The sequence below is a fragment of the Nyctibius grandis genome, chromosome 10, assembly GCF_013368605.1.
Source record: "Nyctibius grandis isolate bNycGra1 chromosome 10, bNycGra1.pri, whole genome shotgun sequence".
Classification (NCBI taxonomy): domain Eukaryota; kingdom Metazoa; phylum Chordata; class Aves; order Nyctibiiformes; family Nyctibiidae; genus Nyctibius; species Nyctibius grandis.
Window position 1 is genome coordinate 24,102,838 of NC_090667.1, and position 144,179 is coordinate 24,247,016.

Sequence of the window (144,179 nt, forward strand, 5' to 3'; positions counted from 1 at the left end):
TAGGTGTTAGCTCCTCTTAGCTCACAGGCACAAATGGATTTTAGTAGTGTGAAACTGGAAATGTATTCATTAGCACTGGTAGTGGTTTTCTCAAGACAGGCAATAATTGGGAGGAAGAATTAAGGCTTTCAGTTCTAAGTCACTTTTATACCCTACAGTCTACAACAACTAGAAAGTCTTATGGTACTGCCATCCAGACATCACAAGTAAATGAATATACTTAACTTTGACTTTCCACTTACAGTGCAACATGAACTTTGCTCTCCATTTTGAGTTGTTTAAATTATACAGAATCTTCTTGACCTTTATTACATCCATGGAACTACATCTCGTGGCCAGGGAATTTTCTCAAATGCCACAGTTTAAGCCTGGTGAAATTAACTGGGAGAAACATTTCAGTTAGGAATGAGCCTAAACCTAGGAATAAAAAAATACTGCATTCTCCCACAAAGGCAGCAATCAAGAAGCTATGACAACAAAGCACAATTATTAAATGACAGCATCTCATTAATGTCACATTGGCTTTAGCTCTAGGACATACTGCACACCCCCAGCTCCCACTGAAGATGCTTGAGTTGAAAGAACTCAGAACATCCCAGGGGAGCTGAGCACACAGCAGACTCAAACCCTCTGAAGGATACTAACTGTCATTTATGGCAGGAGAATTTTTTTTTGTAATTATACAGTATTTCAGCTGCTTTCAAACAAAAGGCAAAGACAAAAAGGAGAGGAAAAAGCCTCCTTCATATTTTAACATTTTCTATTGGATTTTCATATTAAAAACATACAAAAAAGGAAGACAAGTATAAAGTCAGAAAATTCTACCCCAAAACCTCGCTAAATAACCCTGCCTTACATAAACACCCCAAAAGGAAATAAATCTTTCCTTATTTTTCTTTGTATGACCCACATTCTCCAAATCCCTCTAAGGACTGATCCTGCGCACACAGGGGTACAAGAGTAACCTCATCTACATTTGGACTCCCATCAGACACGCTTCCCCCTGTGACATGAAGCAGGAGTTAATGATGTTACACTGGCATGAAAGCTGAAGAAAGAGAGAATGAAGCTGGATGGGGGGAACTCACTCCCTGAATTAAAATTATTTCTAGGGCTGAGCACTTTCACCCCCTGATAGCTACACGCTGGAGTCTCTCTGGGTCCCTGGGAGCTTTGTGTTGGAGTTACCTGAGCATATCCGAGTTCAGGGTCATGCCCAGTGTTGGCTGGGGCAGGCAGGTGTGTCAGCGGTGCCAGAGCAGACACCCCAGCTTCTCCGGGAAGTCACAAGTCCCCTCGCTGCCTGGCTTGTCCCAGCTCATGTCTGTGGTTATGGATACAAACGCGGTGCATGTGCCCGTTTGTACACCGCGTGAGCCGCACCTGCCAACCCCGAAGCCACCCCGCTGTCCCCACGCCCTGGGGCTGCCTTGTGGGGTGCCAGGGCGCGGGCTGTGTCCCCGCTGCAGGGCAGGTGTCATGTGCCGGGCGGCCTGGCAGAGGGTGCTGCAGGGACGGCGGGGACAGCAGGGACAGCGGGGACAGCGGGGACGGCGGGGACAGCAGGCACCGGCCGGGCGGGCTGCGCCACCGCCACGCGCACACACACACGCACGCACACACATAAACACACACGCACACACACACATACGCACACGCACACACACATACACACACACATACACACGCACGCATAAACACACACACGCACACACATAAACACACGCATACACGCACACGCACACACACACACACACATACACGCACCAGTTCCTGGAGGAGAAGATGCGGCTGGAAAACAACGCCTGCATCTGAGCTCAACAAGGACCAGCCCAGCCGACGAGGAGGTGCGGACCGGACCCGACCCATCCTCCTCCTCCTCCTTCCCCACCCTAAAAAAAAAAAAAAACCAAGCACATATAAAGAGCAGGAAGAAGATCACATGTTATAATAATCCCCTCTGCAGCCAGACGGGACCAGCGAGGAGAACTGCCCAGTTAGGACCGAGAGATGTGCTAGAGGCTGGAAGGGAGGCAGAGACAAAACTTGAAGATAACTACCCAGCCCTCGGGAGGGAAGGAAACCCCCAGCCCTAAGCCTTGCCGTAGCGGGAGGGAGAAAGGATCCTCCAGCGCCCCCCCCCTCCCTTTTTTCCCCCTCGCCTGGGCGCTGGGCATTGCCCCTCCACCCCGGGAGAGCAGCCCCCTGCCCCAGCCGGCCCTCCCGCCCCTCCCCGGGAACCGCAGCCCCTAAACCGCGGGCAGAAGCCGCGGTCCCGCAGCAGAGACGGCCAGGGCTTTCCCGGGCACCGGCACCGGCGAGCTGGCGCTGGGTTTGTTTTTTACTCTTATCCCCCGGCGCTCGCTGTGTGAAGCAAATCCCTTGGAGGTGGGGGAGAAGTGGCTTCCGTGGCAGCGGAGGGAGGAGGGAAATAAATCAAAATAAACCAAACCAAAATAAAAAGAGAGAAGAGCCAAGAAAGCACTTGCTTCTCATCATCTCTCAGGGAGAAACGCCAACTCTGTTCTTCTTATGACCCTCTGCTGCAGGGAGCAAAGGGAAAGAAGGTACTGGGGCAGAGCGCCTAACAAAGCAGGGTTCAGGCTGCCCGGACCCCATCGCTACCCCGGTTAGCAGCAGGCTGCGGAAGGTGCAGGGGGGTAGGGAGGGGTACCAGGGGGAGCCCAGGCAAAGCCAAACCGAAGCTCCACCAAAAGCAAGGAGCAGAAATGAAAGTTTTGAAATAGCATCCAAACAACCGCAAAGGACCGGACCGAAGAGAGCTCTCCGCGTCGCATCAGCCCTTGATGGTGCATTCGAGGGGCTGCATCAGGGATGTGAATGTCCCCAGCCTGATGCATGGAGAGGGGTAAAGACACAGCAAATCCTTGTTATTTATTTATTTATTGGAAGCAATGTACGGGTGACACCCAGAAGGCATCTGAGCCCTGAAAAAAAAAACCACTTCTGGATCCAAACGAGAACAAGAAGAATGAGACAGCAGCCTTGACCCCTACACTGAGAGGAAAGTGAGCAGAAAGAAAGAAAGAAAATACAGAAAAGCCATGCAAGCACCAAACCTGTAGATTCCTGCAGCTCTTTTTTGCTTCACTGAGGACAGATATTTTACTGACAGCCATGCAGCATAAAGGCATCATGCTGATTGTGTTCTTGGAATATTTTATTTCTGGCCACAGCGAAGCAGGTAAGCAAAATAAATCAATATTGCCATTCATGAAACAATTTATCCTAAGTTTAGCAAGGGGAAAGGGGATAGAAATCAGGTCTGTTTGTTAAAAAAAGTATGTCAACATCTTTGTTTTAGGTCGGCTTTTTATAAAGAATCTGGGTTAGTCAATGTATACAAATGCTTCTTATTCCCTGCAATACACAGCTTTATAGCTCAGCCTCCTCCCAAAGACCTATAATAGGATGTATATTTTCATACATCCTTAAAAGAAAAAAGTGTATTATTTTTGTGAACAAAAGAAAAGTAAGAGAGAAAGAAAGAGGTAGATGGATTGAGATATGCTGGATATTTGTTTTGAGGATGAAATGCTGCCTTCCTAGGCAGGACAAGAGTGAAATGACAACATCCTTGGACAGCATCACTGTAGAAATCTGAATTATTCTCTGTTAACTTCATTTTGCATCATTAAAAGTCAGAGGCACTGTTTAGGAATTACCATCCATGACAGTCCATTCATTCAGTGAATTCCCTGACTTAATAGTTAACATGCAGTGGACAAGATTAAATTAGCATTAGAGAGAAAATGGATTAGGACAGAATGAGAAGTTGATTAGTTGTGTGTGTGTATGTGGGTGTACAAATAAGCATATATAGGAATGATATAGCTGTAATGTATTTACGTAGGATCCTAAAAAAACCTGGATTCTGATGAAGACAAATTCCTTAAGGGAAAGGAAACAAAGCATTAGATTGTGATCTTCTTGCTGTGTTTTAATATGTCTTTAAGGTTAAAAGGGATGGGCTATGCAGATCAGGTCAGAAATATAAGAATAAGTATTGATAAAACAGCAATACATCCTTGGTGACTTTTCCTTTGAGATACTGGCTTGGGATCTCCCTTTCTGTACAGGAAGGCATACCAGTGGTTTAAATTTCACCTGCATGCTCAGAGTATTAGGACAGCAACAACAGTCTACCTGCAGTGATTTGAAAGCGACTAAAGTGTTCAGCTACCCTGCAAGCTCCAGGAAAGGCAAAGGCAGATCAGGTGGCTTCAGCTCAGATTATTCCCCAGCTAGAACCTTTTTCATAACATCATAGACATCAGATTTCCATAACTGCAAGAGTTATTTTCTTAAAAACTGAAAACAGCTCATGAATTTACAATCCTGTCATATTATCCAGTGACTCGTTTGGGAAAAAGGCTGGCTATCACAACATTACAGGGAATGAGTGGAGGGAGGACATGATACCTTAGTCCTCTTGGTGTCTTATCATGGGCATTCACGAGTTTCCCCGGCTAGGGCTCTCCCTATAGGATACATATGTTGATACATAGCACAGAAAGGTTACAGAGATGCCTTGCAACGTTGCTGATACTGTTGCAGAAAGCAGCCTGTTATAAACTAGCCTAAATTTGCTCTGCATCCAATTCACTAAGTGAAAATGAATCTCCAAGGAAATGCAGCCCACAGCTGACTGCTTGGAAAGTGCATTTGAAGGGAGGGAGTGTGTTCTTATGGAGTTAAACACACTCAGAATGACAGTGTAGGACATAATGAATAACAGCAAAATAATTGGATATTGAAGGTGACGATGCTAAGGATTCAACATCGCTTTAAATAAATATACACTGCTCAGTCAAAATGTTGCAGAAACCATCAGCCTATGAAAGCACAAGGGTTACCTGTTCATTTTTAATTATTTTTTTTCTTTAGAAGCAATATAAAAATCTTGAATTAACCTTGACTCTTCACAGGTGATGTTACAGGCAGGGTCAGTACTGCTCAGGCTAAGGTTAGTTCAGATAGTGTTTAGCCAATCCATGCAAAATAATTTGGAAGTCTCAGCCTTTTCTTGAGCAGAGAAGTATATTTTTGACATACTTTATTAGCCTATACAGAAAACTCCCTTTTCAGCCCTACAGTTGGTCCCTCCTGGTCAGAAGTGAAACAAATTGGTGGGGCAGTTGTGTGGGGAGCACATGGAGTACAATGTTTGTGGGGAGTACAGTATTTGCCTTCTGCTATCTCTGTGCAGAGAAGACAGTCAGGATTGTCAAGATTGGCTCCTTAGATCTTTAAATATAATGCCAACGGAAAAAAAAAACCTTAGTGGTTAGGCTGGAGGAGTCACCTAGGTTTTATATTGTGAGACGTGACACTTGAGTGATCCTTCCCCTAGTCTTATGCAGGTGGAGGGTGTTATTCCCTTCAAATAAACTGCAGTGGTCTGAAAACTCTTGCATATTGGGACAGTTAACAGGACTGACAACAGCTTGGGCTCTTGCTTCAGCCCCGGTGAGCCCAGAGCTCCCCAGGGGAGCAGCACCCTGGGAGCGGTGCTGGGCCCGCTCCTCTTCCCATGGCAGCCCTCCAAAAGGGGGCATAGTGTGGTCAAAAATGGCCACTTCCTGCACCCAGCTTAAAATTAACTGCAGGACCTGATGATCAGCAGGGTTTAGTTTCCTCTGGTCAGGAGTTATTCAGCTCATCTGCAAATGAAGCTGTAGGTGTTGGAGCCCACTCTTGCTCCAGGAGGGATGCGGGCTGGCAGACTGCAACTGGCCGCAGTGGAATATTGCCCAGACCTGGGATTTTATTCTCCTTCTGTCCGTGCCTCAGGTCATGGAGGCAGCTTGGTTTTGTAGCGTATTCAGAACTTCACCTTTTGGGGCATTTATGACAGCTAGCGCATTAGCTCCAGTTCTGAGGGCTATGTTAATGCAGAAATACATTGGGCTACTCATAAATGGATGAAGACTTGCCAAACTTATTGCATTTTGGCCCCAAACAAACCAAAGGGTTGTATAGCACTTCTGTTGTAACCATCATTAAGAGGCAAAGTTCTAGGTATGATTAATAAAAAATTGAGCAAATCATGTCCCCAGGGTGTTTAGCTTTAAAAGAACATTTAAAAGTCTTTGGTTATTAAGAAAAAAGTTAAACAGATATAGAACATGTGGAATCCAGGTTGGACATACATGCTGAAACTGCTCCGTCAAAAACACAGCAGAAGATGCCCAAAGGTTTTAGTGTTTACATGTTGCTCAGAACTGTGAAGTTTGCTCTCCTGTCTCACTGTAGGAGACTTGAACACACAAAATCATTAATTTGCATATGGAAAAGAAATAAAAATTCCAATTCAAATCACTCAGAAAATATTAGGCATCTTTCCAGTCACATCAGCAGGCTTTGACTGAGTTGCCATATGACCTTTCTTCTGTTGGGTATTCAATGGAGGGTGAAACGCCCCCCCCCAAAAAAAACCTGAACCTGTTTTTAGTTAATGTCTGCAATGTTCTGTTGTATTACAAGGCTCTGAAGTGAGAAAACTCTGTCTGAAATTGTGTCCCAGGAATATCAATAGTATGACCTCCCTTGAACTGTATGATTTCCTAATTGTCAGATAACACCATTGTTATAACACGTGCCGGGCATGTGCCACTGACCTGCCACTTTGTGGCACAGCTCTGAGACAGCAGAAAACAAACAAATAAATTAATCGTATCATTTATGGAGCCAAGCCATCCTCCATGGAGTAAAAGCTAACCAACTTCAATAACACGCAGTGCCCATGCGCAACCAAACTGTTTACTTCTTTATGAATTATTCAGTGAGTCCTCCTGGCTGTTGGGGTAAGTTGTTCGCCTGGCTGCTGTTTCTCTCCCGCAGCAGTCCTTCCTCACTGTCCAGATTCAACATTTCATGTTGTTTCCACAGATTCTGTTTCCACAGAATCAGTGAGTGACAGGCTGCACTATCCTTGTGGCCAAACAATGTTCTGCCAATTGATTTCTTTAAATGCAAAGCTTTTAATCGACTGCAGATTTTATTTTCCAACCTCTCCCCTCTCAAACTCCCTTCTGCTAATTTGCACTTTGTTCTTCTCCCATTTTCCTAATGACACAGCAGTTCAGACAGGAACTGTTTATTGATGTTGCTGCATTAGCAGGCAGAGCAGATAAACCTTCTTGTGACTGTTGTTCAGGAGAACAACCATGTTTTTCTTTCTTTTCAAGGTTCAGATAAAAACAGCTGAAAAACTCAATGCAAGACTAATAGCTCATTTATGGGAAATATAAAAAGCAGCCATTCCCTTTAAAAAATATTTCCTTTTTTACTTTCTCACATCCTTGTCTGCAAAGCTTCTCCTACAGAACTCCTCAAACTTAGAACTCCAGCATTTCCTCTGTGAAAGCTTCAGTGGTGTGATCCATCAATAGAGATGGACTTTCTTTTAATTACATGGTATATTTATCCATAATCCAATAGCATTTGTAACATGGACCCATTCTTAATCAAAACTGAGTAACCTGACTCTTAGTCAGAGCTAATGCTTGTTCAAAGCTCAGTTGTAAAACCAGCCCCACTTAAATTCTCTGAAGGTAAAGATGACACCTTTCTGCAGCAAAATCAGTTAATATCCGATCTACTTTAAACACAGAAATTGCCGTGCTTTCCTTATTTCCAGTAATTTTTACCAAACAGCTTGGACATGAACATGAACCTAAATGCCACTTGCAAAGACATTCTTGAGGCCTGCAGTTGTAGCTCATTATATTTTTGCTGACCTCCAAGGATAGATTTATCTTCATTTCAAGAATTCTGCATGACTCAGTGAAATTCACCCTCCAGAGCAGACAAAAATTTGGAATTTCAGATGCTCTGCAAAAGGGAGGAAGCTCTAAAAAACTTTCCTGGAAACATGAGTCCTTTCTCAGGACAAAAAGAGAAATTGCAAGGAACCTCCCAGATAAAATCTCTGAAGCTCCTGGTGTTCCCCTGTGACTGTACTAGGCTCAGATGGAATAAGAAGTTCATAATCAGAAAGAAAATACATTGAAATGGTCATCAAGCAGTCAGGATGGTGTGAGGGTTTGGTGGAGGATCTCCAGTAGTGCTAAGAATCACCTGCTCAGTTGAAGTTGGGGAGCAAAGAACAGAACTGATAGAGCCAAACATCCCCATCTTCTCTCCTTTCCTCTCCAGCTGACTTCTGCAACTCCTCCTCTCTCATGAAAATTCATCTCTGTGATGGCACAGGGAGTGGTGGTGGGACTGAGGAGAGGCAGCTTTCATTCCTTTGATCTGAGGACTATTAGGTGTACATGTAATTCAGGCACTGCTGCCCTCTAAGCTCTGCCAGTCTCCTAGGACTTCACTGGGATACTAAAAAAAATCTTGGCCAGCCCATTCCAGCCACTGGTGGAAGACAACCTCCACCAGGAGGACACCCACTGTCTCCAGACACCCCCTCTTTCACTGAGGCTGCTGCTTAAAGTGTCTGTAAGGCAAACACACATTAAGTCCAAGTTCCTTTGAAGGTGGCTTACACCTGTTTCTAAGAGTAGTCAAGAGCATTTTTGGATGATCTGCTTCCTTGCTATCTGAAGTTTAAAACTACCTTATGCTGCATGTAACATAAAACGGCACACACCATTGGTCAATGGGATTCAGTGGACATACAGCAACTCCGTTTTGTGTCCTAACCCTGGGAAGCAAAACGCATGAAGTGTTTTCCAAAACAATGTCCATCTCTGACCTTTCTCTTCTGGCCTGTGTAGAAATGTCACTAAGCCACTAAGGACAGAAGCAACTCAGAGGCAAAACCATGCACGCTGGGCACATTTTTTTCACCGTAAACATTCCTTTTGGAAAGAGGGACATCAGTTTCATCCAACTACATTTACGATTTCAGTATTTTTGTAAGGCTGAAGTAGAGAGAATTTTTTTTGACCTAACTTGATTTTAAAACTAATTTTGCCTGAGGAAAGACTGAATATAAACCAACTAGAGATTTTAAAATTTGACCTAGAATGTTGAACTAATAGCTGACCTTTGAACTGCTCCTATATTACCCAGGGTTTACGGTCATCCTATGTTTCATTGGAAGGGTCATTTCCTGTAGGACATACATCCAGTCATCTGACTTGTGACCTCTTGGATTAGATTTATGACCTTGCAAGGTCAGTCTTTAACTCCTTCTAGATTGTTACGTTGCAAAGAGGACATTGCATGTCATTAGAAAAGCAGTTTTCTCCACTATGGTAGTAAGGTTTTGGAATGACCTTTAATTCCAGTATCACAAGACACTACTGATTTCCAAACAATATTAAGACTTTGTAGTTATCCTTACCTTTTCTTAATTTAGAAATAAGTAGATATATACATCGAAGATAACAAAAATTTGCCAGTATTTGCAAACTTGACAGACAGAATATAGTCACCTACCTCCATGTCAAGGTATTTAAACAAAAGAGAGACTTGATTTTCAGCTCTGCTAAGTACTAACAGCTCCAGCTGATCTCAATAGGAGCAGTAGAAACTCAATACCCCTCAAAATTATGCCAGTAATGCATAACTACAGAAATAAACGTTTTCTTTTTGTGTTTGTATGTGTAATTAGTGTCTGTAATTTGTTGGGCAGGAATCATCTCTTTTCATAATGTATCTACACTGTATAGTACAGTTTGACTTTGCTTTCTGATAACAAAGAAAATAAATGCATTTAATAGATTCAGTCCTTAGATACAGAGCTTTACTAGAGTGAAAGTAAGAAAACACAACATTTCTGCGGTTAAACATAAAATTGAATAGACTGATGTAACTGCATTTTCAACAGAAATCAAAGTTAAACTCCATAAGCATGAGTTTTCTAAAGACCTCAGTTTCTGAGTTAGGCACCAAAAACAAGGACTAGATTTACTGAGAAACTCCTGACAAACTTTGTGTGAAAAGATGAAGTAGTTCTCCTTAGAAGGGAGTCCTCTTGGATGTCAGTCCCCAGATGAGGACTCTGAACACTTGCACAGTCACCTGCATTACATCCTGAGAACTATTTGAGAAATTCTGCTTAGTTGTGTTTCTTTTGCCTGTCTTTCAGATCCCATGAGGCTACGAGCCTTCCGCTGTAATGGCCGTTCTTGCAACCCTCCAGTGGGAAACCTTGCAAGAGGGAGGACACCAGTCACTCTCACCACGTGTGGCCAGAACAGTACAGAACTGTACTGCTTCTACCCAGACCAGAATCTCCTCCATCAAGTCTCCCATGGCTGTGGGCAGCCTCGCTGCACCAAATGCAATGCCAACCAGCCTGATAACTCCCATCTCCCTGCTGACATGACAGATGATTTCTTTGCAAACCCCATCTCCTGGTGGCAGTCTGCCCAAGGGGTACACAGGGAAGAAATCAGACTGGACTTTGAAACAGAATTCTACCTGACCCATGTCATTGCTGTTTTCAAGTCACCTCGCCCAGCTGCAATGGTGTTGGAAAGATCCCAGGACTATGGGCAGACTTGGAGGCCCTACAAGTATTTCTCTGCCAACTGTACAGCGACTTTTGGGCTCCAGGATGATCTCATTGAGGAGGGCTCCATGTGCACTTCCAGGTATTCAGACGCAGTGCCCTGCACCAGAGGAGAGGTAAGCAGTAACTGAGGTTTGGACTAAGTTTAATGTTAAACAGTTGAACATTGGCTGAAAATCAGAAAGTATGTGCTCAAAGAGATACTGTGCCTATAAATTAAGAAAGGTAGCCCCTCCCTGAAGGCTTTATGTTAAGAAAATAAAGGGGAAGAAGAAGACAAATTATATATCAATGAAAATGAATGGAAATGCTTTAACAAATTTCTTTTATGAGGGTTGCACAGGATAGGATTAACATTGCCTAATTTTACATTGCATATGCCAGCAACTGATCTAGAAATCCAACAAAATAGATGTAGGGAAATACACATTTGTAGAGTGATTTATCCAAACTCTTTTCCTACTTTTGGATGACATGAACTGCACAGTCTGTCTTTTTCTTCTCCAAATAAAAAGTCCTAGATGGTAGGATGACTTTTAAATACATCCTTCCCCTAAGTTTAGTGTAACTTTTTGTGCTGGAGGTGACAGCTCTGATTGTATCAAGCCATAGGCTCCAGAAATGAAACCGCTTAGAAACAAGAAGTGGAAGTGAGCAGCCAGGTTTCACTATTCAACAGCAGGAAAAGGCCCTCCTTTGGTAAGAATATCCTGATGTGCTATTAAACATATGCAGAAGGCTTTCTTTTAAAATAAATGTACAATTGCTCTGATAAATTCCTCTGACAAGAACATTAATGACTGCTAAATAATCAGATACTTAGTTTAGTTATAACACTTTTCATTCATCAATCTTGAAACAGTTTAGATGGGAAAGCTGGTATCATTGGTATCTTTTCATAGAGGAGACATAAAGGCACAAAGGGAGATTATAAGACATTCCTATAGTCACAACAGAGGCTGCAGTCCTTTCACTTCTTTCTCTCTTCCTTAGAGAAGTCACAATCCTCTCGGTTTCTCTGTCTGGAAGCGATCATGCAGGTTTGGCAGTAATACTTTGTTGCAAATTAAGCTCAGGTGTGAGATGAATGGTCCAGATAGGCTTCAAAAAACAGTGGTTTCAGCAGTGCACTTCAAAATGCACTTAAGAAGAAAGAAACTAGTGTACGATACCTGAGACAGGGAAACAGCAGTAAGGAGAGAGAGACAGAGTTCATCTTCATGCAACAGGCTGGGAAACATCTCTGCATATTAGAAATCTGGAGCAGATCATCTGACTACTAAACTGGCTTGTTCCTGGAGTAGTAATTCTGCTGATCAGTTATCATGATAATTTTAAGTCAAATATATCCAAATGTCTTCTGTAGAGAGATTACAATTTGCCACATCGATACAGAATCTAGGCAACTAACATAATTTTTCACTCTTGTGTGCCTTCCAATCAAAAATCTGGAAGTATTTTGCAAGACCCATTTAATGATCTTCAGCACACATATAAGGGTCCTGTTGCCATTTCACAGATGGGGAAAGAGCAGCACAGAAAGGTGAAGTGTTTTGTGGTAAAACAGGGCAATTCTGGTTGAGTAAGGAACAGAGTATAGGGTCTGAGGCAAATGCCTTGGCCTTAAATGCAAAACAACTCTTCCTTCTCTAGTACAGTGTCCCCTGTTGCCCTGCACTATGTTGGTTTTTGTGCTTACTTAACCTTGGGGAATATCATTAAGACCATGTGTTGCTGCTACAACAAATCTGAGAAGTGGATGGCAGAAAATCAAATAATAAAACACTCATCCAACACAAGCCTTTGTGATCACAAGTGTCAAAATGATTCTGCCAGCTTGGGCAGCAACTACACTGAAATGAATATGTATATGCTTAATCAATCTACGCTGTGGTAGTAGATGTTAGAAAACAATAGTAATAGTAAGAACAGTCATATATTTACAGGTCATATAACCTTGCAGATCCCAAATTCTTTCATGAACTGTTACGTGAATTGAGTACATACAGAGGTCACTTCCTCCACGGGATGGAGAGCTGAAGCTTTAAAGCAGCACACAGGAATCTGTATGGCAACTTGACAGAGAACAAGACAAATACTGTTTCACAGCACATCAACCCAAAAGGATTCTGAAGTTCTGGACAGACTTTACAGAGGCTTCTTAATCAATCCATGAAATGCCACTATGGCAAGGATGCAAAAGCATCAGGCTTTTCAGGTCAGCAATATGACACAGCAGATTCTTTTGTGAATGAAAATAAAAGAAGGCAGAGTGTAGTTATTTAAAGCGATACCTGATCAGATTTGCCTGAGTGACACTGCTACTGTTACTACAAGTCTCACAGGAGCTTTGCCCACACATCTCAGAACTGCAAGTTTACACCTTATTTTAAAGATGTCACAAATGTCACCAGGGGATCCTCTCAAGCACTGACTCACAACTGACTTGGAAGGAAGATGACTGAATCCCCACCAGCACTTTCTGCATTGTTCCCTGCTTCTTTTTCGGCTCCACTCTGACCTATCCAATTACTGATTCTGGCTTGTCCTTGGATTGCTGAGGAGCCCACATCACAAGCTGACAACATTTCTGAAATGATCAAAACCGTTCCAACTTAAATGCTAATTAATGCTCTGAGACAAATACCAGTTTTCTCTACTGAGGGAGTTGAAGTCATTTCCACTGCATGACACTCAGGTTTTTCTTGGGCGTTGTCCTATTCACTTGAAGAAGAGACACAAATTCCTTTTTAACACGGCACAAAAGGAATCAAAAAAAGAGATGGCTTACTAAAAACACTTAGGTTTAAAACCCATGTGGGACACATCATGAAACAAGATTTCAGGTCAACTGGCTTCCAGAACTGAGAATGTAGGTGTGAAAGGAGAAGGTGGAGGAGCTGCAGTAACTTACATGCATCTATAAACTGAGATGCATCTCCCCCAGTCAGCACACTCTGGTGGTCCTCCAAGACCAATGAAAGAGGCTTTTCCTGGGAGCATGATAGGAAACTCGGCAGAAGATAAACTTTTAGGAGACTAGAGTGGAAGCAAAAGACATTTGATTGAGTGAAGTGACAATGTCACAACAGAAAATAATGTATTACTAAGTTAAGGTGTATCCCTTGTCTCTTGTAGATTGTCCCTTATCTTTCACCTATGACAGTGTCACACATCTCCATTCCATCTCAGATATGGTACAGCTGAGACAGAAGGTGTCATGCACTGGGGAACAAGTCCTGTAGAAGTGCAAGGCGATTACTTCCTAATGTCTCTTTTGCATTTTTCTTTTACTCCAGCATTTACTAAATCCCTTACTCCTGTTCACATCCAGAGTACTTCTGCAGCTAGAATCTATCTGAGATCCTAGGTCCCCCCATCTTAATTCTTCTGGCAATAAACTTGCTCTAGTGATGATTTCTGGTCTAAGAGGCAGAGCAATTTATTCACTGCCAATTTCCTACACAACGTTTGCTTCATATGAAGCACCACCAAATCAACACCTAACTTTCTATGCTTAGAAACACTTTGCAGTGAAAATACTCCACTAGTATGTCTTAAGTCTTGACTGGCCTGTGAAGTACCCTATGTTTTGCCTGTTGACTTCTATTACTAGAAGAAATTATACCTTAAATGGGAAACAAGTGCTTCTAATCTTTATTCTGTTCTTAAGGGAAAATATTCTTAACTATTCTTAAGGGACAATAGTTACTGCTATGCTCATCAGCTTCAGTATGCCCACCTCCAACATAACATCATGAACTAAAACCAATCCCACCTTTTTAAGGTCTGTTCATCTACTGTAAGTGCATCTACAGGCAATGCTTCCATGGAGTCTTATGCATCACCTGAGACCTTTTTTACCTATGTGTCCATCTGTCTGTTTTTCTAATTTAAAACCAATGCGCTATATAGTCAGGGAGCCTAAAATGGGCCTTCAGGTCAGCTAATGTAAATCAAAACTCTGGCCCAAACAAAAGGAGAAATTATCACAATGTTGCATCAGACATCAGTGTGACTTGCAGTTCAAACATCACATGGGGGAAACAGGGACCAAAATGTTTCAGCTTGCATCCTGACAGCACGTGCACTCAAGGATCTGAGAGATTAAGAGCACGTTTTTAATAAACTGGAATATCGGGAAATGAAAACAAATGTTCTCCTTCATCACAGATGATGTTTGCATGAAAGGAAGACATTAGCATGCAAAGTGGGGTAGAACACTGACCTGCTTATAACCACCAGACCCAAAAGGAGACCCTTCCCCTATTGGGTCTAGCTAGTGGGAGTTTAGAATCAAAGGCTGGTTCATTTATGTGAGTGTCTGTGTGACAGATGACACCAATGAAGTGTGATATAATAAACCCATTACTGGAATTCACTGGGGGCTGGAAGAATAGTGTATGCCTGAATCAAGTAACCTGTTTCTATGGCAACAAGTTAAGTGTGCCTTGGCAGAAGACCTGTTCATTCTCCATTTTGTATCCTGTGGTGACCTCTTTAGGGACAGAAGTCCCCAGCAGTGCCTTTCGTCAAAGATGAGTGGACTCACTTTGTAGCTAAAAGACCTTTAATCACTCTTCTAAACACACTCTTCGAATGCCAGATCAAGACATGTGATGGGACACAGTTCTGTCTGCTTCAGAAGCCACCAGGTTGTTCAGACAGAAACCACAGTCAACCCTCTGGAAGGCCTTTTCCTCTGCACTGACACTGAAGACCTCTGCTGCCTTTCTCCATCTCCAGGGATTCCCTGAGGAACAGTCATGGCAGAGGGGGACCATCTGCACACAGACACCAAACCAGACCAGGGACAGGGCTCTGTGTGGAATGTATGTGATCCTGTTCCAAGGACCTATATTTTTTGCTGTCTTTTCTCAGGCTTTTCTTTCACTCTATTCATGCCAAACCTTTTGATAAACAAAGGAGGATCCCCCGCACACACACACATACCTCATTAAGTGGCAACATCAATAATTTAAGAGGTCACCACTGAGGCTTCAGTGGCTTCTTAAAGGTCTGATCTCATATGGCAGTGGGGTCACTGAAAAGAAACATGCTCAGCACACCACAAGGTTGAATTCCTAGTAACTAAGATGCAAGGGCTGGGTCTTGCACTGCAGTGAATTGTCCAACAGTCATCAGGACTGGCCTCTCAAAGTTGCATGATGCTTGGGTTATTCCGACTTCCAGCCTGAAAGGATTTCAGGAGGGATTAGTCACTAGCAAAGGTAAGTGCCTGAATGTTATGACTAGGGCTGTCTGTTCAGCATTTCGTTTAACTTGAACTGTAGAGGAGATAAAATGCAGAGGCAAGTTGAGAGGAAGCAGTTAACACCAGCAGTGTAAACAAGCAGATAGCACTGCCAGGCCCTGCTTCCCTGGAGGAAGAATTAAGGGGCTCAAAGATTTGGCTCTGAAGGGAATTTGAACTGACATGAGACCAGTTCAGCATTCCCATCCCTGGCAAGTGAACTTCAGTAGGGCACCAAGTGTCCTACTCTGACCTGCTGTGTAATGAGCCATTTCAGAGACATTTGGAACCTTATAAACCAGCCAGAAAGACACAGTAGGGCTTTTTTAAGCATTGCTTCTGCATTTCCTGAACATACGAGGCAGCAGGTATCAAATTAATTTTTCTTCTCACCCTGTTTCATAAAACCTTAGTGGAGTTGCAGCCGTGACTTTTTTTTTTCAAGTCTCAACTGTGAAAAAATTCTTGTCTAAATGCTATGAATCTTGGAGATTCATTGTTGTAATTTTCGAATTCCAGGCAAAAGAACACTTAACTGTTTGCTCTACAGTTGTCCACACATCACTGTCATGGTACGTCTATACACTTAGCTAAGTCTGTTCATGTGTAAGATTTCAGCCAAGACCTAGAGATGTAAGTGGTTCCACTTACAAGAAATGGATGCTCTCTCATGAGAATACAGCTTGGTTGACACTGGTGACACTGACAGTGTTTAGTTGTTTTAACTTTCCCTGAAAATTCAGCAGACAGTGAAATGACTCTCCTTATTCTCAGTCCAGTTCTCAGTCAGGCTGTCTGCATCACAGACACGCTGCTCTTTGCCATTTCAGAGCAAGTATCATTCCTCAAAATGAAAAAGGACACCGCACTTTGTGGGAGCATGGGAATGTTCTCACATCCCCACGTAAGGTGGTGATGTGTGGAATGGAAGGAATTTTGTCCATTCCCTGTATACAGACTGCAAGCTGAAGGTTTTTGTGCCCAATAGTCTAGATTTTGTACTCCACCTACATTACCTGGCTTGATAGAAGATACTACTTCTCCCTACAAACCTTGCCTTTCTACGCAGAGGTAGAGATTTACATCGGCAGATAACCTAAACCTACAGAATGCATTTTGTTTGAGGAAGAGAAAAAGTCTGCATGGCTCTTCAGATTTATCTGCCTCTAACTTCAGTTGTGCAGTCTTTCCCCATCATGATATTGGCCTAGATATTAATATTAATGCCACACTGACTGGACTGCTGGAATAACCTCAAAGCAAATGCAAATTGAAGGGACATTGACCCTTTCTGTTTTGGAAAACACAGAATGAATTCAAGATGCCACTGTCTTGGTAGTAGCTGAGTTTACTAAGATCAGAGAAATTTAAAAAGTTAAATGCACAATTATTTCTTTAACAAACTATCATATTCTGTACTGGCTCCTAAGTTTTATTTTCCGGAATGACAGAAAAGCAGTGGATCTTGACTAAAAAACACTATTCCATGAATCGTCAGAATGGGCTTTCTAATCTCTAAGAGAACAGCTAGACTTTCTTTGTGCTCTGAACAGTATTTCAAAACGGGAAAAAGACTACTGTACCACAAGATGGAAGAATTAATTTTAGTCAAGAGGCTCTATCAGATAAATCAGATGATATTTGCCACTGGGTAGGAAAAATTCTGAGACAATTGTTTACTATTCTTTTAAGAACAAAATCAACTCACATGAAAATCTCTTAATGAAGAGGATTTAGGACTGATGAGAGTTTTTATTGCAGCTTCCTTCTGATGGGCCTAGTATAAGCACACAGACATTTCTGACCTCATTAACCTGATTGTGTGCAACATGATCAACATAGCTTAAGGATGATTTGTAATATCAAATTCTTGTTCTGCACAAGGATCTTCTTTTGTAGGAGGCCATGCATTGGCACTGCCCTCCATTTATGACTCATATTCCTTGACCTAAGGCTATGAGCTTGCAAGGGGGAACCTTTGTTGTGTCCACATCTTTTCTGACTAATACTGGCTGGAAGATCAGGTTAAGAAAACAGAATTATCTGCATCAAGAACGGAGAAGCAAAACATATGGCAAGAAATCAAAAATCTGAGACACTGTCTCTGAAATGAAGATGATCTCTTGATTGGCAATAAAACATCAACCCCTGTGAAGCTGTGCCAACTTGTGTACAGCAAAACCAATCCTCTAACAGTGGCTACCTTTTTTTAGCTTTGCACACTTACAGAATTCTGCAAACTTCCTTGCTCTTAGAAAGGCCAGGAGAGGACAGGATAGTGACCATCTTTTTGAGGCGCAGCTGATTGATTGACTTTTGAAAATGAGAATGACAAATATGCGCTTGATAGCAGATATGCAGATAAGCATGAATGTCCTACTCAGCATTCAGCTTAGTGTTAGCTCCTGATTATAAGGGAAAATCGGGATCTAGGATGTATTTCCACAAAGGGTTGAGACTATAGAGGTGCTGAATACCCTCAACTTCCACCCAATTCAATGGAGGTGCAAAGATTTCTAGGGTATCCCTTAGCCGACTTAATCACCATCAGATTTTCCTCTGCAGCTATGCATGTGCTACTTTCATGAAAGCTGCACACTGATGTTTAGAGAAACGACTGGGAGATTTCAGAGCAGTCTGTTACAGCAAAAAAAGAACAGAGCTTCCACAGAGCTTGATACCAGATAGACAGAGATTTAATTAGATGAGAAATAGCTTTACAGTGAACACCATGGGAAGCTCTCATTCAGAGCTTGCATCTTAATTATAAGAACACACTTCTTTTTCATTATACTCTCTTCATGACTCTTACATGAATATAACAGAAAATGCAAATTTGCACAGTATCTCTGGGAAACGAAAAAGGAATCATATTTCTGCCTTTCTGCAAAAGGCAGAAGTCAAATGTCTATCTGTATAGAAGGAATCTGCTTCATAGGCTTCAGAAACACAAACCTTGTGAACTAAAAAAAAAAAGAACACATAACAGTGAAAAGATGGAGTGTTTCTTCCCACAGCTCATGACTATAGGAGTTCACTAATACTTAGATCCATTTCTAATCTAATCTTTAAAACATTTATGCAGAAATGGTTCAGATGGGCAAACTCTTATCTTTTACCTACTATTATGAAAATTGCATGTATTGAACACCCATCTCTAGGGGTTCTCAGAGAATTTTAATAAATTTATTAATCTTCCTCCCATTCCGTAAAGTACTTGAGTACCTGTATCTTATTTTAAAAAAAAAGTAAGCAGGATATGCAACAGACTTCTCCTATTCCTACTGAATTCACTGGCAGTCCAGAACAGTGTAAGGCTTAAGTTACTTGCTGAACATTATACTGAACAATTGTGCTGGGGCTTTGAACAAACAGTCACATTCCAAACTCTGTATTTTGGTCACAGTGACATCTCTTCCTTTTTTACGAAAAATAAAATTATTCCCTGTAGCGTACAAAATTTTCAACCTGTATATACAACCACCACCAATCTGTCTCCTAATTTAGGATTCATTTTTTCTTAGGAAACCATAAACCCAAATACATGCATTTAAAATATAATAATCTATTTTTAGTACAGAAAAAAAAGTTTAGGGTTTGGGTTTTTTTTAGGTAAATTATGCATTTATGGGAAAATAATCCAGGGGCATGTAAGGTGAGATACCAGATCTGTTTTAAAAATTCTTCCCTCTACAACTATTTGAATCAATACACATAGTAGACTAATAAGTATAACTTATGGATTGTTACATATTGCTCTTGGCAGTAAGTCTACACATATGATTGATAAGGAAGATCTAGCAACTGGCACTTGAATGTGAGAAGAAACATCCAATCAAATATTAAAAGTGAGCCAAGAGATGGTGATTACATTATACCCTTCCTTGTGCTCAAGGGTTTTAACCACCAGTATTTCAAGGAGGATGTGTCCTCCAGAAGGGGAGAGAGAAGAAAATTCCATTTTCCAGTTTTATGCATATATGAAATAATGCTGCTAACCTGATTTAAATACTAAATAAAACTGTGCGACCTCTGTGCAAAATGCAGCTCATCTAAACCTACATACATTGGCACAACATATCTGGTTAGATTCTGTTGATACAAAGTGTCTTTGTTTAAGTAAGTCCTCAATATCTTTGATTTTTACCAGGTTAGGGAAGGCTAATTCCTTAGTAGTTGTTGAATCAATGAAGAACATACCAATGCCACTCTCAAATGACTTCACTAGTGTTATGTCACCCAAATCAGATCTTTAACACTTAACCAGTCTTGCTTTGGGACAGATGAGGATAAACAAATCAAGTCTCACCACTGAGCTTATTCCAGACAGAAATGTGTCATGAATTAATCATACAAGCAAACTCTTGTACCTCAACTGGAATGGAATACTGTTTTTTCTTAAAAGGATAGCACAATCCCTATGGGACATCCAAGCTATTGACATCTCTACTCACAAATAATGTTCAGAGTTCTAAGGGGATATGGAAAATGCCAAAGTAGCTCCCCTCAAGAGATGCAAGGCCAGAAATGAAAATATTTGCAAAGCCATAAACCCACAGGGAACCCAATCTTTTTCCAAGCTGTCAAGCAAAGAAACGGAAAACAATACAGCTTCATGAAAGCAAATGGCCCTATGCTGAGAGAAGAGCACCCAACAGCTGTTCTTTTGCCTAAAGAACTCAGTGCTATCTGGATGCCAATTAAGACATGGGGAGGATGGATAATTGACTGGAGATCCCAAAATATGAATCCATCACTTTAAAGTTACCATACTGTATATAAAACAGGTTTCTAGCAGTGCAATACAATACACAAGATTTCCTTCATAGTTAACATAGCACAATGCAAGACTTTATCATCAAGCAGAAGAATAATGCCAGAGACACAGAGTAAAAAGAAACACTTTGGCCATTATCTAGTAATTTCTTTCAGAGACGCCCAGTAAAAACTCGTTCTACACCTTATTCACCATTCCTGCCTGTCTCCTGTGAGGAGATCCATAGCTGTTCACAACTGGGAGCTCTGGGGTGCAGAGACATGAAGCCTCTTGCCCAGCCTTGCATAAGGAGGTGACTGGCAGGACCAGGGCAGATTTTGCAGAAGCTGATGACAATTGATTACGTTTTTTCAGATATCTTGTCCTGGAGCAAAGTACCTCTAGCATTTATGTTCTCAAGCCAGTGATCTGTTAGGTGCCCTCTGGAGAGCTAGCCTGAAAGGAGATACCATTTTTCCTAAGCATATATATTAGAGAAGCCATAGACAAGAAAGCCAAGTGTGAGAACAGAGCTTATAAAACCTGCTAACTGAACAGACTGCTTTACCCTTGGTTCTTCTGGTTTATGCCAATTTAAAACAGTTTCACAAGGACTTTTAACCATTGATATGCTAGTAGTTAGTTTTTAACCCTGCTTTAAGATCTCTGAGCTTAGCAGGCTCTGAAGAACAATTCCATCCAGTTCACTGCCTTGGTCTTAGATTAATTGACCATGTGGGAGGACGACGTGTGTGTCTGTACATGACCAGGTGCGTAGGACTCTGAGAAACCACTCCACCTCTGTGTGGTCCACAGAGGACTGGGAAGAAGGAGAAAGGATTCCTAAAACTGGTTTCCACCGGAAAGACCAGACCACCCAGGATTAGGGGGACCGGACAGAGGAGATTTGGTCTTTGTTCTGTGAATCCATCAATAAGGGGAATGCTGGGCACCTGGACAAAACAGAATGGGCCATTTGCTTATGGTTCCATTGACTGGGGGAATGTAGGCATTGGGGTGGAAAGGCTTGGGCTATTTTGTCATGGCTTCATTGGTCAGGGGAATGTAGGCACTTGCATTGCACAGCCTGGGCAATCTGCCCATAGCTCTATCAAACAAGGAAATATGGGCACCTCTGATCTCACCAAACAGGGCTGTTTTTGCAGCTTTGTAAGTAGCTGACAGTATAAGAGAAGGGAATTCAAAGGAAAAACAACAGAACTAACCAAACAGAAAATGCTGCGGACAGGTGGGAAATGTACCACTGCCTTTGCTGTGGTACTGCCAGGTGTAGCTCTGTGCGAAGTCTGGTAGATGATTCTGTTAGTTTAAGGGGTTTATCTCCCCATGTGCCATCAACATGCAATAGAATTATCTTCCAGGTATGTCCCACAAGCTCTTTTCTGGCTTCTGTGAGCAAAAAGGAGCAAAAGTATTTTACAAGCTGCAAGTATTTAAATTGGTCGGTTCACTAGAAAGAAAGAAAAAGAAAAACACAGAGTGAGAGAAAGAGGGGATCCCTATGGAAACAAAGCTTTCACTCCACTAACGGAGTTAGTCAGACAGACACTGTCACCACTTATAAAGCAGGGCCAAAGAACCCTGAGGGCAAGTCCCTCTGCTATGATGGAAAAACTCAACCAGAGGAGAAAATAGCTCTCAAATTGGAGTTAACATATCCATAAAGGACATCTAAGCCTGGGAACAAATGCAACCAGCTCTCTAGTTCACTGGCATGGACTGTGGTGCAGCCCTCCATTGTCACCCTCTCCCCAAAAGCAACAGAAACAAACACACCCTGAGGGATACAGAAGGGTAGAGTGGTTCATGAGCTAAAATACATGTCCCTTTAATCACTGTTAAACACAAAATTAGAATTGTAATACTCAAAACCGAACTGCTGCTGCTCTGGAGAACTGTCAAACAGCATAAAAGCTGTGGCAAAAGAGTAACAACCCACAGACAGCCAGTAGGCACAAAGCACCTTTGGTCCTATGAGCTCACTGTAGTGTAACTACTTCTCTTCTCCTAATGAATAAACCAGCTGGCTTGCTTTGAAGACAGGGTTCTCTCAATGCTTACTCACCCTAAGCCAAGCTGTGTTTCGTAGCATGTAGTTCAAGTGACAAAGCCAAAAGTCTGATCACAGTTTTCCACTTCTTTCACAGATCCCCTTAGTGCCTTAGTTTACCTGACTCTAGAACTCATGCTAAAGCCATGATCCTAAAATGCTTTGAGAAATTTGGATGGCATTAATACTGTGTTTATGCCAATAAACCTTGGATTTCTCTGAGTGACGCTGTTGTCACTTGGCTCAGAAACACAAAGAAGTAACCAGCACTTGACAAGTTACCACATACTGGCTGAACTGCAAGAAGTGACTGGGCTCAGTAACCCCAGGGAGAGATGTTTAAACTAAGGTATTTCCTATCTCACATCTGAGACGGGATGAAAGCAGGTACGCAGCCACTTGCTGCAGCTTGGTCAGCTATTGGTACCTCAGCTGTGACGTTCTGGAATCAGTCACATCCCCACAACAGTTTATGCAGAGTCTTCTAAATAGGAATTACTACTTTTTCCTGAACATCACCTTGGGATGTTTGCTGTGTATGCAGAGTCCTATATCCATTCTTGGATGTGTGTCTTCTCTCTTTCAGGTGATTTATCGTGCCTTAAGTCCAGCTAACAAGATCGAAGACCCCTATAGTCTTGAGGCTCAAGATCTCCTGAAACTCACCAACCTCCGCCTTCTTTTGTTAAAAAGACAGGAATGTCCATGCCATGGTTCAGGATTGGTAGAGAAGCCTCAGAGATTTGCCCACTATGCTATTTATGACCTGATAATACGGGGAAGCTGCTTTTGCAATGGGCACGCAGAGGAATGCGAACTTGCCAACACGACAGGAGTCATGGAGAACGTGGTTAGTTCTAGACATTCACTAACTTACTAGACTTGTTACCTGCTTGTGCTTTCCCAGCCTAACTGTCCATTTTGTGTATGATCCTGTCCAAGCCTCCCTAAGCCTATCTAAAAAAGGGCAGCACTGTCAATCCACATTACTGAAACCTAAACCACTCTGGGAAAAGATTTCCTATAACCCTTGCTGCAGTTCCGTACGTATTAATTGCATTGCTAGAGATGGGTCCTTCTGAAAACTGTGGACCTCAAAATACCCATAAATTGTGAAGGGGCTTTGTCATTGGAACAGAAATCCAACCCCAAATGAAATCTCCTACCTATATGCCTACACAAAACTGAATTAATCTCTTTGATGCAAAGATTGCCCTGACCAGAATTTCAGCACCAGATCTCAAATCTCAGACTTTCTGAGTTTGTGAGACATGAGCAGTTCTGTCATACTTAGCATTTCAGCCTTCACTTTTAGGTTTTCAGCCTTCTGTTTTTTTGTTACTTTCACTACATAGACAGCAGTGTTCAGGATGTGAAAATAATTTCCACTCCCCCCCTCTTTTACCCATTCAGCTTAAAATAAGTTAGAATATTTTTTTTAAAAGCTTAACCTTGTAGGAAGATTATTATCTAGTACTATGACTAGCCCCTCCCTGTTCAGCCTTTTGTCTGTGTTTGACCCTGGATGTGCAGAAGACGCGAGTTGTGTTTGTATGAATACTCAGAAGTTGTGATTCAGGGGGAATGACTGCTGTCTCCTTTTTGATTTAGCTGCAAGTATTATATAGAAGAACTGTAATAACAGTGACAGGGAAATGATGCTATATTCACGTACCTCTAAACACATACATCACAGACAGAATTCAAGCCACTTTGAATTAGTCAATGCCTCCACTGGTTCCAGAAGGCTGTCTGTCTCTGTAATGGGTTTTGAAAACCAAAACAACCCTTAGAACTTTAGTCCCTGATGCACTCTGACATAATAGACTCAAGAAATACATCCTCAGCTAATTTCTGTCCCCTTAGATATATGGTACATTTTGGTTTATTGTCTTCTAGAATGTGTATTCATTGTCTTCCTTTCAGCTTTTCTAGGTTCAGGGGTAGAGATTTTAAGATAATTAAGACTGTATGCATTTCAAGATATTTGCAAAATCATTTCTGAATCAGTTCCATCTGTGGTATAAATCTAAGATTCAGCTACAGTATTCTAGCACTAGATGATATTATCAGATTCCGTTAACTGTAAGTATAGACTCACTTAGTATAGAACTGTGTGGAGAAAAGCTGTTTAAAGAGTGCATCCTCCCTGTTGCAAACTGTTAAATATACACATAGTGAAACCAAATAGACGAATAACATGCTAAATGAATACAGCTGGTAGAAGAATAAACACTCTGCCCACCAGAAGAGGAAAACACAATATTGTGTATATTAATGGCATAACCATTGTAAACTATGACTGCTTTTTTTTTTTTTCCCCACTAGTCACAAGGGAATGGAATCTTTTTGGGCCATCAATGACTTCATGGGGCAGAAGGTGAAATAGTTCTGATGAAATGCACTTCATGAGTGACTCATGTCCCAGGAGACAGGAGGGTGGATGCATCGCATCATTAGCACAGGCACAGATATTAGCAAGTCTTTGCCTAAGCAGGGATTCAAATGTAGCAGTGAGAAAAGTGAGAGAAGCCTTCCACAGCTTTAACTACCTCTAGAATCCTAGATGAGGGCTGGAAAAGACCATAAGTGAGCTGGTCTGAGTCCTCGCATAAAGGTATGATAAAGCATACCTAAGCCATTCACTAGTGAGTGCTTGTTGAACTAGTTTTTGAAAATCTCTGATGAAGGAGATAAAATAGCAACCCTCAGTAGTTCCCACTTTGAAAGCTCTTCTTTAGTGCCTGCCTAAATCATCTCTGCTGCAAATTAAGGTGATTCCTTCTTGTCCCCTCTTGCCCAATGGTCATAGAGAGCAGTTGATCCTCATTCTGGACATATGATTGGAAGGTTCTTGACATATCCTTCCTTAGTTTTTGGTTTTTTGTACTAACCAGAGAAGTGTGAAACTTAGGTGGCCAAAATTTAAAATTCTGTTCCCAGATCATACAAGTCTGGAGTAAAGATGATCATGCTATTTTACTCATCTTTTCTGTGCTTCAGTCATTACACCCTAGCTCTTTCTCAAATACACAATGAAAACCCACTCGTGGAAGAGCCAGGTTCCTGGATACTTTGACATTTTATCTAATACTTACCAATGATGATATTGTAGTGGTGAAGGGAGAGTTCACTTAACGACAGATCTCACGATTTGGTTACATAGCTAGCATGAGGGAGTTTATATAAAGTGTATAACTTTGCATCTTACAATATGGTAATCTCCTTGCCTACAGTGGAGAAGGAAATGGCCTTTGTTGAGTGGTGAACACCAATGATACATTTCATATCAGCCAAACTACATTGCAACAAAAATCTTTGTCATCTTGCAATTTCTTGGCAGAGACAGGGAAGGTGGTCTACTTTCAGTCACATGGTGACTAAAACAGGACAGGGAAAAGAGGTGTTTGTTAGAAACAAACACTGCATATCCAAAAATAATATCTGATTCACTCCACTGACCACATCTAATATTTAATGAACATAGGGGCAGAGAAAGTCTCAAGACAGACAGTTTTTAATGTGGCTAGTGTGGGTGATATCACAGCGTGAAGGCAGAGCAGCTTCATGTTTCCTGGGCTGCTGTCAAGTAACTAAATAAAATGCTGGAAAAATACAGACCTCCACAGAAAGGCTTAAGTAATAGGAGGTTCAGCCTCTTAAAAGTTCAGAGTTCTCCTACAATGTATTTATTTTCTGTAGTTAACAAAAACAAAAGCGAGTCCATGTAGAAAACAACTGTCATTGTTTGCCATGGGATAGGCCCAAAAACTGAGGTCATTCAGCACTTAGGTCTTGGAAGAGACATACTTGTGCTAACTTGTAAGTCTGCTCTTCTTACTCTTGAAAGAAATCTGTTCCCTTTGTAATACTTCTAACACTGCTACACTGATACTATATGGAGGCTAAATAATGGAGTAAACTAAAGCAAATTTCTTGACACTTTTCAACACCATTTTGGAGGGACTAGATGATCTATGACTACTAGATGATCTGTCAATGATCAGATGATCTGTTAATGATCACTTTATCTGTGGATCTGTCAGTTCAGTGATGACAACCCATTCAGCTTCTGGGTTCTCCACTGAGGCTGCCAATAAGAAATGCAGCTCTATGAGAAGTAACGTCACAGACACCACAGTGTCATAGAAACAAATGGATACAAGCAAACTGCAAATTGTAAAACCGACCTCCAAATGGTACATCATTCCTCATAGCTTGAAATCCTAGTTTCATGCATATTCTCTCTGATCATAAGTCATTTGTGAAAATACTGAATACAGAAAGGTTCAAAGTAGACTTCCATAGGATCCAATGGAAAAGTCCTTTGACTTATTTTGGCAGCAAACCAGTAATAATTACTCTTTCAATGTGGCTTTTTTTTTTTTGAAAAAGCCATGCACCCACCTCAACACAATTTATCTAGATCACACTTCCCTTATTAACTACTGAGAATATCATGTCAGACAGGAGAAAAACTTTGAGAAATGAAGATGGGAGCTGTAAACAATAGGCAAGAAACTTCTGGACAAACATATCTTGAATTTGGAGTTTGTTGCTATTGACAGTGATGTTTTCTTGTTTTCTCTTTCCTCAGAACAAAAAAAGAGACACAGAGATGTCATACTCAAATAGTTTCTTATGATAGCTAAGGACAAAATTCTTCTTTCTGAATTGCACAGCCTGTATTATTCAAACTCTTACAAGTAGGTCCTTTGTCAGTGAGGGAAATTATTGAGATAGCATTTTGCTGCCGAAACTACAGAGAAGAATGGAGGGCATTAATATGCCATTATAAGGGAAACGACTGCCAGGACCTGGCCACCTGAATACATCTAGTTGTCTTCTAACATTGGATGCAATGGGACGCAATCCTGTCCCAGGTATTGCTGTTGCAGGATGTACAAAGTTATGCGTTGCTCTACAGTAGATTATTTCTTTATTAAGCTTCAACAAAGTTAGTAAGAGCTGTCAGGTTTAGGATCTGCTTTGATGACACATTTTAGCTCAGTCCAGGGGTGGACAAAGTTTACAAAGAAGAAAGCACACACGGACAGAACATGGAATCTAGACCAAAGTCCTTTCTGTTTGCCAAACATTTCACAATTCTCTTTCTAGTCCATGAGAAGTAAGTGTGGATGGAGGAAAGCGAATGTGGATTAAAATGTTTTTGTACAAAGAATTAGGGTTTTTTTACTTGTTAATTATTGGTACCTACACTGCCAGGAAATTCTTACAAGTTGCCTCGGATGTTTCTTTTGCTTCTTTATCCTGTTTACAGAGACAAACTAGACTCCCTGTGGGTCTGACCCTCCACAATGAAGCAAATGGAAAGTTTTCCACTTACTTCAAAGGGAGCAGGATCTGGTCCTAAGTAAGATTCTTTGTTTGGCATAACGGAGGTTACACAAGGTAAAACTTTTTTTCTACAGCAATTTTCTAGGTGACTTGGCTGTCGTATCCCTTACAAATATTACCTCCTCTTCAAATATCTTGTGCAGTTCTACTGATAATCCCCAGCTAAGTTTTCACATTATCTGATCCAAGCTGTGCCAGTCTGTATGATGTCCAGCACTCAGAGATGCAGGATGTGCTTTCTGTTGTAGCTGACAACTCAAAGAGTAGGTTTTGTTTAAGAAAGTTACCCTGTGTACATCAATTATGTGATCAGGAAAGTAAAAAAAATTACAAGAGCGTCTAGATCACGTCAGAATAAATTTTAGAAACAGATCCCTGTGCTGATTTTTTTCCAAAATTTAAAACTGAATATGGACTTCAAGCTCTGCTCATGATTATCTGAAAACATAAAAGGAGATCGTATAAATTACGAAGCAAAAAGTTGTCATGAATTACATGAACTACATGGAAAGAAAGTGGTGTTGCTGACACCTTTGCTACCCACAGTGGACCAAAGCATTTAACAGAAATCCTTGTGGGAACATGCAGGTGGATGAGAAAGTTTCAGATATTTGTGTTCAGAGATGACAAAGAAGCTGATAGAGGAGCATCATGGAAAGGTTCTCTTTAATTTTAGTGGATAGTTTTAGTGAGTTCCTAGTTTCCTAGGGCAAGATGTGCTTCAAAACTGTGACTCTAAATGACAGCTAAGTTCTCAAACTTTAGATAAAAGTTGGAAAATTATATTCAGACTTGTTTTGTAGGTCACATCCAGAAGATCCTATTTTATCACATTCTCACAAAAGTCACCAGAAACCTTAACTGAAGAACACCTAAATAAATCTAAAAAAGAGCTTTCCTACCCATCCTATGCTTCTCTTGCTCTTTCAGAGTGACTGTGAGGAAGACTGGCACATTAAAGTAATGCCTCCATTACTGCCAGGAGCTGGTTCTTGGCCAACCCAAAAATCAACACCCCTGATCTGAGTTGTTAAAAATTTGAATCCAAGTGAAAATATGGTACAAATTCCCCCTTTATTTTAGATATATTGTATCCTCCAAATTCAAGCACATCTCTGGGTTGGTGTCTGGGGTGTTTCCTTTCAAAAAAATGTTTTCATTCTGGTTAGGTTTCCTATACAAGTCAGATGATACATCAGGTATCTCCTAGAATTGCACAAAACCTGCCTTAGTAGTTCTGATGAAAAGATCTTAAAGGTTTCAGAGTCCTATTCAGTACAGATTTAGGCTTCATAATCTGGGTTGCTCTCCATAATTTTTGTGAAGGTTTCTGGTTTTGCTCGCTCTTCAACACTAGACTCAAACTTTAATAAGATTGTCCTCCCCTCCCAACAGAATCGGCACTACTTTGCTTTACAGCGATTTCAGCTGGGATAGCAGAGACACATGTAAGCAGTAGTTCACCTAGTTCTGAATTGACATTCGGGTAAGGTTCAGGTAATGTGAGGTCTAAAATGGTTCCAGGGACCATTCCTAGGTGGTTTAGTAGAAGGTTCTGCCCACCCCCTGCCTTTACACTTAGCACTGCCCACTGAAGTGCAGGAAAGAGCAGGAGAAATTTTGTGGTGCTGTGCAGCCTCATCCACCTGCATTGGCCAACACACTCTCTTTTAGAGGGGGCACACTCTGCCTTCTGTTGAGCTCTGAAATTAAATTATTCTGTGCATGCTATTTCATCTTATGAAAGATGGCTAATTTGGCTTACCTTGGTGTACCCTGACAATATACCATGGCATACCGCATCTTTAATTTGCTTGTTGCACATAGAGTATATGGGCTGTGCTTCTACCCTCTTCTGATTATAATCAGTGTGTTTAATTTGATATCCATGCAGGTTCTCCATGAGCTCTACTGAGAACCTGTGGTTTGCAGCCAGAGCATCTGGCATTCGTACGATCAACATGCTGTTTTGAGTATCTATGGTTTAGAGAATAACCACAATTTTGACGGTATGATCCATATAGTGGTTCTGTCAGCAGGAATTCTGCAATTATAATGTGAACAAGTTTTTCCTACATTTTATTATTGTTGTGGAGGTGTCTTTTACTACTACTGAAGTCCAAATCAGAAAAACATGCCTACTCAGGAATGGTGTTTAAACACATGCCTCAATGCTTTCTTGAATCAGGGCTCAGTGTAGATCCACCTATAAAGACACTCATCTTACTTGTAGGAAACCATCTCTTATTTTGTGGGATGGGGTAGCAAACAATTTCCTATCTACATTATTAGCCTTTAAACACAGGCTTTCTTAAACCAATGGCTATGGGTGAGCTATTTAAATGTATTTAAATTTTATTGCTTAATGGCTGTCATTAATAGTGTTTTTTGTTGTTTTAATCACATAAATGATGTTGTCTGCTACTTTCATCTCTGTGAAAGAACCATAATAACCCTGCTAGTAGAAACATTTGATTGGAAACACTTGTAAATATATTTTAGGGCTGGTAAAATATGCCTTAAATGTTCTTTTAAGGATTGCTTTTCACATTAAAGCTACAAGAGTCTGTGTACCTGTGCCTGAGAGGGAAATAATTGCTTCATCTCACAGCTATCAGCCACCACTTGCTACCAATACCTCTCCTATGTCCCATAGTACAGCATATTTCTGAGGTTCTTGCATTTAAGCTCCATGCAATATATACTGTTCTGTCTCTCTAAGTTGAATTTGACGCAGCCACCAACGCTAGGAAGTTGCTATGATGTGACAATCATAGGAGCTGCTGTGTTTGGCCTCATACATTAAGTCCTTAAGTTTTTAAGCTCTCTTGGGACTGAATAGACTGCTATGTTGTTTCTGTCTTCAGCTCACCTACATGTTACTAGAACAAAAGTTTTCAGTCTTTTACGAAGGATTTTCAAGGCCTTTCAGCCAGCTCACTCATCCCCAATAAATCTCCCAGTAATTTAAGCAAATCTAGAGTTGTACCTTGTGGGTGCATGGAGCTTGCATTTTAATGCTTCAGTGGCAGGTGCACACAAAATATAGAGAAATTTTGCACAGGATTATGAACAAATTCCATATTATTCAGTGCAAAACTTATGAAATCTTACATATATTTCCTTGCCTTGGTTCACTCACTGTGCTGGAAGGGTCCTGGGGATGAGCTTTGCACCCTTTAGGTATTTAGAATCCTTTCCTTGCTGTGCACAAGTTTTATGCTAAATCATGGACTTTCTTGCCCTTTTTCTCCCTTCCCAGATTCCTTATAAATTTGGCTGGTTCTGTGTCTTTTTCAGCCCTGCCCTTCCCCCACTCTCCAAGCTGCAGCCATCTGCAGAGAAGTTGCAGAAAACTATTTTTCTCTTGGCTTCATCTATTCCATTACTCAACATAATTTCACTTGAATGAGAGCTATGCATGTTGCCAAGTTCACTCAATACAGAGGTAAAAAATTCAGAGAAGAGCTCACAGGCCCACTTCGGGGGTGGATTTTCAATCACACACCCCTAAAGCCACTGTGGATTAACCAGGAGAAACCCAGCTAAGTCCAGACAGTTGCTGGAGTTAGCCAGACTTATTACAAAGTAAATGACAAAATTATTTTGCCTGTTGAATGAACAGGTCATGTCCAAACTTCTCCAAACTGTCCACAGTGTGCTAACCCATTATGCCTGACCTGTAAATCCACAAATCCTTGTCAATATATCAGAATCTAGAGCTTCTCTCATTTCTTCCTCCCTTGAAAACTAATTCTGGGTCTTTCTACAGCAACGGTTGGCAGTCAGGCCAGACTGTTCAGTGGCATCAGGAACAAAACCTTGAGCAAGACCAAACTCACTTATGCCATTCACTTTCAGGAGATTTAAACAGTGGTATTTGCTCATTATGCTGTGATTCAGGCATTCACCTATTAAAATATTGAGCCTCGCCCCCCTTTCTCCTTCCTCCATTCTTAAGACACTCACCAAGAGCTGGTGACCTGTTGTAAGTCAGGGGCTGCACTTCAGCGTGACAGCTGTTACTTGTATGCAGTTTGTAACAGATTGATAACGGAGTCGTTGGCACTGTAGGTAAAAATAAGACAGCTTAGCCCAGAAATGAACAAAAATCAGGCTAGCATTCAGAAAGAAAACAATAAGAAAGCAGAGTGAAATGTGGGCTAAGGCACAGCCGGACGTGTGTGTAAAGACTGATGGAGGTGAATTCAGGCAGAGGATGGAGTTGTGTCTTGAAACTGTCACAGGCTGAGTTATCTTCCCTCACACAAAGCATGAATTTTGTACCTCTTCCAGTCTATTTATCCTATTCTTTTGTTACTGTTCAAAAAGGTCTTAGTGATGTCAGTCTGAATATTCAACTAAACGCTATCACTAATTTTTCTTCACCATTACCTATTCAGTGAATTTGGAACCAGTGGCAGCTCATTCACTCACTGCTGTGGAGACCAAAACCTGTATGGGCTCAGGTGGCCTTGCCACAAGTGCCCCAGCTCTACTAATCCCTGCCAAGTTCCCTCAGTCTTAATTTACCAAATGGACCAAGTATGAGCCAGAAACTCAGTTCCTTCAGAAAACACCCATATGTGTACTAGTTTTTAGACACATATACTTATTAGACCTTTTCCCAGAAGTCAGCAACTGATATAGGAAAATAATGGCTTTCTTCATTCTTGATTAGAGCAGGAATTTGAACTGTCAATCTACCCATAGCAAGCACGGTAATCTGGGACTTATGCCCAAGCCACCCATTCCTTTAGGTCTTTGTGAATTTGAAAAAGTTGAAGAAAATTTTTAATTTGGCCTCCTAAAAAGTCATATGTGTTCTCCTCAGGACCTGATATTGAATGATTTATTATAAATCTGCCTGGATGCGTCTCTTCATTTGGAGAGACAACAGAGCCCATTTGAACTGTAAGCAAAACAAAGCAGAATAGCAGACACTGTTTTGTATTTGACCACTCAAAATGACCCAGAAAGAGCCGTTTTACTAAAAGCAGGTAAGGGACTAGCCTCTGATGTCATTGCAAACTGCTGTATCCAAAATTTCTCTGGCGACATTACAAAGTGAATACAGAGCCCAAAGACAAACATTTTCTCTGAATCAGCAACAGTTGCTCTGTTCTGGAAGGCTTCCAAATTTAACCTTCATTCATTAGGAAAAAAGCCCCAAAATAGACTGAGAATAGCCCAGGAGAAAGAGCAACAACCACAACATTTACTGAAAGGACAAAAGGCAGAAGAAACTAAATGGGCAGAAAGAAAGCAAGAGGCTTCAGTTATTATACAAAGCTGAACAGAGTTTAAAAGATAAAAAAATTGTGGGACAAACAGATGGAAAATTTCCACTCACTCTCTCAGCTGTGGATCAGAATTCAGGTGAAACAACTTTGTGCAGTCAAAAGTGAACAAGTATCATGTAATTTCTTGGAACTGTTGTATGAAAGCAGGATATGGTTCTACACTATTTGCTATAAATCAATGAGAAGTTACTGAGCTCCATGGAAGAACTACTGGATGAAATTCATGGCTTAGTATAGCAGGTCAAGCTGCATGATTGGAACTGACCAATGGCATTAAAATCCATGGAGCTATAACCTCATCTATGTCCTGATTCAAAGCTGCTCAGGTGGTAGATGTACAAATCAAAGCCTTTGGCAGCAATACCAGACTTGTAACAGCACGACTGTACTGTTAGGCAGATGAGGGAATTAATCCAGATTAAAAATACTAGTGCCAAGGAAAAAAAAGCAATTTTAACTTTTTTTTTTTTAAACATGGTTTAGTTTCACAGCCCAATTTACACATGACTCAGGGCATGATGCCGAAGGTGATAGCATAGAACGAAGTAGTAAGGAAAGCAGAAATGTCTCAAATCGAGATTGCTCCCAAAGACTTTACATCATGAAAACACAGCCTGAGAACATAGTTGCTATACCAAAACACAAAAGCAGAGCTTGCTTTCAAGTGGCCATTAAAGCCAATATGTTGGTGATTGAGAGTATAGCATAACATTTTTGTTCCTTTCCTGGACTAACAATATCCTCTAACTGCAAGTATGTCAGCCTATAAACTTCTACCCTACATTTTTCATCTTTCAAAGCTCACAGCATGCATTAGTGACATGAGTAACCCTGGCTTAATGCACTTGAAAAGCAGGACTGCAAGAATGCAAACTAACACAGGTTAGTTATTATCACAGTAATGAGGAGAAGCAGGTGAAGGGAGGTGTCATAAATTACATAATATTTCTGAAGTACTCAATTATTGCAGTAATGAGCACTGTGGAAAAGCCCATACAGGCCTAAATACTTTTGTAGCTAAGGATCAGTATATGTTGAGTGATGCAGCATCACATATTGAACACTGAGGATAAAGTGAAATATGAGAGATGTGAGACAGAAGTCTCCTGGATCTCAATATTTCTTCTGCTGTACCAATCTATTTATACGTATTTCTATAAATCCATGTCATAAACTAATAGGGCTTTAGCTGAAAACTGGCTAGGTTCCCTAATTGATGGCATGAATCTCATGTAAGCCTCTGTTCCTCGCACCTTGTTTTCAAGCTCCCTCCACCTGGATTGCCAGCTCCAAATCTAGAAAGCTGAAGTACTTTTTTTCCTCAGGTACCCCCTAATAGTCAGATATCCTAAAGCTCCCAATGACATTAATCCAGTGGCAATCAAAGTACTATTATCAGGGTCCTGAAGGCACTAAAAGGACTTTAACAGCCCTGACCAGCCCCACCTGGGACTCCTACCCACGCTCTCTGTCCATTGGCTTGGGGGCTGCATTTAAGCTCAGCCCTGGGCTATCAGCCTCTGTTTGAGCTATGCTGTAGATGTGCCTCTCTGCATCCCTGCCTCTGGCTGTGCCTCCTGTATGGACCTTGGGCCTATGCTGTAGGTAGCTTCCTTCCTGGTGGACCCCCTCACATGTGTTGTAGCTTGTCTCTTATTCTGCCTCCTGGATGGACTTTGAACCCATGTTGTGAACTTGTTTCTGGGCCTGTCTCTTGCTGCCTCTGAATTGCCCCTGGTCCACCTCCTTGCTCTGTCTGAGGTTGTCAATGGACTGTGGTACCAGCTCCCTGCTCTGCCCACTGCACTCAGGATGGTGCCCCCTCAGGAAGGGCACAGCCTGTGCTGTGGTAACCCTCAGCTTACAGCTCTTCAACTGTTAAAGAGCAACTGGTCCTTGCTGTTCCCTGACAATCATCTCCTTAATCATCATTATCTCCTTGCAATTCTGATCCTGCTTTCCAGGGCACAGAAAAATATCAGTGTAGTTCCCCTGAATCTGTACTTCTCTGACTATTTTCTCTACCTTGGCATAATCAATTTTGTGTTCCAGTGCATCCTGAGGTCTTGCATTTGGTGGAGAGAACAATCTTCTAGTTTTTTGGACCCATTTTTGTGAGACATGTGGACTTACTTCAGCAGTGAATAACAAGTCAGAGACATGCCTGCTGTCTTTGTGTTGGTGCTGAGTGCAACTCTCACATTCTCCCTTCCCTGAGCAGATATCCCATTTCCTATTTTATCTGACAGCTTCCTGTATTTCATTCTTGTTCCGTCCTGGACTTTGGTCTCTGGCTGCCTCTCCTATCTCTTCCTCTCTAACTGAACAAATTGTTTGTCTCATTACTTGCAGCCACCTCATCTACCCTTATTTCACCTCATGCTTAAGTGTAAGAGGTCTCTCCCACAGCTCAGTTTCTCCTGCATTAGCCAGTCTTTCTGCAATGGCCACTTACATCCATGAATTACCTTTCTTGTCTATGTTCTGTTTGAGCTGTTCATCTCTGCTCCCTTCTCCTGTCAAACTCCTTTCTGTACTTCATTGTCACCTCATGTTGCACTCTCTTCCTTAGCTGTTTTCACCTATGAATGCTGTCTGAGATTACTCTCCATGGAAAAAAAATCTTCCATGAGATGCCCATCCACAGATAACACATGGCAGACTTGCTTTCTCATCTATATCCTTTACCTTTGCTCCAATACCCATCATTTCTCTTTCTCTTGTTCTTAAACCTATATAAAAAAAGGTTAGTCCTCAGACCTAATGGTTTCTAAAAACAGTTCCATGCCAGCTCTACTGTTTACTTCTGCCTGCTCAGTGGCTCTCCTGTCTGCTGGCTGCTTGGCTTTTCAACCCTTTGTCTAAGCTGGTCATCCTTCCACATATATTTGGTAAACTGTTCAATAGCAGGGATCACAGGCAGGAAGCTTTCTTTATGCCTCTGTCCTACTCACAACATGCCATTCCTAGATAGCCTCCACAAACTAGTTTGTAACAAACCAGTAGGCAATGAGCAAACTAATGCCTCTACTTACCTCCAAAGAACAACTGGACTCTTCCTTTCTCACTGAATTTTCCTGTTTACTTTCTGAATAATTGTTCATAACTGTTCACACCATCTGTGCTGTGCACTGTAAGCACAGGGTCCTGTGGAATAATGAATATTTGATCATGTCATTCAAGGCTAAACCAAGATTGCGTGGTTTAATTCTGCCATTTCCCAAGTGTACGATCTCAGCATTTCTTTCATGTAATTTTTTTTGTATATAGTTAATGCACAGTTTGTGTATATATCTCTAAAAAAAACAATGGGCCAACTTACAAATTTTGCACTGAAATACACTAGCATTTTTCTAAGAAGTGACTGGGTCCAAGGTTTTGGTTCTTGTCCATTTTGGAATAAGCTGTAAAGTTCAGATAGTCTGAAGTTTGGGGACATTGAAATCTATGGTTCTGGGTCAGGCTTATGTTATCTTTCACCACTCCTGGTCCTTTTCTCTGTTCTATGGCTTCTGAAAAGCAGTCACTGTGTCCACATGGGGGAACTTACAAGCCTGAAGAGCCAAACCCAAACAGGGAGAAGCCTCACACTGTTGCTTATTAGTATGGTCTTTATCTCTGTAATTTGTCCTCCTATTTAGTGCTTTGAACATGGATGACTTTCTTGTACAAAGCTCTGGAGATGCATCGCATAATGTGCTACATGCTGTATCCTCCTGAGGTTTACTGGTGCTGAGCTCTGACAGAAATGCATACCCTGAAGTCTGTGCTCAGTCTTCCGTAAGGAGGCAGCCAACTGCTCTGTGCAGCAGCAAATCTGCCAGCTGGCCATAGAGGGGCGATGGCATCAGCTGCAGCCTATCCCCTCTGCTAGCTACATGACATATCTGGTCTGGGAGGATTAGCAACCAGGGAAGCGGAGAGCAAATTGCTGCAGGAAGATGGGTTTGGGGGCAGGGGAGCACATTCACGCAACTGCTCTTTTGAATATTTCTCTCTTCATCCCAATACCTGCTACATGAGATGGGGGAGGGGGCACTGCAAAGGGAGAGTCTGACTTTCAGGAAAGACTATGGAGAAACATAACTCACATTAGTGGTGAGATTAAAGGATTAGATTCAATTCACACCCCAGTCAAAATGAAATCTCAGCCTCTGCTTTTTGTGTAACGTGCAGTGGGCCAGAGCTGTGACAGGGGTGTTACTTAGCATCCTCAACAGTGCATGGAGGGAGAGGGGTCTAGTCCCTGATTTCTGTGCCTTTCCTGCTCTAGTACAAGTGTCTTCATGTGAAATACCACTAATTAGCAGTTTCTCTTGTGATGGGTGTAGAACATGACCTGTGGTCCCACCTTTCCCTTTCTCCTACTCCATATACTGGATATTTCCTCAAAGAATTTCTCAGGGGCATCCTGTCTCTGAGGCATTGCAAATAGATGTTGGAATCCTTTTTCTTAATTAAAAAAACAACAACAAAACTAAAAAAAAACAAATGCAATAACAACAACAAAAAAAAAACAAACCCTGTAAAACGTTTCTTGGATGTAACTCAGTATTACAGAATCTTGTGTACCAAATTACAGTCTATAGTGGATCTGGCTATTATATTCCTGGTGTGTGAAATGACTTGAGAACACGATCAGTTTCAACAGTAACTTTCCGTTTGAAGGCTGGACTAGCTCAGTTTCCAAGGTCAGGTTTCTGGTGTGAATACCTGATTCCAAAACAGACATATTAGAATATTTCCATGATTAAAATTCATTATTGTGTTCCAATGAAGGCAGGTAAGTACAGAGGAAGCAAGTTCTTCTTTCAAGTAATTTTTTCAAGCAAATAGCCACAGAGAGAACTCTACTATTCAGCCAGTTTTAGTCAAGACTTTTTGCACTTCTTTGTTTCCCCCTCAAATATTTTGTAAACCGTTGCTTCCTATCTCAGGTAGGCTTATATGCTTAGTGCTTGTAGATCAGCCCCATTCTTTAGCCATGCCAGCTTTCACTATTTTTTGTTGAACATCTCCGAGTTTCTCATTTATCTGGTAATAAGATGTTCAAAAGTGAACATAGTACTGCAGGTACAATTTCCTGTCCACTTGGAGTAACAATGCTCTTAGTTACACAGCCCAAAAGTGTACGGGGCCTTTTCTGCTAACCTATTCCTTGCATATTCATACGTAAGTTGGTAGGTTGGTATCTACTGAACCTAACTCTTCAAACATCAGTGCTTTCGTCTCACATATGTGGTTCAGATTGTTTTTCTGTGAGTATACTGGTTGGTATTTTTCCAGGTTTAATACTTTTGCCACATTTTTAACTGTGCTAGCAGGTCCAGAGTACTTGCTCACTCTTCTATCATCAACTTACAGTTTAGTAATTCATGGTGACTCATTGCCCTGTATTTACTCTCTCTTCCAGACCACTGTTAATGTCAAATAAGACAGGGTCCAGCATCTTCTGTTAGGCTGTGCTCTCCTGTGACTCAAGTCTGCTAGCCAAGAGTGTATTTGACACTGCCTGGAGGTGACTACCTGCTCAGACCCTTTGCATGCTCTTGCCCTGAACTTTTAAATCAAAATAAGCTGTGTTACCTTGCCCAATTCAAATAGTCTACAGGCTGTTCATGGATGTAGTAGTAAAATAGCCAACTGGAGAGCTAAAAAGAAATTGTTGCCACATGCATTTACACTGGAAGACAGAGGAAAAAATCTATATCATTAGTGACTGTGTGAAGAGCTAAAGCTACACATTCAAGCTCCAGGCTCCATGGATTTCTTAAGAGACCCAGGCAGCTGTGTGGCAGTCGTGCAGGAGAAGTCCCACCTCCTCGTGAGGCTGCTGGGCACTCCACCATGTTCTTGCTTGTAGCTGTTTGAATGTATTCTCTTTCCCCTGACAGGTCCACGGGAAGTGTGTGTGTAGACACAACACAGCAGGAGACCACTGTGAAAAATGTGCACCGCTATACAATGATCAGCCTTGGAAACCAGGAGATGGAAAAACAGGGGCGCCAAACGAATGCAGAAGTAAGTGGGAGGGAGGTTACTGACCCAGCCTTTTGGGTGAGCACTCACTGTGCCAGCAGGCAAAGTTCCCTAACAAAGACTTCTGTCAATTTACACTAATGGTGCCATTACAGAAACCGGGGATAAGATGCTGGTCATTGATGGAAAACTTCAGTATGCATGTTGTTTTACGGCAGCTGACCCATTTGGGCTATTGGGAAGTGGAATTTACAAGGCAGAAATCTGTTCTTCATGCAGCTACATCCCCTCACGTGTTTTAGCATTCCAGAGTTTTGTGCAGGGCTTATGATACCATCAGATTGGTCTGACTTACTGTAAGAATACCACACAGCTCACAACCACCCAAGCTTCTCGGACCCTCCTGAGACTCTCACTCTGTGTTGCAATTTCTAGTTTTTATGAAAATCAAGCATTTCAGGCAGATGAAATGTGTTATATTCAGATATCTCCTCCATGATTCACAGTAGGAAAATGATACCATTTGAATAGTATTGCCATGTCTATTTTGTAAGCCTGAAATATATTCTCCTGTTTCCCACCAGAGTGTCGCTGTCACAGCCATGCTGATAGCTGCCATTTTGATCTGAGTGTTTGGCTGGCATCAGGAAAGCGCAGTGGTGGAGTCTGCGATGACTGCAAGCATAACACAGAGGGACATCGGTGTCAAAGGTGCAAACCAGGGTATTACCGAGATAGAGGGAAACCCATGTCTTCTACAGAGGTCTGCAAACGTAAGTGACTATTGTTATGTGTGGTGAAGACGAATGGTGGAAGAATCATTAAAAGAATGATTAAAAGAAAGAAATCAATAACTTCTACACAATCAATAACTCCTATAGAAGTAACTCATGAGTACTACTATCCTTTCTTTGTATTCTCTTCCTAAACTACAGTTTTCTGATCAAAGGTCATCTTCCTGATTTTCTGTGTCTACTTTTCCCCCTGGTATCACACATATTTTTTGTGATAACTGCTACAGTTCTCCAAATGCTTTGCATTCTGGGGAAAGGTACATTCTTCTTGTCCTTGCATTTAAAATAATATGGTTCCTTTTTTCTTGAGGCACATTTTATTTAGCTGGTTTTTTTCTGCATCTCTCAAGACTGTGTGTGCCTATGTGTAAGCTATTGTTAAATTCCATTGGATTGTGCAACATCTGTGCACATAAATACATATAATAATAGCTGCAGGAGGTGTAAGAACCGTGAGACCATGCATATCCACTTGGGAACAAATAGATCAGAGCTTACTCAGACATATCTCTGGATTCTACAGCTGTACTACGGGCTGCTCTGCCAAAATTAATTGCCTCATTAACACTTCGGCAGGATGTGTTAGGAAGTAACTCAGGCACACAGGCACTAATGTGGGTGTACAACCCCTGGATCAAGGTAGTTTGCACCCAGCCAGTCTGGAACATAGCCCAAATCTCCCTTACTTAGTGTAAACATTTCCTGAGTATCCTGCCAGGCTTCACACATCTGATTCCATCTGACATCTATTTGGGAGGTTGCTATTTCCAAAAACATACATCATTTCATTTCTCCCTTTGGACAGTTTTTCTTCCCCATAGCTCAGATATCAGTTGCCAGCAGAGAGAACTTCATCCTCTGTCATCTATACTCATGCCCGTTGGCATCATGTGCTTTTGAAGCTTTCCTGACTCTTTGATGGTCTTCATCAAGATTTCTCTTAAACACTCAGGTTACAACTTAAACACTCAGGTTACAAACACTCCTCTCCCTAGGACTGTGTGCCCTGTGATATTGCTTAAACTTTCTATGCACAACACATCCTATGTTTCTGCTCTTTTGTATTCTTTCCACTGCATCTTAGTGCCAGCACAGACTGCTTCCACACAACCCCTTCTTTTCAATTTCACAACGTTCATCACAGAACACTGATCAGCAGACAGGGCTGGGGGTGAGCTTATCTAACTTACCCTGTATCCCCTAGTGTTCTGTGGTGGCCCCTTTCTAGTCCTGTTTCTACTCTGAGCAGATTTGCTACAGGGAAATATTGTAATGAGAATAAATTGTTGTGCCAGAAGATTAGCTTTCAGTCTCATAGTACCTGAAAGAATCTGTGTATGAACTCTTGTATTTAACAGCAGGGTGATGGTGTAGTAACCAACATCATGTGTAATTTTAGATAACAGCTAAAGTCAAGGAGCACTGAAGAGGAAAAAACATTGTTTGAAAATACAGCCTATCTGTGTGGAAACCCTAGAACACTCTGCCTGGATGAAATCAGACCTTGACTCTACCTCTGCCTCTTTTGTCTGGTCTGGTTACAGGCCTCTCAGTACCTCCTGCCAATACTCTGCATAGCAAAAAAAACCACAACTGTTCAGAAATTTACCTTTTTGAAAGAGCTTTATTCCTATTGTGCCAGTCAAGCACAATAATGTTCTCTTCACCTGGGAACATGCTGCTGCCAGCAAGAAGGCCCCCAAATGCAATTGTTTCCACCCTGACTTGCACGCTTAGGCCTAGATAGCTGTCATCCCTCTTCAGCCAACTGAAAGTTATATGTCTTTTCTAGGCTCCCTGTACAGTCAGTGGAGAAACAGTGGGACCTCTAGGGAATGATTTATTGCAGTCTAGTGTAGCTGCCTGAGATAGATGAGCCCTCTAGAGGATAGCTATTTCTCTTTCTTGGCTAAGAGTTATTCTGGATCACTAGCCTGCACTAGTTTCTGTTGGTTAAGATGAATCTAATGAGATTGATTCAGCGTTATTGCAAACAGATAAGCATGACCCTATCTGTGCATGATTCAAGTCAATGGGACCTTTCACAGGCATGTAAAGGCATGCATGAATGCTTGCCACATCAAGATATAAGGAAAGGGTGTTGCAGTTCACTCTAGAGAGCCTCAGCTTTTACAGCAGACTGATGTGTGCATGATGCTTGTACCTGTGTGAAAATAGAAGGGACACTGCAGATATAACTACAGAGTTAAGAGAAACCTGGGAGGGGAGTGGTTAGTCTGTGCCTTTTCTCTCTTTTAAGGTGAGGAGGAGAATTCCCATAGTGACATTTGACAAATTACCTTAACAGGGTAGTGTTTTGTATGATGAAAGAACTGATCCCCAAACACTTCCCCATGTGGTTTGCAGGCAGTGTATAAGTGTGCACTTCACGTTATGCTGTACCTCTGCTGAGAATTTTCAGGGAATGTTTCGTTACTTTGGTTATTATCAGTGACAGCAAAACCAGAAACATCAGTGCAGACAGGCAGAGTTGTTTTGGTTAGAACAGACTCAGTTTGATAGAGGGAAGATTGCACCTCCAGGACCATCATCAGCTCCCTATGCCTGCAGCTGATATTAAACTGAAAGGCCTCATGCAGGATGTAAGATAGAGGCCCTCTTCTCCGTCCTTGAGGCTGCAAAACTTGTATCGCTATTAAACTTAATCTGGTGTGGTCTGAGTAAATTGTTCAGGTTGTGTGACCCTAAAAACAACTGTTACTCAGTAACTGTTTTTTACTGTTTTGAGCATTGCTGATATGTAAGAAACTAGACAATTAGACCACCAGGTACATTTCTCTCATACCCCAGCTTGCTGATCATAAATTGAAGAGCTGCCACTTCTGTATTAGCATGTTTGTGAGGATTTAAATGTACCAATTCCAAGGCATCATCTCACTTTGAGAAAACCATGCAAACAGTGCCACACTAACAACACTAAATGAAAAACCCACCCACTGGGCAAGTGCTGAAAAGCAGTAATAAACTGCAAACAGCAGACTGAATGATTTTGGTGAGAGCAACCTTGTCCTCAGCTTCCCATTTTGAACTCAGAGGCGCAAAAAAAAACCCTCGATGGGAGATCAAAACTTGACCCTTGTGTACAGTAGATACTGAGCTGGGAAAAGAAATCTGATGAAAAAGCTGAATGAAATGCTGTGATAATCCCTTTGAGAAAGCACGCTTGAAGAGTGCTCTGCCATCCAGAGCAAAGTCTAGGTTCAGCTGTGACATCCCCCTCAGGCTCCCAGAAAGTTAACAGGACACTGCCCAGGCCCAGAAAGAGTCTTTAAGCATTAGTCATAATAATGAACAGCATTCTCTCTTAATCACTGCTAGGAAAAAAAAGTTGTATAACAATTGGATGTACTGGCACTATCCAAACCACACTTTGCTGACCCTCCAATGTGAGAATGCAAAGACATTCCCTTGAAAAAAAAGTTTAAATTTTACATGTATGTGTGAATCTGCTATTCCTTTTTGTCTGCAGAGGTAGCCTGCCTCTGATCCCTTTGCTTCTCCTGTTCCTAGCAGCTGGGGATGAATGAGAGCCAGGTCGTGTGCAGAGCCTTGTTTTGACACTGCCTAGATCTGTATTTAAAAAAAGGAAGGCATGAAAAGAGCCCCAGAACAAGGCACACACCTGTTATTGGGGGTGACAATACAGGATTAAGTAGTTTGGATATAGACTTGTATGGGAGCTTTGACTCGGAAGCCTAATCGTTTCCTAACCAATGGTTAGAAAAGCTGCTGTATCCTTGACTCTTTCCTGTGGCTTATTTGAAGGCTTAAGGGATCCTTCTGAAACGGCACCATCTTTTGTACTCACCCTTTGCTTAGCTTAAAAAATAATGCAGGCATGTAGACCCATTAAAAAGGGTCTCCAGGAAAACAAGCTTTTTTAGTCTAAGCAAAAGAGTTGAAAATTAAAATGTGCCCAGATGCACATGCACACACTCTGAAAAACTCTGCTTCTCATCCTTTTACTTCTGAGCAGAGGGAGTGAACTTTTAATTGTAATATCACAAAGGCCTGATCACATCTTGGTTCAAAGTCTGATTTAATCAGCCCTGACCACACACACAGCTGTCTATCTTATTTCCTTCATTTAAGAAACATCATTGGCTGAGTCAATCCCCACATCTGACATGCTTCAAATATTGCCCTGATTTGGTCATATGCTCCAAAGATGCACATATATGTATTTCAGATTCAAAAGGCTTTGCTTGATTTTTCATTTTACCTGTTTTTCATCAAATAGCCAGAGTCTGCTCATAGCTATATCTTATGCAGTATCATTAGACAGAAGTTTAAGCCAAGATACCTCGAACTCTACTGAATTACTTGAAGCACTTGCTATTTTCCTGTAAGTTGGGACCATATTGTTACAACCAATATTATATTTTACATCTGTGTCTAATTACGTGGGAAAGACAGCTGTGCTGAGGGCAGACAGATTTACTGAGGACTTGAGTGGAGATTGCTGCATGAATTATTCATTTTTCATTATTCCTTGTCTCCTACTTTTTACAGTAGTTTCTGACAAAACAAACTTAGTATAGGAGTGAGACTAAAAGGCAAGAGGATGCTTTGCGATACTTCATGACTGATAGCCAATTCTAAAGCATAATGATGAAGTTTTTCATTACACTGCTGTCAGGGGGAGAACCCAAATAAACCAGCCATCTTAGAGCCAGAACTGTCTGCACACCGTCCCTAACATAATTGATGATGCCTTTGACAAACAAGGTCATTGTCATGTTGGCTGGTGTTTTGTTAGACAGGGAGGCGGATGGAGAGAAAACTAGGGTTTGCCAAGAGAAGAGAAGCAAAAATCATCAGGGAAAGATGCTGTGTTGTCAAATATTGGGAAGAGTAAAAGGCTGAGGTTTTGGAAACTTGCTTTTATGTTTCTTTAATTGTGAGCTTTATCTGCAAATCTGTGGTACTATTAAACAGATAAAACGCAGTCATCAACAGCTACCCCTTCAGCATGTGACATGTGGGCTCTTATTTTGGGAGTTACCTTAGATGCACAACTGGGATTTTGGCCATAATACTCTGGAAGCCAGACAATGTACACACCCAAGCTGAAATGCTAAATAAACACAGACTGAGTAAAGCGTTTGCAAACCACTTGTATAACTCATCTGAAAGTGTTGTGTATTTATTGATTCAGCTTGCTTTCTGATCCACCAGAAGCTGTCCCAGTTTCTAATTGGGGAATATGCTCCACAGTTCATTTGGGAACATTAGTTTTCCTGAGCTTTAGCTCCAAAATAAAATTAAAAAAAAAGCACTTTTTTTTTTTCCTACATCCTCATCAGCTTCTGCAGTGCTGTCAGTCACTGTCCTGTAATACTTTCCCTTAGGGATAGGATGGGAGAAGGTCTCATCTTCCTGAATCAGGATCTAGTCTCAGATGGTGATAGGTAGTCTAATGATCTACCCATCTGTTATGTGACCCTAACTGACAAAACCTGAAAACCAGAAATAAAATGGGAATAAAGATGGAGCCAGAAGTTGCAGAAATATAGGAAATTTAAGGTGAAAACTCCACAGGTAGATCCTACATACAGAGATATTACAGTGAAATCGCAAATCTGGATTCAAGTGAGCTCAGGTGTTGGCAACCTCTGACTTCTTGTGGCTCAGACCTGTCTGCAGTAAAGGAAGCATGTGTTTCCCCTCCTTATCCCCAAATCTGGCATCCATTTTTTTCAGCAATGGACAGAACTAAGTGTCTCCTCTTTTAGGGTGATGTAGTCAGCCCTACAAAAATCTGGGCAAAATAATTCAAGTTGAGCAGCAACAAAACAGAACTTGCTTTTGAAACTGTCAGTGCTAATGAGCACTTCATTGTTACACCTGCTCTCCAGAACTGACAGCAAAATCCCTGGGTTTGCTCCCAAAGTCAAGACTGCTTTGTGGCAAACAGGCGAGCCTGCTGCCATCCGCCAACCAGCTCATTGTGTTGAGTACATTGCCCATGACAGCACGCTTATTTTCTGTCCTTAGGCTATTGTGCTAGTGTCCCTTGAAAACAAGGGACTGAGATCTGTCTACAGCAGAGTGTAATAATATTATTAAAAATATTGGCATAAAGAACACAGGGCATGGTGAAAAAAATAACTATGTAGTGAGCAGATCATAAGCGAAATGCCCTTTAAACAAATTTGCTCACCCTTTTGCTCGTACTATTTTCAAAAGATTTTCTTTTCTTGAGTGTCAAATACGAAGTTTCAGATGAAAGTGAATCTGTCCCTGCTATACTTAACACTGTTTATAGTCATATATTTGCCCCTTCCCCTTGGAAAATGATGTGTGGAATCAGAGTGTTCATTTGTTCTCTTATCTGTGAGCTCATGAAGAAAAGTAGTTTGATTAGAAGCAATGATGGGCAAACTTCAAAAGCTTTGGAGATCATGTTTGGTTCAGATAAGCATCCAAAAGGCTGGCCCCTGATCCAGGCTATTTAAACACCTTGTGTGTCTGACATTTAATGGAAAATCTCTGTTAAAGCAGGTCTTAGCCACAAGATTTTTATATCTGCCCTCTTCCAGATGGATGAAGTAGTGATGCATTTCCTTTTCTGCCTCTGCTACACGCAAAAGCCAGGGCATGCTGCTTTGTTAATACAAAAAAAGAGCTGAAATATGAAGGCCTGGAGTTCAGCTCAGTTCTCGTTTTAATCTCACTTGTTTGAATATCAGAAATGAGTGGATATGTTTATTACTTGTATTTTACCCCTGCAGAGCTGTTGGCACAAGGCCTGATCATCTCAGCTAGCCTCTGCCCTGATGGAGAGGAGTCAACTGCGTTGGCTTTGCACCACTATCTGTATATGACTTTCCACCTCACTCCCTGATGCTGTCGCATTGGGGATGTACTGGTGGCGTGGGATTATGATAATTTATTGTTGTGAAGGCAGAGGTGCCCACAGGAGCTGTAATTATCTGTTTTACTGCCAAGTTGCCTTGAGTTGCCCAGGCTGGTGTCAAACTGGCAATAGCATTAGAAAGATCTGGGTTTTTTTTCTCCTATTTGCTCATCTCCAGCTACATGTAAAATACGTCTAGTGAGTTTAGAGATCTTCTCTCATTCTGTCTGCCTTCCTTGTAACAAATCTGCTCATGTATTCGTACAAAAAATTTCATCAGTTACCTTACACACATACAGTACTGTATCATGAGATGACTTCCTTAGAACTTGCACTGAAGGAAATTTGTGGACTCTTTGGAGGCAGAAATCGAAAAAACATTTCAGGTCATCTGAACCACCTGCATAAGCCACAACTAGCCCCAGAGGAAACGGTAGTTTTGTGATCTCTGTGTCCACAGGAAAGACACCATAGGCAACAGCTATCGTTTTTTACCTTGTCCATGCTAATGAATCTTTTTGCGAAACACTTTAAAAGTGAATCACCTGCAAGCCCCTTTAGAAATAAACATACAGTGGAGGCTTCCTGCCACTGCTTCAAAACCCTGTATAGTCAAGATTTGTGTAGTAGGGAAGAACTGACTTTCACACATAAATGGGTCCCAGTTGTACTTGTTTTGCTGTGCTTAATGAGTTAAAAAGAAACAAAAATAATATTGCAAATGTAGGCTGACAATGCAATGTTTACCAGTTCTGACTTAAAACTACTGAGCATAAGGAAGAGGGCACGAGTTTATCAGCCTTGCAAAAATGTCACTTAACCAGATGACCCCTGGGCACATAATCTCAGTCACCTCTTACCGTATCTCCATAGCTTGCGCCTGCCAGCCAATGGGTTCAGCCAACGCAACTTTCAGCAGAAGCTGGCGATGCCACCCCAAGACGGGATTCTGCTACTGCAAGCCAGGTGTGGCGGGCCCCAACTGCGATAGATGTCTCATGGGCTACTGGGGCTTTGGAGAAAATGGCTGTCGCCCTTGTGACTGTGCCAGAGACTGCGACCAGCATACTGGAAACTGTTTCAATGGGTAAAGAAGCCCTCCTTTGGGTTCACTTTGAGATGGGATTCTGTGAAATGAAACAAAGATTAACTGAAATACTGCAGCAATGACAGTAATTGGAGGATGCTGGAGGGTGCACAAACATTTGAAAAGGTGGCTGTAAATCATAAAAGGTTGCTTAGATTCCATTTGGTGGCTGGCACACTTTTAAGTCTATTGTACTATCCAAGGCAATCTTGAAATGATGACTTTTCGCAGTAATAATAGGTAACTTCACAACCCCATGGAAATATGTACAGCATCTTTAAATGCACCTGTTTGCCTTGGAAATAGATGGAAGAGTCTGGAGAGCTTGCCTCTCATCTGTGCCCAGGGTAAAATGAATTACAAGGTTTCCCTCTTATTTCTAGAGGGCAGACATCTGTACCCCAAACATGCATTAATCAGTACAGAAATCCTATTATTTGCTGAGTGACTGCAGTTTTATGGGTCCTGCAGGTGTCCTCAGTTCCTAGTGACATTAACAAGTGGTCACTAACTTTGAGTTACTTAATACAGTAAAACCAGACAAAAAGCAAAAAAGGCCCAATACATAGTTACTTCAAAAATGCTAAGTCAGCAGTGGTAAGGCCTGAATAAAAGTCTAGGTCTTGTGATCTCTCTATATGGCATGAAGTCTTGCTCTTATTTGCACTCCTAACCTGAAGAAAGCAAGCTCACTTGTCTGGATACAGCCACTTGCTACAAGAACCTGCTTCCCACCCATCTCATGTCCTAATCAAATCTTCTGTTTTATGTGTCCCCCCAGCTACGACGATCAGCCATTCTTTAACATCCCCATTGGGGGACGAATCTCTGACCTTGTGCAAATGCCAACCAACGAGAGCGAAGAGGAGTGGAAGTGGAATGAGCACGAGCAGGGATTTTCTGCACTGAGGCACCCAGGTAAAGCCCAGAGTCTGGGAACTTTTAGTAACTTCACTCAGTGCCAGTTCTTTCTTCTCTCCACCCTGACCTAAATTCCGTCACACATCTCTAGCTCATCTGTCCCCCATCTGCTGGCAACATCTGCTAATCTGAACTATACAGGTTATCATTACACTTACATTGTTATTTTCCAAACCAACTGCACCATCCAACTTTGGTTTTGGAAATTGGTAAGTCACAGATAAGATTGTGTGGAAAAAAACACTCTCCTTTTGTTGTTGTAATTATAGTCATAATGCTTATGATTTTACACAGCTCCTTCTCAAGCATTCAGGTGCTGTTCAGAACCTCAAATGCTATTTGTAAAAAGATCATGTCAGCCATATGGAAACGCACCACCTCTGGGGTGGAATGCACGAGATTTTAAGAGTAAGATATTCCTCACAGCGTAACAGCTCAGGAGAGAAAGAAGTATACTGTATCCAGCTAAAGGTACAAAGTAGGCCTATAGAGTGAGGTGGAGCCTTTAATACTTCATAGTTCTTAGTTTCCCTCACCATATATGAAGGTTAGCACTTAAAGACCCAGGAGCTGATAGTGCCACCTATTGCATATGTTGACTTTTCTGAGAGGGATATTACCGTAATACCAGCAAGGATCAGCATTTCTTAGCTCATGGGATCAAACACAGGTATTGCTACTTACATGATTTACACCTGGATCTGATTCTTACAAATCTATTTATTAGTATCAGTTTATTAACTGTACAATAGACCCCATGAAGGCTGCATTTTACTTGACAGTACTGATCAGATTTCAGAACAATTATTGTATCATCTAACAAGAAACAGATTTGCAAATAACTGAGCTCCCTCTCAAACTTACTCTTAAAGTCCATCCAGATTATGGGAGCTATATACATATGACTTTATAACTGAGTATCATTTGCTTTTCTTTTCTCTCTCATGTCCTGGCTTTTCTCCAACCCTTTGTGTTCTGTGGTTCCCCTGCTAGAAAAGTGTGTGTGCAAAGAAAAGGTGCTTGGAAGCGTCACTGACTTCTGCCAAATGAAATATGCTTATGGTAAGTGTGTGACACGCCCTCAAGGTATGATAATTTCACAATGTTCTCTCTATGCACGCTATAAGCTGATAGCTATGAAAAATTACAGGACTGGCTAAGTCATGAAATAAGAGGTACAATTTCTTCTGCCTTTTTTGTCTAGTGACATGTCCAACTTCTGATCAGAACTGAACAGCATTTTTCATGCAAGGCTCTGTGGTGTCTCCTTTTCACCCAGTTAGCTTCCCTCTTTACAGCAGCAGGAGTGCTAGAATTGTAACTCAGTGGAATGGTTGGCCTCTACACCAAGAAGAAATGATAAAACCAGTGCATCTAAACTGCCATTGTTTTTACACTCATTATGCAGGTTCAAATGGCCATGCTTATTTATCAGGAATGTATTTAATACTGTAGTTTATGAACACCTGGTTCATGCCATCACGTGAAGCAAGAAAGGAAAGCCCTGGGATTTGATGTGCTTGTGTGATGACACAACAAAGCCTGCTTGTGGGGCCGATCTAGATGAGACTACCCTGCCAAAAAGTTATGAGATCCTATTAAATTAAAGGAACAGAAATTTGTCATGGCAACCAGATGTTAGGCCACAAAACAAAAATGCTTTTTCTGGTTTGTTGCGCAATCATGGAATTTAGCCATGTGCCTGCATTCTGATGGGAAACTTCCTGACTTCCTTCCTGTAGAGCAGACAGTCCCTTCCCACAGGACAAAATTTTTGAGCAGCCAGTGTTAAAGCTCAAGACAAGTTTTCAAACTGCAAAATATAAAGCCTAGAATCAGTGCACTTAAAATCAGACTATTAGCTGCTAATCTTTTTTTCACCCTTCCTAAGTATACATACAAGTACTTTCCTATGATATCCAAGCATTTGACATCAGCCCATTAAAAAGCAGTTGCCAAATAACATGGTGAAAGGATCAGTTAACTACTTCAATAGAAAAATCTAGCTTTTCTTCTCCAAATTAATTTAGAAGAACCATGACTGAAGTGGACAAGCATTGGAATACATTTTCTGTACAACTGTAACATTTATTCATGTCTTCTTTCAAGGTGTTAAAATTCTACCTTTTCGCAGCATAAACCAAAATTCATTGAGAAATTCATTGTTGGTCTCTATCTTGACATGTTTTCTGGCAGTGATAAAAGCAAGAATCCTATCAGCTCATGACAAAGGGACCCATGCAGAAGTTGTTGTGAAAGTGAAGAAGGTCCTGAAATCAGGCAAAGTGAAAATCGCTCGGAGCAACAGAAGCATTTACCCAGAATCCTGGACCAACAGGGGATGTACATGTCCCATTCTCAATCCTGGTAAGGACAAAATGCTTACCAGTTATTTCCCTTCCCTTGTAAACAGTGGTGACAATTCATTATGATGAACATTAGCTGTGAATACTCAACACTTCCATCAGTCTTTTCGGGGCAGAGTCCCTTGGTTCATCCACACCAAAGAGGGAGTCAATAGACAGCTGCAGTAAAAAGCATTTTGTTATCAGAGAACAAAGTTTTACTGAAAAGCCCAAACCTCCCTGGAAATGTTTCACTTTCAGTTACTTTATTTGATCTTCCAGAATAGTTGTGACTAGAAGAATGTTTGTGAGGAGAAAAAAATATCCTTGTATTTTTATGTCCAAAGAGTTTTCTTCCTCATTCTGCATTCTCACATCATGCTCCACTGCTTTTTGGAAAAAACTAGAAAACATTATGAAAATTTTGGAAAGTGGAGGGAATCTAACTATTTCTATGCCTTTGTAATGGTTCCAAATAATGAAAAGTAAGTCTTCCTTATTTCTTCTACTGTAAATTCTAGAGCATTCAATGGTTTGCGCCATCAAAGCCTAAAGCTGACAGCCTGCAGCATATTGGAAACCAGTCATGGGTGGAGAGCATAAAACCAAATGAATTTAATTTCAAACCAAGACAGGAGAATCTTTAATAATTAGAAAAATCACCTTTTAAGTAAATAAAGCCCCTATTTTTATAACCAGTTTAGGATAGGTCTCTAGGTTTGCTCCCTAACCACGTTCTATCAGAATGATCCATGTTTGTTCACTTTCAACTATACGAATCTCCCTGCAGCAGTGGAGTGGAGAAGTAGGGTGTAGTGGAAAGCAGCAACCTTCTCCCCAGCTCTGCTGCAGGCAGAAACATCACACTATAGACTGCAAAGCTCCCTACTAGTACTGAGTAATGTTATCAGTGGCTGAGCAGATACATTCCTCAATTCAACCTTCCCTATTGCTGCCTTTCCTGCAATACAACTTAGTGGACGACAGAGAGAAATACGTTTACTTGAACAACAGCTGAAATATCTGGGTACATCTCAGAATCCTACAAATTTGAGCCTGGATTCTATTGGTAGAACCATAGAATCATTTAGGTTGGAAAAGACCTTTAAGATCATCGAGTCCAACCGTAAACCTAACACTGCCAAGCACACCACTAAACCATGTCCCTAAGTGCTTAAGTAGATGCTAGGTGTCTGCTTCTGACAGATGTCGATTACTCACAGCTTTCCTTCATATCACTGGAAGTTCCAAGTCCTTGGGACCATGTCCTGGGATCAAATCCCAATAAGACAAAGGCTTTGGGTGTCTTTAGGGTAACTGGTAGTGTATGTTGGGGATCACGTTTCATTATTCAACCTTATACCGCAGAAAATGGTGACTTGCCATCATCCTAAAAGCATCACCTGATAGAAAAATTACCCCACGTTTTTTCCTCTGAATAGATTAAAAACATATCCACCGAGTGAAAGGAATTCCTTGTGCTTCACTTAAAACACCAGGTTTAATCTAACCTTTAAGACAAGTTCTCAGCTGAAATTAGCGACGTACAAGAAACAACTGTTTTAGGAAAGGCTGTGTCAAATCAAACTATGAATTTTTCCTGTTATGGCAAAATGAACTGTACTGTCTCAGAAACAAATTGTGTCTTCTGTTATCTGTATCAAGTGAAAGACTGCATCTGAATTTGCATTGAAGTGTAATATGGACCCTGAACTCTCTTTTTGGGGGTAGTTCTTGAATTTGCACATAAAATTTTTGGCTTAATGTAGTCCAATTCCTTTGGTTAAACTCCAAAGGCACAGTTGTGCATAATTAAGTATTTACCAGTGCTCCTGGTGAAACTGTGGGAGCCCTGAATCAAACATGAATAAAACATGCTTAAATATGATGAGAGTACATCTGATCCCACACAGATACTTGAAGAGGGAAAATATCACAGGACATTTTTCTCCTTTGTACCTCTCTAGCTTTACTTTGCACCTCTTTAAAAACATAAGGCTGAAGACATACAGCTCAGAAGTTTAGATGTTAGATAGACAGGTGTTATGCCATTACCTCTTGATATAAATTAAAGCTATGGGACAGGTCCCCATCACTGCAGTTCTGCATATTTCAACATATGGTTTGACTGAACCCCTGCCCCAAGATCACAGTATGCCTTGACTCATGGTGGAAACCTTACTCTTCCTCTCTTTTTGGGGCTTTTACACCCTCTTTTCTACACAAGCATTAGCAGTTGCTTCCCAGCACACAACTTTCAAGAAGGAGGACAGTAGTGGCAGGAAGGGACAAAGGCCTAAGTAGCAGCCATCAGATCCCTGCAGATCTGTGTGCAGAACCTCACACATAACTTGCCATGGGTGTGCCTTGCTTCTCCAAGTTCTGATCAATGAGGAAATTTTTACTTACTACAGTTAATGCCACACAGAGAGAGCTTACACATCTACTAAGGCAGTGACATGATTATTCGTAGTAATTGGTTTTTTGTCTCTGTGTGTAGTTACCTACTATTTTTGTTACAGACCTCTTTTTTTTTGAGGCTCGCTACCTCTATCTTAAGGTTATAAACTAGGAAGTCTGGCTTACTATTTGCATATATAATACCAGCTTCCACATCTGTTCAGATCAAATTCTGCTACTCCATTATACCTATACAAGCCAGGAGTAATGCTGCTGAAGCACATGGAGTTACAATGGCTTAAAACAAAGGTCGTACAGATCAGGACTCAAAAGCTGGTCATCTGCACATGGAGGTGCTGAATTTGTAGCGCGGTAAGGCCACTGGAGCTAAATCAATTTGTAGTGTAATTCCGAGCATAATCATATGACAACATTGAACATGTGTGCCCAGGAGTCAGCACTGACAATATGCACATGAAAGTATGTTTACACATAAGATGGCACATGCATAAACTGGATGAAGCTGGCTAGATGCTACATGCCAGATGCTTAAGAAACAGAGAACTAGTCTGCATTTAGTTCTGTTTTTCTTTTATTTTATTGACTGAATTTTTCCTTTTCTCTTTTGTTAAACTAGGATACTGACCTATCTTATAGCAGGCCAGGAGGACTCTAGGACCAGCAAACTCCTTGTGAACATGAAACAGCCTGGTGAAACCCTGGAAAGCATATTTGGGAAAACAAGTATCAGATATTCTTCGAACTGGGTGCAAATAATTTCTGCTTCAAGAAGTTACAGTGCTGAACTGCCTTTTATTAACCACTGCAGTGAAAGGTGTAGTTAGTTCATGCATTCCCATCAACATGCTCCTAGCTGAAGTTGATGAAAGCAGACTTACCATTCTTTCTCCTTTCACGTGCTTAGACAGGAAACTTGGGACATGGACTACTTTTTTCCAAAAAATGCACAGCCTTATCATACAAAACTAACTAGTGCATCATACATAGGTTACAAGTCAGTTCTTAATTTGAGCCTGATTCCACGCAGCCAGAGAATCATTTTACAAGGCAAAATGAAAGACATGGATTAGTGTTTCCATACTTCAGATCAGAGCCTGATATTAATATGTACAAGCTGCTTACATAATGCATTCATTACTTCGTGTGTAGTTTTTTTTTATAAGTGAGAACTAACAGGCAGCAATTTCTTTCAGCTTTACAAGTGGCATAATACTAAACAAGCATGTCAAATAATACGTATTTAAAAGCGCTTCAGATTGATTTAACATCAGAGAGCAATTATGCCAATATAAGGGGTGCTTTCTAGAAGGCAGGACTATCCCATTGCTGAACAGAAACAAACTAACATGTGGACTTATCTTGGGACAAGGTCCTTATAGAATGTACATTGCTATCATCAATGCTTTAGTGCCGAGGTCTGCTGCAGAAAGCACCTTGGCTCAAACTTGATTCACATTCAACCCTTGCTCTCTAAGGTCATTTTGCTCGTTGCTATAGTACTTCAGTCTGTAACACCACAACGGTTTCACAGCAATTACTGCTAAAAAGCCTTACGCAGGAAGAGCCAAAGCATGTGACGGAACTCGTAGCTGCTCTAATGTTGAGATTTTAACACTACAAAAGCTACGAGGCAGAAGCAGGAGGAGGTAAATGGATTGGCTGGACTGTGTATTAAATGACGTAGCTATAGTTACTGTGAGAGCAACCTGGCTATTCAAACTGTGGTCAAGACCACTGGCATTTGATTGCACTTAGCGCTTTCATTCTGCTTTATTTCTCTTGGTCACACTTCAGGTTAAGATTCTGAAGCTAGGCTTCCTTCCCATGTGCTGGGGATTATTTTTTCCCTCCACAGAAGTACAGGAGTGGTAACATCTGCGCTCTAGGTAAGCACAGCTCCTGTTCTGCGAAAGCACTATTTCTAAGTCAATTTTACCCTACCCTATAGTAATTAAGTGGTAGCTACTTAAATTATTTCCTAACACAATATTTGAGGAAAGTGTAGTTTAAGACCTGTGTCCCATTTAAGGATTTACGATCAATGAAGCTGGTTGGAGCACATTCCCTCATCAAATAAAGCAGAAATGATAATGAGTCAATCTATTCTTTCAGGGCGTTACAGAGGAAAGCATGCACACATGCTACTTTTGCATATTTCTATTCCATGCTTATAATTTAATGCTCTCAGGAAAGGGGAGATATCTTCATTTAGCACTGTCTGACTGGCACATGGAGTACCTAGAAAAACCCCTAACACTAATGGAGAAGGATGGAAGTTACAGTCTACAACTTAAGCCATCAGTTTGTTCTCTTGTCACTGGGCACCTGAGAAAAACAGCTGCTTTCATTCCATTTGCTGCCTGTTTTCCTTTTTAACTTCATATTGGTGAACAGCAGAAAAATCCTCTGCTTATTTGGAAATGGATGACAGACAGACAGTTACAAAATAAAAGCCCCACTTTTCTCCCAACAGTGCATAAACAGTATTTCTTCCTCCCCGCTTTTCAGAAAGTCTCCCCTCCTCCATTGCCATTGCTTGCCCTCTTTCACTTCATTATTTATTCGTTGTTACCTAAAGTGGTATCCAACAATGTGGCATCTCCAACAAGCCATTTAATTAATGCAGTAAAACACTTTTTAACCAAGGAATTTGGCTTAATTTGAAATGTCAGTTTACAGAAATTAAGAGCATAGCAACTGCTTTCTTTACTGTCTCCAGAAATCATTTTACAACAAAAAGATTGACTAGTTCTCTTTCAAATATCAACAAAAATAAAGATGTGTACATGAATTTACAGTCTGTTCTCAAAGGGCCCCTCAGAATAAATGAAAATCAAGTGTAGGCTTAGAACTAAGCTAAGGAACATGCTTTTCAACACAGGCCCTTTTACCTGCAGGGGATCTTAGTTAAAGATGATCATATTCCATTTTGGTTTATAGTCGGTACCATATTAAAGCAAACTCCCATATTCCACTTTTTGTGCCAGAGTGGTGATGTTGTGGGGAAGGTGAACATGTGCATAGTTCCCTTCTGTGGTTGACAGTATTTTTTAACATCATCGTTTTACAGGCATTTTCTAGCTACTGCTAGTGGAAAAACTATTTGGAACAAGAATATTGATACCCCGGTGTGTCTCTTGAGGCCTGCTATAATACAGTGATTCATGACTACCAATGCAAGCATGGTTGTACGCAAGCAAGATAGTCATCCATATATCACACATTTCAGATATCTCAGAAGTAGGTGATGCATAAACACACTTTAGAGAAAGTATAAAGTGAGTGGGGAAACCCAAAATATTCAGTGGATTTCTCCTCCTTCTTCTAATTTCCCATTCTTTTTGAATCTCTAACTATACTTGCAGGTACCTGTATCGCAAAGTCTACTTCATTCCCTCCATTAGTTAGAAACATGGCACATTTTTGTTCTAACTACTAGCTCTTGTTTAATTGTTTTGCTCTAAAGAGTAGCAGGTATTCCATAAGCATGGAATTTAATTTGAAAGTGAAAAATGAAAGCACATTAGGGTGAGTCAGCACTGCAAGTTGACTTTTTACTGGTATTACTTCTGCTAATCAGGTATCTCTGAGTTACAGAGAAGAAAAATAAAAGAATCAAGTTCCAACTACACAGTGCTACCATGTGTACAATCCAGGTTAGCCTGTCTGAAATAAGTATCTAATAGAAGTGAACTGCATAGATCAAGTTAGAACAGCTATTGATTGAAGAGATATGAGGAAGTTTAATTGATCACCATGAAACTTTGGAAATGAAGAGAGTTATTTCTAGGTGTAACTGGTATGTGAAATGAGGATGAACATGAGATGGTGCAAGATGACAGCTGTCTTCCTAGTAGAAGCTGTTACATATTCCTCAGAACAAGCAAACAAGGTCGTACATAATAGATTAAAAGAACTACCACAGAAGGTATGGTATTCTGTACTAAAAGAGATGTTTTGTAGGCCTGTGTACAATATCACATACCTTGTGATCCTCTCTGTGACTGTGTGTCTTAGGTGGCCACAGTAATACAAAGAATACTAACATGAAAAAGGATGCATTTGCCCAATGCAGAAACAGCTGGACAGCTTTTTAGTACGTCTAAAATGGGACGTGTCTTTAAAATGGCCACATGAACAACCCTTCAGCACCTGAATAGACAAGGTGTCTCATAAGCAGTAGTAACCACATACCAAACAGTAGCAATGATCTATCACTTGGAAATCCTGCATAAGGATGAAATAAAAGCCTTTACCCACATGAAGAGAAGTCTGGAAAGCTGTGGAAAAACCATAATAGGGCAAGTGATGGAAGCAGCAGCACATGTAACTTTCCACAGACAGCAGCAAACTCAGGACTGCTGGAGGTCAAAGTAGCTCTCAGAAACAGCTGTACAGCATGTGTATCTGTGAACACAGGATCATTCTGGCAACACAGACCCTTAAAGCATCAAAGTAGTCATTAAATGGCCATTGTGTGCTGAGCCTTAACTCCAACATACTGACATATTGCTACTAATGCTTCTCCAGCTTCTGCTCTTGGCAAGCAGCTAAGAAGGAAAATGTACCTATCACAACCTTTGTGCACTGCCTCTTCTGAGAGTGGTTCACAGCTATAAAGAATAAGTTTTCGCTGTTAGCATCTACCATGTCTCATAATTTTTCCATGCTGCTTGATGTAAGCTTTCTTTGAATTGATATAATTCAGATGATGTGCTCCCTCAAGTCCTCCAGACCTGGAAAAGTTAGTGTGTTATTTGTTATGTGTGTAGCATACTTTTTTTTTGTACTTAAAACTTCAATTAAAATACTCAGACATTTATATTGATGTGAGGTTTGCGATCTATTTTAATATTTTAAACCACACAACCCTCAATCCACATGCACATAAATTCTTTTTAAGTTAATAAACACAAACATTCCAACATCAGACTCTTGCTTCGATAGTGTTAGCACAGAGTCAGGCAAACAGAGAAAAGTATTTAGCTAATAAAGCAACCATGGTACATGTATTTTTTCTACTGAAGCAACCTTCCAAAAAATGTAATTTGGTATAAGTACATGTACAGATTAGAAACACAGAACAGGTACAGTTAATTTACGTAAATGGCATATTAACTCAATAACTGATCAAAACCCAATCCTGCAAAATCTTACATGTAGGTACTTGCAGGTGCTTAATTCCCCTTAGAATAAACACATGAAGGTTTACTGGTTTGAGGTCTAATAAGCTCTAAAAACACCTAACAGGTCCTAAAATTGCTCCTTTACACGGAGTTGATTTGTGGGATGCAAGGCATGAAATAAAAACGCATGACAGGTAGCTGGAAGATGCCTTACCTATAACTGCTCAGAACTTAGGTAGATAGAAGTCTGCTTGTGTCGAATCTCCATACTTAAAACCAAGCCAGTATATTACAGACTTACCCTTCCAAGTCTACATAATAGTTGCACTTACTCTTCAGGGTACTGTACAAATTCTTACCTTACCTGTATACTTCTGCTGAGAAAACTGTACCTCCAAGACAAAGTCTTTTGTTCTTTACACATTAATGGCATAATAAATATTGCTGTCAGCTTTTGTCTTGCAGCTTAGTGATGAGAAACATTATGATGTACCACTTGCAAACACACAGGTCTGAGTCTTAAAAGAGAATTTTGATCAGGAGACTGTCCCTGTATATTGGTACTAGATAGCAGCTTTATGTCAGGTGTAGTGCTTTCATGACAAGTAACACAGGCCACCACAGGACAATGTACAGTACAAGTTCTGCTAGCCCAGATTCTCAGGCCCTTGGCTCTTCTGCATTTGAAAAATCATGAGTCTAGCTCTGACAATATTAACTCCAATTAATTTGTAACATGGCCTTTATGAGAAAAATCACAAGCACTGAGGATATTCAATCATTCACTGTGCAGGTAACAGCCGTTAATAACATCTGTACACACTCCCAATATAAAAACATAATGGTTATCAACTGGACTGAGCAGCTTCACACACAGCATGGGAAATGCTAACAAGTATGGCATCCAACTGTCAAATTCTGCCAACCTTTGATTGTTCCATGAAAGGCCAAATCGGAAGATCAGCTGGATCCAACCTCGTTCATTAGTTTAGGTTCTTTATGTTGTAAGGAGAAAGAAGAGATGGTCCTTTGGGCCAGGTAAGGGAACAGAGCCAATACCTGTACGGAAAAATGTGACTGGCTGTAGGGGAAAAGGAAGCAATATTAGTATTTGGGGGTGTATGAGAGGGGGACAAAAATAGAAAGCAAAAGGAACAGGACAGTGGCAGCAGCACTCTCATAAAAGTAAGAACAAGGTCAGAAACCACAGATGTAGAAATCAAACACCCCTCTCCCATATAGCACCCTATGAAGGGAATGAGTGCATTATGAGGGGATGCCTTCACCTTCCTGGGAAGTGTAAGGAACCTGTCACATTCGGAAACAAATCAACTGGACCTGTCATCAGATCTGGTACAACAAATCCTATGGCCATTTACCCTTCACATAATTGTTTCTGCATCTGGGTTAATCTGCAATGTGCAATCACTACAGATCTTCCTGTGCTCTTTGTTTTGGCTATAACAGGGCCTTCATGAGCTGTCTGCTCACAGATCTATCAACACCAACTTGTAATAAGCTATTGTAAAAAAGAAAAAAACCACCAACACCAAAACAAAAACACAACTGCAAAACCATTTCTTCTTGTTTTAGAGATTGCCCCTCCATCAGGCTCTGGCTGCTGACTACAGTTTATGCTAAGAACATGGAATTCACTGGAGGAAACACACACACAAAAAAGAAATAAAGCAAAAGTCCAAGGATTCTTGAGGAAAGTAAAGTCAGTAACAGACAGGAGAAAATCAGCCCTACATTAGGCAGCCATGGCCATACATTCCACTTCTGACACCACCGGGCAAAACTTGCCACCTCAAGTTTATTTTCCTTGAGTTACAAAAAGCTTTATTTTGTATATCAAGCAGCAAACACTGCACTCTCCACAAGCAGGAGAAAATATTTAATAATGTCAATTAAATTAGCAAATAGCAGAAAACTAAGCAGCATTCCAAGCACTTGGAATGACTTCAATTAAATTAGCAAATGGCAGAAAAATAATACTCCAAGCATTTCAGTGTGTTGTACGGGGCTACTTTCAGTGGCTCTGAATGCATGAAAAGGCTGTTCCCACTTGAATCACTGTATGAACGCACAGGGTACTCTAATCATAAACCCCTGTGCTTCTGGCAGTGATGGGTGCAAAACCCATTGCAAGCATTACTAATGCTATTAACATGTTAATAGCAGCAGTCCTGAACTACTTACATCGTCTTTAGTAGAAACAGTACTGTATTACATTTACTAATATTTCAGTATTTTAGCAGTCTTTGGCCTATTTCTTGACCTTCACAGTATCAAGATACATCAATATTTGAGAGAAAGATAAGCTGCTGCTTCTTCCATGCTCAACTGCCAATCCACAAGTCTGGAACTAGAATTCTAGTCATCTTATCCTATGCAGTCAAACTAGCCTACAGTGAAGAACACAAACAAAAGGCCTAACATCTTACTGTTTCAGGCCTTGAGAACCTCATGCTCTAGCTACAAATTCACCACCAAATTACCCAGTTTGACGTTTTAAATAACTTCACACTGATCCATGAACCATGTTAGGTACCATCTTGCATTAGTGGGAAACACATTAGAACAAGACAGCAATATGAAGCTCTATGTTTTGTATCCAGACAATAAAAATGCAACTTCTTATCATTTGTTTATTTCACAAGCTCGCCACATATTGCAGGGGTCATTTTATCATCTTTATTACATACTAAAATAACCAGATTGATTTTAGATTTAAAATGGGAGGCATGTAACTATAAGAGGAAAATCATGTAAACAAAGCAATGCTGGGAAACATAATGGAAACAAGGAGTTATGCTATCTATACACAGACAACTGCATTAGTTTACATAGCAAAAAGAGAAATTCCAGACAATTTATTTTCTCCCTATTCACCTAGAGTTAAAAACAAGTCTACTAGTAGAGATGGAAAAGAAATCTCCATGTAAATTCTGTGATACTTTCAAGGTATATATAATGGCCATGAAAGACAACTTGACCTTAAAATTGCATCATCGAAATCAGCTGCAGAGTCCACACAGAACAGCTCCTCTTTCTTTACTTTCATGGGTCCAAGGAACTTGCAATATGTATTTACTGTTGATCCACCTTCTAATTCCTATCTTTCACTGAAGTGCAAGCCATACTATATGGTTGTCACAAACTTAAAATCCAGAAGGAGGTCTGACTACACTTCTCTTAACACAGCAAAATATTAATTCCATGGCAGGAAATGTACTCTAAGAACTAAACCAGAAAACAGGACTGACTGGACTCTGTGTCTCAACATATAGCCTTAATTCCTTGTCAAGCAAATTTTTATTACTGTTTTAAGTATTTAATGGTGAAAAGAATCAGTCAAAATTAGAACAGGCTGGCACTCACAGTAGGAGCAGAAGCAAGGCAGGGGGCAGGAAATGACAATGAGAAATACTTGATTCCTTTTTTTTTAGTCCAAGTTACATCACTTCCACTTTTAAGGGACTACCCAGAACGCAAATGCAGTGAAGTGATGACAGTTACGCCAGTTTCTAATTTGACAAGGATAGGAGGAAAAGAAAGTGATAATTTCCACAAAGACTTCTTTAGGATTAGAGCTATGACTTCCTTTCTCAAAACACCTCAAACACATTACATAGTGGTTTTCACAGTTTCTCATGTAAGACCTTTATGCATATTCCGTATTTGTACTGCATCTAGCACGACAGGTTGCCAAGCCACAGCAGAGTCAGAAAGAAGCAACTCTGTCCTAAACACACCTTCAAATATCCTAGACTATATGCTGCAAACTCCCTCTGTCAGTATTAGGTTCAGGTCCCTAGCTACTGTAGGACCAGGATTCTTGCATTTTGTTTTGTACACAGATGCTATAAATACTGTTACAGAGGATAAATCCAAAACCCATAGAGCATTGAGGCAACGTGGGAAAGAAAAGCACAGCAGAAAAAAATAGGAGGCAAACTGCTCTTAGAACAGAGCAGTCCTTCACAAACGTCTCTTGCTTCTTCACAAATAATGCATTGGATTTCCATTTGAACAACCAAAAGGTTGGGTGCATGCGATTTATTTTTTTGTATTTGGTGCCCAGTGTTTATCTGATTGCCTAAGATTTCATTTTCATGGTCCAGCTGCCTAAGTGCCAAGGTTTATCACTGCTGCTTTTGTGCCCATTTACTCAGGTTAACTTGGCATTTGTTGTCCTACGCCTGAAAGAGTCACATTGAGAAGCTCTGTCACACTTTGTTTCTTTTAAAAGCAAAGAGATGCTGAGAGTACCTGCTATCCATGCCATCAAAACTGAGTTGTTGTCAGACACTTAATTGCTTACAATTTTTTTTGAGATTCCAACAGCTTTACCAAAATATAAACAGCTCAAACACACTAAGATTTAACAGAAATTCCCCTCAAACATTCAGAAGCATCATTACTAACACTGAAATAACTTACACAAACAACAAGATACCAAAACATTATATGGAAGCAACGTTGCTGAGCACTCAAGACTACTGCCCAGAGAGACAGGCAAGTGTTTAAACATTACTAGACCTACTGGGCTGTATTATTGCCACAACAACTTTTTATGCTTTGGTTAAGTTAACCAACACATAAGGAGAGGGAAAAAACCCACAACCCTGCAATGAACAGTTACCAAAGCCACAGGTACAATTTGTTTTGTAATACAATTCTCACAGACTACATTTTGCTAGGAAAGAAAAACAAATGTAGCATTCCCTTATCCACAGGTATTAAACTACAGTGAATTACTATAAATTATTTGCACCTCTAAAGTAATTTTCAAATATTTTAATAGCTGTTCAGGTTCTCTGTAGTGCTGGTTCATGACCCACAGTCTACAACAGCTACTGAAAATGCTTGACATTTTTTATGCCTTCCTGACTGGGGTGGGGAGAAAAGAATGAGTCAAGAATAAAAATATGACAAGCTGGAGCAACTGATCTTCAAAACCCATAAACTAATTCAAAGTCTGCTTACAATGCAGAAGAGTATCTCAAATCCAAGCAGTGTTAACAAAAAAACACACCACACAGAAACAGGAGCTTTCAACAAAGGTAAAAAGTATTTGATTTTTAATATGCACTTAAGTCACAGTATCTGTTTGAGATTATTACACCAGGTAACATTTTCATTGTATCTCAAAGTATTTTACAAGAGCCTGTCCATACACTGAAGAAGCAGGCACTAAGGAACCCAAAAACTGTCGTTTCAGAGAAAAAATAAAGTCAGTGACCAACATTCTTTCCATTCATCTTTATCAATGGTTGTACAACACACCATTTTTAAAAATGCCAAAGCCATCACAATAAGTAAATTAAATCAAAGGAGATACACATTTCAACATTTTCCTGTCAGTCCTTACCTGATGCTGGTAGTAAAATGCAACCATAATCTAATAAGACCATTTGAAATGATTTTACAAATTCTAGATTTAGGCCATTTTCAATTTCCTGTATCACACTCGTAAAAAAATCTTTAAGGAAAAACAATCATTTAATGGAATTTCTATTAATAGAACAGAACACATTAAAAAAGAGCAGCTATTGATCAGAACATACTGAAATGAAGACAGACCTGGTGTGCTAGTGGAATTTTAGTTGAAAGCTATATATATTTCAAGACATTATTCAAGTCAAAACTCAAAGAGAACTGGAGGGTAAAAACCAGCTGTTTTAAGTATTAACTGTGTCCGATAGCAGGTTACACAGTACATACACATACTTGTTCTTTTTGCAGTATTTCTTTACAAGACTGTAGCACTGAGATTTCTCCTTTAGCAATAAATTATTTACTATGATACAGTGTATAGAACAACAGTGAAACATTTCCTGATGACTCAAAAGACAGACATACTGCAAAAGTCCATGTCTCTGAAAATGAGAAATGGAGACAACAGCCTCCTTGCATCTTCATTAGCTAGATCCCTTCTCCTCTTTGGCAACAGAAGGCTCCATAGGAGTAGCTTCTAAATCTTTGCTTGTCTTCTCTTTTTCTTCATTTTCATCCTCTTGAGGGTAAAGATCTGGGTATTTTTGCATGCATTCCTGCATAGCACGGAATTGGTCCACACAGTCTGATCCCTTTATTTCTTCTGTGCTATAGTGGAAACAAGAAAAGGCTGACTTGAACTGTTCCCCACAGGGACCACTAGCCATTCCACCCAGACACGGGCAATTCCAATTGATATCTCCATTGGGCAATATCAGTCCTGAACAAACAAAAGAGAAGAAAAGTTAAGTGCTCCTTCCAAAAACTGATTTCATTCAGTGAAAGCTACGTTGCAGCTGTAAGCTGAAGTACTAACAATGCCATATTACTTCTGTAGCTTCAAGGGTGCTAAACATCTTTCACTTCCTGGTTAGTCTGTTTCTATCTGTGATCTGTATGATCCTTTACTGGGCACAAGTGAGATCAGTTCTATATCCATGCCTGAATGAAGTCTTTCTCCCCAGACTACAGACCACTGAGAATATTCTAAGGAACTGCAAAACAGATCGAAGTCAAGTCAATCCACTTGCCAGACTCTGTCAGGGGAACAAGCAAGCCTTAAAATCATGTCATACAAGTCATAAGAATTTAATTCCAGTACTACGACTAGAACTCTTTTAAATCAAGTTGGATGGATGCATTTTTCTTCCTGTTTTAAATGAACTCTGGAATACTAACCCACAACTTTCCCCCTTAAGATTTGGACAGGAAAACCAGAACTACAGAAACGAAAACCAGTTTATTTGTAAGACACGGATTAAGTCACATGGCACAGAACACACAGAATAGTGAGAGCATGCCAGCCTGTCTGGTTCCCAGAAATCAAATTGTGCTTTAGATTAAAACTGAGAGTAAGTTAGGTCTCATTTTAGACTCTTAAATGGAACAGCTCTAAATTTCTGCTCTGGAACAGTTAAAGTCATCACAGAAATACTTCAGTGATAGAATAGCAAGGTGGAGATTTAAATGGGCATATGTTCTTTGAAACATCAACTGATTTGCAAAATGAAGTTCAAGCAGCAAGCCAGAGAACTCATTTCCTCTGTAAGTTTTAGAAAGCCTTTTAAACAGTCACATATAGAAATGTAATATAATGAACTTGTTCATGTGGGCTTCTAGAGTCTCTAATATATTGCTCTAAAGCAATACACCTCCATTCCCTTTCTCCACTTTATATGAACATATAGTTATGTTCATCCACGAAGATGAAGAAGAGAAATACTGTGCTGTGATCCAAGCTGGTTTCTTCTCCACTTCAACAGCTTGCTCTCCTCCTCTCTAGTAGTCTTCCCTAACTTCATCTCCAGGTTGAGTTTCTGCAGAAGCCAACAGCATGTGCATAAACCTGAAGTTTAAGTACTTTCCCTTTAGAAGCAGGTATGCAAATACCATTGTCAGAGAATAAAGTTGCATTGATTCTGATCTGAACATGAAATTATATTTAGGGCCTGATGTAACTTGACATTACCTAAAATACTCCCACAGAATTCAATAAGCTTACTTATTGTCTTTGTCCTGTGGGATCATGAAGTTCCAGACGTACGTTTCACTCCCACTAGCAACTCCTTGGACACAAGGCCACAATATCATGAAACTTATGTACTGGTACATCAAAACCAGCTCAATCATATTTATTGCTATATTAAAATGAATGAAAGGAAAATTTTACTCTGATTTGCAATTCATCAACAATGTGCTCTAACTCAGCCAATGCAGTTCAGCAGAAAATTACACTGAGTCAGTCAAATCTCAGTGTTGATCAGTCTCCTTTTCATTACAGAAAGTAACAGTTTCCTTAGTTTGATTTAGTCATCTACAGTAATATTGTCATTTTTCATAGATGATGCTTTATTCAGCAAGATAGTTCTATAAAATATCTGTAATAATCACTGTACTGAGAAGATATACCCAGCACAGTGCATCATGGCATCTCTAGCTGCCTGGAGGAAAAGCAGAACTTCTGAGACAAGGAAACGGATGGTTGGCTGGTGCCAGATTCCGTATTGCCAAGGATGACATAAAGCAGAAAGATGTTGATCATATAGTGTAGAAGAAATACGGCTTGCTTTGTAAACTAGATTTGGAAATCCTATATTCCTCCTCACTAACATCAACCAGTCATTTTAAACAGTCGTTTTTCTAGTGCTTCAAAAAGAAAAAATACATAAGAGTTCGGAAATGTTCCTGAAGACACCATAGCAATAAATTACTTGTAAAATAATTCTCTTAAAATAAATTGTGCCTTTTAGAACCCGAACTGTCTTGTAAGCATGACATTTTAACAACAATGTAGTAGTTATCCCATAAACAATACATTCTCGTATATCACATGAGCATTGATTTGCACCTATTTTATCACTGAAATAGCATCAGTTTTGGATGTTATTTGCACAGAAATCATGCTAAAAAAACCACAAAAAAACAGATGAATAAGGTAAGCATTTCCTCACTGATAATTACAGCAGAATGCACACTTCAGTGAGTAAGTGTATCAGCTAGCTTAGAGCACAATTAAAATGGAAACAGATTTCATCCATCGCTCTCCCTGAATTGCAAGTCTGCAATAGACACGATTACCATTTTTAATTAAAATTGAATTAAAGCTTCTTTCAAATGCAGCCTGAACCTTACTGATCCAGTGGGTGATAATCTACTTGAGCCTGCACTTGTGGAAGAAAAAGCAACCCTGTTTACATCATAGGAGATCAAGGCTTGCGTTAGCAAGTAACTGCCGACATCACACAACCTTCTCTCTCTTAGCTCATGGGATCTGTTAATGTCATGGATGAAGGCAGGCCCATCTGCATTTATGTAAACACTTGCCTTTGTACTTGCTGTAACTAAGTCCCACTGTTGTTTTGAGAAAAGTTTCTTCCTTGTTATATGACAAACATTCCAATGACAAGTTAATTTACCAATGATTCACAATGCAAGATGACAGACACATAGGAAGCAGGATTGAAGGGAAATCATCAGTCATAAAAACAGTCCTGTACATCTGATCATTCAAACAGTCCTGTACATCTGATCATTCAAACAGTCCTGTACATCTGATCATTCAAACAGTCCTGTACATCTGATCATTCATCAAGTTCTTTCTTAAAAGAATTAGGGTTTTTGCTTCATCAGTCCTCTGTGGAAACATTTTCAAAATTGTCTCTAAAATAAGATCACAGGAACAAGTCTGGAAAAACAGAGAAGGGAGAGGACAGCAACAACTTGTGTTTGAGTTACAATTCCATAAGCACCTTTAGCCAAATCTCCTATCACAGCTGTAATGCTAATAAAAATTACTTTTCATGCACAAAACTCACCAGGGCCTTCTTTATATAAGCCTAATAAAATAAGAAACTAACCAATGGGAGCAAAGATATCAATGAAAACTAGAGATCTTTCACATTTAAATTCTTCCATCTGCAACATGTAAGACCAGAAACAAGCTTTACAGTGAGAATACTATTTCAAAACAGCTGCAACTGAATTCTTACTTTGTTTCCATCAGCCACAGCTGTTAAAAGGCACATACAGTGAACTTGGAGATACACGGCAATATGAAATGATGACTTGCACCTGCCCTGATTTGTCTGCTTTCCCATGGCTTCATTTCTTTCCATGTTTTTGGCTTAAAGTGAGCCATTTACATTTTGCCTACCAAAATCTCATAACAGAGAAATAAAAAAAGAATACTATACAACTTTATTTTCTCCAAAGGGAAACAGAACACAAGTTCTCCCCGAGTGATCTACTGACTAAAGCAGGCTGCTCAAAGACTAATGTCTGTTAATGTCTGAAGCAAAATAAGAACTATCCAAAAATACCAAACAACATGTTTATCTTAAGTATGAAAAAGGCCCCTACAAAAAAAATCAAAACCTCAAATAAAAGTTTCAGCTGTATTAGAAAACAATACAGATTATGGTATATCTATATAATAAATCTATCCTTTCTCAGATATGACTGTTCTGTGTATAACACAGCAGAAAAGATGAAAAGAGTCATTATAATTATGCCACAGAAGCTGAACACTGGAAACCAAGTCTTCTATTCAAAGTAGAAGAAAAATGAGAAAAGTCTGCATGTTACTTTACGTACAGCAAGGCCCTTTCCAGTTTTCTCTTAAATAAAAACCACACGAGCCACAGCTTCTGCACTTCAACATATTCAAAACATTTTGCCCATATGTCTTTCCTGCCCACAAACTTCACTCTCATTAGATGCAGCTACGTTCTCTGATGCGTCAATTGTTTCTCCGTTTTGATCTGATGCATTGTAGCCCGAGACTGTTCAAGTGAGAAGTTTTCAGAGAACCCTTAAAACATGGCAGTAACTTACCACATGCCAAGAAAGAAAAAAAACAACAAACAAAACCCAAGAAACCCAACCCAAACTTATTAACAGTATTTAAACAGAGTTTACAGAGTTTCTCACTTTGAATTACACATATACACATTTTTACTGTAAGGTGTTCCTGACATAACTAGCTCTGGCTTTCTCTGTTTTCTTCTCTGCTCTATAGTTCAGGAAGTGATCTAACATGCTGTAAATACAGGATTGCTGGGAAAAAAACCACCACCTCTCCTCCTCACCATGGCCTTTCTATATCCAGCAAAATACACATAAGAAGAGTCAATGAATATGGTATCTAAACAAGGAGGAAGTGCTGCTTTTAATTTCAGCTAGTTTATTACCCAAATATATGGCACACTACTATATACTTGTGGTATACGTACAACCAGAAAAAGAATAATTTGGGGTGGAGGGGTGGGGCATGAGACAGAAGGAAGAGAATCCCCTCTTGAGAGGTACCAAGAGAATTGTTTTCTATGTTCACATTCCAAGCCTTTGTAGTATGTCTCTCTGTTATGCTAGATCTGAGACTGGCACCCGTCCCTTTCCTCTTAAAAGGTCGTGTCAAAAATAGATGCTTGGTTATAGGACCAATATGCGTCCACAGGCTGTTGCTAGATAGACACCTTTTACTAACAGAATATTTAGTTATCATCAAAGCCCATGAATGATTACAAGGGGGAAGATCAGTAAACTTCAACCAACCACATGTAACATCAATACAGAATGCATATATGAATTTACTTAGCTAAACAGCAAGCCACTTTGTTTAGCTGTACATCACACAAGGTGACTTAACAGTTTAGTGAATGATAAAGTCTCCAAGGGTTTGTATGTTCTCCAGATGGGACATCTAGAAAAAGTATCTTTCTTTGCTTTATTTTGCTAGCAGTCTCCAGTTTTTCAGAGGGAACAGAAAGCCACAGGCCATGGAAAATAAATGGGGAACTTAACTCCACTACCTGATCATTAGAGGTTGTTAACTCTTCACTTAACAGACCAATAATGGATTTTAAATTTGCCTGAGACAGGAGTTAAAACTTTGATTTTGTTTCATTTCCACACAGCATACTGACAGGACTAAATACTCTTAAAAAAGAGCTCTCCTTAGACACTGTTTTCCACCTAAGGATGAACACGAATCATTTGTAGATTCCATCTTCAATCCTGGTCAAAGCAGTAACAGATGTAAGTGCTACAGATTTTATTGCCTGTGGGGATCTCTATTTGAAATCCTTACGGGCTGAAGCACCATTCCCATGGTGAAGATGATGACAAATCCCAAAGCATAGATTGTTTCCACCAAAGAGGCAGTTTGGATATTGGGTCTTAGCCAGTGAAACAACCTACCTGAAAATATGAGGTACAAGAATTTCTGACAGATAGTAAACTGCAGTTTTTAAACACCTTTCTGAAATAAAATGCAGCCACCAAAGGCTTGAGGGAAAGCAGGGAGAAAAAAAAAACAGTTTTTTCATCTCAGGTTGAAGGCTGTCAGGTTAACTTCAATCACATAAACTCCGCCATATAGTCAAAAAGCCAGTGAAACATATTGCAAAACTGAAATACCCAGTATGCATTAGTCATTATAGAAAGAAAGAAAAAAAACCCAAACATTTATCATTGCACGTTGCACTGAAGATATGTTTAATTGCTTCTTTTGTTTGTTATTAGTTTTCACAAGAATTTCTGCAAACTGCTCTGTAAGCCTCTTCCCCAAGGTGACTCTGCTTTAAGTCAGTGTTGCCATATTGCCAGTGCTTTGGGTTAGGAACAAATTTCACACATTTCAAAGAACCTTTAAATGTTCTTTCTAGGAAATGAGTATTGCATCCTGATCAGGAACACTTCAGATACATTCTAGCAGGTTGTGAACAGATCAGAGATAAGGAATCTAGGATACAGAACAGCTCTGGTCATAAAGTCTGATTTTGAAAAGTAATACTGATTGGAGCATACTATGGAAAAGTTGCTATTAGACTACAAAGACGTTTATTCATTCATTCAGGTAATGACCTAAAACAACATGAAGTTTATATATTCTCTCATTGTTCTCATTTGGGTCATTATAAAACTGAACAGACTCATCATTGCTGACAAGCAAAACATTTAGATATATCTATTGAGTACACACAGTTAAATGAAGCTAAGATAGGCAGTTAAATGCAAAATCATTTCAACACAAATCTATGTATGAAAAAAGTTATATTAATGACACAGGAAGACATGGTTCAAATCAAACTACATACCATGTCAGCTAACAAAGCCACCCCGTGTGCTCCAGCTTCTAAAATGTGCTTAAATACTGCCCTCTGAAGGTCACCGAGCCACTTGCATAACTTTTACTTCCTAACAGAATTTCAAAAACGGTGAAGCATTTACTTCAATCTCAGATGAGTTGAAAGCAATGAGATCACTTCATGCAGAGGCTAAAAGGCTTGTAAGCATAAAGGCAATTAGAAAAAAAAAATTAACCCAAATTCACAGAAGTTCATGACAATTTATTAACCTAGGGCAAAACGTATTTAATCATCATGACAGGAGGATTTCATTTACCCATTAGAAACAACCTAAAATGTGCAACCTGAATATTACAAGTCCTGATCTCAGAAATATTCTGCTCTCTTAAATGTCCATGTGCAGGTTAGATCTACTTTGTATAAGAACTGCAATCTTCACTGAAAACTTGGAACTTACATCTTGGTTACAGTTAAAAACAGTAATTTGAACTTACCTGTCATGTGACATTGAACGACATTACTACTAGTTATTGATTATATTGCCACTAGTACAGTACAGGATTAGTCAGATGTATGTAAATTTATATTAAATGGAATATTCAGAGATCACCAAATTAGGCAACTTCAGATGCACAGGCAGATTAGCAATTCACATCCATGACAGTGGTATGTAACTCACTTCAGCTTCTCTGAAAATTGCACTTCATCATTTAAAACAGTGAAAAAAACAACCATAATTTTCATTGATTAAGTTCTAACTTTGTTAATAAAAGAAAGGAAGGAAAAGTTTTTTCTGGATATCTCTGGCTACTAACCAAAGCTATAAGCCATTAACTGAAAATGATCTTTGAAAGATGATTAAAAGTGTAGAAAAAATTCCCACTCTAAGGAAAGCATGTCATTTGTGATGTCCTAATTTGGAAGTGAAAACTGCTAAGAGTTTGGGTGTTTATCTACTAAATAACCAGCTGCCCTCAGTCTCTAAAAATGAATAATTTGTTCCTACTTCATACAAGGTTTGTTTTTGTTGTTCTTGGGTTTTTAAGATTGTTACAATACGATACATGTGATGTATCACTCCTTACTTCTATTCTTCTGCTTACTACTGACCTTGTTCTTCATAAGGGTCATCTGGGTCATCTGCAACCAACTCAGCACTGCTTGGTGTCTCATGGTCCTCCTTGGTCACAAATATAATTCTGTCTTTTCCTACCATACAGGAGACAAGAAGAGAAAGTTCAGAGAAAACTGAGACAGAAGGAGTCACTTACAAAGCTACTGAACACCACAAGGTAACGAGATATTCAACATGATGCATTAATGTTACTAGTGAATGAATTCTGTCGTACTTATCAATCACCTTCAATTAGAACAGTTGGTTCAGAAGAACACACACACAACTGAATATCTGTTCTTCTAAAATTCCAATTTTTACAGCAACATACTGTAATGGCTGCAGATCACAGCACAGTTCATTGAACTGTGATGTCAAAAAGCTGTTTCAAAACAAGCTGAAACTATTCCACTACAAGGACTAACCCAGATGAAGGGTTTAGACAAAAAAAGGAAGAGTGAAAGAAAAACTACACTAAATTACAGTAAAGTGTTCAATAGGATACTTAGAATCATAGAATCGTTTTGGTTGGAAAGGACCTTTAAGATCATCAAGTCCAACCATCAACCTAGCCTTGCCAAGTCCACCACTAAACCATGCCCCTAAGCACCACATCTATAAATCTTTTAAATCCCTCCAGGGATGGTGACTCCACCACTTCCCTGGGCAGCCTGTTCCAATGTTTGATAACCCCATCAGTGAAGAAATTTTTCCTGATATCCAATCTAAACCTCCCCTGGCACAACTTGAGGCTGTTTCCTCTCGTCCTATCATTTTTCACTTGGGAGAAGAGACCAACATCTGCCTCACTATGACTGGTGTAATATTTTACAGTAATTATCCGAACTAAATACTGAAGAGCACCTTAACAGTGTAGAATCAACTATATTGAAAGGTACTGTGAACATTACCAAGGACAGAAAAACAACACAGCGTACTTCCTGCTCTTGCGCCACCCTTCATTTAACAAAGAAGTTCTGTAGCGGGGTGGGGGGAGGCTTGGCTGGAAACCTGAGTAGAGTTTTCTAACAACTCTGTAAAACTACAAAAAACACTCTGAGGCAGACACAAGCAGAAAACAACAGCTAGCCGAAACTCTTCTGAATGCACAGCTGAGTATCCATTGAGTGGAAAAAAAATGGTAAGTTCCCCAAGAACTTCCTTTCATTCTCCAAATTCGTAAAGGCCACCGAAGTGGCTCGGCATATTAGAAATTAGTGTCTTCTTGCCCCTCAATGTGACCTCAACCAGCAGATGTTCAGTAACTTCCTTTACTTTGCTCAGTAACCCATATGCATTTAAACATGTCTGAGAAACAGATAAACCTAAACCCTTTTTAAAAGGGAAACAGCCTTCTGTCAACTCTGTACTGTACTCCAGCAAACTCTACAATGTAGAATGTCCAGCCATTTCTTACATAAAAGGAACTAGAAACATAGAACTCTAACCCCTATCACTGTAATTTGGTAGGATGCCATAAGGCAACTTACAGATCTCGCAAAGATCCAAGATGTTGTTAAAGAAATTAAAAACATAAAGCAAAGAGGTCCATAGGTTATGACCACCTCATCAGTTTATAATCAGCGTTCAGTGTACCAAAGTCTGTAACTTCAAAATGGCATTTAGAACTACAGAATGGCTTTTTTCCAGTTTGAAACTTTACCTTTACTTTACATTATTTAAGGTGGTGGGGGGCAGGGGAATATATCCCCCAGCATATGAAGTGGTCAAGCCTCATAAATACCACAGCTCATACAACATAATATTTTGTACAGATACAGAAGCACAAAGCTCACACTCTACCCACCCTGTCCATCTACCGTGTTTTCCTTAAAAAGATAAAAAACCCCACCTCTGACCACTTAAGCTAAACTGGCAGAATTTAACCCCTACGGGAGGAAACCATTCCGCGCCGACACAGGGAGCACGCCCGCACGCCTCAGCCACTCCTCAGCGAAGCCTGGCGAGCTAAAACAGGAGCCCCGAGGTGCCCACACGCTCAGCTCCGGCCATGTCCCGGGATGTTTCAACAACCAGCTGCAGGGCGGCACTTTCTCACCACGCCCGCAGCTACCTGCTGCCGGGACGCGCGTCCCGCACACCGCCTCGCCCCGGGGCACCGCCGCGGCCAGGCGCCTGTGGGCGCCCGCCAGCCCTCCGCGGCCTCTCCCGCCTCACGGCCAACCGCCCCCGCCTACCGTGAGGAGAAAGGTCGCCGGAAGGAGGCGAGGCAGCCCTCGCCACACACAGCCCGCGGGCGGCTTTCGCGCCTCTTCTCCCCTCAGGCTGTGCCTTCCCTTCACGGGCTGAGGTGAGCGGGCTGCCGCCCCGCGCCGCCCCCACCCCCGGCCACCTCAGGGCGAGCCCGCCCTGCCTGTCCCGGCGGCGTGACATTGGGAGGACACCCGGGCGCACCTTCTTGCCTGCAGTAGGACATGGCGGAGCCGGCCGGTGCCTTCCCCCGCAGCGCGCGCGCAGACTGACCCCGCCGGCGTCCCCTCCACTCCTCCTCTACAACCGCCACGGCACACGGACAGCAGGCGCGCGGCTCCACGTTATGACCCCCCCACCTCCGGAAGCGCCTTCCCTGCCCGCCGGCGGCCGCTGACGCACCTCCTGCCGAAGGCGGGCCGAGAGCCGGCGCGGGGCGGAGCAGCCGGCTCTGTCAGGCCCGGCCTCAGCGCTGGACCACACCTCCCAGCATGCCCCGCGCCCGGCGGGGAGAACTACGCGTCCCGGCATGCATTGCGGCGGTGCCGCCAGCAGGGAGCGGCGCGGAGGCGGGAGGGCCGGGGGAACCCTGAGGAGGTGGGCGCGGCTGCCAGCGGCTCTCGGTGCGTGGCTATTGCGGCCTCTTCGGAGTAGTACCCGGTGAGGACTACAGGCTCAAGATGTCGAGGAATGTAAGTGCTGCTCGGGCCGGTCCTGCTGGTGCTCCGTGCTGCGTGTGGCGGTCTCCCGGGTCGGGTCGTCCCTGCTCCGGCCGCTCCCCCGGGTGGCCTGTCTGAGGCGAGGGGCCCTGTGCAGCGCCTGGTGCAGAGAGGGGCCGCTGTGCATCCCGCCTGGCATCTCGAGATGAGCAAAGGCGAAGCCTCCCCTCCTCTCTTGGCTACGTGTGCTTATCTGAAGTTACTTCTTGGTTGTTCCCCACAGCCAGCGTACATATAGAGGGTGCTGGTATATACAAACCCCAGGGCTTTCATGCTTTAATGTGGTGTGGGCTAGGACACCAATAGCAATTTTGTTTTAAGCTATCTCTTTTTGTTGCCCGAGATGCAACTATTTTAAAGTATGCAGGCACTTTTTCACTGGTGAGGTAAAATGTAACTTGTTATTTATAGCTATGTTTTAGCTGGTCTGGAATTCCAGAGTATTACTCAATTTGTCATGGGCCAAACGTGGGGTGTGGACACCAAATAAGGAACCTAGAGACAGACTGAAGAAGGCTTGAAGGAACATGTTGAACCACTGTAACAGCAATTGTTTTTTTCTAGCAGGCTTGAGTTTTATTTATTGACTGTATTTCTAGTATCAAAAGTGTGATGAGGCATTTAATAAGCGTGGGAAAGTTTTGGTCCAAGGCAAGAGGTGCTGCTCTGTAGAGCAGCAGTATTAACAATGCTAAAAGACTTATTTTGAAGCAGAATGCTTTCCCCTTTCACACCAATTTTGCATTTTTGGTTTATCTCCAACAGTTTTCTGACACAGGCAGCAGAAAAGAACACATTAAAATCACAAGTGAGTCCAAACCAGGGTTCCTGGAGAGGCTCAGCGAGACTTCTGGAGGCATGTTGATGGGACTTGTGTCATTTCTTCTGTCTTTCTACCTTCTTTTTACCAATGAAGTAAGTGAAATACTGTCAGAATTTGTACACAGCTTTAAAATGTCACAGCTGTGGTGACATTCAAATAGTTTTGCATTTATAGGCTTACTAAAATGGTCATGACAAAGCTTTATTACTTCATCCATGAGAAGAGGACGTTATGTCAGGAAAGCCTGGTGCTTATGCTTGGGATATAACAGAAGAGTGAAATCACAGGGCCACAGATACTATTTCTGTAGAACTGAGTGTAGTAGAGACATTGGCAGTATGTGATGAGAGATAAAATCCAAAACTTGTAAGCTAATTCACAAACAGGCTGTAGTATTATTGAAAGGGGGTTGTATGAGCCAGCCACGTTCTAGTCTTCGCTCTTTTCTTGGGATAACATAAGGTCCTCATTTCTGGTGTTGTTATAACTGCATTAAAGGAATTCATACTCCATGTTCAAAACTGAGGGTGTTGTTTATTCTCAGTGTTGTTTTGTGTCTTGGTTTTAGATTTTAAAAAAATAAAGTAAGCAGGGAATCCTAACACCCTACTATTGCAAACATACATGCTTTTGGCAATTTTGGAGTAGGGGAACAGAATTCTGTGAGTTTTCATCTAAGAATTCCTTTCATACCTCTACAAGAGGAAAAAGAACTACTCCCAATTTCAGTGGCTTTGCAGGAAAAAGGACACCATAACATGATAGTAAGGTAAGGAAAACTTCTGCCACGTAGTCATATGGGTCTGTGGAAAAAGGACCATAATTGGCATAATTTTTGCAGTTATTCGTGAACGATGAACAAGGTAAGAGGTAAAGAGCAATAACTTTGGACCCTTGTAGGAATAATCTGTGTTTGAGGAGCTTAGTCAATGTTAATGGTCCTGCTGCATGGGTAAGTACTGCCCCAACCTGTCAGACACAGAGAGAGTGGAGAAGTACAAGTGTGTTTTCGAGACTATGCCTTGAGGCTGAATATACAAGCATGCCTTATGGTCTTCATATCACTTGTCTGCTAACCTGTTTCACAAAATACTGCTGTGCCATTGATTCTCCAGAACTTGATTTTGCTTTTCTTGACTACAGGGACGAGCTTTAAGGACAGCCAAATCTCTTGATGAGGGACTTTCCCTTGTGATCCCTCTTGATAGCATCCACAGTGTGTTTCAGCAGAATGAAGGGAGACTGGTGCACTTAGCTGGTGCTCTGAGTACATCTAAGGTAAATAAAATAGTATCTTGAACATATGAGTATTTCAAGCTTAGAGGGAAAAAGTCCTAGACTTAGGATAACACACTAAGACATCAGTGTGTTATCAATATTATTCTCATACTAAAGCCAAAACACAGCACTGTACCAGCTACTAGGAAGAAAATTACTCTATCCCAGCCAAAAGCATATCTAGGTGAAAGTCCACAGCTTGCAGCCTAAGGCTTCAGCAATTTAGCTACTAATGCTAAGCAAGGCTATTAATCCTAACAATTCTTAACATACTCTTATCATTATCATTATTTTCCCTTCCTTTTCTGTCCTATTAAATTGTCTTTATCTCAACCATGAGTTTTCTTTTTCCCCCTACCCCCAATTCTCTCCCCCATCCCACTGTGGGGGGAGTGAGCGAGCGGCTGTGTGGGACTTAATTGTTGTCTGGAGTTAAACCATGACAAACACATAAGTCTGCATACCCTTAGCCACCATTTCTGATTTTATTCTTCACTATGGCAATAATTTTTGATAATTATTCTTAGGTCAGATTTATCAGTGATATAAAGAAATGCTCCTTTTTGTCTTTTATAACATTTATACTACATTCAACTGTGTCTAACATAGTACTAACTATGTACAGTTAGGTATGTAAATGGGTTCGATAATAGAAGGACAGTGTTTGAGTTTGTGAGGTACAGCATTTATACTGACTTGTATTTTCTTTAATTTTTAAATAGCCTTTGTTTGATCCAAGCTATGGGCTCTCCATCCAGGCTGTCAAACTTAAGCGTCATGTGGAAATGTATCAGTGGGTAGAATATGAAGATTCCAGGTAAGTGAAAGTAATCTTTCGTCTCCGTTTAGCCCACACCCAGGGCTAAAAAATAACCAGTTGTTCTATCACCCAATGTCCCCTCCCCAACTGAGAAAGGGAATTGGGAAAAGGAGGGAGACTCCTGGGTTGAAATTTAAACAGATTTAATAAAATAAGAAAACCAATATAAATGCTAATACAAAAGACATAAAGTTATACTTAGCACATAGAGTGGTGACAAGTCCCTCCAGGCATAGCAACCATTGAAGAGGAAGAGAGCAGAGCAAAGAGACCCAGCTATCCCCAGCAAGCTTCCCAATTTATAGTGAATGTGGCTTTTATGTTATAGAATACACCCGTGGGCCAGCCTGGGTCAGCTGCCCTGGCTTTCACTGCTAATGGGCTTGATCACCACACCACAGCTGGCCACAAACTAAAACAAAATGTAACAGAAAATTGATTCTATAATTTTATCCCCACTAAACTAGGACATCTTTAAAAGTTGCTTATAAAGCTGTTCTGTTAACAGGATCCCATCACATTTGTTGTTCCGCATTGATCTACTCAACGCCTCCTTGTTGGCAACATGGGAATAAAAGTGTTGTGGCTGTTTAGCATTGTCTGTAGTGTTCTTCTTGTATAGAGAATCTATGTCTTCAGAATAGGTAGTTCAGAGAAGAGTTAGTTTAGTTGTAAAGATAAGTTTGTGTTGCTAGTGAGCTGTCTGTGCATTTCACTTGTAAAGTGTATTCTGCCCTGAGCAGGGGCGTGTGTGCACTGTTTTGGTTCTCATCCCACCCCTTTTCTCTGCAGGGAATATGAAGAGAATGGTGAGATTAAGAAAGAGACAAAGTATTCATACAGTAAGTTGATCAACAAAAAGACCCTTTTCTTTTATGCATGTAACTTTGGACTTTTATGTGTGTGTATTTTGTTGTAAACCTTGTATTTTCTTCTTGGGAAAGAAAGGAATGTGAAGAAATAAGCAAAAATTCTGTTTCCTAAACAAATGGCAGGACTTCCCTTTCTTGATGTAACTGAGGTGAAAGGAGGTGTGCTGTTAGCAAGCAACTACTACAGAAAAATCTAAATCTTGTCTTGGAATGCTTAGAGGTTCAGAGCAGCATCCAGGGATAGGCTGCTCCAAAGATAGGGCCCATCATAAGATCTTCAGTGACATCAGATGGGCAGAGATGGGAGTGTGTTCAAAGCTATGCCCGAGATTACTCTTCAGAAGTGGAGTAATTAGGCATGTGTCAGGTGTGAGCAGAAGAGAATAGTCAGGGAAGAACAGTGTAGCTCCAGCCTGTAAGATGGCATGTTGAAAGTCTGTTTAGGTGTTGATCCCAGCTAATGAAAACCACCAGCACCTGATGTGTGCTGTGGCTTTTGCCAAATACTTTTTTGGCAGGAGCAGAACTGAGAGCATTATTCTGATCTACCCAGCGGCAGAAAAATACTCTGAGTCATCGTATATCTGGAGATTGGGCTCTGTGCTTCATTTATCTCTGATTAAAGTGCATGGACATGTAACGTGGGTGTGCAGCAGTTTCTGGGTGTGAATCATAAAATACCTCAGCTCAGTGAAGCATGGGACCCTGCAGCATGGAGATGCATAAGGAGCAAGCTAGCGGTTGTGAGCTGTGTGAAAAACAGCCTTACAGTGGCACGGGACAAAAAGAAATGCCGCTTAGAAAAACAGCTGCTCTCTCGAAGATTGATGGATTCTGTCCAGTAAAAGTCTGTATATTACTAGATGTGGTGGGTTAGCTTTGGCTGGCAGCCAAGGGCCCACACAGCCACTTGCTTACTCTCCCCTGAGCAGGGACTAGGGAAGAGATTGAGAAGAACAGGCATGAGAGAGCTCGTGGGTTGAAATAAAGATAGGGGAGATCGCTTACCAACAGACTCGACCTGGGGAAAATTAACTTAACTTATCGTCAATTAAAATAAATATTTAATTACTGATTTGGGTGTTGGGTAAGCACATTTGCTCTCACCCTTTCCAGGTTCAGCTTCACTCTGGACTCCTCTCCCCTTGCCCTCCCCTCCCTTGTTATTGCCACAGGTTACACTCAACTCCTTTCAGTGTGGGCAGCGAGTGGTGCAGGGGGTGGGGGGTAGGTTTACAGTCAGTACATAGTGGTTTCTCTCTGCCACTCCTTGCTTCTTATGCTTTTCCCCTGCTCCAGCATGGATTCTCCCTATGCTGCAGTGAATATCTGCTCTGCTGTGGAGCACCTCCTCCTCTGACTTTGGTGTGCCCTCTGTTGTTTCTCACTGCTTTTTGTTCCCTCCCTGCCCCATTGGGTATTTTCTGCCCTTCCGTAAATTTTTTTCACATAAGTGCTCCGAACTTCCCTGATGGGCTTAGCTGTGGCCTGCAGTGGATTCAGTGTGGAGCCTCCTGTGTCCAACACAGGGCAGCCCCTGACCTCTTCCCACAGAGGCCACCCCTGCAGCCCCCCCTCACCAAAATCTTGCCACATACACAATACAGCAGAATGTCCCTTACAATGATCCCTACTCCACTGTTTAACCAAACTCCCTTTCCTTCCCTCTGCTCCTTCATGGAAGTAGACCAAGCTGTATTTAATATGGCAGCTTCTCAAAAAGGGACTGTAGTTTTGTAGGAGTTAAAAAAAAACCTACTGGAATCTGTTCTGGGGATGTGTGAAGGCTGCTGTGGCCTGAATGAAGGCAGCATTATGCATTTTTGACAGTGGCACATACAGATACCATCTCTATCTGTTGCTTGACTGCACTGAAAATTTGCTAGTTTCCAGCAGAGCTCACAGCCTTTTCTCACAAAACCAGATTATTCCCAAGAGTGAAGCCAGGAATCAAACCCAACAGCAAATCTCCCACTGAGTGAAGCTGAGTTACAATTTTGTCACTAAAATCCTTTTTTTTTCTAAATCCTGCCATTCCTCATTAATGTGCTAGGAAGATGGATTTAAGTATCAGTACAGACTATCACATATGTACTTTGATGTAACATTATTACTGGCAAGTGTAACTTAGAACTGATTCAATAACTAACATCTGAGTGGCAGTTTTCCTGTTTTTTCTCAACCTTCATATCATTTTCTTTAGATACTGAATGGAAATCTGAAGTTGTGGAACAGCAGAAAACTTTGATCGAGAAATTGGACACAAAAAACCCTAGGTAAATTTACTACCTAGTGCAGTCCCTGTAGGTTCTGTCACTGTATCTGATAAAAGATGAAAGCTAAATGCCTAATCTTCATGACATAGTGAAGTAGAAGGAAACTGTTGGTCTTTTGGTAGTTGGGAGAACCAAGGCATAGAAAGATTAGAGAGCAGTTCAAAGCTGCCTGGTGGAACCAGAATTAAGCTATCCATTAGTAACAGCTGGATGTCAGGCTATTATTATTTTACCTCTGGACCATGTAGTCTCCATTTAGGAGAACCTGACTGGGTTTCTTTCTGACTTTTATTGTCTGTTAGTGCAGTGTATTACTAATTCTTTCCTCTACTACAAGTACAGGATTAGAATAGCAGGCATCCCATGAGCTTGTCATACCACTTGCATGCTGCTCTTCTAAGCTAGCATGTATGAGCTCACAGGCTTATTTGTGGAATCACCCATATATAATTTGTTTCGTGTATCTTTCATCTGCAGCATTTTAGTTACACTACAGTGTGCCATTTTTAATGCTAAGTTTTAGCTTGCTTGTCATTCTCACAGCACCTGCTTGGTTCCTGAGGATGCAGGATGCCATCTGGCAAAAAACATCATGTGTGAGTGAAAAATACAGCCAGGGAGATAGCAGGATCAGGATTTCAACAAAACTTTGAACTTTGCAAAATCTCCAGAACTTTGTTTTGGTTCTGTGGGCTTATCCAAATACACTGCCCTTTATTTGGAAGTACTTCTTCAGGAGGAAAAGCGAAGATCTGTATGTTTTTGATTGTAAGTCCCAACTAGCAGACTTGTTTAGATGAGAGATAATGAAAAAAGGATGCACAGATGACATACCTGCTTTGTCTCTCCTCTCTATTCACACGTTTTTGTTAATGAAGATTCTCCAAGCCTTCTCCAGTAAATGCAAATCTCCAACTGAGAGTAAGAAACATTTTTTATTTAGTGCTATTGCAGTACATAATTTAAGAAGTGCTGCAGCTAAGAACATTTCATCTGAGTGTATTGGTATAAACCAAGGAGACTGAGCATACTGTGGTGGATCCTTGCCTGAGACAGCATGGTGTACACAGACACGCTGAACTTCAGAATTCATGCCTAGCATTAATGAGACCCTATTTATGTGTGTACTACATGTCTTCTTCTTCCGTCCATCCATCTTATCTTTTTATGCAACAGACATTTGTGAAAATAAAAATCTGTTCTTTACTGCCGAGGAGATTCTAGTAGTACTACTTATGAGAACGAAGTCAAGTCTGTAAGTAAAGGATTCCTGAGTTTGGAATTTAATTAACTTGGCCATGATGTAGAAGTACCTTATATGGAGAAGGTTTATGATCTAGGTTTCTTAATTTAGCAGATAAGATCTAGCAGTTGACAGCAGAAGATACATAAATTCGGGCTAGAAATAAAGTGCCTTTATGAGTGTAGTTAAATGTTGCAGGAATTCATCTAGGAACATGACTAATTCATTGCCACTCAAAATTTTTATATCACCACTGAACAACTTCCTAAGGGTTGAACTCCATTTCAGCCCATTATAGGTTCAGTACAGAAAAAAAATAGCAAAATCCTATACTGTTGAATGGAAGGTCAGGCCAGGGATGAGGAGGTCATATCTTTTCCTTAACTTATTGTTAATGGCTCCAGCACTATGAAGTCTGGACACAGTTTCTTGGTGGATTTGTTTTCGCATCATGACAGCCATTTAGCTCTTAGAGTGTCTCCTGATGTTTGACATAGTACCTTTTATGTGCTCGTGTGAGCCGGCACAGGCAGGACGCGGGAACAACCAGAAAACCACTGATGAAATGCAAAGAGTAAATTTATTTTCGTTACCTCGCCAACTGGGGGATCCCCAAAGCAGCACCTGGGCAGAGGCGCACAGGCAGGGATGCAGGCACTGCAGAGCTCAGCCCTCGCTAGAGGATCACTGAACCTGCTGGTTTCGCCTGTATTTCAGGGATTTGTGCAGGCACAGTTTACCACTTGCTTTGATCTTTCCCACAGCAGGGCTGGAATCTCAAGCATGTTCAATAGGGTGCCTCTTAAGTCTATCACAGGCCTATGTTATCTAAACACAGATGTTCTACTTGTCCCACACACAAGGCTGAACAACAATTAGTATGATATAGGTGTTTTTCTACACCTCAGCCTCAAGTCACTTGAGCATGTTTACAATCCTCCTTGACAATCTTCCGTTATTTTCCCACATTGCTGTATATTACATACTGTAAATCAAGTTTGATCATAATTCTGGGACTAATCAGGGACTCTCTCTGTTCCCCAGTGCCATGGCTGTGGAGTCTTTCACTGCTGTTTCTCCTAACGTCCAGGTTGGCAGCTTTGTGCTGTCCCAGGGTAAGGATTGCTTTGTACTGGCTTTGTGTCTGCTGTTGCATCAGCAGCGGACTTTGGTTCTTTCCACAATGGCAATCATTTCAAGTGATAATCAGGAAGCCAGCCAGAAATTGGCTGTTCCAAGTTAGACACCGGACCTGAGCTTGATTCTTTATTCTGTTTAGGTCTTGTGGATAAAATTGATGACTTCAAGCAGCTGAGCTTGTCAAACCTTGAGGATCCACATGCTGATGTTACCCGAGGAGGAGATTACTTTTACCACAGTGACAACCCCAGGCGTCCAGAAGTAAGATGAGAAAGATAACCAAAGCAGTGATTACTATTATGTGAAAAAGAGAGTTGGGGCATGCCCGTTTTTATTTAAATATGTAGAAATTGGAGTGCAGACCATCACCTAGGATGAGACCCTTAGTACAGTCCTTCAGCAAGAATGCTTCGCTTGCACGGAGCTTCTGATCCTGCTTACATCTATGTCTTCTGTTTTCTGGAGCCTGCCATGCTTTTAAATGGAAAGACACGGGATGGTGCTGGGAGGTGGGTTCTACCTGTGCCTTGCTGTACTGAACAATGAAATAGCTTGTTGTCAGCTTGTGCTGCCTGCCCTCCTCTGCCAAAAGATGAAATGGCAAGGGATGAACATGGGAGCTCATTGGTGTTGATGTGCTCCTGCAGCTAAATCAGAGGGGTTATTGCAAAACAGCATTTGAGCTGTCCTGTTTCGGCTATCAACTAGGCCTGAAAAAAGTACAGCTTGGAAGTCATTCTGGGTATCCTCTGGCTTGACGTAAATGTTCAGAAAAAGTGTTGATACATAAAGGGTGTTCCCATGCAGAGTTGTCTTTCCTGTGATTCTCCTTTGTAAAGAAATCTTTCTTGACTTCCAATATGCTCTTGCTTGTAGGTAGGAGACCTTCGTGTCTCATTCTTCTACGCAGGTCTGAGTGGAGATGACCCCCATTTGGGCTCTGCTGATAAGGTGGGTCTGCAGCTGTTTCTTTATTTTGCAAACTCTGCTCCCAACTCAGTAACCAGTAAATCTTTATCCCTTTCTTCCAAGGTGACTGTGATTGCTCGCCAGCAAGGTGATCGACTGGTTCCGTATCACACCAAGTCTGGGGATGTCCTGCAGATTCTCTACGCTGGAGATCTCTCTGTGGAGGTGAGATACCACACTGTACTGGTGAAGGGTTAAAATTGGAGATGGTAGTGCAGAAGCAGCAGGGGAATAAGCTCTTGTTCTCCTTCAGACCTGCTCAGAGGAGGATATAATCGATGTAAACATTGGCTTTTCTCTCTCCTTTTTCTAGGACAACGTGTTATAGCCTGTGTTTGTCTTCCAGGTTTCTGTGCATTCTTTGTGTGTTTCGCCCACTAGCAGTACATAATTTAGCTATAGTTATTCCTGATGGTTTTTTTAATTTTAAAAAGGAACTGTGGCTAAATTAACTATATATTTATTTTTTTAAAATCCCCTTGCATTGCTGCTGAACATCCTTTGCTTTAAAGGCTGTTTCTGTGTCTTCTCATTTGCTTTTATTTGCTTTTTGGTAGTTTCTACTTACACATGCAAGCACATGCTTTTGAAGAGGTTGTATGTAAAAACAGTAAAAATCAGGCTTTAATTAAACAACCTGCAGGAGCTATCCTCTCTTCAGCTTCTAGTAACAGGAGTTTAGGCTTGTTTGAAATGTTTATTGCTGTTCTGGCTGAGAAAGAACCTTCAGGCAGAGCATTATGCTCCAATAAATCCTGCATGCTCCAGCAATTTGGTGACTCATTTATTCCTTTTGGTAGGTTTGTTTCCATTAATGATTGTTTCATGCCCTGCTGCAAAAATCCCAGATGTTAAGAATTTACAGAAGCTCACAAAAGCAGTTAAAAAGGCTTTTGTTTTGAGTTGAGAGAGGGTAGCAGTAGAATCAGGTCTCTGCTGTGAGCTCTGAATCTTCATTAGATAGAATTTTAGTTCATTGGGAATTAACTCACTACAAATAAATAATTTGTAGAGTACTTGGATGTGCAGCTAATCAATCTCTTAGCCATCTTCATGTGTACGTTTTATAGAGCCAGAGGGTCACACAACCCATTTCGAAAGAATCTTACACCGAATTCTTGCAAATAGATGCTTTGCTTTGCTTGATAAAATACACACATACCTTTTATATTTTCTTCCCTGCATACTGCTTGCTTTCTTTCGTACACCTTTCCATCAGCCATCAGTGGATATTGTTGCCTTTTCTTTCTTCCTCTGAACACAGTGAAGTCAGATAGTTCCTCCTTTATTACATTTCACAGAATCACAGAATCACATTTACTTATTAGTGTTTTATTTTCCACAGTAATGTTGAATGTATCCATTTGCAGCAAAAACTGCATGCTTTCTGCCTGTGATTATAGTGTGCCTAACAGTCCTTGTTTAGCTGTCTCAATTTAGAAAAGTGCTAGTTTTCCTTGTGCTGTGCTTTGAAATCTATTGTAGTGTGCTGCGATATTGCGCAAAAAGACCCTGGAGAATGAGCTGCAATATATCTTCTATGAGAGAATTTGTACTCCTAAAATGCTGTCAGCTCTGATTTGTTCCTAATACACTGGAATCAAGAGGGTCTTGAAAAAAATTGAGAAACAGGCTGCATGTAATGGTTATTTTCTTTCAGGAAGTGTTTCAAAAAGAGCATGAGAGTAATACTATGAAGACCTGGGCCCTCCGTGCAGCAGGCTGGCTGGCGATGTTTGTAGGCATTAGCCTAATGACCCGAATCTTTTACACTTTGGGTAAGTTTTTTTACAGAAAGGTAAAATGATTTTGAAATAGCATCATAATCTGTAGAGAGGTCCACTCTTGCTCACATACACAATTAATTAATTTGAAGGTCAGGAGGAATCTGGTTTGAACTCAGATTGGATTTGATCTGAAAGTCACTGTAGGCAATTGCAGGTAAACAGGATCCCAGAACCAGATGGTTGCTTTGTGAACATTAAAAAAACCCATGCAAATATCTATTGCCAGTCTCAGAAGATTCCAGCCCCAGTGCCTACCAAAATCAGAAGCTGAAGCACACGTTGGGGTGGTTCTTTCAGGTCTAACTCAAGGTGCTGCAATCCAGTTGCTTTCTACACCATACACAAGTCTTCCCCCCCAACAGGTCTTAAATTAGTAGTTGTATAGTAACATGTCTTTGTGTCTGGTTATTCTACACTGCTATGAACAAGCAGCAAAGAAAGTTTTTGTTTATCCTTTTAACGTAGAATAATGTTGGAATAAAAACTTACAGAAAGAAGGATGGTGCCTCAAACTTCTATAAACTTCAGACATCAAAGCTATCATTTGCTTTGTACCCGTGAACTCTTTTTTTTTTTTCCTTATTTATTTATCCATATACATGCTACTGCAAGATTTATTGTTGCCAGAAATTAATGTTTGTGCTAGCATATTGTATCAGTTGCCCTAGACTTGTTCCATAGCTGCAAGGCTATCAGTCTACTCTGCCTCTCAAGCCTTGGGCAAGACTTAAGACTTAATTTTGGATTACTTCCTGTCTGAAGAGGTGAGGATACCGTTGTCTTAGATTTTTAGCTGTTGCTGAATTATCAAATGCCTTGAGGATACTCTGCTGAAATGCCTTATCCAGTGCTCTTGATAAATAATTTGAGTCTGTCGTTTGATTGCAATAGTTACCGTGCAAATCCTAGGCATGAATAAGACTTCCTTTTCAACTATCATCTTGTCAACTACTTTATCCCTTTTTTAATTCTTTCTGCAGTGGATTGGTTTCCTGTTATAAGAGATCTGGTTGACATTGGATTAAAAGCATTTGCCTTCTGCGTAGCCAGTTCGCTGTCGCTCCTGACCATCTCCATCGGCTGGCTCTTCTACCGCCCTCTCTGGGCTTTGCTGATCGGGTTGCTCTCTGTAGTTCCAATTGTGGTTGCGAAATCTCGTGTTCCACCAAAGAAGCAGCAGTGAGGAGGAGGTGGTCAGGTTTTGTGCTGAATCCAGGTTAGAAACTTTTCAAGTGCATTTCTGTCCTGGTTACTGCAGCATGCTTACAGCCTATCACAGTTCAGCAGTGTGCACCAAGAGCTGGGGAGGGGGCTTGGAAGTGGTTGTTGATACATGTTATCCGTGAAAAATCTGACTATAGGATGCTGTTTGTAGGAAGTCAATGACATCGACTTTGGGGAAAAAAGCATTTTGGAGTGTCTGTATTTGTTATAAGTCACTGAACAAACAGATTTGTACCTCCTGCCACTTACTAATTCCCCCTGATTTGAGAACTGGCAATCCTCACTGACAGTTGGGGCACCTTGTGTGTTGTGGAGAAAGTGCCAGCTTCATCACATGGGCCGTGATTAGGTATCCTTAGGAAATACGTGTGTGTACCTGTCTCTGACAAACCCTCCCTCTGCTGCCTTTTCTTATATGCACAGTCATGTATTGTACACTTCTTTGGCTGATGTGTTTGGAAGTGTACGTGTTCAAAAGAAAAACACAAGTTAGTCAAATTTCACACAATACTTACATAAAATGTATGCTTTTGGAGTGAGGATTTTTAAAGTAACTTGAAATAATGAGTGGCCAGGTTAGCGGTGCTCTGAGGTAGGGCAGATTTGTCAGAAAGCATTGATTTCCCCCAACTTTTTTAAAGTCTCTGAAGTTGTTCTTGGTAAAGCATCCAAAATGGTAGCATGGACTATACCATTGCATAACTATTTCAAAAATTTAACTTCGAATTGCCCTTATTTAAGGGGATACTCAGAGGTCACTAACCTTTAAAAATAAAACCTGCTGCCTTGAAACAAAATTAACTTTTATAATTGAATGTATATTCTTTAAAATACTTGGAGGTTTTTTGCTCTGTATACTGTTTCTTGAGTTTCACTTAGTAAGGACAATGAACATACTCCATAAAATTAAATAATGAAAACCTTTATGCCTGATTAGATTTCATAGACTTTAGTAGCCTAAATTTTGAACTTTATATCATGTTAGAGGAATGCCTTCTTGTAGTGTTGTGATGGCTCATGTTTACATATTTCTGCTGTAACCAGTACTGGAGATTAGAGACTAGCTTGTACTGCTTTAAAGTCTCTCCAGCTAGCTAGAGTCTGGCGTCCAGACGTGCCCTCCCTACACTACAGTGGGTTTTTTTTTCTGTAAGTATACACAATTCAGTACAAAAATAATGTCTTCACTTATGAAATCCAGTTAGGACTGTCAGGAGAGATGTGTTCCCCGTACCAAAGGAACTTGAACATACGTAGAAGCAAACGTTTGCCACAAATGGTACTGAAACAGAGAACTGAGCTATAAATATTTTGAGAAGTAATTACTTTATTAGCCTTAATTCTGTTTATTCTTCTGGTATTTGAATGTTGTCAATTCAGTCTCATGGCTTGGTTCTGCTGGTAACAGCAGTAGTAGTAAGTGAAAAGTTGTAGGAAGAGTGCAAGTGGTCTCATGCACGCAGCTGACACGCGTTAGCAATACTGCACAGTCTTCCTGCTGCTTGCTAACACCACCTTTTGCTCCATCAATTAAGAATTGCAATCCACTGGGGAGAAACACGAGTGCTGGACTGCTGTTTTACCAAGGATGCAGGAAATTAACCAGCATTACCATATTAGAGATGAAGATACAGTTTTCTACAGGAATGCTGAGCTTTTCTATATTTAATAAAGTACAATTTTCAAAAAGTTGTTCTGTAGGCTTTTTATTATTACCTTTAAGTACTGCATGTATATAGTGTCCAGACACATGGAGGATGTTTGTAGCTTCCACATGAACTAGTTTTCTATTGCTGGTTGAGATAAATGTGCAGTTGGGTTTTGTTCAGCCTGCAAATATTTCCCCATTTTGGGAAGGAAGTTCCTAATACTGGCACAGCTGCCGTCTGGTCTATACACTTCTGTGTGATGAAAGGCTGATTCCAGCCTACCATGGTTTTACTCCCCATTACTGTCTAATTAAGTAACTTCCTTGCCTCCTGATTATTTGAAAAATATGGTTCTACCTGACTTGTATTTTTAAAGAGACTGGGGTTCTACCTATGCATTCAACAGCTTAAAATACTTTTGCTTAGGTACTAGTGATGCAAAATAAAGACAGACTCCTTTTACAGACAAAAAATTCATATTTCCCAGGGCAGGCACGCTGGTGGAGTCAAGGCTCGCTTTCATTGTATGGACACAAACAACATTTCTATAGAAACCACTGAAGCAGTATTTCTCTTGCTTCCATACCAAAATCTGACAGAACACGTACCTGATCTGTCAATCACCTTCTGTTTCTGCTTTGGTCTCACTTAAAGCATATTTTCTCTTTCATCTTTTGCATGCACGTTAGAACTGGCTCCCTACAGAGCGGAGGAGCAGGATCCTGCCCTCTGAAGATGTTATTGTCCCTTTCCCTGCTGACTGGAGTCCCTAGACTCACAACTCTGTGTATCTCATTCAACTGTGTTGAGTGTCCCAAGTCAGGAAGTGCAGTCGCTCTGGTACAGCTGGTACCAGCTCCCATTTTAAGCAGATGAAAAATTACAGATCGCAGCAGGAGCTGGACGTGGGCATGCTGCGTTCTTATCCTTGCGTGAGAGTCCTTCCAGGGAATAGAGCTGCTTACAGAATGAGCTGGCCAGGGGGGAGGTGTGACGGACAACATTACTCGTTTTCCATACTTTATTTTCTTCTACAAATACAGTACAAAAATAGAGATTTTTCTGAACATAATTAAATGTAAGCCATTTTCTTGCCTTCTTTCCTCTGTGACCATGTCCAGCAATGACTAGACTGTATTCCCCTCTATTTTTTAAGAGACAGTGTCAGTGTAATTTAGTTACAAAAACACTGTAAGAGACAGATCAGCATTTCTATTACAAAACTGCAGGAAAAGCTTGTGTAGATTCAACATTCCTCTCTTAACAGTTTTTAAAGGCTTAGGTACTGGATAACATTTACAAGAGCTCTCTGGTTGCAGTGAATTTCACTTCTGACGATGACAGGCAGCCAGTTTTACACATTTTGCTCCAGAATATATCTACGTGGTCTTGATAAAATAAAACTGAAACAAGTATGTATATATTCAAATTACTTACAAAGATATATTTAACCTTAAGTTTGAAATGAGGACAGGGCTTCTCCCTTCTACTGCACAAGATTTCTGAAAGTAAAGGAAGATTGTAGGCTGAAAAGCCAAAACTGAGTTTTCACAAAAGGCAGGTATTCTTTAGAAAGTACATTTTCTGATTCCTCCAAAGCTTGATTGCGTGCTTCTTTACACCTTAGAGGAAGTATTTCCCCTTCTGTGATGATGAGACAATTAGTAAGACCAGAACTCTACCTCACCACTGACCTGGATAAGGTATGAATCAAAGAAGGTGTCAGTAGTCCTTTCACCAGCACACTGCAGCCTGTTCAGTAGCAGCTGTGTGCTTTAGTTGTGGGCAAACAGGAAACAATGGAAAGGAGAAAAATGGGAAAAGACGGTGCTAATGAAAGAAATGCCTCAGAAAACAGAATTATTAGCGCTGAGTGATACAAAAGACAGGAAAAATTCCCAACAGCACAGTGATTTTCTCAGAAGGTACAACTGCATGTCTGCTTCTCCTATGTCTAAGGATAAAAGGATGAACCTAATTACCTGTGATAGCAACAGAAACTCCTGATACTGAATTAGGTTGGTCCCTGACAGCTCAGAAACACAAGTGCACAGGAAGACATAAGTCTTTAACTGGCAAAGGATACTTTTGTTGTAACTATCTGGAAAACGGCAAAGAAACGCTTGTTCTGATCACAGTTTCTCAAAAGGGAACAACTGTGCTGCTTCTCCTTTCTTTTCTCTCTTGCTCTTTCTGGTTGTCTCCTCTTCTTTCTTTTTCTCTAACTGTCGATTTTGGGGCCAACAAATGGCCATGTTTCCTACTGCAGACTCTGAACTCGGACCTCCTTCTTCATCAGAAGAGAATCCAGCTCCTTTCTCTGTCTCAGGTGCTGACGGCTCAGTCTGGAAAAAATAGATGTGAAAATCAAAAAGTTGCTCTAGAAATCGCTCACAAGTACCCCTTTCTAAAAGGGCTTGTCTTCTGTCACACTTAATGACATTACAAGAGTTGGCTGCTCGGGTTTGGCCTTCTCACCCAAAGTAGCGTATTTCTATTCCTGGATGTCAAGCATTCTTTCAATACAAGCAAAATATTTTTGGCTGCAGAGGAATAAAAATAAACCTGCTTTGAAAGGATCATGCCCTTCACCTTTCTAATTGGGGAAAAGATTAAGAACTATAACATCTGACTTCGTAACAAAAAGCAGACCCCTCTGATCCTGTTAGCTACATGCTTGGGTTGAAGGAAGACATCTAAGAAGTATGTCAAAACCGAAAATAATACCAAAAAAATGATGCTTTGGGAGACACTAATCTCTTGTTAAACAATAATGAATCTTTCATGGACATGACCACATCAAATTTCTGGTGGAGTTTTTTTTACTAGTTGCTAGTCACGTGCTAACAACAGGAAAGAAAAAGATTTTTGAGCAACACTCTAGAAGTTCTAAACTCTGCAGCTGGAAACATGACACCTTGGAAATGACGGAAGAAGGTATCTTGGTAGAGAAATATCATCCTGAAAAAGAAATTGCTAATAGAAATGCAGAATACCTTGATGGAGTAGCGTTGCTTCAGTCTTTCTCTGATGAGAAGTCCTTTTGTCAGCAGCTTCCAATTACCCAGAGCTCTTTTCTCACGCTTCTGTGTGGGATTGTTATTGAAAAGAGAAAAATTTACTATTGCAAGTTTCAATGTATTTATGCCCACAGAAAACAGAAGTCTGAAGATTTTAAACTGCCATTAAAAAAAAACACACCAACTTAAATGCGTCACATTAAAAGATTATAGGCCAGTAGGATTCTTAAGAGTAAAATGTATTGGTGTCCAATTATCTGCTAAATACATGAACTACTGTCATTTTCTAATGTGCGCCCTGACTGTGTAAGTTACACCAGAACAACCTCCAAAACTTTAACCTCATATGTGTATTCTTCATTTGTGTTTCCCCGCAGCCCAAAATGGAACATTTGGGGGATGCAACTGGCCCCTCTGGGTCACAGAGCTCTGTGTCTGTTGCTTACATAGCCCACTCTTGTTTGACTGTCCACAGTTTCAATGAAATTTACTTAATAAATGTAACAATAAGGAAGCTGCAAAAATAATTCTCACCTCCTTCTCCTTCTTTTCTATTTCTGCTTGTTCATTCTCCCAGGCAGCAACAAGGATCTCTTTATACTCCTCACAGACAACATAGCCATCGGTACTAGGAAGGAGAACACAATCCTCTGTCAGCTACTAGAAGAAAAAAGAAAGGGAGCAAATGCCGGCTGACCCAGCCAAACCAAAAGCTACTGAATATTGACGGAACTGTCTGCCTCATAGGATCTACGTGGGTAACTCATCACACGTACTCCTGAACACAGGGTATACAACTTCTGCAGGACATCAAAATCTGTCAGCTGCAACAAAGCAGCTTTACGTACACTGGGTGCGAGTAGCCACCATGAAAATCAAATCCAGTGATGGCTTGAGCACAATCAATGTCCAACTTCCGCGCCAATCTGTTCAGATTTGGGAGTCTCAGCTGCACACAGCCAATGGGTAACATGGATGGCAGGAAGAGATAGACGTTTCCATATTCATTCCGAGGAACCTGTTATTGCAAAATTAAAGAGCAATGGTGACACTCCTGCTCTCTGGAGAGAGGTGAAAATCCCTGCTGCAACTCAGGGACTCTCCCTTCCTTCTGGCCTGCTACATTCCACTCCAGTATTCGAGTAATATTCACATGACAAGGCACAAGCCCAGATTTTAGCTGCATGGTTATCTCCTAGTTATGTTCTCTGCTCAGGCCTTGTTACTCAGGCTGTAATGCAGAGAATTAGCAAAACAAACATGGGCTAGGAAAATTAGAACAACAAAATTATAAAGTTACCAGTCAGCACTGCTAGCACCCATTACTTGTACTCGGGAAAGAAAGGCCTCTGAAGTTTTGAGCATTTCCTCCCTGGGTACAGTTACCTCAGAACTCTTAATCCTGAATCCAGATGTTATTGACTGATCTCACCTCTGAAACATGCAACTTCTGGAAAAATAAAGCTCACAGCTCCATACAAAACATTTCCTTTAACACTAGCCCTCTGCCTCCCTAGCTACCTTTCCATCCACTGCTATAGGCGGCTGATACTCCTCTGTCTGCCAGCGACCAAACAATGCCAGGTCCTCTCTGTCCCGGTTTGCAGGCTCTGCAAGGCGTGCCTTCCTCGCCTGGTTGGAAAATCCTTTCACCATCTGTGCAAATACAATGACCAAGCCTGTAACACCACAACAACAAGCTGACAGTGATTTCAGACTTTCCTAGGACATCAAAGGAGAAGGCTCTGGGAAAGAAGAAATGCCTATTTCCTAGCTTCAGTATCCATTGCTTATAAATGATAACCCACAGCACCAGTGTGCAACAGGGAGCCAGATCCTGCAGCTCATATAAAATGCTAGGACGCCTTTGAAGAAGATGAAAAGGATGCAGTTCTGCTAGATACCATTGGGGTGGAAAGAAGAGATAGCTGGGCTTTGGGTAGTATATAGGAACTACAGACACAGTAGGTGGGCAGATTAACAATGCGGCTACTACAAGCCATGCAAGCAAGAGAAACGTATATCTGCTGAGAGGGAGAAGGCAAAAAACAAAACAGGACTGAGTTTGAACTTTAGAGGGCAGATGTGTTGCACAGGAGGAAGTCAAACCCTCTTACCTTGTAAGGCACTTCTCCAATCCTCACCACTCGAGCTTGCTTCAGCCAAGTGTCCTTGGAGTGCAGGGTGTGTACACAGTCTCTAAAAAAGCCAGAAGGAAGCAACCATAAGAGTTTTGAAGGCTCTCCATAAGAGACTTCCAAACTGTTATTCATGTTAGGAATGGTAAAAAAGCCGTATCTAAGTGATACACCAATGCTGTCTGAGCAGCTAAATGCCTCACCCTGTCTATGCACATGGCCTGAGACTGCTGCTGCTACCATCATGGTATTCACACAAATTAGCTCTTAAATTTGTTAAAAAGATCAGAGTCACACAGGCGTGCACCACTCACCTGGAGTAGACAGCCTCTCCCCTGCAGTACCCTAGGATAGCAGCTGACTCGGGATAGATCGCCTGATACTTCAAGAGGTGCCTCTTCAATGCATAAAGAGGGTGGTTTTTGTACTCTCCAATTGCTGTTGGTAGAGGTTGATCTTGCAGCTTAACTTGAAACTGTAGGAATTATACAAACAAGAGTGATTTCACAACTCTCTTCCACTACCCTTTGTAAGAAAATAAGAATGATTATAGTACGGATCAAAGGAAAAGCCATCAGAAACTTAATCAGATGAGCCAACAGACCAAAGCATTCTTGTTGCAAATAGGTACTTAGATGTATACCCAGGTCTACGTATTTTAAAGGCTCTCTCCGAGAGAGGTAATACTAAACTGTACAGAAGCCACAATAGTAAGTTTCCAGCATGGGCTGTCCAGTACTTTTGCTATGCAAATTTCTCTGAACAGCCTCCATTTGATATTATTTTAATCTATCATTGCATATTCCCTTTAAAACACGCTCAATCTCAACATTTCAAGCTCAAATACAAACTTCCTTCCTTATGGAAAGATTCCTAATGATTTTTGCCTGAATGAGAATCCAAGGACTGGACTCCCGGCACTAAATGTCCTGAATAACCTATTGCCATTTACCTCATTTTCCTCCTTCTTGTCTCTTTCCACACAGGGACTTTTATATGGCTGCAGCGTGTCTTCCCACCACTGAGGGTCCACACGACTCTTCCTTGTTGCAGTCATCCACACTGGGTCATATCTTTGCGTCACATCCCTGACACTCCCATCATTGTCAAATCCCACAATGTAGGAAAGCGGCTTTGTGGCGTATGTGAAGCACAGCTGGGGCTGGCCAACGTTGCCATGAACACAATCTACACACACCCATTTGTCCTCATGTTCAAGGAAAACCTCCAACCACTGGTCTGTGCCCATCGCTTTCCTTACCTCCTGCTGTCCATCATCCTCATCACTAGAAATTATTTTGTTTCTCTTTCTCTGTGCATGAGGCAAGGCTGGAGCTGTACTTTTTGCTGGCCCAGGCTCAGCTCCACGTGAATTTTTGGATAGCCTCGATTCTGAAGTCTCAGGTTTTGGGCTTTTTATAGCCGTTACCTTTGACTTCTGGGAGCCCAGGGAGCTTCTCTGCCTTTTAGAGACAGTTTCAAAATCCTCATCAGAGAGATCACTCTCTTCCTCTGAAACCTCGAAGTCTGAAACACTGCCCTCATCACTTCCACTCTCTTCTTTGTAACACACTTTGGAGGCCACTCGTCTCCGGCGATCATTCTTGGGCCTGACTGGCACATCTTTTTCCGCTAAACTGCTCTCCTCATTACTAGATTCCTTCTGCTCCTGGCTGCCTGTCGGCAACTTTGACTTGCGTGTCCTTTTGGTCTGCGCAGTTTTGCGTTTCTTTGGCTCCTTGTTGTCTTCTTCGCTCTCTGAGGATTTTTCATCCTGTTTAGCTTTTCTGCAGGGGCATTTTTTTGCCACAGCTTTGGGTGTTGTGGCAGAGCTCTCCTGACCCTCAGAAGTACCGCTGACAGACTGCCTCTTGGATGAGCTTTTTCCCTGTAAAGAAAGAGGCTAGATCACTTCTATTGCCATGGCTAAGAATATGTTCAAAAAAAAAAAAGACTCAAATCAGCACGAGGTGCTTGCAGACCAAAGGTTGGCAGGCATGGTCTATCGACATGTCTTAGGCACTTGAAAACTTCAGGCAAATGTCTGAAGAGAGGTGTACTCAAGCAGCAAGTGTTTGCTGTCTAAGTTTTAAAGAAATTGAAACTTAAAACCACCGAAGCATAATAAGAAGTCTTTGCTGAAACACACAAAATGGGTTTTTTTAAAAGAAAAAATCTAAAAATTAAGGGTTTCCGTCTTCTGCACTGTAGACAGAACATTGTCATCACTCTGGTTCGTGCAGTAAATGATTCACTTCAAGCTGCAACAGCCAGAAAGCTTTTTCAATCCTACTCTCTAAAACAGTGACCTATTCCTTATTCCACACACCCAACAAAAACTACCTTTGCTTTTGTTTCCTTGAGAGGAATAGGCTGAAAAGACAGCACAAGGCGACACAGCAGCTGCAGTGCTCGCAGAATAATTAAAAATACCTGCAAAAGAAAAAATAAAGCATGTTTAACCTTTTTTCAAGATATATAAAAAAACCCCCTTGAAACTCTTTTATAATCTGGGTTCTGTCACAAATAATTTTCATTCCTACCTTTTACCCAGTGCTGTATCTACTGACATGGATGTGTAGGTAGCCCAGTTACCACAGTATTAAAGCACAAAGCACCACATAATCTTCTCTGACTCTTATTTATGTTACTACTGTGACAGGGGTACTGCTGTTAACTCACAGATGAGGAACCAATTGCTAAAGACGCTAAATGAACCCTCCTGCTGGAGCAGACACAGTAATTCACTGATATCCCATCTACCTCATCAGTCTCTGATTCTTCAGAAATACTGAATAAGTCAACTCTAAATCCTGCCTCCCAAAGGTGGCCAAAGCCAACCGCATACCATGAGCTGAACCCAGCAGAAACACCAGCCATTCAGAGAATGTCATTACAGTCACAACGGAGTGGCTAACAGCTGTGACCTGGCACCTGCCTTCCTGCATGGGACTCCACTGAAGCTGCACAAGCAAGGCTTGCTTTGTCTTTTCCTCCTGTCCCAAGAACTGACATCTCTGCATTTCCACAGCAAGGCTGCAAAACCACCACTAAACTGCTTCCTGCTTTGCAGCAGAGAAGCTGCAACATCCCACATTATCGGCAACAGGGCAGAGCTGTAAGCCATGCACCTGCAAAGCAGCAGCTCATTTCTGCTCTTTCAAATGCCCCTTGTCAATCTGATCTCCTGTGTTTCCCCCTCCCTTGGTTGTTTCACTGAAACCTCTGTGTGACTTGAGGCAACTGTGTGACTTGAGGCCACTTCTTCCCTTAATCCAATTCCACCACAAAATGACAGTAGAGTTGAAGTCCTTTTGAAGCCATCCTCAGGCTGCTTTAAATCAAGGCTCAGTTCCTTTGGCCTTCAATGGTGACTCACATTAATAAACTACCAACCTTCTAACTCAAAACTCTGGCTGCAAGTAAGTCCAAGAATTTCCTCACTCAAATTAGTATTTCAGAAAAAAAACTATTAAGCTGGTTTTCTTTGATCTACACTGCTAAAGCAATATAAAGAAGCCAAAGCATACTTAGGAACAAGTAGCTCTATACACTATACATAAAGCCATCCACAGTAGAACGCGGAGCGCACAGTGACACCAACCAGAACTAGAGGCTCCAGTTAGGCCCAGTTCAAATTGAACAATTTAATCACAGAAGGACTCCAGACAAAAATAAAACAAAAAGCCACGGAATCACCTAAGTCACTAATTTGTTTTCTTCAAATCCATCCCTTAAACACCACTTTGTGTATGACCTGACAGCACGACAGCACTGATTCAGCATCCAGACTCAGCAACCAACCCTGCACTTCCCAGTCACTCACATGAACCAACTCTTCATCATCTCGTGCAGCATAGATGGCAAAGCGCCTCTCCAAGGTTGACTGAAGGGGCTCTCCTTTTTCAGTAGAAAGCTCATCATTGACAGTGAAGGTTCCAACAAACCTGAAATATGAGACGCCTACTTATTGTCTAGTGTGACTGTATTCTTAACTTCATAGTTCATCCTTTCCTTCGGTAAAGAGGACAGACTCTCACCCTTGTAGTTAAAATCAGGGATATCACTGAAAACTGGTAATTACATTTAATCCTCTCCCTGAACCCTGGCTCTACATTCTATGTGATAGCATGATTAGGAGACAGAGTTTTACCATTTCACCAAGTTGGAAAGGTAGAGAAGGTCCATTTGGCCTGCAGGCACTTTTGTGAAGCGAGTGGGGATGATGGATAGACCAATGGCATGAAGATCTGGCTGGCTGCAGATCTTGTTCCTATAGAAACCATTTGCTAATAAACACAAGAGGTGAACCTGAGAGAAAAAAGTTTCTATAGTGAGTTCACAAGAGATTTTTCTTTGCTGGAACTATTGTCCATGATAAAGACAAGGAAGGCTTTACTGCTCCTTTTAACAAGAGACAGGCAACAATGAAGCCTCCCAAGCATATACAGGGTGGACACAGGGCTGTCTTCAGCCCACCATCAGGAGACACTAAAGCCCTGAAGCCCCTGTCAGTGTCTCCTGCTCTACAAGACTGACAGTTTAACCCCAGCAGAATGAGCAGATACACACTCAATGGAGAAATATACACCCTACTCACATCTGCTTTGAGTTAGAATTTTACTAATGCAGTCACTGATGTTTCTAACTCACAGTTTAGGAGAATTATAACGAGCATTTGGACTACAGCCTTTTTATTTTTTCACTGCTAGCCATTGCCCCAAATAATTTGATCAAAATTAGTTTCTTCTTCATTATGAATCAGTTCAGACATCTTTATGCTCAATTTTTTCTCTGCCAGGTTCCTCTGTGACCAATACCTTATGTGTGTCCTCACGAACCTCCTTGCTGAAACGTTTCATCATTCTCCGAAGATACATCTCAAACTCGGCTTTCCTTTTTTCTCTGCATAAGATTACAAAAGAAATGGATGTTGTGGGTTTTCTAGGGACCTGCCTTTCTAGATTCCTGAATTGGATCAGTTCACAAAGAGAATCCATCCCAGAGAATCTTCTGTGCACTCTGAACAAAAGTTTAGTTACTGGCTATGTGAATAGGCATGCAGGCTGCATATGACTAATAAATTGTGAACTCCACGTACCTGACTACCAAGAGCTTGAGTATATTCAGATGGCCTAAACTGTACCTAACCTTATGTGCTTACAGTTTCCTACCAGACAGCTTTGGACAGCTCCATACTAAATTTATAATTCACTGTCTGAACTGTTTGACTTAGATTACTGCTAGCATTCCGTTCAGATTCCTGGAAAAATGATTTTTTCTTCATTGATGATGTCTATTAACTTACAGGCGACAGATATTTCTGGCTGCTTTGTTATGAAGGGCTGGCCTGTGACAGAGCCCACCCTGTAACAGCAGAAGATATCACCAGGCCTCCAGCTGCCACACAAAGAAAGCCTTCCTTGGTATAATGCTCCCAGATGCCGAGGGCATTCATTTGACCCACCTATTCACACCTCAGGTATGGGCATACAGAGGCTCCCACCTGAGCTGTTAAGATATTCAAAGTACAACAATGCCATTCACCCACAGCTCTCCTTGAAGATAGCTACTACTGTCCCTGGTTTGGAAATGTAGATATTAAAGCACAATGAAGTTACACACTTGATTTTCAAGGTAGCTGAAAAACCTCCACTCCCACCAACTTCCACTGAAGATTTTTGGTAAAATTGTCAGTGTGTAAAACTGTTCTCCATCCCACGACCTCGCATCATTCCAATTCAACAGTCTGCACAAAGTGGGGATTTCCACCCAGAACACAGCAAGTCAGTGACAGTCAAGACTCAGCGTATTTTTAACTTCATCCTTTAACAGCCCTCTGCTGCCTTCCCTGTTCTTACCTCCTTTGTCTTTTCTTTGCCTGCTCTGGGGTTTCAATCTCTATCTCGACAGGATTGCTTGGCAGCACCACTGCCGGAAGAACAGCAGCTTCTTCCAACTTATCTGTGGCAGGTTCCTGGAGTTCTGGAAAAATAAAATATGACTAAATGATAAGGAAACATAGAAGAGATGCGCCAGGGAGGTCTGACAATGGGATAAGAACCTACCTATTCATTCTCAAGTGTTCAAACACCTACAAACAGAACATCCCCAATAATTACCAGCTCCAGGATCTTCCATAACACTGTGCGTGCTCAGTTATTTCAAGTAACTGTGGGATGCCAGTCACCTGCTGCTGAGGAATCCGCTCAGCACAGTCTAATGGCACGTGACTGCCATGGGCAAACTCAATCAGGACAAAGGTGAATGAAGTAGATGTGACTTGAAGGGTACTTGTAGAGTAGCAAAGAAAAAAACTGACGACTGTTCACTTTAGAAGGCATAAATCTGTAGCAGCAAAATACGAAGATTGTAATCACCATGGTTCTTGTCACAGTTTCTTGATGGCCAGCTAATCAAACATCTCAGTTGGTTTCATCTCCACTTTCCTGTACTAGGAAGTTTTGAATCTTCAAGCTGACTCATTCTTAGCTGCTCAATATCAGACAACACAAACAGCTGAGAAAGTACTTTGTGCATGGTAGCAAAATTTTAACATAAGCCAACAAATAGTCAAATTCAAGGCACCACCATCAGGTCAGTAGCTGTCTGTTTTTTTTCTACTTTGGAACCATTCTAAAAGCACTCTGACATATGAGCTTTTAAAGATACAGGTATGAACATGGAGCATACTTTGGGTATACAGAATATATACATTTACCTGAAGCCAAATGAGAAATGGTTCAAAAATCAAATTACAAAAAAAAAATGTGTTTAAGAATATTTACTCCTAAAAATGAATAAACATGTAATTGTTACCTTCCACATCCTCCCATTCATCTTCACTTTCATCATCATCATCATTGTCAGTATTGTCTTCATCCATCTCTTTTTTAATAGGAGATTCTCTCTTCAATTTTATCTCCTTCTGAGGGGGCTTCAGTGAGTCACTGTTAAAATTATCAAAATGGCTTTAGCATCAGGAAGTGTAGGTGCTTGTTTAAGAAAAACAGAGAAAGAACATACTAAAAATAGGGAAATAAATGAAGCATGACCTCTGCATCAGTAACAACAGACTGAGTATTTGACAATTAAACCACATATACCTTCTCCGTAAACCAAACTGTCTTTGCCATAAATAACCATGGACTCAATGGAGCAACATTTTTTCAGTGCAAACTTAGGTCCTGGTTCTGCCAGGATGTTTAGGAAGGAAGACGCCTGAACTTACAAAAGGCCCCATCCTTTAGAACAGCTTGTACAAATTAGTCCTTGGAGAAATGGTTCACTGAATCATTTTCTTACTGAACCTTCAAAGTGTACTGAAATTGGAAATGTTTCTGTTTCACTACACTAATACCCAAGGCTCTGGCTAGCCAGTGAAATGAGACCAATCAGTTTAATTTCTTTTTATTAATTCATTTGCTATAGCAATCTACATGGGCAGACCGTGCTGATATTATATTTGGATTCCAAAAACCACCAGAGAATGATATGTTTAAAGTTTTCTGCTCATCATTTTAAACCTAAATCTCAGGCCAACATTTCTATTCCTGCTGGATTCCATAACACCTCTCAAGTCCCACGTAAAAACTGTAACAAATTAAATACAATTTTATATTTAAACCATTGAATTTGAAAACGGTTTAAACCATCTGAAATGGGCCCTATACAAATAACATGTAACCATGAAGATGGAGCTCCTGTAGACTTGAACGATAAGTAAATGTACCTGCATGTTTCCTCTTTGTTACGATTCCCTTTATTTCTAGTAATTTTTTTGTTTTCTTTTATTAGTGATTTTGCCCCTTTTTTTTCTGAAGGCTTATTTGCTGAGTTGGAAACTCCAGTATCACAATCTTCTTCCTTCTTCCTAGCTGGAGCTTTTGAGTTGTTCTTCTTTATGCTGGGCTTTTTCTCTTCAAATTCATCTGCGTGGGACAGAAGAAAGGAAGATATGTTAAAGGATTAAGTTTCATTTCCATGGCTATCAGAAACAGTACTTCCATGGACTTCATTAGAGCCAGCAAGAGAAGAAAGCGAGCACTCACAAAGATGAGGATATCATTGTTTCTGAATAAATAGGTAAGAACTGAATAATGAGACCCATTAAAGTAAAATACTCAATGATATAGTGGACAAGTGGTACGTAAAGATTCTTACAGTTCTACCAATGGGGTAAGTTGAAAACCAAGCATCGTACTTGCCACTCACAAGGAATTACTACTCTGTGAAGCTGCACTTTTTTCAGGGCACCTCCTGGGACACGGGCCCCCGGCGCGGGGGGTGCCCGCAGCCCCGCCACGGCCGAGCTGAGACAAACCCTCACCGGGTCGCTCGGAGCCTGAATTTCAGCCTTTGCCAGCGCTCGCAGACACCGCGCGGGACCCAGTTCACACTGGGATTTAACCCCCCAGTTTCTGTGTGAACCGCCCCGCCCTCTGGCACTGCGCACAACACGCCTCCAGCCTGAGGCAGCGGCCCCCTCTCCCACGGGGGCTGCCGCGGTCCAGCGCTGCGCCAAGAGCGAGCTGACACCCGCTGCTCCCCGAGGCCCCCCCGCAACACCAGCGGCCTGGAGCGGCCCCAAGCCCCGGCGATGGCGCAGCGCCCGGCCCAGCCCGGCCCGGCCTCCCTCCGGCGCTCACCCTCCTCCTCCGGCTCTCCCCGCGGCACCCCCAGCCCCCCGGAGCGCCTCTTGCTGGCAGCCGCTGGCCGGGGCGATGCTTTGCGCTTCCTGGCCATGGCGGTCCCGGGCCGCCGTCCCCGCCGCAGTGCCCCCCGTGCCGCCCCCGCCCCCGCCCCGCCCCCGGCGGAGGGGAAGGGGAAGGGCCATAAAGTCTCGCGGGAGCGCGCGGGAGGCGGTTTGAAAGATGGCGGATGAGGTGGACCAGGTGAGCGGCTCCCTACTCCCCTCAGGGCGGGAGGCAGCGGCGAGGCCTTCCCCGCTGTGCCGGGTCTGCGCTCCCGCCCTCCCCGCGCCTCCCGCCTTCTCTCCGCGGCTGGAGGGGCGTGAGGTGGAGGCGGGCTTTCGGCTGGGGCTGGGCGTCCCTCCCGGCAGAGCCCCCGCTCGGGCAGCCTTCCTGAGGCGCAACCCCCGGGGAGCGCTCTCTGTGTGACATGAAGTTACTGCGGGGCGCGCCGCGGGCCTTGTGCCGCCGCCGGGGCCGTCAGGAGTGCGGGCAGGGCGTGCTTCGGGCCCGTTCCCCCAGGAACCGCCGGGGGAGGGAAACGGAGGAAAGCTGCTGAGGAAAATACCCTTGGCTCTGCCTCACTGAGAAGGAAATAGCATGCTGCGAGATATGCACAAAGATGTTCATGCATTTTAGCTGTGATCCTGACAGTACGCCTTTATCACTAAAAAGGGACCTCAGGCCCGGCGTGACTGCAGTGTTGTTGAGCTGGGCCTCGAGGAGAGGCGTGTGTTTGGGGCAGCGACTGATGTGTGCTGGCAAACATGGCAGCGTGTGCTTGGTGTTCCTAGTCTGTGCCGTGTGATGGCACAGGTGTGGTGCTGCTCCGTAAGCTGGCTGGTTCGAGTGGATTAGCCTTTCTGCTGCAGTACGGACAAGGGTTGCTGATAAGGAATATAGTTTATACACCAGTATGTGTGAGGTGTGATTTGCTGCAAACTAAAAGTCTTTTAACTCCTTTTGCTCAGGCTGGTGAACATCCGTAGAGGGGTAATATCAGATGCACTCAGGTTCAACAGGATGTGAAGGAATGATTTGGAATATTTGCATCTATGTTGCGTCTGTTTTCTGTGTCTCACAAACACTGAGGAATGGAAAAGTTCACAGGCTTCTTCAGTACAAATAACTTTTTAAATTTTATTTTTTTAGCAACAGACAACAAATACTGTAGAGGAGCCACTTGATCTCATCAGACTCAGCCTAGATGAGCGAATCTATGTCAAAATGAGGAATGACAGAGAGCTTAGAGGCAGACTACATGTAAGTAAAACTTTCAGAATACTCCCATGCTTATTCAGCTGAGCACTGGGCAGCCTTGTTTTCATGTGCAACAGTCTATTACCCAAGCTTACCTGTAATATTCCACTGATTGTTTAAAAAATGCGTTTAAAACCACAGTAATTGTATCTCATGGTTAAAAGTGTGGAAGTGGTTAGAGGAGGTGGGTTAAAGATCACCTTAGTTACAAGAGCTGAACCCTTTCTCTTATTGAAAGTGTAATGTGATCAGTGGAAAAATCAAATTTGTTCAGTACTCCCTCTGCTATTAAGTGCTTCTCTAGAGAGTCAAGAGATGTATTTTGTTTTTCTTGTCTCCTGAATGATACTAAGCAATTCATTCCGCTGCTTTTGGCTTCCATTTCTGCGTCTGAGAAGTAAGCAATAATGCTGCAGGCCTCTTCTTGTGAAGTACCCTGAGGTCTCTTTAAGACTGAATTAAGAATGAGATTATCATTACCAAACAAGTATCTCTTAAGGCACACCCTATGAGGGTACGATGGGATATGTACTCAGCTGGATTCTCTCCAAATTTCGTTTGTCTAAGTGCTTTCTTCTAAGAGTGATATTTGATGGGAGAGATTTTGCTTTGTATTGTCAGTTATCCTTCCTGAGTACTCTGCTGTGTTGGGGAAGAGATCCAGCAGCCCCGTGTGTTAATTGTGCCTCAACTCCTTTGGGAGCACAAAGATGAGGAGAAATCCATGAGGGACACATGTAGTTTGCAACATGCTTTTGTAAGGTGTGTGGAACATGTGCTTATTAAGTTCTTGTAGCATTGTATGAATTGCAGCTTTCATATCATTTAAGTTGGCCCCAAGTAATCAGTTCCAGGAGGCTGGACTGGCAGCAGAGAATGTGTAGCTGGTTTAATGTTAATGAAGTGTGTCTGTCTTTTTATGCTACAGAGTACTGATTTGTTGGCATTTATGTTTGAAATTATAACTATAATTGATACTATTTTGTTTTGACATAGTGGCACATTTTGGTCAAAATCAGGCTGAACTAATTATGTCTGAAGGTCTTACTATAATTCTAATTTTAATGAGCTTGTGTTTGAACTTTGGAAGAAATAATAAACTCGCTTCATTCCTACAGGCATATGATCAGCACTTAAATATGATTTTGGGTGATGTGGAAGAAACTGTAACTACAATAGAGATTGATGAAGAAACCTATGAAGAGATTTATAAAGTAAGGACTTAGTGTATTTATTGCCATAGAAAACTTTTTTAAAACTAAACTAGGTTATGTTGTTAAAGTAGTTTATTGCTGACTACTTTTTGAACAAAGATCTAACAGAATTTTTGGGCAAATTGTAACGAAAGTACAAAGGATATCCAAAGACTTGGTGTTAGTTGTATTGATCTCGTCAGCATGCCAGAATGTTGTGTGTTTGAGCTTGTATCTGTTGGAGTTGTTTCTGGTGTTTTGTTATGATTGAATTTGGTTGTATGCTTAGCAGATATGTTTTGTAAACTATGCTTTTGTACATATAAACTTTTCTTTCCTTCTTCACAGTCTACCAAAAGGAATATTCCGATGCTGTTTGTCAGAGGTGATGGCGTTGTGCTTGTAGCTCCCCCATTGAGGGTTGGTTGAAGCAACAGAGGATTTAACCTTGTTGGAAAGTTTCAGGCTTTTGGACAATGGTTCGTGTTTTGATCATGTGTCTCAAAATTCTGTACATGTTTTTTATAGGATGTTTTTGTCTGCCCTTTTGGGAAGGGAAGGGGAACCAGTTTCCCTTTTGGGGAGGGGAGGGAAGGGGAACCAGTCAAATGAAGCAGTGTAAACCCAACCTGGTTTTCTCAGAATGAATGTAACTGCCATAAATTGGCTGTTTTGTCACATCAGTAAAAGAATCCTTCTTTTTTTCAGTCTTGGCAATAGCACTGTCTTAATTTTTTGTTTTAAATAAATTTGGTTTATCTTTCAGATTTGACTTGTCATGTTTTTATGTTGAAGACACTATTATTATGTTCTTCTATAGAGCTAGTGCTATATTAAGTTGTAGTATTTAGCCTTAATTTCTGAGAAAATAGTACCTTTTGTGTGTGGTGTGTTAATTTCTGTCTTTACTAATACCCGAGTCTTGCAGATTGATGTTCAGGGGGGCAATACTACATTAATCTACCGTGCTATAATTTATGGCTTTTCTGTGTTCAAATTCTTGATGCATGTCTTTGTGGTAGGGAAGTAGTATACATATGCATCTTCCACTTAAGATATGTAAAGAAGATGAGCTTCTTTACCGTGTTTTCAGATGATTTTTATTGTGACTTTAACAGAGCTATGGTTTGCAAGGCCGTAAGTAGAGACTGAGGTTGTTGCCTCGCATGCTATTGAGTTGCCTGCTGCATGTATTCATTTCCCACTGTATGGAGCCTGTTTCAGTTCTTGAATACATTAAATTCTGCTGAATGCTTAAGATGCTCATTAGTTATCTGCAGTGAAGTTGCACTAGAACTCTGAACAAAGCTCTTTTTTAATATACACTTTCTTAGGCCTACCTTGTTTGCAATTTATTCTCCTTATTGTATGAAAAAAGGCACTTACAAAATGTTTTAATAAGTATGTTTGAAAGGCATATGAGAGATGTAGGTCTACACTGGGACATTTCCTACAGAGCTTAATTTGTGACTTAATAAACTTAATTTATCTAGGTTCTTAGGCATGCTCTGTAAGGTTAGCAAAGCAGCTTGCTCTGGCACTTTCTCCTACAGTTAAAATCTTCATAACGTACATCCATAGCTTGTGACAGTGGTGAGGAATGCAAGGTCTGCCTTAGTAAGCTCCAAGCCACATTCTTCTTAAAGGCATACTAACTCTTTTGGCAGTAAAATATATACACTTGGAAGATTGATGTATACTTCATGCTCTTTGAAATAAGGAATGCAGGGACTGATACAAAATCTGCTCTGGCTTCTAGGTGGCATCTGTACTCTGTTGTTCTCATGCAATGTCCTCTAGCTTTGGGATAGATTTTAAAATAGGAGTGATAGCTGAAGCTGAAATAGTGAAGCTATTGCTGAGAACCAGTGTATTAATAGCAATTATAGTCCTAAATTTTTAATCACATGGAGACTTGCTACCATATTCCTTGCACCTTGTTCTCGAAAGGACAAATAGCTCCACTTGTACACACATGCAAGAATTCGTTATCTTAAACCTGTGCACAATGCTGTTTTCATATATAGGTCCCTTGTATGCAAATGAAAGAAGGCATTTGTACAACTTACTACTATAACACTATTGAATGAAGAACAGGTATGCAGTGGCTTTGTAGCAGACTTCCCTCACTATACCATCCTTGCTTGAAGTTGGTCTGGGCTAGGATGAAAACAATTTTCCGTGATTCCTGCCTCATCCATTCCTAGCATGCTGTCTCAGCAAGAGTTAGCTCAGCGAGCATCAACTCCTGTTCAATGCATACAGAGCCCTTGATGTTGGAAGAAGGCTAGTGATGCTACGACTGTTCCCCTTCTGTGAGGGGTACAAGCATGACTGCACTGAGATCCTTTTTAGGCTGTTATCTTATTCCCTACCACTCTAGGAGGCCAGAATAAATGCTTAGGGGGAGAGAATAAGAATAGGTGACCACAGTGATAGTCCTATAGATCCCAGGGATCTGCACATCTGGGAAAGGAGAGACTGTTTCACAGAATCTGAGGGTTTTCTCTTCCATTAATTAGTCTACATCCTTTTAGGAGTCTGGTAAGCCCCTTGCTATGTATTGTTACGGTGTGTCACAGGCTGAGCATGTGTTCTCTGAAGAAATACTTTCAGTTTTGGCTTTGTCTGGTTTGGGCTTGGTTTTGAACTTGCTGCCTGTCACTTTCATCTGTGTGACAGACAATGTTGGCTTGGTGGTATTCAGAGAGAGAGTATACATTTACCTTTCCATCTTCTCTACTCCCAATTGTCCTCCAGTTTTCTCTTTTCCAGGTTGCAAACAGATTTTCTATTTAATCATTTTCAATAAAAGCTGCTCCATTCCTTTTTGTACTATATGATTTTTGTATTGGAGGACTGACATGATACACAAGGTGTTAGTACATCAGGAACTTCTGCCATGATAAATTTTAAAATGAGTATCTGTTAATAACACTTGTTAGGTTCTCTGAGAATGAGAAGAGATGTGAGGTCTTTACTTGAGCCATATTTGCCAGCATAACACATTTATCTATATGTCCAGTAATTCTATATTACAGAGTATCAGCATGGTTGAAAGGGGTCAGCTCACTTGACATAACTCACCTGACTCCCTGTAGAACTCTTAAAAATTGTCTCATTTGTCACCTTCTGCTTCTTTTGATGTTTTAAGTGAGAGATTATGCATGGTTGTTGCTAGCTCAATTATTGCCTAATTGATTTCTTGGGTATTTACTGTCTGATTATAAAGATCTATTATCATTTATGTCCCTGAAATGTCCAGTAACATCTTTTACTGATCCTCCAATTTGAAATGAACTCTCCAGAGTGGGAGCCAGTGTAAGCTCCTCCATGATGAATGTGGATTTAAAAAAAAAAAAAAAAAAGTGGATTTAAAAAAAATACATTTAAAAAGCTTTTCTGTGGTCTGGTCTCTTTCTTACTGTTCTTTCTATTCTTGATCATCTGTTGGCTGTACTAACCCTTTGTCAAGATTCCTGTGTCTGATGTGTTTGAAAAAGAATTTATTGTTAATTTTCCTCAGATTATCTTTCAAGATTTGTCAAATGCCTTTTCATATTGTCTTATGTTTTCAGCCTGCCAGAATTTTTAATATTACTCAGCTTCTTGAAGGTTGCCTTTTTATTTCAGTAGCTTTTTATAGATAGTAGCAACCTTTCTAGTAGCCTTCTGGTAGTTTTTAGCCTTTGGGCTGCATCTTTTTGGTAGGTGGCAGAGTAATTTCTCAATTTATTGTCTTTAAAGAATTTCTATTCTGCCTGCAAACATTTGATTCTCAGTAGCTCTTTTTTAACAAGATTTTTATTATGTGGTTCCCTTTTCCATAAGTGCTGGTATTGTTGGATTTCTGGTGTCTTACTGCTTTTGTGAGAGTGTCAGCTACCTGTGAAATTTCTGTGTGGACTCAATGTAGAACTGATTTGTGACTCTCTGACTCATGTAGGACACTAGATGGTGCTGCCTTTCCTCCGATTCAACCTTGGTCGGCTTTGCCTGACTGATGTATGTAGCTTGTGTCAACAGGCCCTGTAGCTGTACAATTAGTCATTTGTTTTTAATTAGGATGGCACTTGCTGACAGTTTTAAATTAACTCTGCTGCTCACCCATAAGTAAAGATCAAAATATGTTTTGATGTTTATGTAGCCACAGACCAAGCCCCCAAAAGAGTTAAACAGTATGTGTGCCTTGCATTGGCAGATTTTAAAATGCACAAACTCCAGACTAGCAGCTTTGCTAGTAGCATTAGCTGAAGAATTATGCCGTATAGAGTAAATTGTGGTTAACCACTTTGCTGCTACGCACTGCTTGGAGAAGAACAGCACATTGTTGTGTGGGCTATACAAGGCTGCTTCTGCACCCACTGATTCAAGTGCTCATTGGATGGCTGTCCAGTAACTTCACTGGAGAAATTCATCACAGTTAAAAGTCAGCAGAGGGAACAGCCTGCACTTAGGGATGTACATACGTTAAACTCCCAGAGTGACACATATTTCAGTTTATTTCAAGTCACCAATGCTGCTGCCTTTTTGAATGCACGGAAATAGATTTTTGATCCAGTCTGCGTATCTGAACAAGATGGAATTTTGTTCTAGGTCATGTAGGGTTTGGAGGAATTTTTAAAGTTGAACAGAGATTACATTATGTGTTTCATTCCTATTCCCCAGCACAGGGAAGGCCCAGAATTTGGTTAATAGGTTATAGTAAGACTTGAGCAGTGTGAGCAATGGCAGACTGCTGCAGGGACTCAGGGCTGGAAAAGCAGAACAGTATTGATCATGGTGGGAGATCTGCAAAAACACTGTCTCCTCTTGGTGCTCTGTTCTTGTTCTGGAGGCATTGGAAATCTGTAATTTGAAATATTTAAGAGAAGGAAGCTTGTAAGCACTTAGAATTCTTATTAGAACTGTAGCACTGGGAAGGGAGCTGGTTCAGTGCAAGATGACAAACATTGTGCATTGTTTTTTGGACTGATGATGACATGTACAGAAAATCCCATCAGGCTTATTAAGGTTTAAGGCATTCATGCCAAGATCATTGATGGGCTGAATACATCATTACTGAGGGTGTAGGACTCCCGTGTTTCTAAACAGGAAGCTGCTTTCATATACTAAACAAAAAGAATGGGAAAGAAAAATAGAAAGTTCTACAGAAAATTGAAGCACAGTGTCCAAGCCAGCCTTTTTGGGGGGGAAAGAATGGGTGGAAGGAAGAGAATAGATGATGTGGGTTGGAGCGGAAAACAAGAACCACTGACGGAAAAAGATGTAGTCAGAAACCCTGTTTATGAGTGAATTTTTTCATTGTTACCCAAATTAGATTGAGTGGAAGAGAGGCCCACTCCCAAATTTTGGAAACTTAGGCCAAAAAGCCTATTTAGTTTTACAATGGCATTTGATTGGTTTATGATGTGACTGGCCTGCAACAGCAAGGGACCAGGCGTGCTGACTGTCTGTGTGGGTGGACAAACTATTGCAGAAAACACTGCATAAGCCTTTGGAAGAGTTGGGTAATCACTGATCACGAAGGAGGGTTTTAGCAAAGTTTTCCTCTGTATGGTGCATGGTAAAAATGGATATTTACTTACTCAAGGTGCATATGGAAGTCTTTGGAAGAGATCAGAATATTCCAATGTAAGCACATTTTGCGAATGAGAAGGATGTTATTTGATCCAAAGTGTGTACAGTGTTCTGTAGATTTATATGTTTTTGTATTCTGAAAGTAAGGGATAGCATAAACCTTAAATGGAAAAGATAAATTTTCTTATTTGTAAAGATAATAGAGCATTTATGTGGCAACATAAAATGGTTCTTGAAGACTGGTGTAGTTCCAGAAATTTCAGTAAACCTAATCTGTGTTATATAGTTAAAGCATAAAATATCTTTAATACCTTGGGTAATTGATGCATTTCCAGTTTCTCTTTGGTTTTTAGAACCAGTTTTTTAATTAACTGTCTGATAAAGACCTATGCTTAATGCATCTGTTCTGGCTAAACATGACACACTTTGATCACAGTCTGTTGGTTCATGTCACCCAAAGCCCACGTCAGTACATAGTTGCTGTCTGCAGTAGATGATCTAATGTTTTGCCCAGCTTGTTTCCGGATGATTTGAGCAAGGAACTTTCACCAGTGTCTTTAAACTGTTTGACAAGTGGAAGCCTCAATTCTATAAACTCTCTTGTAATAGTGGATCAATTTTAAACTCTAAAGGAGACCTTAGTGCTGCTTAGCCTTTCTCACTAGCACTCAGCTGTTGCACAGAAAGGTTGTCATCTTTGTTGGTAAGGAGGCTGCAAAAACCTCTAGTTTTATGTAAATCATTGCATGAAATATGTATGTCACTGGAGCCTGTCACTTAACACTAATCAGTGTGAAATGCTGTGTAAAGTTTTGACTGAGGGAGTCACATAATCCCTTCCCCAATCTGTTCTATGGAAATCACAAAGAACTTTAATGAAAGCAAACTTTTTCCTTTAAAAAAGAAGACAGTAGCTGCTCTAAATTTAAAGTTGAAATATGTCAAATATTAAGTGTAAAGGCTATGGTTGTCATAATTGAATGCATTACTGAATTCTTCCAGAGCCTTCACATTTCAGTGGCAGGGAAAAAATTTGTAACAAGTAAATGGTGCTCCAAATCTTGCCTTCTTTAAATAACCTCTGCAACAGACAACTGTAACTATGTCACTCATCCTCAGCATACAATTGCTCTGATTAAGTTGGCTTTTCATGCTGTAAAGGTGACACAGGCTAGGTAGACCTAATTACCTTTTTTGCAGCAGGTGACTGTTGCTAGTGCATCCTGTGCTGTTGGTGGTGTGGTAAAGCAGCGTGTTGTAATTTGTTCTGCAGCACCTATATTTAGTACTTTTCAGTAAAACAGTTGCCTCCCCTAGCTGCCCAGATGTTTCCTTCCAGTGGTTAGCAGAAGTCTGAGGAAGAAATGAGATATCAACAGATAACATCTGAGAGCTAATTTGATTTGTTCTATATTTGTAATGCATTCCTCCAAGCTAAATTCTTGTTGACTGAGGTGCTGCTTATAAAAGGCAAGAGATCCTAACTCTGCTGCAGCCCAGGAGAATACACTATAGTTAAATTGAACACAACTCTTAATTTTTTACACCAGACCTCCTGGTTGTTATTGCTGCCTGTTTGTGTAATTCAAATATTCGGAGTTGTTTCTGTATTAATGCTGTCCTCTCCATAAAGCACAGGCTCTAATCTCAGCACCAGCTAATGGAGATTTTCCTTGTGATTACATGTTAAGCTTTTAGAACTTATTTGTCTTGCATTCATTCCCTGAAAACCAACCTAAAACCAGCATTGCTGTATGCATGCGGCTTTCAGATTCACAACATCCTGTGGGTAATGCAAGGGATCCCTGTTCACGGTACTCAATCCTAAAGCCAGCTATCATGGTTATTTTTTTTCTTTCTTGAGGCAGTGTGATGTCTATACAATGATTTCTTTCCCTCTCTCATGCACAGTCTCATGAGTTAAGGAGAAACATTTTACATTTGGTGTTTCAGGTGTTGAATATGAAGTTTACTGTGTAATTTTCAATTATGTCTTTGTTTTCCTCTGGGTTTTTTTAGTGCTGTTGTCCCACGAGAAGATTACAAGGTTTCATTCTCGTGAAGGGCTCTGACATCTCTGAGATTAAACTTCCTGGAGAGGCATTTCTCCATCTTACTCTTACCTTTCTGGTACCAGTCTTGATACACAGCTCTGAAAAGAGGGTGAGCAGTGTTCTCTGACTGGCACAGCTGCACAGGGAGGACAGTCACACAGAGAAATAGTAGTATCAACACACTTACAACAGAGATCTGCTGGTTCTTTATCCAGTGTCACTTCTACTGTCTGTGTTCTTTCAATACAGTTCTATTTCTTATAATCTTGATTTCTTTTTTGAAAAGGATCTAAGCTATACATCTGATGCAATATAAGTGACCCATTTGATCATAAAAAAGTAAATTTTAAGCATGTAAACAAAAACACTGACCAAATATCCCTTGGCATTTTTCTTCTTTTGTGGCCTATATCTAGTTAAGTTGTCAGCCTCAAGAATATACTGCAGTATGTTCTTTATTGTGTGATCGGGTTTTTTTCATTTCTCTACTGTTATCATCTAACTAGTAATTAGTTTTTTTAACAGAAAAAAGCAATCTTAAGCATCAGTGAACACTTAAACTACTGCATGTTGATGAGGCTTCTGTAGACACTGCACTGATCTCATAGAAGACATGTCAGTAAAGTTGGCATTAGTGGACATCTGCCATGTAAAACAAATCTCTGAAACTCTTTAAACTACAGCCACAAACTGCAGTTGCAGTTTTGAGCTGATGATAATCTCAACATACTAGTAGGAGAAATGTCAGGTTCGTGCTTTATCAAAAACATGTATTCTCATCAGCTATTTCATAAAGAAGAGCAATCATGTAAGGAAGGATTTAACTTTTGGCCCATTCAAAACATGCAGGTACATCTCTGAAGCATTTGTTTTCTGTTCAAGGTGTTTCTACCCTAGGAAGTCTTCTCCCTGTGCTGAAGAGAAGGTGTTAGACTGAGTTGCAGAGCATCCTTTGAACTAATTGTCCACCCACTTGTTTGTTTTGTTTAATGTAAGCCTTGACTGTGGCATTAGCAGCTGCATTGTGCTAATGTTAGTCATTAATCCCTAGGATTTTTATTTCTGGTGAGAGTTAAATGATGGCTGAATATCTAAACCTATCGAGCTCTGTGTGCAAAAAGTATATCAAAATGTTTGAAAACTTTTGAGTAGGGCCACAGAATTTTTGATGTCCAGCAATGTAACATTTATGTGGTCTTTGTAGTATTTTCTTCTTCTAGCTGGAGATGAAACCTCTTTTTCCTGCATTGCTCTGCTCAGGGGTATTCTAGTCTTGGAGGAAATTTGATTTTGTTTCCACTCTTGAAACCCACTGTTACAGCACTGCTTGAGTTCGCATCTCCTGCATGCCTAGCTGATAGGTGCAAGTCTGTATGATGGCTGAGGGAGAATTTCCAGGAATTTTTGTTATTCTTGCTAGTAAAAGTGCTTGCGGGGCCTTTGTGGGAATTGTTTGCAGTGTCTGAGCAGCTTGGGGAACTGACACAGATAGATGATCTGTAGCTTTGACCTGAATCAATTTTATGGTCAGTTCAGAGAACAGAAGCTGCTTAAGCCAGCACTGCAATTGGGGAAAAATGTTCATTCAGCTACTGCTTAAAGTAACATCAGAGTCCCCTTAGTGAAAAGTGGAGGTTTCAGCATCCCCTCTTTGGCTTGTTAGTGCTGCTGTGAAGCAGGAATATATACAAGAAAGTTCAGAAGAACTGAACATGGTGGGAATTGTGGTCTCAAAAAAGAATTCCCAGGGGGTATATGGAAGGTATCCCCACTCATACTTAGCCTCTCAAAGGTTTGGACATTTTAAGAAACAAGAAACCCCTCAGCTAAACATGTGACATTGAAAAGACTACGTTCAATTGAAATTTGAGATGAACATTCAATAAGTTGTTTGTTTTTTTTCTTACTTCATCAGAAGATATTCACCCATGTCTTAGACAGCAGAATTGTGACATTCCTACATAGAGAGGTTGTAAACAGAGCATGAAAATACACAATGTAAGCAGCCAATTTGCCTTGAGCAGTTTTTTCTCTTCTACAGGGCCCTGTTGCATAACTGTTCCCTTCAGTCTGACTCTGGTGTTTATGGGCTGGATGGTTACGTGAGAAACTAATCAGAACATTTTTTGCTTCTAAGGACTAGGACTTTCTGGAGAAATCTGGAAGTTCTGCGTATAGTAGTATCATCCAGAGAAGGAAGGGTTAATTTCCATAGGATTCCTTCCCAGAGTTTTCTCCAAATAACTCTGCTTTATAAGTTAGGAATGAATTTAGTGTTTTGTCTCCTTTGAGCAGTAAGCTTGGCACAACAGGCTTCCACTTATCTCTTGTTTGTTTTGGTTTTTTTGGTTGTTTCTTTTTTGTTTTGTTTTTGGGTTTGTTTTTTTGGTTTTTTACTGTGCTGCTGTTGTAGGGAGTTGTGTAGGGTGACTGCTAATCCTTGGTGTGTGTCTAAGAGCAGCAGAAGCAATTACTGCAGGTCATGCTGACCTCAGGCAAGGTTTCTTTTGTTTTTAGGTTGCTTATTAGTTGCCCTTCTAAACCACATCCTTTGTTTCAGACAGAAAGCCATTGCAGGAATGCAATAGCAAGGGAAGGAGGGATGCTCATTCATAAATCTGAGAGCATTTACAAAGGAGGTTATAAATTATTATCTGATTTCTTTCATCTGAAGAAGAGAAAGCAGGATATTGCAATAAAACATTTTGTTCAAGATTGCATGCTGAGACCATGGCAGAACTGCAAACAGGGTACATTGCTGTCCTCTGTAAAGGGGCTCTTAAATCCTAAAGCCCAGTAATGCAGGCTGGACCATGATTACATGGATCATTGTTTCCACTATTATAACATGGAGGAAGCTGGTACCTCCAATACTGAAGGTATTCAAGGAGGAATTAAACTGAACATACAGGATGAAATATAGTTTCCTTCAATAAATAATGCAAATAAGTCAGTAATATTAGTAGAAAATAAGTTTCAGTTTTAAGATTTCTATGTGGGTTTAATATTAAAAAGATGAAAATATATTTTTAAGTGTGAGTCAAAAAAAAAAAAGAGGATCTATGCTGAATAACTCAATCTCTTTCTCTACAGAGAGCTGATAGTGGTTGATCATACTGCTGTAAAGTTCAAGTCAACAAAAGGTAACTCAAAAGACAGAATAGAATGCTAGGCTAAGAAACAAGATGTGATCCTCAAGATTTGTTCCAAGATTTGGGAATGATAAGTTACAAATTTATTCTAGTCCTTTCTTATTCTGTTGACACAGCTAAATAACTTGGGTGTCATTAGCACAGCTGATACTTGTATAAGAACTTTTGTACTGGTAGGTCTGGATCTACACTAGGGAGTAAACTGACTTGATTGAAACTCTTGTCATGCAAACTCTTTGTCTCTGCATTTCAGTCTGTTTTTAGCTATTTTAGAGGTGTATTAAGAACTTGTCTGTAACATTTTTTAATAGTAAGATACCATATCTGTATTAATTATAATAACAACTTTCCACTGGCAATCTGGGAAGGCAGATTATGCTACCAGATCTCTTCATTAGGGTTATACCATGAAGTCCTGTAAAGGTATTACAGAGATACAGCTGCAACTGCATTTATTCAAGCTTCATTTTTCTGACACTCCTCGTTATTTAACACTGGGTCATATGATATAAATTATCTACTGTGAAAGTTTCTTTGTTTAAGTGAAACTTTGCATGACCTTATTCCTTGCTGTCTTTTCAGACATCTTTACAACCAAGCATATACTCAGTTTCTCTATGATTTTTGTTGTGTGTCATTGGATTTTGGTGAGGTAGGAGGGAAACACACTTGGTTTGTATTTTTCAGTGACTTGTAAATATTAACAGAGGACATACATTACATGAGAATGCAGTTCAAGAATCAGCAAACGATGGGTGAATATGTATATTCATTGAATATGAACATGTCAGTTACTAACTTCTGAACAAGAAGCAGCCCTGTGGAAATGGTGCTGATTACAGAAGTTGCACCTAGGTCTCATCCTGTTGAAAGCCAAACTAAGCCACTCACCCCCCGAGTATGTAAAGATACAGCAAGCTGGGAGCCTCCGTGATCGTGGTGTGACAGTACAGCTCACAAAAGGTACAGGCCCTAGCATGTGATATGTGTTAGGTTGGAGCAAGATGGAGCACTGCATGTTGAGATCCTATAGTCTCTGTGGGCTGTACCTCGGGGTGCTGAAGATGAAAGCTTCAATAGTGTGAAGCTCTGCGTGGGCTGTGTTTGGCCCACAGGCTATGTTCACCATCCCTCATGTTCACTGGAATGTAGAACTTTCCAGCCTAATACAGACTGTGTTTGTTTCTTTAACCATTTAACAAAGTAGAACTTGTAATTACCAGACCCTAAGTGGGAGTCACTTAAAATGCATCAGTCAAGGCCAAAGGAATTTCCATTTCACCCATGGCTCTCACTAACACTAATTCTAAGCTCTTCTATGCTGAGAAACTGCCAATCAACTGCGGATGAACTGTTCTTTACTGGCACAATATTGCTCAGATTGATGCCAGGCATTCTCACTTCAGACTTGGGATATTTACAACAGTAACCCTGCATATCCCTTGGGTACACTTTTACACAAGTGTGAACTCTGCACTAGCTCTGTGCCCTCTTGAATCTTGAGGCTGAATTGATAAACCCTAGCACCCCAGCTTATCCCCTGTGGCTTCACCGAGGAGACTTAAATTCTGAATGAATTTTACTTTTTACAGAAATGAGGCAAGCAGTTCAGAAGAGCCTTGCAGCTAGACAAGATAACCCCTCTAAAATAAACCAGAATTCACTGGTTATCTGGATTACAGAGCACAATGTCAAATGATTTTCAACAAGGGTTCAGACCGTGAAGTTTGCCTCTAGTAGACTCCAGCTTCTTCAGCATACTGTCAGTGGCTTCATCCTTCTCTCCTGCTCTCTGTGAAGAGTGTCTCTTCATACTTGTTAAGAAGTCCCTTTGAAGGTGGATAGGAATTCACTTTTAAAAGTCAGTGTTTGATACTCAAAATTTCTACTGTTTTTTTTTTTTGGCAAAATATTCTGTCTCGGATGTGACGTTCCATTCAAATCTGTAGGGAACAATGTACAGCTTGGGTTTAGATGAATGTAAGCATCTGCCCATCTCCTTATCTTCCAGACCAAGGAAATACAAGGAGGCTTTGTCTTTTCCTTGTCCTTACAGAAAGCATACAGAAAGGTGATGAGGCATAAAGAGCGATCGTAATACAAAGATTCTTAATATGGGATTATATGAACAACCAGATGCAATGAAGGAGGGAAAACTGTATGTGTGCAGGAGTTTCTGCCTTGGCCAGCCTTGTGGCCCTTAATGACTTGATGATCTGGGGGAGAGGGGTAGTATTTTCCTGTTTTTCTCCTGGAACTTCTCTGATCAATAGACTTTCCAATAGTTACACGAAGGAATGACAAAAATGGTCCCGTTTCCTAAGAAATGCTCTGGTGGCAAAGTTTTTAAAGGTCTGGGAGTTTCCCTATTGTATTTAATGGGGCCTTTGGCTCATAAACACATTAAACAAAGAAACAATAGATCCCTAGGGGAATTTTGAAAGCTGAAGTGTAGGAACTTTAACAATATTATGAGGACCTAATATGTCTGATGTGGGAACTTAAATCTGAGGCAAGAATTATGAAAAGAATGTTCGAAGCGAAGATTTAATCACATGATTTATTGTTAATTGTTTATTATTATATATACAGCTGCCAGGGGGCACTCCTGGTGCTATTGCAGATGATTACAGAATAGCAATTCCCAGATCAAAGATCTTGATCATGCAATCTTTATTCGTGTAAATTATTCCCCGTGGTGCCTGATCTTGTTCATGTTAAACCAATAATCCCCCCCAACACAGCCCATCATAGAACAATTAAAAGAACTTCAGCAAGGGAACACTGATTAATTATCCTCCCCAGAACACTGAATATTTTGGTGCCATATATGTATGGATAAAAGATATCTATTGTGTTTTAGCAAACCTCACATTTTTCTGCAGCTTTAATTCTTAATTACAGTGTCAGCAAACATAAAGTTTATTTCCATGATAGAAGCAGCTTATTTCTGGAAGAAAAAAATCCACTGGGTTGTCCCCATATGTTTCAGACACCGTTGATTTAATGGAACGAATTTACTTGCATGTAATTGTTCCCTCAGTGACCAGTATAGAAGGTTTCACCTTCAAAGACAGGTGCTGACCATGGAATAGTCCTGCGAGCTGTGCAGATGCTGAAATCTCTATTTGCAGAAGGTTCTTTGTTTTGTCTTGTGACACTTTGCACTCCACTGGAAATGCCACCAATGAGCAATGCACTTAGATGTTTTTCTTATTTTTTCAGCTGAAATGGCTGTTGTTTATCCCCTGGATTGCTGTAGGCAGCCACAGAAAGTGAACGCAGCTTGTGCAGCCGTCTTTTGGCTTATGTCTTTATGTCTTTGAGATGTAACAGCTCTGGTGGGGAGAGATTGAGGCGATTGTGTGCAGAAGGCAAAGGAGGCTTTTGTTTCTCCATCTGTTACAGGGATTTTAATGGAGCTTTTTGCAGCATGCTGTCCCCATTGCTCTAAAAGCAGCAGCATGTAGCACAGAGAAGGGTATTCTGGCTAGAGATGTGTGATGATGTACATGCCGAAGATTCTAGTGTAGTGATCAGGAATTCAGATTCCTTATCTGAATATCGTTGGTCTAGACAGAGGTTAGGTAGTATTGCTAGAGGAGGTGATTTGGATGATACCCAACGTTGCCTGCTCTTGAAAACCCCTTTTTTCTTTTCAAGTTTGTGTTTAATCATTAAGATTTAAACAGTCTAAGGTGTCATATAATTACCCAGGATGTTACTGAAGTCTAGTACTTAGTGCAGGAATGAGCATTGCTCTGGCCAGTAGCTGGATGCCACTGACCAATTTTGTGTTTACAGCTAATAATAGGGAAGCACTTTTTTTGTGCAACTCCTAATTACATTTAGGAAACTTACTGCCCTGAGATGGTGTGGAGGTCAGAAGTCTGTGTTGGTTAAAAATGGGACTAGAGTAATTTATAGATGTAGGTCTGTTGTGAACTGGTAAACACAATAGTTCTGGTGTGATCTCTCAGTCCTAAGATGTTGATTGCTGGAGAGTAGGATGATGTCCCTGGGGAAGAATTGCTCTATATACACACCCTGTTTTTTATACTCTTCACCTTACTGTCGAAAACAATGCACTGGGCTAAAGGCAGCTGTCAGCTGGCTCAACGTGATTGTTCTTACATTCTCACGTGTTCCAGGTTCTTGGAAACTTCTGATTTCAGACTCTAATAGTGTGGCTCATAGCATTATTAATCCTCCTTGTATTGTATTCATAGCCACACAACCCTTCCTAAACTCCCTAACTCCTTGTCTCAGCGTGCCTAAGGGCTGAATTCTCAAGAAGGGCTGGTCTGTAGTTGCTACCAATTCTACACATAAAATTCTGACTCCTCTCAATCAATGACAAAACCCTCAGAGGGACTGGAGATACACTGCAGTCATGGATCCCTTGGAGATTGCAGGGATTCAGCAGCAAACGAATGCTAACTAACCTGCACGGTTCCCTTCTATCCCTCTCCTAAATGCTTTGGCAATAAGCAGTTTTGACATGCAAAGCTGAAGTATGGCTATGAATTGATTTACTTGAGGGACAAGTGAAGGAATTGTGAACCAGAATTAGGTTTATCTAGATACAGAATGTCAGGTTTCTCGCCAAATAATACAATAGCACTTTTGGAGGGCTTCTAAACCACGTAATATTATATTAAGGATCAGCTTTAGAGTCACAGGCAGGTTTGGCTGTCATCAGCAGGAAGACATATCCCTGCCTTCCCCTCTGTCTTTCCCCTTTTCTTTTCTTGAGCTATCACAGTTCCCAGTCTAACATATTAGCAAAGACTGCATCTTGATTTTAGTTTACATTAGTAAAGCTATATTGCATGTAACTGAATAGACTTACATATACCATTCAGTCCTCCTCATTGTGAGACCAGTAAACTCTGGCATAAAAATGGTGTAAACAGATGGGAATGATAACTGCTTCAGCTCCCACAGCTACATCCACCTCTAATCATAAGGCAGAGACCTTAGGGTGCAAAATCATTTGGGAGTAGGACAGACTCATTCCATAGGTCGGATACAGTCTGTACGCTGTCACTTTCTCTGATCTAGACAGCCGTGGTATTCAGGTCTAGTCAGAAGGCCCCTAAGCATGCTAATTGTTGTTAATTATTCTTGTGCATATTCTGGTAATGCTTGAAAGCCCAAATTGAGATTCCATTGTGTTAGGTACTGTGTTAACACACGCATCGCGTTTGCATTTTCGGTCTCTTGTGTTCAGCAAGGAGCATCAAAACAAAAATGGAAATTAAAGGTAAGGGACTACGGATATGAATTGCCATAGCTCCACTGAAAACAGTGGATGTTCTCAGGTTCAGCTTTTTCCCAAAGATATGTTTTCCTGGAGACTGAAAATATTCTCTTCACTACTTGAAACAACTTTAGGCATTTTTTCTTTATCTGTAATGCCTTATGTCAGTATAAAGCCTTGCAATAGAGCCTGAAACTAGACAAGTGGTCATGACATGATTGCAACCAATCTTCAACAGTGAGTAGAAGGAAAATTGAGATTCACTTTATCCAGAACTGTATGTTTTCTAAGTTTACTGTAAATGGATGCTTAAGAAACAAGTGACCTCCTGAAGACTTCAGGATTCAAAGAATAACTCAGAAGTGTCCATACAGGTTAGTGTGACCCACAAAATATCCATTACTCATTCCTCTGAAACAGCAATGCTTTTGTTTCTCTCTTTCTCTTTTTCTCTCACTTGAAAGCAATAACAGGACCTGTGGCTTTGCTCCGTACATGTCACTGCCTGCCAAGAACAGCAGGCAAATGAGTAATACTATTCCTCCCTTGAAATTCTTTCCTTGAAGTGAAATTAATGAAAATCTTTACCATGGAAGAGAAGAATCCAGTTTTGTGGAGAGGCAAAGGAAGGATTTAGACTTAGATTGTTTTACCCCATTTTCAGTTGTTTTTACAATAGTGGTGGTGGAAATAGCTAGAAAAACAATGAGAAAAGGAAAAGAATGATTTAAGTATCCAAAATACTATTTTCTTGCAACTGGTTAATTAGAAGCTAGTAAAGCAAACTTAAGATAGGACAGACTTGTGATCAAAATGGGAAATCCAGTCATCACAAAAATACCTCTCCAGTCTCTGATGCTGGAATAGTCATTGTCAACCTGTTGTTGCACCAAGAACCGGGAGCTTAAGGACAGGACTTCGTAAAGGCCATCAGTTGAAAGAACAAAAATCTGTTCACCACCAAGTAAGTTGGTAAGCGGATTCTTCAAGGACAGGAGGTAAACATAGAAACAGTGTCTAGAGTAGCAGAGGAGATAAGCGGTAAAAGAACTTGCTTTTTCTTTCTTGTGTTTAAACAGAATGTTCACCAGGTTTTGGTGCTGTTATCATCGGACAAGTATTCTCTTGTAAAATTGATACCTCCCAGTCTACTTCTTATTAGTAATGTAATAGCTGTGTTGAAGTCATGGTGGTCTAAGGATAGAATGGGAGCTAGGCATTCAGAGAGAGATGATATCTTTTATTAGATATTTGTATGTACATTCTGCCTTCCCTGAGAGACCTTAAAAGAATCTAATAGGCAAATTTATAACATAAGCTGATGAATAAAAGGGATGCATTATCACCTTTAAACTTCTCTCTGGGCATGGCGCAGGAACGATAGCAGGGTAATGTAAAGAAGCAGCTTCCACTATTGTTGTCTGTGCCATTTGCTGTGTGAATAAACAAAGGACTTCAATCTCCAGCACTGTTTTTGCTATGATGAATGCTTTGTAAATGCTGATGGATGGATCAGGGGAGGATAGAAAGATAAAAGTCTGACACATCTTGCCAGTACTGAATTCATATATGGATTAAAAGTGAAGTGTAATTACCACCCAGATCAAATTCTTTCAAGAGACGGAGCTGTCTAGACCAACAGCAGATATTTATTTTTAGGGTTGATCTTTGTGGGTTTTATTAGCAATGCTGCCTTCCCTGGGGTAAAAGCAGGGGAGGGAAGAACACAAAATCCTCTTGAGCTTCCATTGTTAAAACAAGCTATGTAAAGCTTACAGGAGAAACCTTAATTCGGAGGGCAAGCTGTATTTTTGTGATGTTCCTTCTGAAATATTCTCTGCTTTAAATTGGCTTGAGGAATCAGTGTAATAAAACTGGCATTTGAAAACTAAATGATACATTTAGAGAAAAAGTAACTTTGTAGCTCAGACAAAGGGTATGATAATGAAGTTTTTTCTTCAATTGAGACAATCCTGGGCAGTTAATTTTACCAGTAGTCACGATGTGTAGATAATGAGGTTTGTAGGTTAGCGCAAACCTAGATATGGCTCTGTGTACTATAGCTACACAGAAGGAAGGACTTGGACCCATTCTGCTAATAGTACCCCTTTTTTAGCAAATTGGTTAGCCATTGTGAGCCTTTGATGTGCGTTGCTTCTGTATTTTGGTTTGCCCCCACAAAACACCTACACACAAATCTTTCAAGCATAGCAAGCACCAGCTTCTTCATCATGTTCTGTCTGGGTTGTGAGAAATGAACAATCTGAAGGTGTATTATGAAGTTTTTCAAGTGGGCTACTCAAATTGGAAAGCTGAAGAGACAAGCTTGGATGTGGTGTTAAACAACAAATCTTCTAAATAACCTGGAGGGGGATCATGGCAACATGATTTCACCACCTGTAAGTGGGTGCTAATATTCCTCTTTGCCATCTGCGGAGAACTCAGACATGCCTAAGACTTTCAAAATGTTCTAAGGGTCTCGAATTGAACATCTCTATACAAAATCAGAATTTATTTCTGCAGCATTTTTTCTGAACAGGACTGTTCTGCCCAGCAAAGCTTGGTAACTGCCTATTCATAATGTACTAACACCCCAGCACTGGAAAGTATTTGTGCTTAAACATGTTGAATCACAGTCCTCCAGCAGTTGCTCTGAAGAAGCTTCCAATTAAGGCAGAAGTAAATGTTTCTTAATACCCTTTTCAAAATGGGTTTATGGGGAGGATGAGAATAAAAAAGAATGAACAGCATGGAATTCCTGTTTGATATTCATGACAGTTTATAAGTGACAAGAAACAACTTGATATTTAGTTAGAGGTGGGTGACTACTTTCCACCCCTCGTAACAGTCACTTGGCACTGTAGCTCCATGGCGTTGTAAGAGCCCGGCTGGGTCCCTGCTCTCCAGGCTGGGCTCCACTAGATGACGGTGTTGTACCAAGTTAGCTACAGAAGGCCAGTGCCTGCTCCTCCTGCAGCCCAGGGGTGCTTTGCTTGTGACTTTGGGAGCAGAAGCAGGGCTTCTGTATTAAATAGGTGCTTTGTGTGATGGATTTGCTGTATAACTGCATAGGGAGATGCTGGGAATGAACAGACACTCTGAGAAGTCCTGTGAATTTGTCAGATGTTTGATCTGGGATTACAGACAGGATTCAGGATTCCCATGTCAGTGGAGATGTTTATAAGATGAGGACAGTGTTCCAACTTTGCTGTGATACCTGCAGTAGCTGTTCAGGGTGCATGGCTGTGTAACAGACGAGTTCTTACATTCCTGTGCACATATATAATGCAATTATTGCTTACAGGTGGTTCAAAGACTAGCGTGAGTTGTCTGTAGTTTTCAAAACACAGAAATTTTCCTCCCGGGAGCAGGAATTATGTCTTAAGCAGATGTGGCATCCAGGTATTAGAAAGGAGTATTGTCTGTGTTCTCATAAGGGAAATGAGATTCAGTGGCCATGATTAGAGTATTGAAGTTCCTGGCTGCCAATCCAGTGGGGAGAAGGATAGGTTAGAACTGATTTTGCTTTTTTCCCAGTTATGTCAATACCCTTTTCCTCTGACATGCTGTTTCTATCATTTCTGGACAGACAGCAAAGTTTTTACGTACTAGTGAATAAAACAAGACAAGTGGATCAGGAGCTTCTAACCTCTGTCTCAGAACTTAAGAACAAACATCCATATAATTTCCTGACAGTTGACAAGTTCATACTGGATAAAAGCAAATGCTTTCAGCCATTGTAAAATAAAATTCTTTATTATATAGTGTGGAAAATGTTGCAGTTCATCTTTCTTGTTGCCAGCCTCTTTTCAAGACATTTGGGATAAATTACTGTATAAAAGAAAATTTCACCGTTGTTTAAATTTTTAAGATGAAAGATTCTGTAAAGGCCGTCCTTCAGGAGCATGCATGTATGGAATGGTGTGATTCTGTGTCTGAACTGAGTACTTTCTTGCCACTGTGATAACTCCCAGTGCACAGCCACCCATGCATGTTCTGTTGTTTGTGTACCTGGAAGTTTAAAAGCATACAGCCTGGAGGACAGCCCAAATATAAATGTTTTGTTTTGTGAAATAGCACATGGTCTATGGTTTGTCTATGGCTTCACATGGTACAGCTGAAGCAAGTGTCAGGGTGATGCTGCAGGCTGTAATAGCAGGTGCAGCTGTGTGATTTGTCTGCCTTGGGAATGGGACCTTCTACCTGCACCCTCTGATTTCCCACCTCTTTGAGTCTCTGCTTTTCCCATATTCCCTGTGGGCAGTTGGATGGCAGTTTATGCCACCTAGCTTCTTGATGTGTTGCTCAAGATAAGGCTCAGAATATACTTTTCTTATGATACTCCTATGCCTATCTCTGTGGCACAGTCATTCCCATTGCTTTTTGTTGGGTTTCCTTGTCCACTGTTTCGGTGTGGCTGGAGGGCTCTAGGAGGTGTGACATGAGAATGCCTGCAAGGCTTGAGAGGTTTCCAGTTCCAACAGGGCTGCATCCATTCCTGCTCTATCCTGACCCTGTTAGGATGCCCTCTGCTCCTGATGTAGTATCTCTTCCGTCCCATCCTGTGACTATAGTCTCACAGTGATAAATACATGTTCTGTGCTCTATTACCCAAGTTGCTTAGGAAGACCTATACCTATCTCACACTTTTTTAATGATGTTGCTGAACAAGACCCTCTATACTTACCAAGAATAAATAGGATTTAATGGCAGGATTAGTATTGCAACGTTTATAAAGGTCAAGATAATGAAGAGGTCCATAGAAACTCCCAACTTACAGAGAACAAACCACAGTAGAGAGGGTGCCAAAGCAGAACGACATCTTGATTAGCCCTGAAATTTGAGGACATCTGGATCCAGATAAAAAGCTGTGGTCAGCCTTCTTCTCTAATATGAACTGACTCCAGACACCCTTAGAGTTTGTGTTGAGTCAGTTCTGGAACCCATCCCCCTCTCTAATCTTTATTGATCTGTGTCCCTTTTTGTGTGGAGCTAAATTAAGAGAATTTGGCATTCTCATAAAGTGGCCAAGCCAAACACTCAAAACTTGCAAAATGCAAGAATTTAAGTTTTTGCTACGAATTCACTATAGCCTTTGTGTATATGCATTATGGTATTGTCTTTAATCATAGGCTCACATCCTATTAAATCTCTGCTCTGTTTAAAGTGCAGGATGGATATTGCTCACTTAATGAGAAGCTATTTAATATTTTCTTTTATCTTCATTGTTCAGTGTGTACCCCATGGCTTATTTACTGCACACTATTCAAAGCCTGTTCTGAATACAGAATTATTAATTTCCTTGGGAGCTTTCCTTCAGCGGTCATCGTTATTGTATCTGGGTGCTTCACAAACATGAAATAATCTATTTTCACAATGCCTCAATGAAGTGAGAGGATACTGCACCCCTGCTTGGACAGATGGCAAACAGAGATATGAAGATGAAGAGAAAACATTGCCAAAGGTTTTTGAGTGTCTGGGACTTGATTTTTTTTTTTTCTTTTGAGTTCACGGCACTGCAAAATATTTTATATATTCAAAGCGTAGTTCCTACCAATTTCAATTCTAGCTGTGAATGCTCAGCAGTTTTGCAGATCAGGCTCTAGGGTCTCCTGTTGGGTCCCTAAGAGGATGACTGACAAGCTGTAAAAATGTGGATTAATTGATTTGCTTAGCAACACATACAAACACTGTGGTGGAGGGTGGAGTGGAGTCCAGTTCTGCAGGAGCGGCATGTATACATCTTTAGGAGAGACCTGGACCAATAAGCAGAGGGAGAAGAGACTCAGTTCCACTCTCTCAGATGAATTCCAAAACCCCTTTCTCCAGCTGCACTCTGGCAATGAATCATCTCTTGCCTTTGCCTTTGTCACAGCTTCTCTTTCACAGAGTCTAACTTTACCCTCTGGAGGCTTATTTCCCTGGTAGGAGAGGTCTCTCCAGAAAGTGATTCGGATTAGGAACTTAATTTGGTCACCGTGACCAGCAATCCAGTGGGGCAAGTACTTTCCCCATTGAACACAGAGGGACCCAAAGGACATCATCCTCACTAGGCTGAAGTTATTCAGTGTGAATGACCTAGGTTTCCATCTCTGCTAGCTGCTCCTAGGCCCCACTCAGTGCATTTCTAGGCTCCCTGTCCCAATAGCTGTTTCCTCTTCTTCCCCATCCTTCCATCCCCAGTTCTTACACCTAAACACCCCTGCGCTTAGTTTTTCCCCATCCTCTAGTCCTTGCCTAACCAAGCTCTGTTTCAACATGTGCATGATAAAAACTCTCTCTTCTCCTTCAGGATCTTTTCTGAAGTATAGAGATTTCCAGATTTTGTAACATGGCCAAAACGCTATATTTTTCTCTAGTTTCATTCTTGGAAAAAAGCAGACTGTTTTGGCTAAAACTTCCCTTTAAATAAATAAATCAGCCTGAGAGAGTCACACAGCATGGAAAATTTCAATCTGGATAGCTAAAGGTTGACAAAGTTGAAAAGAGGATTTTATAATGAATGGGAAGTGTCAAGCAACCTTTGTAATAATTGATGCTACCAGCCCTTGCTTATAATAAGTACAATTATCAAATGTTTCAGTAAAATCATCTCTGCCCCAGAAAGAAGCTCCATTTTAGTGCCAAATCCTTCAGGCTTAATACCTTTGTTACTAAATGAAGCCTCGATTGCCAGCCTCTAAGTACTTAGAAAGGAATGTTCTGCTTAATTCCCATTCATAATTGTAATTCATGACTAGTCTGAACTTTGAGTGCACCTGTAAAGGCACTGTTTGTGTGTATTGTGTTTCTGGCAACAGTGACTGTAGTAAAATGCATGGAATAGATGGCACAGTTAAAGCGTTTTCCTAAGATTGTAGGAGTATTAGTCAATTAGAGCAATCCAATCGAGATCAAAATCAGTAGAGATGGTAGAAAGATGAGGTAACTGGCACTGCTGTTACGTGTGCAGTGTTTTCTAGAGAAACAGAAAATGTCACTCTGCGGTCTTAAGTAACACTAATCTGATGGTGAGAATATTAGCTGTGAAAATGAACACAGTGTATCTGTGCGTAAAGGTTATTGAAAGCTGAGCCTATCTTCATTTTGAGGGTGTGTGTATATGTGTAGGCGATGATGAGTTCTGAGATTGGTTTTCAGATATAATTCAGAGACCAATTGCAAGGAAACCAAAATTAGTCAGGAGCTGTATTAAAAAAACACAGTTTTTTAGTTAAAAAAAAAGTTTTAGGTGTTTTTTTTTTTTTTTTAGTTAAAACGCAGCTATGTCTTGTAAAGGGGATATGTCAGAATGGGATCTTCCCACTGAACTGATTTCTGTGCAGAGTCAGAGTTATGGGCTTGGTAAAAGCAAACACATTTTCCTGCCCTTTGCCTTGTTCTTTCTTTAAAAGCCAAAGCAGCGTAGAGGGAAATGGACAGAATTCCTCCTTTAGGATGCTGCTTATGAAGTTATGATTGGTTCCACCAAGGTAGCAATAGGGTTCATTTCCAAGGCATTGGAATTGGATGACTGTCTTTGAAAAGCTTGTTTGACCTGCAGAATCTTTACAGATGCGAAGAACAAAAGTATCTAGTCAGAGTCCAAAAGCTGCATAGTTGATTTGCAGAGTGAATTAAAAGGCTGTTTGTTCAGCATTTGATTTTTTAATCCTGCTGTTAGGAAAAAAAAATGAAAACTGGTAAGGAACAACTTACAGGAGAATCTCTGCCTGCAGTACTTCATTCATAGGTGTGATGCAGACCACATGTCTTGACACTTCATCAGATCTTTAACGTAATTTCATCTTGTGGCAACATGCTAAGAGTGCTTATGTCCCATCAGCTTCTAGCACTGAATATAGCAAATATGTAGGAAAAGTCTGATGAGGTTAAAGAAAGACAAAACAGATACACAATACAGTAGGGTAAAATGGTAAATTGGGAAAAAAGGGTGGCAACAATCTAAGACCTAGAAATCTACCATTTTTTTCTACCACGTTTATTATTTTGATGAACTGGTGTCCCCTTCAGTCGATCTGATTTGCCCAGGAATCAGTTCTGCAGGCCATGTGAGGCTTGCAGCATTAACAAACATCTCTGTTGGTACCCAGGAACCCTAGTTTTCAACACTTTCTCTCTTTGATCTGGATTTGCCTGAGAAAACGACTTAACATTCTGATGGAGGGATGGCTGCGCCTTCCTAGAAGGTACTCTCCTCAAAACAGAACTAACAAATTACCAATAACAACCTGAACAAATGTCCAAACCACTTTCTAATGATTCCCAAATACGCCTCTGTTTCAGTGGATTTTCACCTGTCACCTTAAGATTTCATAACCCCATGACAGTCCCTGTAGGCATGGAACTTTTAGTCTATATAAGGCTGACTATGATCAGCTTAGTGTTATGCCTTCATATAGTACTTTCTTCTATCAATAGTTTAAAAAAATGTATTTATTGACTTGTTTTAAGTTACCAGGACACTTCTTTTTCTGAAAACAGATGCTGTAGATTTTTACTTCAAGGTAGTTATAAGTAACTGTAGATTCAAGTAAACCTTTTCTTTAGGTTTAAGGAGAATTCATACTCCTTTTCGGACTCAGATCTGAAACTTAGGACTACCTTCAGTACATATTTTGAATCAAACAAAATTTTATCTAACCAGCTCAAAATTTGCAGAAATTTTAGGTATGGATATGAATCTAGGAATTAATTTCGTGACTCGGATTAATCTTTAGAGGGGAAAAAACCCTTCTTTCCAGCTCAATTTATGATTGATGTAAGATTTCAACAATAGTGACTAACCAAAGAATAGAGTACAATGCCTCCTGCTTTTCCCTGTGAATAGCTGCTTTTTTTGTTTGCCTTTTTTTTTTTTTTTTTTTTAGAGAGTAGCAGTGGACAACAGAGGCCTTGGGCAGGAGAATGATTTCAGGCACCAAGTGGAGTATTCTGCTAAATTACTGTCTCTTTTCAACACTGTTTGCTAGCAGTTGGCAGAAATATTTCATGTAAATATTGCTTTAAACTGCTTTAAACTCTAGGAATGGTGGCTTTGTTGTCTCTACCTACCAATTTCATGTGATCTTAACAAAATATTGACTTCAAACACAATCTTTGTCCCTGAGTTTTACTCCCCTGACGTTTTTGTCCATGACTCCTGCATTGTAAGTATACTGTCTCAAAGCATTGGATCCAGCTTCTTTTCATCACATAATGACAATGATAATGATTTAATTCTAGGGAAATACTAGTTAAAAACAAAATCAGTGTAATTTTCAGTACTTCATAGGTTAAATAAGAGTCAAGAATGTCCCTCTGTAAAAGTGTTTAAAACATGCCACTTCAGACATGTAGTCGTGTTCCTGTTCAAAAGAAGATTTCTCTTATCCCACATAGATCATACCTGGAGTGACTGCTTTTCACTCACTGATCTTCAACCGCTTCATAAAGGTGGGTGAAATGGAGGGGTTCCTGACCCTTTGTTTAATGCCTTTTCCGTTTGACTGTGCTGGCTGACACTTAGTTTGTCAATAAAAATGTCCGAACGCTGCATTTTGTGCTGGAGGAGATTACATCTCCTTTTCATTGGTGCAAAGCATTCAGGGCCAATTCTATTCTCACAGAGTACAATGGTAGCACTCCCAATGAGGGGCAATCAGTCCTGGGAATCATTTGCTTCACCAAGTATCTGTTCAGATTGCTCTGTGGTGTCTCCAAATATATCCCTCCTTTTCATCACGCTATTTCTTCTATTGCCTCAGTACACAGGCTCCTGCAGGGATGGTACCAGCTCCCTTAAGATACTTGTAATCCTATTGCAGCACTGTGTAAACTGTGCTTTTTTTCCTCTTTAGGTAGGGGAGAGTATATATGCTTTTACTGGATATATTCCGTAGCCATATTCATCTATTTGCAAGATACCTCTGCCCTCTTATCTTCTTCACTTGTCTGTGTTCTGAAGCATCCAGCGGTTCTTAAATATATATTACATCTCCTACGTTGCTCCATTTCATTGGCGTAAGATACAACATTGCAGCTGTCAGTGAGCTGCTGGTAGGTAGGACCCCATTTGTGATCCGATTTTTATACGCATTTGATATCAGAAAAAATTGCTGGTATTTAAACTAAACTATCCACAAGCAGGGGAAGGACTTGGGCAATTAATAAATCTCTTTGTTCATTCATTTCTATATTTTCCAAAAAGTAATATTCTTGTTGTTAAAGATCAGAAGATTGTTTATAAGCTCTTAATAAGGAAGAAGAGAAAGCACCTAATATTCTTTCCCTGTGACTGATTGATAGACTCAGCTCTTGCGTGGTAGATGCTACAGATGCTACAGTTAAGTAGCTTTAGAGTCAATCCAAGGCATATGTGATTGTATTTTAGTCCAACAAACAGCATCTTTTCTTCTTCTAAGCTGATTCTTGAGTGCAACCTGTGTGACACTTTAATGTTTAATTTTCTCCAAGGCCATAAACAACCCTGAAATTATAATTCATTCCCAACATACTGCTTATCACTCTGATGCTTTCTAATATCCTCCCAAAGCCATCAACTGCAGAATTTGGAGTTGGACACTGACACTGCAGTACTGTGTCATGTTCTGTCCATGCCTGGTTTTGTCCTAAACTGTATCTCCAGTGTAATATGTCACCTGGAAATATGCTAGTGGGAAGGGTTTGAGTGTGGTATTTAGCTTCCATAACTAGTTTTTTTTTTAAAATCTGCTCTGGATGGATTTGGGGGGTTTGTTTGTAGTATTTCAAGGACAAAGAATTGCACATCTTTTTAGGGGAAAGGTGAAGACAGCAATATGGCCATGCTATATTGCAGCAATATGGCTATGCCATAACCCATTGTAGTAAGTGAGGAACAAGGTGTAAAACTGAACAATTTTCCAGGAAGCGCAAGTGTGAGAACTGAATCCTGTAGCTACTCAGGGATACATGTGCATCATTTGCAGCTTACACTTGTGTGCTCAGTCTATCCACATTTGAGCTACATCTCCACAGAAATAATAATCCTGATGACTTTCAGAGACTTATGGCTTTGAGACGCTTTCTGTAAACAAAAGAAAAACATAGCCAGTCTAGAATGGTCTAAGCCAGATGAAATAAAACAAAGACATCATCAACAGAACAGTACTTTAAAAAATCATTTTGAATAGACTAGAGTGTTATCCCAGATTTATGGTGATTGTGCCCCTTGAAGCGTTTGCCAAGTTTACATGCAGTTTGTGTGTGGTTTTTGAATGCTTGGCACAAAGTAATATTGAGAGGTTTTTTTTCACATGCTCTGCTTCTGCCATTAATTCAAACTCCCTAGGGCTTCTCATAGAATAATTCCAGGTACTGTTAGCTAATGTGTTCATCTGCATAATATCATCTTTAAGATTTTCTCCCTATTAAGTGTGTGATCGATATGAGTTTTTGGGGAGGTCATTATCTGAACTGTGATCTTAATTATTTCAAAATAGAAATTCCCAAATAGAGAGACAGGGTCAGAAACTGATTTAAAAAATCGTAGTTGGGATATTTAACTTGGATGATGCAGGGACAAGTCCTAGGCCTGACTCAGGCAGAGCAAGAGCTTGAATATGTGTTTTCCCCGTTCTTTGTGAGCACACAGAGCTCTATAGTCATTGGTGTTTTCCTTCTCCTCTTAGCCCCTAGCCTTGGCTTTTGCTTTTGCAGCTTGTTTTTGAACTCTTACAAAGAGTAAGCTCTTTGAGGCAAAGGCTTTGCTTTATAGCCTCTTTGTGGAGTGCCAGGTATGGTGAGACCCTGACCCTGATCCAGACCTCTGGCTGAAAATGAAGCACATTGGCAAAGTGTGTTGTTGCCCTCTGGGACTGATCGCTTGCCAGCAAACAACAACCTGCTATCAGTTGAGGGACTTGCACCTATAATTGCAGTGTAAGAGGTCAGTGCCACAGATTTGAGGGCATTCTGTTCAAATCCAAAGGGGTTTGAGTATGGACCCAAACATCACCCTTAGAAATTTACACAATAACAGGCTGACTGAAACCCTGTGTCAAATAGTTGCATAGTTTCAGTGCTCACGGGACAATGCTTGACACAGGACAACCTGTAGTAGTAGCCATACAGCTGTGTCAACAGAAAATTTTTCTATCCAAATTACTCTAAGGGACATTAGCCTTAAGGTCATGGTAACATACTGAAATACATGCTGGATGATGCAGCCAAGGTGTTTTATTCACCTAGACAGAAATCTGTTGATTCTAGGAAAGAAGAGCAGATTTTATCAGACTTTTCATCCCTCTGACATATATTTCAGATTTTGAGCCTTAAACAAGCCAGTTCTACTACTTCCTGCTCTCCAGAAATCTGAGACCTTTTTACTGGGACAGGATTATTAAGCCCAGGGTTTCATGGAATTGAGATAAGAAGGAGCAATACTGGAGCCAGCTCCATACTTCATGTACTCGCTGGGTATGAAACAGGTGGAAACTTTCTAACCAGGCCAGTTATGGTCCCTGTATAGTCACTTCTCGTGATGTTCTCAGGCTACACTTTTCAAGATACTTCATGTTGTTCTTAAAACCTCAGCGCCTTAAGTCATGTGATTTTTGACTTTCACATGACTTTCTTAAAAATAGAAGTTCCTTGGCCCTAGTTTGCAGAGAAAAATCTAGGAATTAAATCTCCTCAATGGTTCAGATAACAGCAGATTGAAGGGGGGAAGAAACAAACACAAAGCAAACAAGCAAATCTGAGGGTTCCTGATTTTTAACCCACGTCATCAGTTTTGGCAGGCAGGAATTGATGGTTCTGTAGGATAGACTGTTAATTTGAGCTTTCCTTTTGAAAGGCAAGAGGTCAAAAAGGCAAACGAGAAGGCCATCAGCAAGTGTCTTTAAAATTACATTCCAGCAGATAAATGGAAAACAGTAGTGGGAGAAAGGGAGAAAGTACCAGTTGTATACAGCACAGGAGAGAGAAGAGTGAGGGATCAAAGACTTCATAGTGAGGGAAAGGATTTCAGTGAAGCTGAAAGGATAACAACATAAAAAAGAGGACAAATTCTAGCATGATAAAAATGAGATCCTTTGGAGTTAACAGCTTAGAATTCCTATGCTATTGATGAAGTTGCAGCTCTACTGTGTTAGCTACATCCTATATCATTACGAATGTTGTTTTGTAAGGGTCAGTATTTTGTGTGTTTGGACTGGCACTCATAAATGGCACAAGCTTCTGAATTGCAATTTCTAGTTGTAGAAGTGTAAATTGCCTGCAACATTGATGTAACACCACCAACAAAAATGTCTCCTTTGCAATGTCATCAGAACGGGAAATGGATTGTAATGCAAGTCTGGAGGGAACTGAAGTGATGCTGTTTGAATGTGAAATTTTAGGGGGGAACAACTTTGAGCTAGTCTAAGGTTATTGATTATGGCATTTAAAATGTGAGATTCCGTGGAAAGCTATTCCAAAGAGAGCTTGTCTGTGGAGACCAACAGCACTATAATATGTGAGATATAACAGGAAAATGGTTTCAATGCAAGTCTGCAGGGAGAAGCAACAATGTCACTTTACACAGAAAAATTATCTCAGTGTGATTCCAGAGAGACCTGTAACAATACTGTTTGGGTGTGAGATTCTATGGCAAATGAATTTCAGTACCACTCTTGTTAGGCTGAATAAGGTCATTAGATTACGATGAGAAAAGTATTTGACGGAATGAGGGCTCAAACAATAGGCACAGAACAGATCATCAAGTCAGCAAGCTTTCATTTGAGGCAGCAAAGATACCCAGCCTTTCCTGTTCCTTAAGCAGTGGAGGCTCAGCTTGGACTCCCAAAGGAACATAGTGGATTTTTAGCACGTGGTGATCTCACTGGGCCTCTGGGATGGCTGAGGAGCAGATAGAGGACTCGACATTGCCTTCTCCTTTTCCTCCACTGGCCTGCCTGCTCCTCAGTCTCTGCCTCTGTGATGGGGAGTGCATGGATCAATTCAGAGGATTCACACCTACTGCTCTGAGGCAACTACCAATATGTTTTGCTCTGCAAAGCTCAGCACAAAACAGTCCAAACTGGGGGTATGGGAACAAGCATCATGTCAGGGAAATTATTTTCTCTTACTCACTTCCTCTAGGTACAGTTGTAGCAGGCCCAGTGCGATATGCTTGATCCAGATTTGTTTCAACAGCTCATGCTGTATTATTCAAGTCTGTTACTCTCCTTGTGTCCAAACATAATTACAGTTTAGGGAAATTTGAGCTCAAGTCATCCTGGCTGTCTACAAACCTTGGGTTTTCAACAGCTTGTAAGGTAGTTGAAGTTTGCATTCAAATCTAAATTCCACAGTTCCAGCCAAACTATCTCAGCATGAAAGTGCACCAAAACAAGGTCCCCATTTTAAGAAGAGAAGGACAATTTCCAGGCAAGTGATTCACCTTGAGTCCTGTAAGCATAAATTCTTGGAAGATAGCATTAAGTAACGTCTTTAGCAGATGAGGTTATGATGAGACAACCTGAACATTCCTAGGTGTTTCCTATGTATCATGTATATAGAAATAGCTTTTAACTGCCAAGGTCATCAGCACCCAAGAAATACCATAGGTAGGTGGGAACAGGAGGTGTGAATGAGTGGACTGATTCAGTTATGTGTTTTGAGAATATGGTCTTAAAGCTTATAAGCAATACTTTCCATAATATGACTTTAAGATGCTGTTCAAAAATCTAGTGGTGCTTGTTATATTAATATGAAGACAATAGTTACCAATAGGACAATAATCTAAATCATTACTGACTTGCTAGTCAAAGTACAACCTTTTCTGAAATGACCGTTCTCTGTGGTCCCACTGTATTCACCAAATAACGTTTGGTCTCTCTGACTGAAACTATCTTCTTCATGGTAGTCCATTTGTTCACCAGTTCTTTCCTCTGTCATTCCAGAGAGAGACCTAAACTACTTCTCATTTGTCATGAAGTTCTGTATAAAATTAGCCATATTCTGGGCAAATGTAATGTCCCTCTTCTAAGTGTTCACACTTAGAATCATTGTGCAGAGAGTCCAGAAAGAGCTATTTGTCTGAAAGGAAGAAATCAGCATCTCCAAGACAAATTGTCCCTCACTTCGGGTCTGTGTCACAACCTGTGTGTCATATTTCTCCTGTGGTTCAGGAAGATGTGTACTGCGAAGTATAAGGGCAGGTCCAACTTTGGAAGGATGTTCAGATACAAAAAACAATGTGTCCATCTCTAGTTCTCAATATATGTTGATGTGAAATGTAAGGAAGGCACTGTGCACTGGTTTGGGTTTTTTTCTGTAACGATCAGCAGAAGCAGTAAATCATATCAAAAAGCATGTAGTCATGGCAAATGACTCAGTTCTTTCTACTAATAAAAGCAGAGGCTTCAGTTCCTGTCTTACAGGATAGCTGATTGATTTACAATATAACAACTTCTTTTTCAGGCTTCCCAGTATTTGCGTGCAAATAGATTTGGAATGGGAACTGATGAAACCTGAAGATAGGGACCAGATTGTGATCTTAATTGCTTCTGAGAATGGATCTTTTCAGATTTTCTAGATTGTAAAGGCGGAAAAGCCAATTTATAAAATCTTGTAACAATTCAGTGGAATTTTTTATCGTTGTTTGAATTAATCATCTGCCTGTCATTAATCTTGATCCCTTGGAGAAAATGGACAGCCTGTGTCCCATTATCTTCCAGCAGAGCTCCCTGGGCTTTCAAACTTTCTCTTAAAAGGGCAGAGGAAATCTTATCTGTTGCATTTCATCACAGCCATGTTGGCAAAGGATCTTGGGGATGTTCACAGCATGGTTGGAAGCAACATAAAAGCAGAACCTCTTATTATTATAGATGCCTTGGGTTTAGATGTATCCTCCCAAGATCTTGGAGCAGCAGCAGCTTATTCTTGCTTTGATCAACTTTGAGCTGATTGATTGTTGCTTCTTGTGTATGGGAAAGCAACAGCAAATTTGCTCTCCCTGGGGATGTGTTTGGTGGATATTGCATGTGAGAATCCTGGGAGATTTTCCTCCTGTGTACTCTGAGCCACTGGGCCTCATTTACACAAAGGGTCATTCTACATGGAGAAACTACACAGACTTAACAAAATTACTTCCCAAATCCCTACTGTAGATTGGTACATCTCTATTACATCGATGTACTTACACTCATTTAGCTTAACTGAGTAACAGACCAACTACAGTCAGTAGAAGCTCAGTGAAGGAACAAAGCTTCATTTAAAAAAAACCACCTCTGTATTTTTGTACAACAACTGGGACTGTAATTCAGACTTTCAGCCTGGCACATCTTGATCCCAAATCTGTTTGTGTTTAATGGAGTCACTCTGAATTTGCATTCAAAGAAAGGCAGAAACAGAATTTAGTTCCTTTAGAATTCCTGATTCTCTGTTGCTTGATTTCCCAGTCTTTGCAGTGCATTAATATTAATCTCTTATCTTCAATTGTTTATTGCTCTTTATTTTAATACCTCGTTAGCCCATCATGTTACAACACAGTATATTGGGAAACATTTTATGCAACCTTCTATTACTACTGAGAAAAGCAAATGAAGCATCAATTATAGTTGTTAGTCAATGAAGAGGGAACAGAAGTAAATCAACTTAGGCTGTAGCAAGGTAATTTAAACTGAACATTAGGTAAACCTTTATGTAGAGTACTTTATCTGTGGATCAAGATGCCTAGCGAAGCTGTGGAATCAGCATAACAGGAGATCAGAGATTGACTAGACACCTGCATGTCAGGGAATATCGGGAGATAAAGAAATCAGTTGTGCTGTGCATGATGAAGTGCTTTGGACTAGATGACAAGTTAATATTTCATTTCAGCTTAAATGACCTTATGTCCATTCCTCTGTAAAATAAAATATCCTTGGGTTCAAAAAAACAAATGAATGTACACAAGTGAAATCAGGTGAACAGCAGAAATGACTAGATCCTCTCAGTGCTGGAAATGTCCCATTTCTCTTTCCCCCAAAATACACACATCAGAGCAATGAGAGATCTATACTTTGATGTTAATTCACATCTATACAGTCTAGAGCACACACACAAATCCAGTAATCCTTTGTGCTTCTGAAGTACAGATTCCTTCTCATTTCCCAGCGGTAGAACAAAGAATCTTGGTGGATGTCAGAGACCCATCAGAATGGACCCTACAGATCAGACTTCTGCTGTTCACTGAATACCACACACAGGCCATCACACTGAGAGCACATGCAACCATTTCTTTCCTTTAAAAAGCCAGCATTATTTTATTATTTCAGAGTCTTACATAACTGCGTGGTGAAAATGAGAACACAGATCTGGGCCACAAAACACTCCAGCAATTCTCATTGCAAAAGAAACATAAACTTCAGCATCCATCAAACAATTCTCCTTCCAAATGAATAGTGAACATACAAACCCACCATCTCAGCTTGAGTTCCTTTGCAAAAGAAAGCCCTCTGGAGTTATTAAAAATAATAATAAAGTAATCCAGGCTCCCAACAGACAGCATTTGAACATCATGTCAAGTTCCTATAAAGTAGCGCAGCAACACCTCCTTTGACTAATTTCCCTAAATCCCTAGTGGCTTCCCCCTGCCACAAATTAAGCTTACATTCCTTTTTGTAAACCTAGCAAGAATTGCAGTCCCAGTGTCCCCTGTGTACAGCTCTTTGAGGCCGGATGCTTTGGATTGTCTGGTTGTTACTCATGCCTCCCACTGTGGGGCCCAATATTTCCCCTGCCCCATCATTTTCCCTTCACCCCCCAGCCTGTTACAAATGACTGTTCCTCTGCAGGGTGTCATGGAGAATGACTTTGTCGGGACAATGTAGGGTCAGTGACAGCATCAGGCGCGTGTTGAGTGATCTCACAGGGCGGGAGCAGTGTTCCGCTGAAGGCAGCAGTCTTCTGCCTTTCATTTTAATTGGATCTTCACTCTGACAGCTTGGGAAAGCCCAGCCTGAGATCCGTGCCATGCCTAGTGCAGATGTGGCCATCTGTGTTCAGTCTCTCTTTGTGTCTGTAGTTCTCCCTCCTTTTAATCCCAGTTTTACCTTCCCTCTGTGTTCAGAATTCCCTCTTTGTTTTGTTGTTGCCCTCTTCTCTGCATATTCCCAATCAGCTTCTTCCCGTTCCTTCCTTTATTGAAAGGCACCATGCTGCTTGGCTTGGCTTGGCTCACAGAAACCCAACACATGGCTGCTCAATGTGTCAAGGGTGAGTCCTCATGTGCTGCTGAACCAAATCCAGAGAAGGCAGAGAAGCGTGGCTAATACACAGGGATACGTGTCACTTCTCAACTCTGAGAGCCACCAACAGTCAGAGCAGGAGCTTAGTCCTGGGAGCAGGCAGGTTCTTAGGTGGCGTTTGGGGAGCACAAAGTAGCTTCTTAGTGGTAAGGTCTTCCCTGTGGGATGCTAGGGAGGACTAAAGGTCAGTCAGCCTTTCAGCTGTCCTAATTAAGGACCTCATGGTCTTTGATTAGGCTAACACACAGCCACAGTACTGTTTGTACTCTCTATTTCACTGACAGTAAGAGAACAGTGGGAACGTTGAGATTCACTAAGAAAGCAGCACACTTTGAAGTTAGGTCTGGGAGCATCCATTTTTTCGTCAGTTTGGGGAGTAACATGTAGTGGTTAGAGCCAGAGACTGGCAGTGTTTCCTGTTGGGTTTTGCACCATTATCTCCACCAATGTCTTCTGCAGAAGTGTTTCACCTTGTTATACTTTTACTTGTTATACTTTTCACACTTGTCTTCATAAAAATAAAGATAAATAAATTTGTCCTCCCTTGTGAAGCATTGGCATGGCATTGGGTGAAAGACACAATATTAGCATAAAGTGTTATGGTCATTACTATTCATTCAGTGAGCACATTCAAGGAAAAGTTTGTTTAAACTAGTGCCCCTTTGCCTGATTAAACAGTCAGCCATGAATGAAGCCACTCAAAGATGGATCAAAGATCTTTGGCCTGGTGCCACGGTCACCAAAGGTCACAGCAAGGGCAAGTGGGGCTCCTCTTTCCCCATGTTAAGGTATGGCATGGCAGTAAATACTCATCAAAAATTAGCATTCTGCTCACAGGCAGGTGGCAAATGTATGTGAGAAACGAGCTTCCACAACTGTGTGGTTTTCAAAAACCCTTGGTGCCAGGAAAAATATTTGAAGTGGGAGGAAAAGAGATCAACAGAAAATGTTATAGACATTAGCACACTTAGAATTGGTGGTGACATAGTTGTAACTGAAACTGCAGGCACAGAATAAGTTTGTTCGTGTTATATGAAAGCAATCTGCAAGTGAGAGGGAGAAGATCCATACATGATTTCCCTTTCCTTATCTTCTCAACAGGTATGTTTTTTACCTCCCTGTTGTTTTGTGTTTTTTTTCCCCCCCTGAGATCTTCTGAAATGTCTGGAAAGCATCAGGGGGTGAGCCATTCTGGTTAACCATTGGTGAAATGGAGTCATGGTAGAGACAGAGCTGTGCAGACAAGCAGGGCCAAACCTTTCATAAGCTGTTAGGAAAGCAGATCGATATCTCCACTTTGCTGACAGGATTGGCCTGATGAGCACTTTCTGTGCTGTGTGCCCACCAGTAATCTGCAGAAGGACAATTTTGGAGAATACACCCTGAGCCCAGGCTAGGTTAGAGAATGCATGGATGGCACCATCATGGTGTCAGCAGCTGTGAGTACTTTGGTGGGGTGAAGTAATTCATGCCTTTCTCCCCAGCAGCTAGAACTTGCAGTGGGGACTGTCACCAGGAGAGGCTTCTAGATAAAGCCTGGCCCTTTCTGGGCATTGAGTGGCAGCAATAAACCATTGCCACCCTTCTGACCATCCCTGCTTAGAGCCCACAGGCTCACCGTGCTCTCACCACACAAAGCTCTGCTTTGTCAGCAATAGCTGTCACTTCATCTTCCTACTCTGAGCCTCTGGGGACTTAAATACAGTTATTCTACAAGTGCATTAGCAGCGAAGGGAGCCTACAGTCTCCTCCTCCCACCTCTTCTAGCCCTCTTGACACAGGGCAGGACATACTTATAGCCCCAAAGCTTATTTGCCATGTGAAGCTGCTTCAGTTAGATTTCTTTCTTGGACAGATTCCCTGGCCTGACTTAGGTGCCCAGAATGTGTGTCGTAGGCTCAGCAGATCCCACCCAGGCAGTGATTTAATCTGACAGTTATACTTATTCATGGTGACATCCCGGGCAGCCAAGCAGCAGCACAGAATGTTCAAGCAGCGCAGGGAGGAGGAGGTGGGACGGACGGGTGCCACCACTGCATGCCAGAGCCCGGCTGAACTCCCCGTCCCTGGCCGGTACTCTTCCTTTGCCTACTCTTCTCAGAAAGGAGGTGGGCTGCCTTTCCATTCAGCTTGTACCAGTCCAGCTGCTCCCAGAAGGAGCTTGTTACAGACAGATACGCACTCAGTAGGCTCCCTCAAGCAGAGTAAATTATATGTTTGGAGAAAAAGGGGGAGGAAAAAAAAGAAGTGCAAAGCAGTCAGCCTGATGGAGCTGTCGCCTGGCTGCTCTTTTTGGGGATCATAAGTGTGCAATTAGCATGGAGAACTAGGACATTTTTCCTTGCCCTAAGACACCCACTGCAAGTTCCTGGTGGGAGCCTGGGCTTGTAACTTGTTTTCACACACAGGCAGCTCGACAGCAAAGTGAATGGCTGCAGGAATGGAGTTGTGGTAGGGCTGTGCTGACTGAGCTGGGAGACCTGGGAATCCTGCACTCTTGAAAATGCGAAAGGAGTGTTTGTACACACATGCCTGAAAATCTGGCCTTCAGTGCCGATGTGTGCAGCATCAACTTGCCTGTCTTTCTTCAGGTCCATGGTGCAGGCCTGTGGGTGTATGCAGCACACGTCCTCCTCGGCATTAGCAAGAGTTTTGTGGTACATAAAGGATATAGAAGATGTTCTTTATGATCCCTCAGGGCTTTCTCTGAGCTATGCATTCATTTATACAAATATTGTAACCTGGAAAATTTAATGGAAAATGGTGCTTTGGAAATGCTCTGGCACAGAAATAGGAATACTGACCTGAAAAAAGAAGTCCAGTTTTATCCTCAGGCAAACAGCTGCAGCTTCTGTTGGGGTCAGTAGTTACTCACAAATGTCTCGGGACAAAAGTGAGGGTGTTAGCATTTTTCCCCACTAATACTAGGGTGACTCTACACAAGGATTCCTCTCAGTCTTAACTGTGTATTTTCAGCCTGTTTAACAGCACTCCCAGGAGCATCGTGTTCCTTCAGGATCCCAGACCGTCGGGTTGCACAAATGCCCATGGTGTGATGTGCGAGTTCGCTTTTGTCTATCCAAGCAGATCTGGGGAGGTTTCTATATCCTGTCTGTAGACTGTAAATAGTGAGAGGGCAGGAGGGTTTTCTTCTTGATGCTAAACCATTTGCTAAGAGATCTGGCCATCGGAAATGAATTCTGTGCTGCATGCTTGGTCTGAACACGTGATGTTAGAGTTGGCAGGCACCCCAATTAATTGGGACAGTTTTGATTTCTACAGATTTGTCCCAAGTTCCTGGTAAATTCTGAACATCTGAATTTGTTGTGTACTGCATCTGACAGCCTACACAGAGCACAATTTCATCTCAGGAGTTTGGGACCTGGTTTCAACAAGGCCAGTTTTAATTTTTTAGAAGTTCCTGCTGGGATTTTAAAAGAGACTGTGCTCTGTGTAGCCTCATTTAAAAGCCAAAAGGAAAAAAAAGGAAATAAAAAAGTTAGTTCTTGTAAAGACGGTGTGTCCTGAGCTGCATCCTATTTTTTGTACATGTCATTTGACAACCCTCTGCTTCCCTTCTGCTTCTCTTGCAGCAAAATCCAGCTACATTTAGGATTTTTCTGTGTTATCTGCACATATGTGCAAGGAGATTGGATGCAAAACAAACTTCTGAAGTCAAAGCCTAAGGATGCTAGGAGCATTCTTTGTTCCAACAAAGCATTTATGGGTTAATCAAGACTGGAACAGGATCCTGAAAGGGGATCTGTGCAGTGAAACAGTCAGATGTTTACTGATTTCTTAGACATGGGAAGGGGGAGTGAAAAGTTTCCCCCCAAAAATGTGTAATATACAAGACAGCCAAGAAACACTTCAGGTTGGGAAGGTTTTGCAAAAATTATTTTTTTTAAATGTTACAAATTTTTAGAGCTAGTGATCTTTGTGAAACATCTGGCTGAGTGTAGCTTGTTGTGGATGTGTGTCTCTGGGGTCAGAGTCAAGGCCAAGTTCTTCTGAGGTTCTTTTCTCCAGGGACATGGATACCTTCCCAAGTGATCCTACCTCCAATCCCATTCCCTCCCCCT

At 41.0% G+C, this 144,179-nt stretch overlaps 5 protein-coding genes across 5 annotated transcripts; 3 read left to right on the forward strand and 2 right to left on the reverse strand.

Annotated features, from left to right (window-relative positions):
* The first annotated feature begins 3,138 nt into the window (after positions 1–3,138).
* On the forward strand, positions 3,139–54,294 carry LOC137667555 (netrin-4-like). Its single transcript, XM_068408339.1, has 10 exons — positions 3,139–3,205; positions 10,076–10,617; positions 23,169–23,432; positions 39,138–39,264; positions 39,807–39,995; positions 47,770–47,983; positions 48,765–48,901; positions 49,898–49,966; positions 51,101–51,271; positions 54,287–54,294. Exons 1-10 carry the CDS (start codon positions 3,139–3,141, stop codon positions 54,292–54,294), a joined length of 1,788 nt encoding a protein of 595 aa, XP_068264440.1.
* A 9,560-nt stretch (positions 54,295–63,854) lies between these two features.
* On the reverse strand, positions 63,855–75,082 carry CHCHD4 (coiled-coil-helix-coiled-coil-helix domain containing 4). Its single transcript, XM_068409058.1, has 3 exons — positions 74,916–75,082; positions 72,497–72,595; positions 63,855–65,019 (listed from the first exon to the last, which is right to left on the reverse strand). Exons 1-3 carry the CDS (start codon positions 74,935–74,937, stop codon positions 64,724–64,726), a joined length of 417 nt encoding a protein of 138 aa, XP_068265159.1. The 5' UTR covers positions 74,938–75,082; the 3' UTR covers positions 63,855–64,723.
* Positions 75,083–75,256: 174 nt separating this feature from the next.
* Positions 75,257–89,551, forward strand: TMEM43 (transmembrane protein 43). The gene is given in 13 exon segments (XM_068408498.1): positions 75,257–75,403; positions 76,196–76,345; positions 77,397–77,531; positions 78,254–78,348; positions 79,144–79,193; positions 81,427–81,452; positions 81,455–81,492; positions 83,781–83,857; positions 84,022–84,143; positions 84,759–84,833; positions 84,915–85,016; positions 86,512–86,629; positions 87,619–89,551. Coding segments are annotated over 13 exon segments (1,203 nt in total). The 5' UTR covers positions 75,257–75,391; the 3' UTR covers positions 87,822–89,551.
* Positions 89,552–90,518: 967 nt separating this feature from the next.
* XPC (XPC complex subunit, DNA damage recognition and repair factor) lies at positions 90,519–103,441 on the reverse strand. The gene is made up of 16 exons (XM_068408497.1): positions 103,318–103,441; positions 102,402–102,600; positions 101,489–101,619; positions 100,531–100,654; positions 99,490–99,574; positions 98,823–98,980; positions 98,496–98,616; positions 97,013–97,102; positions 95,622–96,557; positions 94,984–95,144; positions 94,649–94,730; positions 94,053–94,187; positions 93,380–93,549; positions 93,066–93,159; positions 92,508–92,597; positions 90,519–91,856 (listed from the first exon to the last, which is right to left on the reverse strand). The coding sequence occupies exons 1-16, from the start codon at positions 103,412–103,414 to the stop codon at positions 91,644–91,646; spliced, it is 2,886 nt and encodes a 961-aa protein (XP_068264598.1). The 5' UTR covers positions 103,415–103,441; the 3' UTR covers positions 90,519–91,643.
* An 82-nt stretch (positions 103,442–103,523) lies between these two features.
* Positions 103,524–106,579, forward strand: LSM3 (LSM3 homolog, U6 small nuclear RNA and mRNA degradation associated). The gene is made up of 4 exons (XM_068409442.1): positions 103,524–103,563; positions 104,512–104,622; positions 105,738–105,833; positions 106,161–106,579. Exons 1-4 carry the CDS (start codon positions 103,543–103,545, stop codon positions 106,239–106,241), a joined length of 309 nt encoding a protein of 102 aa, XP_068265543.1. The 5' UTR covers positions 103,524–103,542; the 3' UTR covers positions 106,242–106,579.
* The last annotated feature ends 37,600 nt before the right edge of the window (positions 106,580–144,179 follow it).

Coding starts and splice junctions, on each gene's coding strand:
- LOC137667555 (XM_068408339.1), top strand. CDS start 3,139: ATGCAGCATAAAGGCATCATGCTGATTGTGTTCTTGGAATATTTTATT. Junction 39,265..39,806: donor GGCGCCAAACGAATGCAGAA/GTAAGTGGGAGG, acceptor GTTTCCCACCAG/AGTGTCGCTGTCACAGCCAT. Junction 49,967..51,100: donor CCAAATGAAATATGCTTATG/GTAAGTGTGTGA, acceptor GTTTTCTGGCAG/TGATAAAAGCAAGAATCCTA.
- CHCHD4 (XM_068409058.1), bottom strand. CDS start 74,937: ATGTCCTACTGCAGGCAAGAAG. Junction 72,596..74,915: donor GTCCTACTGCAGGCAAGAAG/GTGCGCCCGGGT, acceptor CCTGTATGGTAG/GAAAAGACAGAATTATATTT. Junction 65,020..72,496: donor TGACCCTTATGAAGAACAAG/GTCAGTAGTAAG, acceptor TTGTTTGTTCAG/GACTGATATTGCCCAATGGA.
- XPC (XM_068408497.1), bottom strand. CDS start 103,414: ATGGCCAGGAAGCGCAAAGCATCGCCCCGGCCAGCGGCTGCCAGCAAG. Junction 93,160..93,379: donor GGTGGCTACTCGCACCCAGT/GTACGTAAAGCT, acceptor TCTCCTTCCTAG/TACCGATGGCTATGTTGTCT. Junction 91,857..92,507: donor AGCAACGCTACTCCATCAAG/GTATTCTGCATT, acceptor TATTTTTTCCAG/ACTGAGCCGTCAGCACCTGA.
- LSM3 (XM_068409442.1), top strand. CDS start 103,543: ATGGCGGATGAGGTGGACCAG. Junction 104,623..105,737: donor AGCTTAGAGGCAGACTACAT/GTAAGTAAAACT, acceptor TCATTCCTACAG/GCATATGATCAGCACTTAAA. Junction 105,834..106,160: donor CCTATGAAGAGATTTATAAA/GTAAGGACTTAG, acceptor CCTTCTTCACAG/TCTACCAAAAGGAATATTCC.